Genomic DNA, 121896 nt, shown 5'->3' with positions numbered 1-121896 from the left:
CATCACATACTATTTTCATGACATAAAATGACGCAAATGTTTTAATTATCTACACAGTTCGCGCTGCCTGTAGGTCTGTTATACTTCCTCATACCAAGTGAGAGTACACTTCCACCGAGCAAACAGATTTCCCCTCCCATTAGAGGTCTAGCAGTAGAGAAATGGCTTAAAGCCTGTCAATTGAGGGCAAACCAGTCCAAAACCTGGTCTAAAACCTAGATTTAGTCATCGTACAAAATAGGGCTCTGCGTTTAACCTTAACTGAAACCCTAAGGCTTACTCATCGAACCCCAATAAAGTTTTGCTTCCGCCAAAACCTAATGGTGACTTCAGCAGTTTAGAGAATTTGAACGCATGATGTCTGTTCAACAGAACGTAAAATTCACTCAGTCAGGAAAGAACATGCCAGGGAATTAGAACTGCCACACCCTTACTTCAGAAATACTACTGTACACCCCTCCTTAAAAAAAAAAAAAAAAAAAACCTTTCAACAATCTCACCTGCAATTCCAACACAAAGTCAACATTTGCATTTACCCAAAATGACAGAAAAGTCAGTTGTGTAACGTTTTTATTGGTATTTCTGGAGAAGACCATGGGTTTTACAACAGATTTTATAATAAGTCATAGCTCTAAACAGAGGGAGCGAGCCAGAGTATCAATCTACAACAGACTGTTGCCATCAGCTTGCTTATAAATTCACCAGGCAATCTCCTAACCACCAGAGGGAGAGAGAGAAAAAAGAAAAAAAATCCAACAGTCCACCTTTCAGTAAATAAGGGTTCAAGGTTTTTTCATTTATCTCATCAGAAACAAAAAGGGAGAAGAGTTTTCAGGTTTACATTATCAAACAAGGAGAAGGTGACGTGATTAAGTAGTGAGAAGGGAAGAGATGATTTGAGATGTTCCCCCAGTGAGGAAAAACAAGAACTGACTAACGTCTCAAATTCTGTTTCCAAACAAAACCTTACAAAAAATGAACAGCGCAGGAAGACGAACAGGGAGAGATGAGAAGGTACGTCAGGTCAGGGTTAGGGCAAGGAACTACAGCCTCCACATCCGAAGGACCTTCGACTCCCATCATTTCATTTCTTTCAGAGTGGAGTTTCATTATATACACATATAAATATATAGATAACACAGCAGATGTGTGTCAATCTATATATTTCCATTACATAGACAGATGGAGGGGGGGACACAGACTTTCTTTGTCGCTTGTCCGGGAAAGCGAGCCTCGTTAGTCCTGCTCGCCGACATTTCTGCACCTCTTCTCTGTGGAGAGACGACTCAGAAACCTGTGGGCACACACAAGTCACTTCATGAGCACCATTATGATAAAGTGGGAGCCAGACATGCACTCCTTTTTAAAGAAACAAACACGAGAGCGACAGAAATGACAGAAAATACAGATATAGGTGTGTCCAAGCTACGGCCCACGGGCCAACAGCGACTTGCTGACCAGTAGGATGTGTCACGATACCGGAAATGTAGTAGTTGATGCCGATACCGTTCAAATTCCATGATTCCCGATACGATTTCGATACTACAGTAAAAAGAAAAACAAGTCCCATATACTTAAACATACACTTCTTTATTAGAACAACAATACTGTGTGCTTTAAGGATGCAACAATACTGTTTTATATTGAACTGTTCGATAAGCCCTCTTCGATTCAATACGCAAAAACATTCCATCCAAATAAAAAGCTCCCAAAATGTATTTTACGAATTAATTTTTGTCGTCTCTCTCGCTAAAATGCCTGGCGCAGCTTTGCCTTGAAAAACAAACTCTGCCGCTATAAGCCCCCCTCCTTCACTCCTCCTCCAAACTGCATGAAAGGTGGGAGCTGTGGCGCATGAAGATCATTGCTCATGAGGAAAGACAAACTTAACTTGCCGGCTTCAATATTGTACAGATCTGTTGTTTAGCGGCATTTTGGGTGAGCTGTTATGCTATCCCCACTCGTATATATTAGATAAAGACCGTCTTTACGGATATGTAGAACAAATTCCGCCAATATACTTTTGCCGACTTGGCTGCTACGAATAACCTCGCTTTAACAACAGACAGGTTAACACCGTAGGTCACAGAGCGCTCACTCACGGTTAGATGATGAACAATGATTGGCAAATTAAGACCGCTCCACTTCAAACCCGTCCTGTTTATGAAAGTCGATTGTCAAATGCTGGTGTTGTGCAGTAATGAGCAGATGTGACTTCTGTGGCGTTTGTTAACTTTTTTTAATGCCCGACAACACTCGTGCGCGCACACTAGATATCAAATAGGAACCCAGATGTGCTACGTTAGATCCCATGCCATTGGCTGCGTGAGCCCAGAATGATCATGAGACGCGTAGTCCATATCCTGCATCGATGAATTAAAAACTGCCATGACTGAATGGAAGCAGGCCAAATCAATCCATACCAGTGACTAAAATGATGCAATTATGGTTAATATAGTACGTAACACAGATGGACTCGGACCACAAATAGGACGTTTTTCTCATGTGGTAAACATACCTGCTACATACAAGAGAGTAACATCAATCAACAGTGTGCCCCGCCTCACTTTACAAACAGTAAAGATTGTTCTCAGCACTTTTATACAAAATTTCTTCGGATCAGTAAGAAGTAAGCACATAAATGTTATGCACTATAATGCATGTTAACATGATGGCATTATTATTTTTGCTTGTTGGCATTTAAAAAAAAAAAAAAAAAAAAAATTTTTTTTGTTTCAGAGCATTAAATGTATTGAATCGAAAATCACTTCCCTTGTATCGAAAATCGTACTGAACCGTGACTTACCTGTATTGTTGCATCTCTGGTGTGCTTATACAGACCAATCGGCATGTAGCTTTAAAATATTAAAATAAGAATAAACCAAATAAAAAAAGAACTGCATGTGCTGTAGGGTATCCTTTGTGTATTAAACAGTAAAACTACTGTGCATTACGGTCATGTAGCATTTAAGTATATATAAAAATTACCGTAATTTCCCAAATATAACGCGCACCCCCCGCAAAATCAACTTGTAAAATCATGGTGCGCACTATAAACGGGTACATGGATGGAGACATATATATATATATATATATATATTAACATATATATATGAACCTATTTTTTTTTTATTGACACGGCCACGTTGTGTTGAAGAAACGTATGCGGCGACCTGTTGCCGACCATCACGGTATGTGACGTCACCATTTTGTTTCGGTAATACTTCACTCTAATCGGCCGAATGATTTCGTCTGTGTTAAATTCTGCTTTTTTCACTCTTCGTAAAGCACAGAATTTAGTTTGTTGAACTCATTTGAGTCAACGTTTAATGCAGCTCCACAACTCGGACCATAACAAACGTAAGCACACACTTCCTGTGTCCGTCAACTATATCTGTCCCTCGGGAAACTCAAACCCAAATGACAATAGTTCCTATTGTTACTGTCGTGTCAACAGCGATGAGCTCTCACGGATTTCCGATTTACGTTCTCACTTTCATTTTACTGTATCAATCCATGGAAGAAAAATTTATTCATCATGATGAAACGAGCAAGTTATACAGCAGCCTTTAAAAGAAAAGTCACATCTGTTTTGTTTTCTCCTAGATTCTGGTAAGTTGGAGAACTTGTCAAATCATATTATTACCGTAAATATTGTCAGTTTATGGTAATGTTTTGAACTACCAATGTGCTATGCTTGTGCTGTGTTTCACCAGTCAGTAAAATGACATTTCTGTATCTGTACACTAGCTCTGTTTTCTTGTATTCTTCTATTTATTGGTGCTAAAATTAGGGTGTGCGTTATAAACGGGTACAATAATTTCCCCTAGATTTTACAAGTAAATTTGGGGTGCGCATTTTACACGGGCGCGCCTTATATTCGGGAAATTATGGTACTTTTTACTACTAACACACACACAGAATGCAATCAGTAATTTACAGACATTGTGTGGTAAAACCAATTCTTATGTTAGCCCATTTAAAACGTTTTATGACAGAATGACACAGAACGATGACGATTGTAATGTCCGTAAAAATGAGTGTCTCCTATAAGAGGAAGCGAGTTAGTTGTATTGTTGTGCATTTAGTTTGTTGCCACAATAAAAAAGCAAGTGAGGAACACTTTGTGTGTATGTGTGTATATATATATATTTTATATATTTACACACACACACACACACACACACACAAACAGGTAGTCCCCGGGTTACAAACGAGTTCCGTTCTTACGCTTGCACCGTAGAATGAATTTCCGCGCAAGTTGGAATTAACACTCTAAGTACCCCAAAGTAACTATTCAAAAAGTCCAAAAGTACTGTAATATGTTTAATTATGGAGGATACACTGCCCTCTAGTGGCAGCGCTGGGTCTCGCCTTGTATGACTGAGCAGCAGACTCACGTCTGACATGAAGGCCAGCTGCACTCCGGTTTGGCCCACATAAGGCTGTAAGTTGCTTCAGCTAATATGTTTGTGTATGCATTTGTAATTAATTCTACAGCTACAGTTTGTGGAGTTACATGGGAGAGATTTGCTATGAGAATTGTAAATAGGTAAGCATTTGTAGCATTTAAACTAGCAGACTTTGGTTAGGAAAATGTAATCTACTAAATTTACATATTTATCAGACTAGATAGACGTTTGAACTAGGGCTGTCAAAATTATCGCGTTAACGCACGGTAATCAATTTTTTAAATTAATCACGTTAAAATATTTGACGCAATTAACGCACATGTCCCACTCAGATAGTATTCTGCCTTTTGGTAAGTTTTACAGCAAGGTTTTTTGTGCTGTCTAACAGCGAACTCTTGTGGTCGCTTTGGGACATGGTTTATTGCTTTCTTGCCAGTTCAATATGGCTGCACGACGTCTCGGGCTGACGCCTACGTTGTAATGTTGTGCTTATATGATCCTTGGACAAGATTTGTCCGTAAGTATGGTTGTTGTAAAGAATGTACATATTATGTTAGTAAGCGAAATGTTATATTTTTTGTATGAGACGCTTTTTGTTTATGTTTAGTGAACCTGTATAGCGTGCTAAGCTAACGTTGTTGCTAATGCAATGCTTGTGTACTTTTTTTTTTGTAGTTTCACTACGGTCTAAAGAGGACAATGGTTTGAGGCCATTTTATTAATAAATCAGATGAAAAAGGAAGAAGACTGATTATTAAGGCATCGTTCACTAGCTGTCTAGCTTTGGAAAAAGTAGACGCTTCGGAGTGAGGACCGCATAGACAGATTTAAATGACAGTAAAGTGAAATGCCCACTACAGTCCTTATGTACCGTATGTTAAATATATATATATCCATCTTATGTCTTATCTTTCCATTCCAACAAATTATTTTACAGAATATATATATAATTTACAGAAAAATATGGCATATTTTATAGATGGTTTGAATTGCGATTAATTGCGATTAATTACGATTAATTAATTTTTAAGCGGTAATTAACACGATTAAAAATTTAAATCGAGTGACAGCCCTAGTTTGAACACCTATTTTGTGTAAAGTGTTTTATTGTTGAAATGCATGTCGTTTTGAACATAAGCTGTAACACATATACACTTTACAAACTGTCAAAAGTGAAGTGAAAAGCTTCAAAAAGCACAATTGTTTGATGTCTGTAAAGCTGAACAACTTCACGTTTAACGAGGACAGAACACATCAATAAAGTAAAATATAGGATACTGTGAGGTACAATAAGGCACTGTTTATGTGACTACAAAGCAAAACACCTACAGACAAAATGGTGGACGAGTCTCCGGCGTCGCAAGGTCATAATTGCGCGAGTCGAGTACGCCGTAACACGGGGACTACCTGTATGTTTGTTTCAGTAATGTAAATATAACATTCCTGCAATATCCTCATACTACTTCTATTATTTTTTGCCAGTTGGACTCAATTCACTACCATTGACAGTTGTATATATCTTAGCCATTTCAATTGAGAATGCTGGCAGTGAGTGATCATGTTTCACTTCCATTGACAGCGCTAGAGTTCCAATCCAATTTGACGATTGAACAATCGCTGCCAGCTCTCCCAGTCAAAATGGATTGCATGTCTCGCGCAGTCATTGAGTTAATACTTTGTGGCTAAAAATCAAGGAAAAACGTCACTTGTGAGACCAACTCCAATTGTCATTGAGGCCAGTCATTTTCCTGAACAAGTTTCCTGCACAAGAGCCAAATAACATGACACAGCAAGCAAGCAAGCTGTTCCCTATTGTTTCGCTTCAAATGAGTACAAACCACAGTCTAGCCTTGTAATCAAACATGACTGAAAACTAGATGATATGACAACTTCAGTGTTTTTGTTGCCTTCACATTTTCAAAGTCAATACAAAGACACAACAAATAACATTCAAGATTAATGTCATCTTTTATTAGGTAACCATAATTAGCTTCAATGCACACAAGAAATTAAGCCAATTAAGATCAAAGTACATTCAACTTAATTACATTTTTCAGCCTGTACAAGTATTTCTTAAATGCTTACAACTAAACTAAATTCAAGGTGATCCACTGGGCTTAACATTTCAGCTGTAGATGGAAATAAATACTGTGCGTAATGTAAAGTTGGACTTTGAATAAAGCGCAATATTTACATACCGCATTTATCATGTGCATCATAGGAGAAAGTCGTTTGATAAAGTGGAAAAAAACCCTCACTTTTCCAATGTGTATATTGAAGAAAACCATGAACGAAAGCTAATATTCCATGGAAGGAGAAATAACCAATGTCAGTCATTTTTAAATACCATTCGTACTCTTGCCAATCAAATGCAAGTATCTCACATTGTCCCGCCTATTCATCACACATCGTCTACCCACTGTGCTGCATGTGACTATTTGAGAAATATGCTTTAATGGACCCAGGAAGTGAAGTGGGCTTCACCTCGAGTCTCAGATGAAGAATGACTGACAGATTTAACAGGTACTAAACAACAAAGTGTGCCTATATTCTTAGCTACTTTTTACCGTTTCGAGTGTATCAGCGTGTGCTCTACGTTTCTGTCCTTAAAAATTTAACAGAACCTTTTTAATAATTAATAATTAATTTGCTAGCTTCAAGGGAACCAACGATAGACTTGCAGTTCTTAAAAGAAACATGAGTTAAATAATTTTATATTGGAACCCCTCTTGATGTTTTTGTTTTTAAACAATTTGTAAAATTATTTTAACTAGTAGGTCGCCATTGTTGTTGACGTCGCAGGGCAGTGACTTCACATGGTTACGCTGCCGGGCTTCCAGAGTATGACTTTAGTGACATAAACATGTCATCTGCTCAACCCTTTCAATTTGAGCCCGAGAGGAACATTAATGAGCATGACAGCACTGTCGATATTTCACAAAATGAGCAGCAAAAGCAAAATTAACAGGAAAGACGGGATGAGACGAGACGAGAGTAAGGGGGGGAAAAAACTTTGTTCTGCCAAAATGTGCATTACCGGCGAAACGTCCTACAAGAGGCGAATTTGACATCCAAAGTACTACCGTGCGCTTTCAGCTTGTTTTGTTTAGATGCATACGGACAGAACATACTAAAGATGCCTTAAGAAAATACTTAAACATAGTAATATCACATAAGGGTGGTTTAAATATCCTATGTAACTAATGCAGTCCACAGATCAACAATCTGCTTTAAAGCTACCACAACACAATGCTTAAAAGTATGAGAGGGAAACACATGCAAAAAGTATTTTGAGGCAATGAAAAGGAAATAAAAGACAACACAATAGTAAGTACTCGCCGCTTTTAACCGATGAGTGTGTAGAACACAGGTGTCAAACCGATTCCAGAAAGGGCCAAGTGGGTCCAGGTTTGCTTTCCAACCAATGAAGAGGACACCTTTTCACCAATTAGATCTTTTACATGTGTAATCAGTTAAACTTTGTCAGGTGCTGCTTGTTTCAGCAGGAATTTAATTGGTTAAACTCTCTGCGCGTTATCAGTTGGAACAAAATCCAGCACCCACTAGGCCCTTTCTGGAATCGGTTTGACACCTGTGGTGTAGAAGGAATTGCAGTAACCCGGTAGTATTCGTCGCGTGACAGTGACAATCTACATCATCACCTCAAGCATCCATCACGTGCTTAAAACGTGGCGCCCACTGTAGGTCAAAACATGTACTAAATATTATAGATTTTTAAATCAATGGCAATATTTTATATGTTTCTAGCAACATGTATTAGTAAAAGAGAACAATTGTGGCTACAAGTCTAAGTCCGAGGTTCCCTTTCAGTAGTCATGCTCGCCTTCTTGGCCGTTTATCCAGGTCACAAGATGTGACATTGCCATTTGTGGGTGATGTCTCCCCAATCTCAAGTACAGATAGTAGCGCCGAGAATAAGTTTTACAAAATTAATTTTAGACTTTGTAGGCAAAATTCCTCTTCCTCATTTCACTTTTTATAGCTTGTCTAATTCTCTGTCTTCATCAGCAAATAGCTTCCTCATAGAGCTTTGAAATTTTTGGAAGAATGAAACTGTTACAAAGGCTAGACGTCACCAAGACATTGTTTTTCTAATTCCTGCATTCATTGGATTTTGAAAGTCATAAGCAAACCTACAAAGAGGTATATATTATATGTAGCCGCTCTTCTAGTGAAATCCAAACTTTGTTGACCACTTTTGTCTTGACTCTTGTGTCTTAGGCTGTTCTGTTCTTCAAGAACTGCCAGATGCTCTTATCCTGCAAGACAATACAACAAAATAGTAGCCATCTCCATGTATATTCCAAATGAAAACTGAAAAATCTCCAGTGAAACAAAAGAGAAATTTACATAGTACGGTACCTTCATGGAAACATTTAGGGCAGGTCGAGGGCAAACTATTTCACAAAGGGTCACGGTGGGTGCAAGTTTTCATTCCAACCCCTCAAGAGAACACGTTTTCAACAGTCTGCCGTCTTACAAGTGTATTCAGTTGGAGTCACGTGCTCCATATTTCAGCAGAAACCTCATTGATTAAACAATGTGTGTGTTTGATCGCCTGGAACAAAAACCTGCAACCACGTCGGCCCTTGAGGACCAGTTGGGGCACCCCTGATTTCAAGGTTGCCACAGTTGAACCAAGCAGTACCACTTTAACTACACATCTATAGACTGGATTTTTTTTCTGCCTGCTTTGAGCCAGCATGTATAGTGTAGAAGCCAATTTCTTCCATGTTCCTTTTTTAAGCAACTATTCCCATATTTGTTGTTATATTGTGATATGTTGTCTTCACATTAAACTCAATAAAGGAGATTCTGCATTTCCTTAACTCAGATTATAAAAAGCTTCTTTCTATCAGAACCCTGTGGCTTTATGATGGATTTTTACAGGCAAACAAGCATCATGTTTACCGATTGTTACCACTTTGAGTGTGTTCAGTTTCTCTCAATTCGCGCGAGTGTTCATTCCAAGTTTTGAAAAGTACAGATAGCAACAGTGTTCTCTGACGACCTAATCAAGCACCATGGTGATTTTATTGCGGTAGAAGGCCCCATCTGCTGCTTTGTGCCATTACAGTTTTTACTTACTAGTGTACTTACTAGTGTTTTAGCCAAAAACAGTTTTTATGTTTAACAGTGCGGAAAGCTGAACACTATGCTAGTTTTGTTGGCTAGAGATAGACTTTCCAAGGATACGCTTGTGAGAAAGTGAGTTAAGGGTACTGTACATATTGACTTGTTAAGTGAAAACCCTTAGTGCCACTACAGAACAAACCGTGGATGGTCTGACAGGTTAAAAGTACAGCTATCTACAGTGTGCTACAACAAAGCTGCTTTGTTGACCTTGACAAAGCTCCTCGCCTAATTTATCAAGGACTGCGATGATTTTATTGCTGAAGACTATCTGCTGTAAAACAGTAAGCTAAGGTACTGTAGATTTTATTTTTTATATTTGTTATTGTAGCAACCTGATTTATTAAAAACTTTTGTCTTTTCAAACTGGCTGCGAAAGAAGCATAATGCCACCCCTGATATTAACGGGGTGTGTTAATATTGTTATTAAAGACAATTGTGATCAATCAAATCTGTCTATGTAACATCATTTTATGGAAACAGCTCATTTTAAAACATGGGCACCTGCAGCTTCTAGTCAGGTATGGCTTGGGTGTATTTTATTATTATTATTATTTTTTTTTTTTTAAATTTGGTTCTCTGTGCACTGTATGTAATGTGTATGGCCTGGTATAGCGGGATTTATCCTTCATAGTAACCTCTCTGACAAAAATAAACTAAAGTGCTGGGACTATGTGCCACATCTTAGATGTTTTGCTATTGGAAATTTTCCAGTTTCTATTGAATGAAATGCAAGAATAAGTTGGTTTGGAATCAAGCTACGATATTCTACTGACTGGCTTTGTAAACTTCACACAAAAGTCATAGGCAAGTTAAGAGAAAAATTACAATGAACTAGATGAGGTGTTAAAAGCAAGGAGAACTGGCCGCTCTTTAGTTAGCTTATAATTTTAGCTAGCTATACGGTTATTGATAAAGCAACACATATATTTTAAATTAGAATCACCTGATTTGCAGTTAACTCATTTACACATTACGTTTCAGTAATATCAAGCAAATAAGATGACCAGATTTCACTGACTGTAAACTTACCTGCCTACCGTGGCATTCTTCTGATGATGTCACGGAAGACAGTGGAGATTTTGAATTAGGCCATCCTAGTTGTAAAAATCCACGGGCGGTGTTGATTCCTGACAGGTGTTTGATGGGTGCGGTCCACTCCTTTTGCAGTCAAACACGGAGACACTTTTCCACTCAAATTGTTTGTGTGGTTGAGCTGCAATTAACGTATGTATATACCGGTATATATTATGACCACTGAGTTCTCAGAGTAAAACCAGAAGATTTTTAAATGTCTAATTTTCATTAAAATAGCTATATTGTTTACTTTCTCGGTGGGAGACAAAACGCTGACAATCTTTTCCATTTAGACGTTAAAATTGTGAGGATTTGGACAAAGTCACGTCAAAGTCATCGATTAATCATTGCACCTACTGTGGTATGGAAAACTTTGGGCACCCCTGATCATTTTAAAGATTTTCCATTGTAAACCACTGATTGTTTGGAAATATCATTTTAGTTAAGTGTCATAAAGCAGATGAACACAGTAATATTTGAAATGAAGTTCATAAGAAAGTGCGCGTCGTAATTATTTAAACAAAAATAGGCTGTTGCATAATTCTGGGCACTCCTTTAGAAAAACATCAATATTTAGTAGAGCCTCCTTTTGCAGAAATAACAGCCTCTAAACGCTTCCTATAGCTTCTAGTGAGGGCCCAGATTCGGGTTAAAGGTATTTTTGACCATTCTTCTTTACAAAACATCTCTAGCTCAGTCAGGTTTGATGGCTGCCAAGTATGGACAGCCCGCTTCATATCAGACCACAGATTTCCAACAATATTTAGGTCTGGGGACAGCGATGGCCATTCTAGAACGTTGTACTTGCTCCTATGCATCAATGCCTTAGTAGATGTAGAGCAGTGTTTCGGGTCATTGTCTTGCTGAAATATCCAGCCCCTGTGCAACTTACTTTGTCACTGACTCTGGAACAAGAATCTGTTGGTATCTACTATAATCCAAGCGACCTTCAATTTTACCAAGATTGCCAGTGCCTCCGCTGGACACAGAGCCTCATAACGTGATGCTACTGCCACCAAATTTTACGGCGGGTAGCAAGTGTTTGTCTTGAAATGCCGAGTTTGTTATATGGCATGCATACCGCCCCTTGTTATGCCTAAATAACTCATTTTTTTATTCATCAGTCCAGAGAAGATTATTCCAAATTGAGGATGGTTTATCCAAATGTGCTTTTGCATACCCCCAGCGACTGACTGTGGTATGTGCGCAGAAAAGGCTTCTGTGGTCTTCCATTTCCTTCCTATATTCCTCACAGTGGACACTGACAGCTGCAATTTCTGCGACAGCTTTTTGTATCCTTTCCCTAAACTATAATGTTGAATAATATTTTCTCTCAGATCATTTGACAGTTGTTTTGAGGCTCCCGTGTTTCCACTCTGCAGAGATGATGTGAAGAGGAGAACAATCTGCCACCTTAAATAGCCTCTCTCATGATTGGCTTCACCTGTGCGTATAGGTCAGCGTCAGTCAGCTTATCAAATATTGAGTTCCAAAAACAAAAAACATAAGGGTGCCCAAATTTTATGTACCGGCCTATTTTTGTTTAAATAATTAGTACGCAATTTGTTCACCTTCAAAACTTAATTTCACTTCTCAAATATTCCTGTGTTCATTTGCTATATTTAACTGACCCCCCCCCCCCCCAAACAAAAAAAGATTAACAAGGAAACTCTTAAAAACTTTTGCATACCACTGGATATACGTTTCATTACATTGTGTGGACCAGGGCTTTACATGACGTGCGTGAATGCGCATATACGCACATCTGTAGCATATACATGAATCTGTATACGGTTCAGAGTGTGTGCCTATCTACCTGTATATAGATAAAAGCATATTATATGTGTGTGCGTGTGTGTGCCAAATGTGATGATTGTTAATAGCTCAATTTGTGCTAATTAATGGTTATCGTCTCACCAAAAGTAATTTGTGTTTTATGTTGTTGTATAGATGGAAAGCACCGTTTAGATGTTTGGAATGTAACAAAGAGCAAAAAACAAAATAGTATCAGTCTTAGGTTCTACTCAAAATAAGTCCTCTCACAAAAATTGATTTTTTTGGGCCACAGTGACCAAAAGGAACTCTTTTTACATTTGCAATACCAAATCACAAGGCGCCAGTATTTTTCTGTAATAGCAAATCAGACACACCCGTCCATTACACACATTACTCGTTGCTAATGTGACAAATTAGAAAATGAATGTCAAAAAAAGAAGATAGATGAGACAAATGGTAATAGTCAAGAGTCAAGTCATCAGAATGAGTTAGGCAACAGTAACAGAGTGAGTGCCCATTGTCCAGCCCCAAGAAAGGAACATAATATCAATGTGACAGTTAGTAGTCAAATTCCCCAAGGACGTCTTGGCTATGGAAAGACAGACCAATTGTATCACTATCTCATTCCTTTGACTTCTGGCTCTTTTAAAAAGGTGCCTCCTCCTAGATGTCGATGGCATTATTATTCCAAAAGGAATATTTTAAGCTTTGCCATTTTTCCAATTTGGAGATTTGAGGGGCACTGGAGTATGAGTTGTAGAACAACAATAGTTGAGGCCTCGATACAATACTGAGACAAGGAGCAATTGGTGTCTATAAAAAAAACGTCGCTTGGCTGTTTGCTACTAACCTTTCATGTTAGGCTTGGGTTTGTCAGTTTGCTTGCCTGTGGGGGTTTGTGCCTGTTGGCCTTGGCCCCCGGCGGCGGCGCCCTGTTGCGCTGCTTTCTGTTTCAGCATGGTCCAGTCGAATGTGTAGTCATACTGGTGGTTCAAAGTCCTAAAACATACAGTGAAAGTTACTTTTCAATATCCCATTGCTTACAATTCTAACGACTTTTTTAGCAGGCTTGGCGAATGAAGGGAAAATAATATCGAAATAAAGGCAGTCAAGTAAAACGAACCAATGTATTTGTGATGGTTTGTGTATAGAACAAAAAACATCGGCGATTGACAATCATTTCAACTATTTCATCCCAATGTAAGACAAATACCTAAAGAGTATGCGGAAGAGTTGGCGCAGATACATGTAGTCTGGAGCCTCCTCAAAGCGTAGGCCACGGCAATAGTTCAGATACATGGAAAATTCTGCTGGAAAACCCTGCAAATACAAATTAATACTGTAAGTTGTCCAGATGGAAAAAAAAAAAAAAAAAAAAAAAAAGTCTTTATCACCATCTTTTCTGGACTCTTAAGTCGCTCTACATTTTAACCGGACTATTAGTTGCACAGTTGTCACAAGTATTACTTCAGCAACAAAAAAAGCAGTTCAAAAGAATTACGTTGTTTTGAAACCAACTTTACAGTCAACCGCATTGCACACAGTAATGCAGTGCCAGTGCTAACGTAACCTTCCTTTAGCTCAGCAAGCTACAAAATTACAGCACTTCAGCTCATTCATCAGTTTTCTTCAATTTTCGGAACATGCGCACAGCCTTATACTCGCCGTTTCAGATAGTACTCATCTCAACGACGTTCCTGCAAGCTTATTTGTCGTGTCTTTGTGTGCTACACATTAATTGCCGCCTTCAGTCACAAGTTGTCATCCAGCTTGCGTACTTATACACATTCACAGTCGCCTGTTGTCTGTATACCGTTTCTGCTTTAAATTATATTTAACATTGTGGTAACATAGGTGAACATAATTTTCTTAGAAGAAAGCGAGATAGTTTGAGGCAGAGTCTACAGTATTTGTAACCAGTGTTTTACTTTAAAAAAGTAACTAATTACAGTTACAAATTACTTCTCCCAAAAAGTAATTGCGTTAGTAACTCAGTTACCTGAATTTAAGAGTAATTAGTTACTTGGCAAAGTAACTAGTGATAATTTTCATAATTTATGTTTTTTTCTCAAAAAAAAAAAAAAAAAAAAAAAAGTCACACAATGTGAAGTTTAAAGGGTTTTTGGGACAATTGGCCTTAGCCCCATTCTTTACCCTCCACTTAACTAGAGACAAGGGTATTGCGATAACTAGATAGTAACCTTTGCTGTGTGTGTGGAGGTCATTTAAAGTTGCGAATCAACCGTTAAAGTTGTTAAAATTGCTCCCGCTATTGCATTAGTTCCCTTCTGTCTACTTTCAACATGTGTAAGTTTTAAAACGGTTTCATAATTTAAAGATAGATTTAAATCAAGATTTTGCCGATTTAGGACCATTTTAGATAAAAAACAAAAAAACAAAAAGTAGGTTCGCTAGGAAGGATCTCTACAACAGAGCCTTCCTTAGAGGTCTACTGCTTTAAGACTTTAAGATGGCCGCTGTTTACTAACGCATGTAGTCCTTAAAACATGTTGCCAATGCAGACGTGTATCATTTGCATTTAGTTCTATAATATGTGATATCTACCGTATCATGTGGGCGTAGTTTGTAGGCTACAGTCAGGTATTATTGGAGCCACCTAGCATCGCGTTTGCAACGGCGTCTTCCCCACTCCTGCTGTGCTCTCTCGTCTCCGTGAGTCCGTCTGACTTTTTTTATTCAACCAACTTAGTAACGCAAAGTAACGCACGCCTTTCCCGCCTCAGTAACGGTAACAGCGTTGCCCAGATGAGAAAAGTAATTAATTAGATTACTCACAACTGAAAAAAATAACGCCGTTAGTAACACCGTTATATTGTAACGCCGTTATTAACAACACTGTTTGTAACTAGCTGCAATCTTGAGACTAGAGGTGCAACAAATTAATCGACAACAAATCTATAAGCAAATTAATCGATAACTATTTTGATAACCAATAATTCGATTAGGACCTTCACCTTAAACTTGTTTAATTCTTGATATTATAACATATGTAACTTCTCATTTGTAAATATCAGATTTCATTATATTTTTGTTAAGTAAGAGAAGCACATGAAAAAAGTGCTTTTACAGTGGGGAGAACAAGTATTTGATACACTGCCGATTTTGCTGGTTTTCCCACTTGCCCGCCATGCAGAGGTCTGTAATTTGTATCATAAGTTCTCTTCAACTGTGAGGGACGGAATCTAATATAAAAGTCCAGAATATCACATTGTATAATTTTTAAATAATAAATTTGTATATAACTGCATGAAATAAGTATTTGATTCATTACCAACTAGTAAATATTTAGGCTCTTAGTTCTTTTTTAAGAACCTCTCCTGTTCTCCGCTCATTACCGGAAGTAACTGCACCTGTTTGAACTTGTTACCTGTATAAAAGACATCTGTTCACATGCTCAAACAAACAAACAAACTCCAACCTCTCCACAATGGCCAAGACCAAAGAGCTGTGTAAGGACATCAGGGATAAGATAATAGACCTGCACAAGGCTGGGATGCGCTACAGGAAAATAAGCAAGCATCTTGGTGAGAAGGTAACAACTGTTGGAGCGATTATTAGAAAATGGAAGAAGTTCAAGTTGACGGTCAATCTGCCTCGTTCTGGGGCTCCATGCAAGATCTCACCTCGTGGAGCATCACTTACCATGAGGAAGGTGCGGGATCAGCCCAGAACTACACGGCAGGACCTGGTGGAGAGCTGGAACCACAGTCTCGAAGAAAACCATCGGAAACACATTACACCGTCATGGATTAAAATCCTACAGCACACGCAAGGTTCTGCTGCTGAAGCCAGTGCATGTCCAGACACGTCTGAAGTTTGCCACTGACCATCTGGATGATCCAGAGGAGCAATGGGAGAAGGTCATGCGGTCGGATGAGACCAAAATTGAACTTTTTGGTCTAAACGCGGCTCGTCGTGTTTGGAGGAAAAAGAAGGATGAGTACAACCCCAAGAACACCATCCCAACCGGGAAACATGGATGAGGAAACATCATTTTTTGGGGCTGCTTCTCTGCCAAGGGTACAGGACGACTGCATCGTATTGAGGGGAGGATGGATGGGGCTATGTATGGCCAGATCTTGATTGACAACCTCCTTCCTTCAGTGAGAGCCCTGAAGATGGGTCGTGGCTGGGTCTTCCAGCATGACAACGACCCGAAGCACCCAGCCAAGGCAACTAAAGAGTGGCTCCGTAAGAAGCATCTTAAGGTCCTGGAGTGGCCTAGCCAGTCACCAGATCTGAACCCGATAGAAAATCTACGGAGGGAGCTGAAAGTCAGTGTTGCCCGGCAGCAGCCCTGAAACCTGAAGGCTCTGGAGAAGATCTGCATGGAGGAGTGGGCCAAAATCCCTGCTGCAGTGTGTGCAAACCTTGTCAAGGACTACAGGAAACGTTTGGTATCTGTAATAGCAATCAAAGGTTTCTGTACCAAATATTAAGTTCTATTTTTGTGATGTATCAAATACTTATTTCATGCAATTAAATGCAAATTTATTATTTAAAAATCATACAACGTGATCTTCTGTTTTTTTTTTTTTGTATTAGATTCTGTCCCTCACAGTTGAAAAGAACTTATGATACAAATTACAGACGTCTACATGCTTTGCAAGTGGGAAAACCAGCAAATTCGGCAGTGTATCAAATACTTGTTCTCCCCACTGTACCTTGGGAAACAATTCACATTTTTGCCAATTTGCAGACATCTTAATATCTAAACTAGCTTCTTAATGAGGGTACAACAACTAATCAATTAATAAATTAGTTGCCAACGAATTTGATAATCGATTTTTGACTGCAGCTATGAGCAGTCCTGTTTGGGTCCTTGTTTGTGTGTAATGTGAGGCTGTGTGCATGCATGCCAGTGATTAGTGCAAGAGAGTTCACTACTACATTGAGGTTGGGTTGCTGAATCAATAATATGAAATGTCGAGTTACAGATTTACTTTTGTTTGGTTGGCTCCAATGTGCCTCCATCAGAGGTGAAAAAATATAAGCCAATTGCATCGTTTGTATTCTTTGTTGATGAGACGTTACTACTTATCATGAAGGGCTAAGCTAGTTAGTGATTATGCTAATCAGTGTCCTAAGTGTCTGTTTGTATTGTGTTTGGAGACACATATTAGGGCTTGAGTTAGATAGTAAATTTCTTTTTATAAAGAAACCACACATTTAACCCCTTAATATAACAGCTTAGACTACAGTCTCAACACAAACTCCCATTCAAATTGTAAATTGTCTTACAAGAGAGTGTGCTTTGAAATTGGATTTTGTCTTCATTGATACTTACAACATGCCTCTAGTTGAACTGTGGAGGTAATTGAAAAAATATAACACATTTATCCAATTAATCGTTTAATTAATTGGCCTATTAATCAATTGTAAAAAATTGTTAGTTGCAGCTCTACTTGAGACGGTAGATGTTGAGTGATTTACACCCGCTAAAATGTTCTTAACCAGCTCAATTCTTGATGGATTTACAAAAGGTTTGGTTTTTAACACATCGTTTTAATGTGGCTGTATTCAGGCATTATGTTAAGGTTAAGAATCATTATAAAACAATTTTTTACATATGTGGTAAAATGAATGTAACATTTATGACAAACCAAGCTGCTTGAAAATAGAGTTAGAATTCGTCTGCAAATTGCATTGTTTTAAAAAGAATAGAGTACGTACATTTATACAACTCCATACATACACACTCAAATGTACATACAAATGTAAAAAGAAAGAACAATCAAGATATAAAAATACATTTGTTTAAAAGGAAAACAATATAATGGATGAGCTCTCCTCGGGGCTGTGTGCTGAGCCCCTTACTCTTTAACCTCTACCAATGACAAACTTGCTCAAAGTCCACACTCTTGACTTCATGAACATCGACTGGTCATGTCATTATATTCTCATCATTTGAGGCCGTCAGTCCTCACAGCGCGCATAATTCATCTAGAGTTAGATGATATCTATGGGAGTTACAGGAATAGCAGATATTGGCACTGAAGCCTGGACACTTATCTAGCAGCTGTCAATTTGCAAGAATAACAAAAAAACAAGCAGCTGAGTATAAGTGACAGGCCAAAACAAATTATGAGAAAGGTGCGACTTATAGTCCAGAAAATTTGATAGTTATAATAATGTTCAGCAGTAGTACTTTTAGAACACGCTTACCTTACAGAGGACTTCCACAGGGGTGGACATCTTCTTCTCTGAGATTTTCTCATACTTCTGCTTTTTTGTGGCAGCCTGATGAGCAATGTTTAGAGTGACTACAGGTATGTTACGCATACCAAAACTGAACAAAACTACATTGAAAACATTTAAATGCATTTTCAGTTCTCTTTTCCAACAAGGAGTTAACAGAAAATTTGAATTTGTATTTTGCTACTGTTCCTCTATATCATGCTGTTTCCATTTCGACAACATGAAAGACAACTGATCAACCCTGCCATTTAGGCTTTAAATATCGGAGGCAAGTGATCTTAGATGTCAAGAGCTTGATCGGTAGGTTGCAAAAGAGAATGAAAACCACAGGAGTCACAGAAACATCTAAGAATTTACATCCTTGGAAATATTTATAGATTAATTGGTCTAATAGCTGTTGTGAACTTTGCTATTCAGATCTTTGTTAGCGGAAAAACGACAGAAACATTTGTTATTGGCATAGCAAATGAGTTAGAAATCGCACAGGGAGGCTCCGAGATAAGTAAAAAATGTTTCAACTTTGTGAAAAATAAAGACAAATCCTCAGTATCTCATTGGTTGTCATTGATGGCTAGACGTTTTGACTGGGAGGGCTGACAGCGATTATTTGAAATGGATTGGATGTTTAACATCAATAAAATATTAAAAACTTATATTAAGTTCAATTATCACAAAATACATACGTTTTGTAAGATGTATGTTATATCCCATCCACTTCCTTACCATTTCCAATCCTCAACTTATGAGTATCAGTATAATACTGCTTTCACACTGGACCCTTTTGTTCCTCGTTGTGCGATGGGTTCTCATACAAAGTCAATGTAATGACAGAGGCAAAGGAGGAGGAGATAAAAGTCGCAGAACTACCAGAATCACATTGTAATTTTATGAGAGAAAAGTCGTAATATTACAAGATTAAAGTCGTTTTGTTGCTTATTTTACATGAATGTTACATGAAACGGAAGTTGTTTGGTTTCATGGGCTGAGACTTTCTAACGTTAAGTTTTTATCAACACAAACCTATTTTGGCATAACATTAGGAGATTGAAGTAATATTAGAAGAAAACAAATAGTAAAATTAAGCGATTAAAGTCACTATAGTACTTATATTTATGTAACGTGAAGCAAAAGTTGTTTGGGTTAAGCAAACTTCAACTTTTGGCTACGTAAAGGTCGGTGTGAACACCAAGGTTGTAGGGCGAGCGATGAGATGACGCGCCACAAAACAAGTCAGTCTGAACGCCATTTAAGGATGAAAATTCCAGACCAAAACTGTTATATTCACCCCTGACTATAGGGCTGTGTGTTGAGTCATGATATTTCACCCATGGATGTTGAAGTAAGTACTGGGTACATAGTCATACCTTCAGTCCTTGCCAGGGTAGACTGGTTCTGTTGAAGTACATCAGCACATATCCTAGCGACTCCATGTCATCCCGACGACTGGAAAACAACAATTTTATTTTAGTATAAAATTAAGCATGTTTTATAAAACTAAAAACACCAAGCGATATAGTTCTATAATCCAACATGGAGAGAAAAAAAAAAAAAAAATCCTCATCCATTAGCAAACTAATTTTAATTTAAGTGACTCCACGTCAGTGAATTAAGTTAGTGTTTGAACAGACCTCTGTTCAATGCCCAGGTGTGCATTGATGGAGGCATAACGTGCTGTGCCGGTCAGGTTCTTGTCTTCTCTGTAGGGGATGTGCTGTCGTGTTCGGTTGTCTCTGTACTTCTTTGCCAATCCAAAGTCGATAAGGAACAACTGTAAAGAGGGAGAGAAAACATGGCGGTTGGTATTTATACTGAAATCTTCTCAAGAACCATCAGGAATTGACAACGCATAGCATTAGGTCCACACTTTTAATATCAAGTTGCATTTTCCGCTGTTGATGTATTAAATTTCCTTGAAAGCACGTCTTTGTTGATGTATTAAATTTCCCAGAAAGCATGACTTGTAAAATCAAAGATGCAGTTGGATTAATCATGAACCACTCTCATACTAAATTACGCATAACTGCTAAGATGTGATGCATGTAGGAGTGGTTAGAATGCAATGGCAAAAGTATTAAGATAGAATGACATTCAAAACCAAATTGCCTGAAGTTTGTATAACACCAGGTGTTCGGTTTTTCTAATATACATGATGGCTCTTCACGAAATAAGGAGGCTACTTTCTTATGCTGCTAATATTTCCTAAAGTCCTCAACCATCGGGACATATATGTCCAATTCCTCTGTGGGTCAGGGCAAAGCTTCCTACTGCTTCATTAAGTCACTTTGGGTAAGCGCTGGCAATGTTCATTGGTTACTGAAAGAAAAATCAAACCTTACTCCAACACCTATGTTTCCAAATGAAATTTTGACAAATGCTATGTAAACACAAGGTATTTTAAAGGTGATGCAGTAATACAGATGCCAACAATCTTTAAAGCTGAGCTATATATATATATATATATATATATATATATATATATATATATATATAAAATGTATATTATAAATACATACATATATAATAAAAACAAAAGATAGCATTTTCCCCAAAAGGTAGAATGAGCTGCATCCTTCACAGTGTTTAAAAAAATAAAAAATAAATAAAACATATATAAATTGAGAAATTTTTAACAAGCGTCTTTAGCAAAGATATCATTTACTGAAATAAAAATGATAGCAGTGGACAACCGCCTCAAAATTGAGAGCCCCAAAATTTTGGAAGGCTTCAACAGTGAAAATTGCTGTCAAGAAAGTAATATGATCAACTATTTTACCTGGATTAGTTAAGAATTTTATGAATTATGTTGGTTTTGAGTAGACCTTATTGATAAAATGTTTATCTTGAATGTCCCAAACTAAGTATAGTCACTGTAATGGCAAACTCAATCCAGTAACCAACATAATAGTAAATACGAAAATGGCAAACTGAACCACAACAGCAATGAAAGTAAGTGATCTTGAAAAGTTCTCGCTAATTTTGATCAAACCGATGTGATCCATATGCTAAACTATTGAAAATGCTATATGAGTTTCACTTATGTATTTCCATCTTAATGGTGCTTCGACACTGTCGCTTCAGTCACCTGCTGATGACGCAACATGGGGTTACAGTATCTTACTCAAGGGTACATGGTACATAGTCACCCCAGCAGGGGATCAACCCCGCAACCTTTTTGTTGGGAGACAATTACTCTACCACTGAGGCATACCGCCCCACTATAAACAAATAGTAGACTTTACTAGATCCAGAATTATCATGTTCACCAGATCCAGAAAAACAATGAACAAAAGCACTGTATACTATTGTACCTGATGGACCAGCAAATTCTTCATGTTGCTGGTACAGTAATTTTTCTACCTTTTAATTGCAAAGTTTTATGAACTCACTGCATGAAGTTCAGAGATTAGCTGTGATGAATTTACTGTATTCTTTTCCTTGGCATTTGCAATATATTACCATCATTTTGCTGCACAACAGAATCTATAGGAAGGAACATTGAAAAGACAAACCCTAATTCTCTAACAACTGCACTACGTGACTGAATAAGAGTTTGGAAGCTCTGCTGAAGGGTGCAGTAATTCTGGAAGTGTGTTGCTAATCAGGCAAAAGCACGGATTAAAATCTTTATTGTGACAATGTATAGGTGTGGTAATGAACATTTCCATATTTCCCAAGAATTTAGTGTAAAAAGTACTTGTAAAATTGTGAGACATTCAATGAAAATCAAATTTTTGCTGCTTCAGTTACAACAAAACTTCATTAGAATGGCTATGATTCAACAACAATAATTTTCAATCACCACAAGACAATGCATTTTACATAAAACACTTTGAAGCTTGGTCCTCTTTTAATTGGCATTTTTCAAATTGTTTTTTCAAGGTTGTTTTATCACCACATATTTTCTTGGGGGGAAAACATGCTTGTATTTTACCTAACTCTTCAACCATCCCACTTTTGACATCAGTTTATAATAGTTGATTTGACTCAGCGACCATACAAACAGGAGCTGCCTTTAATTTACATTTACGAGATTCTTGCTTTTAAACACTGCAGGACTGGGGCGAGACAATCAATACCTAGATTATGCAGAAAGGTTTATCCTCCTCTTCTGGTGGAAAAGTGCACACTGTGCAGTCAAGTATAATTGGTGCAAGATGAACACTAATAGTGATTCACTGTGCCTGTATAGTTCAGTCTAATTGCGAAGCGACAACTGCTATTGTGAGGCAGCTGGTGTTGCAGTAAAGGTCACACCTGGTTTAATCCTGAGAAAGATGGGTCCTGAGAAGAGCTAACCGCCAAGCTTCTTTTCCTCTTCCCCACTGACGAGTCTAAACACTAGGGCAGACAGTAGAGGGGCATGGGTCAAAAATTACACAGCCTCTATCCACCTTCAGTCACAGTTAGCAAGAGTACAACAGGCACTTCTGGTTGTACCCACTTAATTTGATACCAATTGGTTCTGTACAACAGAGAAAGAGCCTATTGTACAATTAAGGTTGGACCCTACAAACACAAGGTCCTTTTTTGGGTATATTTGCTGTATGTGAACGATCAATCTGGTCATCAGTCGGGTTGGGCATCGGGCATCGATGGGGTCCGGTTCTAACACTCCGATGCTCCCAGAACCGTTCGAATTTTAAAATTTCGAGTCCATGTTTCGATGCCCTGACCGCTGAGCGGAAAAAAATGCTGCCGAAAACCACAAAGCAGCAGCCACATGAAGAAGCGTGTGTGCATTGCAGCTTGATTAAAACCATGGAGACGGGGTGGCGGCGCTCAAAAGTTTGGCTCAACTTTACAAAAAAACAAACAAACAAACAAAAAAAAAAGGTCAGCTCAGTGCAACATTTGCAACACAACTATATCATGCAAAGGTGGCTGCACAAAGAATATGATTAAACACCTCCGGCTTCATGGAATACAGGTGCCAAGTGCATAGCTGAGTCCCGCATATTTGACACGCAAAGCTGGTCCTCTAACCAGTCAGAAACAGGTAAGTAAAACAATAACTTGCCTCCGTCCCCGCTACCCCCGCGACACGACCCCGGATTACGCAGTAGATGATGGATGGATGGAAAAGTACGAGAATAAATCAGATTATTACGTCGGGCTACGGCAGATACCACATGTATATAGAACTAAATGCAAAATGAGACTAGACAGCGTTAGCACATGGCTAGAGAACTAGATGTGAAGTGACAGACTCTACAGCGTTAGTAAACAGCCGCCATCTTAAAGCGACAGACTTGTCAGTTTATTTAGCCTATATCAGCAGCTACGTACTTTACGTAGCGCATTGCTGCCTCAGTTAAAATCAACAGCATTAAAATATCATCAAATTATAATCAATAGAATTTATACTAATACTTCGTCGTAGCTCTCAGCTAAGCTAAACATCTTTGTGAAAGTGCACTCCTGTGAGAAGAAACTTCATCACATTCAAGTTCAGAGAGTGATATTTATATACAAGTTAAAAATAGCCCAGTGAGAAGTTCATATAATTAAAAAAAAAAAAAAAAAAAAAAAAAAAAAAAAAAAAAAAAAAATCGAGAAGACCCTAAACCATGCAATTTTTTTGACCCTGCCTCTTAAAAGAATCTGAACCGGAATCGAAACGTGGAATTGGAATCATTCAATTTCAAACGATGCCCAACCCTAGTCATCAGTCAAGAAGAATAACTTGTGTGATTTTCTTCTGTCAGGACAACCATGGAAAGATGAATGGTATAAAAAAAATAGGCCAAAACAGATGCAAACAGCATGGCATATAAACCTGGATTATGGGCCGCAGCAATTGCTCATAAAAACTACAGGGTACGCGAAAGGGCAAACCAAGACCTTACTACATTCATATGTGTTGAGCTTTCAGTCAAGTTGAGGTGCTATATATATTGTGAATAAAAATGAAATGTGTAAGCGCCAAATTTCAATATTTTATTCAAAATGGAACATAGATGACAGATCTAAAGTTCAAACTGAGAACGTGCATCTTTTTAAAGGAAAAATATGATTTTTAATTTCATGGTGTAAACAAATCTCAAAAAAGTTGGGACCGGTAGCAATAACAGGCTGGAATAGTTGACAACAGCTGAAAGACCAATTACCACTAATTATGTCCATTGGCAGTATGAATGAGGATTTAAAAAAAAAGCTCAGAAAGACAAGTCTCACTCAGAAGCCAAGATGGATAGAGAATCACCAATTCCCTCAATGTTACACAGAAAGAGAGTAATATAAGAAAGGTGTTTTCCAGCATACTTACAAAGAATTTGAACTTATTCTCATCTACAGTGCATAACAATCGAAAGCTTCAGCAAATTTAGAACAATCTTTGTGTGTAAATGGTTTTAAGAGGCAAAGTCCGAAAACCATACTGGATGCCGGTTATCTTCTAGTCCTTAAACGGTACTGCACCAGAAAAAGGAATGCTACGGTAAAGGAAATTACAGAATGGACTCGGCAATACTTCCAGCAACCATTGCGGTGCACAAAATCCACTGTACCATCAGTTGCTTCCAGCTGAAACTCTACAGTGCAAAGAAGAAGCTATTTCAAAACAAGAGCCAGAAGCGCAGTCATTTCCTCTGCAGCAGGGGTAATTTTAAAACACAGACACCTCGTCATCCTGACTAAAGAGGACAAGGACAACCTAAGTTGTTATCAGCGCTCAGTTCAGAAGCCTACATCTGTGCTGGTATAGGTTTGCATGAGTGTTTGTGTGTGTGGCAAGGGCAGCTAAAACACCTGGAAAGGCACTGTCAATTTAGAAAGGTATATTCAGGTTCTAGAACAACATATGGTCCCATTGAGGCGTCGTCTACTTCAGAGAACACTCTGCATTTTTCAACATAGTACCAGACCCCACACAGCATTAATAACGACAACACTCCTGCACCTGAAAATGATTTGAGTACTGAAATGGCCAGCCCAGAGTCCAGATCTTTCACCTATAGACCCTACTCACATGACGTCAAAGCCACGCCTCCGCGCCATGTTGTCCGTCTACTCGTCATGTTAACGCATTACCGCTTCGTAAATTCCTCCTATTATGGCGTGTTTTTCTGCTCGTTAACATTAATAATCAAAATGGTGAAGGCGTGTGTGGCGGTTGGTTGCAGTAACCGAGAAGACAGACGGAGAGACTTGAAGTTCTACCGTATTCCGAGAGACCCGGAGAGGAGAGCGAGATGGAATGCTGCAATTAGACAGGAAAACTGGGCTCCAAACGATTACCACAGATTATGTAGTAGTCATTTTATATCTGGTAAGATGCATTTAATATATATTTAGAGGGTTTTGGGCTGACAACCACAATTAAGATCATTGCGAGGCTAATCGCCGACAACATACAGTTTCAAATTCAAGATGCTTATTTCTTCCATCATCATTACATTTTGAATAATATTTAGCTGGTACCAAGTGAAAGAAGCTGGCCTCGTCTACGGATCATCAGTTAAACAGGTGTGTCCAAACCTTTTGCAAAGGGGGCCTGATTTGGTGTGGTAAAAATGCGGGGGGCTACCTTGGCTGATTCACATAGAACAATATATTTAAACAACTTTTAGCAAGCCCTTCTGTTTGTCACATTTACTTTATTTTTTTTTCATTAATTCATAATTTCAACAATCTCGCCTTTGTGGCGTTGTCTTTCAACACTCGGGCTCTTGCGAAATACTGCTGCTGTGAAATTAAACTAGCTTGTAGTTGCTATAATTTCTCGCTGCGTATCTTCCCTGAAATGTTGTACATGTCAGCGTGTCTTGTTCGGTAATATTATCGCGTCACATCGAACTCTTTAAAAACAGCGACTGTCTCTTTGCAAATGAGGCAGACACAGTTGTTGCGTGTTTTATTGAAGAAATAGTCCAATATCCACCTATCCTTGAAGCGTCGGCCATCGCAGTCAACTTTTTTTTTAATTGATTGTCGCCATTTTAGAAAATTGGAAGTAAAGGGTCACACGTGGTAATGTTGCTTAAAGTGCTGCTCTTAAAGTTTTTCAAACTTTCGTGAGAATAGGCTGATTTTGTGTGGACAAGATAGTTGTAGATATCAGGGTAGCAGATGTCAGGCAGAGAGGGCGAAGACAGTGGGTCGAAAAATATCGATTTAGGCATCAAATATGGATCTGGCGAATGGATAGACTGAAGCTTTTCCACATAACGCCTTTTATGCAACGCATCCAATGAGTTTACAGCGTCTGAAAGCACCGGGGCTTCCATGAATTGCTCTATAAACTGAACGACTAATTGAAACCATTGAGAATAGGGCTAAACAGAGACGGACAATATGGCGGCCGGATACAGCGACAGGTCATTCTGTGACGTTGGTGAGTAGGGTCTATTGAGGATATTTGTCTGATAACAAAGAGGAAGGTGCAACAAAGAAGGCCCAAGACAGTTGAATAGTTAGAGGTCTGTATTAGAAAAGAAGGGGGCACATACAGTGGAGAGAACAAGTATTTGTAACACTGCCGATTTTGCTGGTTTTCCCACTTGCAAAGCATGTAGAGGTCTGTAATTTGTATCATAAGTTCTCTTCAACTCTGAGGGACTTAACCTGATACAAAAAAACAAAAAATCACGTTGTATGATTTTTAAATAATAAATCTGCATTTAATTGCATGAAATAAGTATTTGATACATCACAAAAATTGAACTTAATATTTGGTACAGAAACCTTTGTTTGCTATTACAGATACCAAACGTTTCCTGTAGTCCTTGAAAAGGTTTGCACACACTGCAGCAGGGATTTTGGCCCACTCCTCCATGCAGATCTTCTCCAGAGCCTTCAGGTTTCGGAGCTGCTGCCGGGCAACACGGACTTTCAGCTCCCTCCATAGATTTTCTGTCGGGTTCAGATCTGGTGACTGGCTAGGCCACTCCAGGACCTTAAGATGCTTCTTACGGAGCCACTCTTTAGTTGTCCTGGCTGTGTGCTTTCGGTCGTTGTCATGCTGGAAGACCCAGCCACGACTCATCTTTAGGGCTCTCACTGAAGGAAGGAGGTTGTCAGTCAAGATCTGGCGATACATAGCCCCATCCATCCTCCTCTCAATACGGTGCAGTCATCCTGTACCCTTGGCAGAGAAGCAGCCCCAAAAAATGATGTTTCCTCCTCCATGTTTCACGGTTGGGATGGTGTTCTTGGGGTTCTACTCATCCTTCTTTTTCCTCCAAACACGACGAGCCGAGTTTAGACCAAAAAGTTCAATTTTGGTCTCATCCGACCACATGACCTTCTCCCATTGCTCCTCTGGATCATCCAGATGGTCAGTGGCAAACTTCAGATGTGTCTGGACATGCACTGGCTTCAGCAGCGGGACCTTGTGTGCGCTGTAGGATTTTAATCCATGACGGCATAATGTGTTTCCGATGGTTTTCTTCGAGACTGTGGTTCCAGCTCTCTTCAGGTCATTGACCAAGTCCTGCCGTGTAGTTCTGGGCTGATCCCTCACCTTCCTCATGATCAGTGATGCCCCACGAGGTGAGATCTTGCATGGAGCCCCAGAACGAGGCAGATTGACCGTCAACTTGAACTTCTTCCATTTTCTAATAATCGCTCCAACAGTTGTCACCAAGCTTCTTGCGTATTTTCCTGTAGCCCATCCCAGCCTTGTGCAGGTCTATTATTTTATCCCTGATGTCCTTACACAGCTCTTTGGTCTTGGCCATTGTGGAGAGGTTGGAGTGAGTTTGAGCATGTGAACAGGTGTCTTTTATACAGGTAACAAGTTCAAACAGGTGCAGTTACTTCCGGTAATGAGTGGAGAACAGGAGGGGTTATAAAAAAAGAACTAAGAGCCGAAATATTTACTAGTTGGTAATGTATCAAATACTTATTTCATGCAGTTAAATACAAATTTATTATTTAAAAATTATACAATGTGATTTTCTGGATTTTTGTATTAGATTCCGTCCCTCACAGTTGAAGAGAACTTATGATACAAATTACAGACCTCTACATGGCTTGCAAGTGGGAAAACCACAAAATCGGCAGTGTATCAAATAATTGTTCTCCTCACTGTACCTATTTCTAAACTTGTTCCCTTGAGGTTTGTAAACTGTACATGGCCTTGTCCCAACTTTTAGATTTGTTGACAACATGGAATTTAAAATCAACATATTTTTCACTTACAATGTACTCCGTTTCAACCTGTCATCAATGTTCTATTCTGAATAAAATATTGAATTTTGGCACTTACACATCATTGGATTCAGTATTTATTCACAATTTATACACTGTCACATCTTTTGGGGAATCCAGTTTTTAAATGCCCGATATATATTAGGCCCAAAAAATACAATGCCCTTCCATTTGATAATTTTCTTGCTGACAAAGCTTGACAAATATGACACCACTGGTAAGTCTCTTTTTTAACGCCATTTTGAGGAGCACACACTTCTGGGATGAGCAGCATAACACTATGTGTCTTACGCCCATGCAAAACTGTACTTCATGTCCTATTGGTCCTGCATACAATTGGACGCAAATGACTGGTAATGTGAAAACCAGTATATATTTCTCCTTTCCCTTCTCAATTGTTTGGAGGCATATTAATGCTGCAGTAAATACGGTAAAATGGAGATGACAAATATAGCACTTTTATCTAAACCATTACATTGCTCAAAGCGCTACAGGCTAACATTTATCCATTCACACACCAGTAGGCGGTGCGACGGCAATGCAAAGTGTGGCCATGCCCACTGAGAGCAATTTAGGGATTAGTATTTTGCCAAAGGACACTTTGACATCGGTTAGTCAGAGCTGGGAATGCTGCCTCTTGGGTCACTGAATGACCCGCACTATCAACAAGACACAGCTAGTACAATAACAATAAATCACAAAACTATGCTCAATTATAGGGATGTGTATTGTTAAGAACATAACTTCATGATACGAGCCAATTTCAATTCTTCATAACAATAATAGTCATAATGCAAATAATGAGCAGTAATGCTGCACGAATGAGCTAAGGCCAAAGTTAACAGAAAGTACGGCACAGGTAACATGTATTGAAACAAATGACATAAAATGGCAGCCAGTTAGGACAGTATAAGCGCAAAAAAAGCTTATTTAGATCATAATCACTGTACCTTCTCATTGTCAAGTGTCTCATATTAACAATTACAACACCGCCCACGTTTTCTCAACAACAATATTCCAAAAACCAAACACAGAACATCGCAGCACCTTGGAATCTATCTATTTAACTCTACCTGTTGATGCTATAATAATTAAACTTACAGCCTAACTGCTTACCCAGAAAAGTATTTTCACACCAGGCTTGAATTGAATCAGTCGTGTGAGATATTAAAAAAAAAAAAGAAAAAAAAAAAGTAAATGCATTGAGAATTTGTGCAAATCCAGGCAACGAACGATACGTTAAGACAACTCAAGACAAATGCCCACAAACCCACGCTAAGGTGGACGAACGGGGCGAGCTAATGAGTAATGATGACTCTTGTAATACAAAATGGGCTTTTATTTAGAGCAGTTGATTCCATTACGCAGCATTTGGCCATGTGCTAAGCAATGAAAGCATAAAACTATCATTTCTGAAACAGGCAGATTTTAAAGAATAAAAGTGTCAGGGAGGCTGCCCAGAGATCAACAAGAACATTGAAGGAGTTGCAGGAATCCTTGGAAAATACTTGTGTTTCAGTGAAGGGAGTTTCAAAAAATTGATTATTAAATGCATCGCGATTCAACATGTGACGATTTGATTACGATTCATAAAGGTTAAAAAAACGATGATTTTCCTTTATAACTTTTATGACAGCTGCTCTTAGCGGAACGAAATTCAAGACACGTCTGCTGCCTGGACACCGCACGCAGAACGTTATGATGGATGCTGCCAGTTACTGAGCGAGAGATTTACTTTTTTTCAAAAGGCTGTAAAATAAATTTGTGTATGAGACAGGCAGGCACCCGGTGGTTGCGCTTGTGTCCGCAAGTTGTTTTTTAGAGCGAGAGGGGAAGAGAGAGAGAGTTCGTTGCTGCTTGTCTTTCAGTTGTCCAGCAGTAGGTTAAAGTCATGTTAATTGGAAAAATTCCCTAGTGTTTTGCCAAGTGCCGTGTCTGTCTATCAGAGGTGAGTACACGAACCCTCTTGTACTGTGTAGCCTTTGTTGTTGTCGTTTTTGAGATGTTACTAGTTAGCACCGAGCGCTATGCTAATTAGTGCGTGTTTGGTGGTGTACAAAAGTTACTCCAGATGCATAACGTTTAAAACCAGGATTAAGTACAGCAGTAACACTACAAACATGTGAAATAGTACAGAAATGGTACTGAATCGTAATTGAATAGAATCCTGGGGTGCCCAAGATGGCACACCCCTAGTTTCAGTAAATGTGACAACTGTCTTCCTGACGTCTGGGTTCAAGGTAGGGTGAAAAGCCTGGATATTTGCCCCCCCCCAAAAAACACTAAATCAACTAAAGGCATATTGAAAAATATACTACCATTTTATGAAAACCAGGTTGAAAGTGTAGGCCATTATTCCAAAAGATATGCTTAAACAACACTGTGAATTAAAAATATCAATATACCAACAAGTGAAGCCTGGTGGTGGTGGTAGAAGGATGTTTTGGGCCTACTTTTCCTAAGCTGGAAATTAAACCTTGGTCCAAAAGGACAGAACTGTAGTTTCAAATACCAGCCAATGTTACCAGACTCAAAGATAAGTTAGTCTCCCAGCATGATGACCTAAAACACACCTTCCAATCATGGCTTCAAAAATGGCTTCAGCAGAAGAATACTAAGGATTTTGAATGGCCGACTGTCTTTCGATTTTTGCAGTGGTGTCACAAACGCCTCAAAATCTAAATGTGGCGGGCTTTGGATTTAGATTTTGGTGGAGGCAGTGTGATTGTGTGAAGCGGTATATTATTAACTGTTAAATAATTATGCTCAGGATCATTGAAGCCACAGGTGTCAAACAGATTCCAGAAAGGGCCAAGTGGGTGCAGGTTTGCTTTCCAACCAATGAAGAGGACACCTTTTCACCAATCAGATCTTTTACATGTGTAATCAGTTAAACTTTGTCAGGTCCTGTTTGTTTCAGCAGGAATTTCATTGGTAAACTCTCCACGGAATCAGTTGGAACAAAATCCAGCACCCTGGAATCGGTTTGACACCTGTGATTGAAGCTAACATAAATCGAGATTGCAATTAGAACAGTCCTGACCTTAAACCAACACAATATTTCAATTTGGGTTGTTCAAAACGCAACCAGACTACATGATTCTGGCATCTGGTTTAAGAGCGTAATACCATCCTACAGCACTGTTTGACCAGCAAAAGATGCTAAGCTGTTGTGGTTCTTGCACAAGCAATTAATGCTCCTGACGTTTGGTGTTAGGAATGGGGCATCCATTATCAGAGAAATATGGTTTACAATAGTACAAGTAATGCCACAAAGAAATATAACACACTGGGTTTCCACAGCTCAAGGAAAGTTAAAGACTTTAGACCTTTAAATGCCATTTGAAATTACTTTAAAATCAATGAGAAAATAAACGAAAAATGAATATAAAAAAAAAAACTACGGGACGTCAAGTATGGCAGTGTGGTCGTCATTGCTAAATGTCACGCACAACAACACAAGTCCAGAAGTGGAGCCCCATCAGCAATCCAGTGAACTGGGAAATTACATCACTTAATCGTAACTTGTTTTCTTCTTAAACGAAATAAGAATTTCTTGCAAAAGCTCTGCAAAGTCAGGATTCTGGCCGAATTTCATTGTTTTGGCAGCTCCATTGTCTAGTTACACTCTCATGATATCTCATGGGTTGGACCATATCGGTCCCAGAAATCTTAGATGAGTTTTAAAAGTAATTGTATTGAACACGATAAGGGGTGTTTGCATAAATAACTAATTGTACTTACGTGATAAGAGATAACATTTATGTAACATGTATGTATTTATGATAACATTTTGAGAGTTTTGTTAGTGGATTTAAGACATTTTAATGCCAATTGAGGCATTTTAAATTCTGAATTCAATGGCTTTTAAGACTAAGGATGCACAAGAACACAGATACTATGTTACGTTCTTAAAGAATGATGCATTGCTGTTTTTGTCCCTGATGACGATAAGGAAAATATTTAGTTGATGAACATATTTTTCATGATGATGAGCTAAAAACGTGTCTTTGGAGACAAACATACGAGACGAATGCCAGTTTTCGTCTGATGAGACGGCAATAAGACAAAAATGCGACAGTTGGTCATGTGTTCACAGTGCATGACATTTTCATATTGTACTTTGGGTATGTCAGCCTGCATCGTAGCAGCTTTTGGCTCGTGTTACATATGTAAGATGCCCCTCCCCCCCCAAAATCGTCACAGGTGTTAGGATTATGCTTCAAGCTTTGAAACAGTAAGATTTGTGTTCTTGGCAGGAGAGAATATGCAACGTTGCTTTAGCATTTATCTTGGCAGGAGAAAATATGCAATGTTGCTTCAGCCTTTAAAGGTCTGTACTGAGTGATCAACACACAAAAATTAAACTCGTAGCATTAGCATAGCAGTCGGGTTAGCTTTAGCATTTAGCGTGGCGAGTGTCGTCTTAAACTCTTGAACAAATTTTGAATACAGTTTGTGACGTCCAGGTAGGATTAATTAATTGAAAATGTACTGTATGAAATCTACCTGCTGAATGTGTATTATTATCACAAAGTTGGCTCTGTCCTTGTAGACGCAACAACATGTGCTCGCCTGTCAATGTTCAATCAAAATTGTTGGAAACTTATTTATGGACTAAAACTTTTGAATTTTACAGATGAAAACATTTTTTTGAGTAATGGTTGACTATAAATAGCCAGAGGCGAACACATTTTGAAATGAATAAAATATGACCAAGACTAATTAGTATTTGCGTCAGAAAGACCAGGACGACAATTAAAAGGGCTGTCAAAAACAACTTTTTGTTGAATAATATCAATATTACAAAAGAAATACCACAAACCAGGTTTCCTTGGATGGAACTGACCATGGGGCAGCATGTGAGTATGCATTGCCCTTTTTACAATTTTTGTGAGAACATCGCTGCATATTCAGTAGCACTAAGACATTCTGGGAAAGACCATTGACTGCACAGTTAACTAAGGACCATGTTCATACTTGCTAAAAAGATTTCATCAAATGCTGTTGCTGTGGCAACAAGTTGTTCGCACAAAAACGTGGCTGATTTAAAGGATGACATTTCACCTTTTGCAAAATGCATGAGGAACATGTAACACCTAAGGACCTACAAAAAGTCTCTTGGACCCGTTAAGACTTGTATTGGTAATAAAAATTATTTGTATCTTTTGAATTGAAGAGAATGCCATTACTGTCAGTGCACACTGGTACAATGAAATGAAATGTTTAGTCGTCTGCAAAGTGCATCGCTTTAAAGTGAATAGAGTACGTACACAGTAGTAGTATGATTAACCGGTTACTGACATGCAGTTGAACCTGAAGCAGCCTCAGACATTTATATTGAACCAGCAGCCTTTAAATCAGAGTGAAGAAGCGATATAACGATATTATTTACTCTAGTGTGTGTTTAGCAAGTCAATGTGTTCAACAGCAAATCCCCAAAAAGCTACTGAAATAAAAAATAAAGTTTCACATGATTAACCAATGGACTATTCAATAGAATATTCCATTCTAAATATATTCGATAGTGACAACCTTTGATGGGGCACGGATTTTGGGTTTTGTATCCCTGGTGAACGTACAGTAAACAAGGCTGTGTAGTCATGCCATGAAGAAAGCTTGTTAAAGTGCAAGAAAGGTAAGAGGAGTTACAGGGAAACAAACCATGAAGCTTTGCTAATAATATCATCAGCAAGCTCTTGTACTGCGGCCGAAGGTTGAATCTGGGCAGACTTTAACCTCCATCCATGCAGTCAACATTCACTTGCTGGAATATGTGGCTTGTTGAGCCTGCAAGCTAGTCATCGTCCAAAATTATGTCTTGATGAGCATTGCACATCGTACTCCATTTTAGGAATTGTATAAATGAGATTGACAAACAATAAAAATCAGGAGCAACATAAAAGTACTGTATAAATATTAAGGGTGTAACGGTACACGTATTTGTATTGAACCGTTTCGGTACGTGGTGCTCTGTTTGGAACAGAGGCGTACTGAACGAGTTTCTGACGTAATGTAACCCTTACTTTTCGAGGCTGTTAGTCGATCGGGTTACAGTTTCTTTGTGTAGATTATATTTACTCCATCTTCTCTACTATAATGAGGACCAACACGGTAGGACAGTATAACCCAGAAACGTCAACGGCGCGACAACGTGGCCGCCGCAAGCATGCAGTGAAACTCGGGCGTTAAAGTCAATCAGCCAATGCAAACCAGTCGCAGTGCGGCCGCGTGTTAGACGCGTCCCAGAAGCGGCTCAACGTGACGCACGCGAAAAGAACGGCAGAGTTTATTATTTGACGCGAGACGCGACCTTCCTGCGTCAATACTACTCCCGGTAGCTAGGATCGGGCAGACCGGAAGTCACTCCTGTAAAATTACGGTGGATCCGGTCGATTTTCAAACTAATATGCAATCGTAACTAGGAGTGGGAACCTCTTCGTACCTCACGATACGATACGGTTTGCGATACAAAGGTCAAGATAATAATAATCTCACGAGATGGCGATACAACAATACATTGGTCAGGAAATCATTCTAGGATATTCTACAAACAATAAACAGAAAAACAAGCTTCTGCTGTGAATTGGAATGAGTTTATCACTAGTAGACGTCCAATCTGTTTGAAGTGGGAGGGATGGCAGCGAATGAACGAACGCCGTCAGTAGCAGCCAATGCCAGGCAATGAGGTAATTTTGAGGTCATTACCTGTTGATTTTCAGTTACTTCCTGTTGATTTTGGGCTATTTTATGGGCCAATTCCTGTTCATTTTGTGTTACAGACCTGGGAATCATCCAAATGAATAGGCAGTGACTCAAACTCAACAGGAAACAACCTGGAAATGCCCTAAAATAAACAGCAAGTGACCTATAAATGCCCTGAAAATCTGACAGAATGACTGTGAATGCTGTGGTTTCGAATGAATGAAGGTTCCCAGTCTAAATGGATTGGGTGTCGAGCACCGTCAAGGCAGCCTTAGAGTTAACTGAGACACTATTATGGTGGAAAATTTTGGTGGCAACTTGCTGGTTCCCATCACGATATATCACCATTCCGACATTTTGTCACACCCCTAATCGTAACCCACTTTTTGAGTCCATCAGATCTCTTGAGTGGTAGATTGCGGCACAGTTGACTTGTCTTTGTTGATTTACTGCTGTCTTCTCTGCTATAATAATAACCAACACGGCCCCGTGTTCAATACAAAACACATAGGAACTAAAGTTATACAACATAAAATATACAATATAAATGAATACTACATCACATTTGTAAAATATAAACACATAATAAATAATAGCCCATTTAAATAAAATAAATTGAAATGAGCTAAAACACCTGTAATTAAATAATAACACATAGATCCTGCTTACACAATTAAATTTATTAATTTCTGTGTGGCGCTTTAACTTGAGAAAATCCACCAATAAAGCTTTTGAAAACCGTTCATAAGAAAAAAAAAATCATTGAGGCATTTCATTTGTATAATACATGTTAAAATCTTTGTCATTGGGATTGCTTTTCTCTTTTTCATCTTTCTTTCAGAAAGAAAGCTGACCAATACGCGGGGTCTGAAAGGCAAATTGTTGTTGGATTATCTTTAAATACCCTCTACTTTTTTAGCAGAATTCTAGCTTTGCATAGGCCAGTGCTTCTCAATTATTTTCTGTCACGCCCCCCCAAGGAAGACGTAAATGTTTCGCGCCCCCCCAAACTCTCTGCCGCCACTGTAAATAGTATCATTTGTCTATAAAATTACTATTATAAATACGCATCTGCCTAACATTGTGTCCTTTTTTTCTAATAAAGAAAAAAAGTAACATAGATCAACTTATAATAAAGTATAACTTTATTATAAACATTGTTTTGTTTGTAACAGAGAAGACTTGATGTGCATCAATTTGCCTGAATTAAAAAAAAAAATTCACATCCAAACTAAAAAAATACACTCAAGGTACATTTTTGACCATTTGATACAGAAAAATAAAATGTAATAAAATCAGTAAATAATACCAAATTAAAATTGATTAGAAACATTCACTCATGAGGACAATGTGTCAAAAAATTTGACCGAAAAAACAAATCTGAATAAAAGGGGGGAAAAAAGTGTCCTTGGACAGGACAGTTTTTATTTTTGCTGCTCACAGTATTTACCTCCTTTGCAATGATGTGGAGTTATTTTTCAATTAGCATGCTAACAATGCTCACTGGCTTACTGATAGAACACTGACAAAGCAGGACGATTGTTGGCAATATACGGCACGTTTTCACTGAAAAAATCAAGCGGCTTAACAATGATTGATTTGGCTTCTTGCTATCTGCTATAATTATTTTTAGACACAGTAAACAGTGGTCTTTCATCATCACCCACTGTATTAAAAGTCAAAGCTAAAAGGCAAACGGCTCGAAAAAAAGCGCATTCACGGCGGCCGAGGTAGAACCATAGGTGAGGGCAGTCGTCGTGACGATCCCAAGCCGAAAATGGCACTTCTCGGGCGGCGACGTGAGAACCGGACAAGACAGTGGGTCGCTGCGTGAGTGAGTCCGGTCGGAAAACGGCTTTCGTAAACGGCGGTGGCACACTGCTCTTCATATCTGTTGTCTGTGTGTGCTGAGTGCTCTTCCTTAGTTCAAAAATACTGCGCGCACTCTGAAAATGAGAGCGCCACTGCCACCTACTGAGTGGATGTGCAAGTACACTTTATTCCAGTACGGCAAAAAAAAAAACAAAAAAAAACACATAAAACATGTTCCCCAAGGTCACATGCGCCCCCCCTGGCATTGCTCTGCGCCCCCCCAGGGGGGCGCGCCCCACTATTAGAGAAGTACTGGCATAGGCTAATGTTCCTATTGTTGAAAGCACAAAGGTGTGTAATAAACAACTAGCACATTTATATTTTGCATTTTGTTTTCTTACTGTACCGAAAATGAACCGAAACGTGACCTCAAAACCGAGTTACGTACCGAACCAAGATTTTTGTGTACCGTTACACCCCTAATAAATATGCTTCCAGATGCACTGCTTTTATATCTTCAATGTACTCAAAGTGCATTGGTTCTGCCACCTCAATTATCAGCTGATGAAGCAGCATCATGGGGTGCAAGACAGCCTCACAGAAAGCCCTGATTTTAACAGTTCAAATGGAAAGCACAATGTTTACATGAAATATCACATCACCTGAATTTGCCTGCATCCCTGTTGTCCCTTTTAACTGCAGACAAAAATAACCGAATTTTTCCTGCTGAAGAAACTAGGACCTTGCATAGCATTTATTGGAACAGGAAACAAAATATTGGGACTTTTTCCATTACAGAGTCAACATGAGTCTGTAAATGAATAAAATATTATATAGATTACATAAAAGTCTGCACATGTGAAGAGATTTGTGAAATGTGTTGTCGTATGCATTAGAGCTGGGCGGTAAACCGAAAATTTACCGTCACCGAAATTCTTCACGTTGACCGACGTAATTTTGACCATGTCGGTAAATTCGGTAAATTAATAAAACAACAAAATAGTCTTTTCATCCCGCTTTGACTCTGTGTTGTTCGCCTATGTTCATTCCCCTTTAAGAAAGCAGTGAATGTACTCACGTAGGGAGTCACGTGATCATCAGGAAGCCAATCAAACAGAAGCCCGGCAAGCTAACGCTAGCAGCTAATGCTACAAGCAAAACGTGATGGAGTGTGGCTTAAGGGAGGTTCGCCAAACTTTCACCCGACATTTAATAGACTCTTGGTGGCATCCAGACGGGCTTTCACCCGCTGTACTCCCTTGTTCTCACGATTTCCGGAGATGGTGCTTTCATTGCTTTCTACTGGTAGCCAGGCCACAGGCTAACGCTAGCGCCTAACGCTAGCGGCCGCTAGCGGCTAACGCTACAAATGAACGTGATGGAGTCGGATAGCGGCTCTAACCTTGTCAAAATGGCTGAACTTAATCAGTGGATTGGGCACGGACTGCATCTAGCAATTACTATGTCGCGTTATTTTGTATCTGACTGTGTGTGATTTCTCTGATAGCTTTTGTGATGGTAAAGCATTCAGCATTAAGCACAATCCAACGGTGAAACTTATAATATGACCGAGAAATGGCCCCAGCTATTTTTCTGTATGTGCTCAATTCTGTGTCATTATTGCTATCATAAAATCTTAAGTGTTTCATTTGCAGAAGATCAATATAGCTTTAATGTGTGTCTGTCTGTCTGTTTGGGGGTTCATGTATGCCTGCATTTATTAAAAAATGCACTTGGGGGGGGGGCTGAAACCCTAAAGTAAACACTTGTATTGAATAATTATGTCACAGCAGCCATTAACAATAAATTGTCTTTTTGAAGTGTACTGTTCAAGCTGCAAGTCATTTGTGTTACAATGACATGTTTGCACAGGCATACTGATTTTGACAATGTAGATTGTTCAAGCCATACACGCTGTTATAAATGCTCATACTTGAATTCTTATTGTTTACAATACATTTTTATAAACCTAATGTCTAGACTGCATGTACAATTGTTAAATATATCAAATTGAATGCTGGTAACTAAATCAACAAGAAACTGTTAATCTGTATTTCATGCATTGATTCAGATTTTCAAATTATACAACAGTCCGCTTGGGCGACTTTATCGTCATCGAGGTAAATCTGCTCCATTTATCGTGATACGTATTTAAGGCCATATCGCCCACCCCTAGTATGCATTGAAAACTTTTATTTATTTAATACAAATTATTATGGGACCACCCTGAAAGGCCAATTAATACATAGTACTCAAGTCATGCAATTACGTTAAAATTGGGACTGCACATTCGACATGCAGTTTTACAACTTTGATCTTGTCAATGAAATGGACTCGCATGTCTTACCTTGTTACAATGCCGGCCAATGCCCATGAGAAAGTTGTCTGGTTTGATATCTCTGTGGATGAAGTTCTTTGTGTGTACATATTCAATTCTGCTGATCATCTAAAAAAATAAAATTAAAAAAAAAAAAGGGCATGGAATCGTTACTTTTCGTCTTTCAATAATTGCAGATTTTAACTTTACACAGTATGGTTACCAGCCTCCTATTCGTCTTCTCTATAATGTACTGGTCTCTGACTGGTATAGTTCTTCACGGGCAGTGCATTGTCAGTTAGTGAGTCTATTGTCGGCACTTTAAAAAACAAACTTTAATAAAGACTAAGTAAAACCAGATGTATTTATTAGCTTTTTGGAAGCTAGACAGAAGTTGCTGACAGTCTGAATGAGCTCTCAGCTTCCAGTTTGGAACATGCCACAAATACATGGCTGTGGACTGAACTTGTCTGGATGTGTGATGATAATGGAGGGAGCGCAGTGACCAGAGGAATCTGAGAATCACGACAGCTCAGGTAAACTTGTAAATGATCAAATCAATAGGAATGACAATGATGGTTCGGGTTTGGACATTAATTAATCAGTGGAGAAATACAAGTTATCAATATTTAATTATGGGATGTATATAGCTCAAGACATGCAGCTCAGCCTGTAAAAATCCACAAATGAGCCGCAATGTACTACAAACCGAAGGGTTCAACGCGGGTGGGAAAGTAATACCTTATAGTCTTAAAATTACGGTAACGGTATCACAGTATGTCCATGGAACGTGTGCCAAATTTGGGCAACAAAGTTAAAAATGGGACTCATTTTGTTGTGCGGGGTCAAATTGAATTATATAAGTATAGCTTGTGAGCCTTGAAAGAGGAGGCAAAATCCTCAAAAATGGCTGGAACTGTAGAACGATTTATGTTTTGTGAAAATTACTGGGCTTGAATGAGTTAAACTGTACTTGAACTAGGCATGTGCCGGTATGAGATTTTGACGGTACGATAACCGTGAGCAAAAATACCGCGGTTTCACGGTATTGCAATTATAGCTCCCAAATTTTGAGATGTATGGGTTTAATAAAAAAACTTTTTTCCATTGAACAGGTTTTTTTTTTCAGAACATATTTGCAAATTGGAACATGAATATAATGTGAAAATAAATTAATGTGAAAAGAAATAAATTAACAAAAAATAAATATTTTATATAAAATTAAAATAAATAGAACCTAGACTGTACCCACAGCCAGAGCTCAAGTTGCTCAATAATAGAGCAAGAACAAAATAATTGCTATAAAAAAGTAAGAACACTTCTAAATAAAATTAAAAATATATACTGTATGACTTTTTTTGAGGGGGAGAAGCTGAAGTTTCGCCATTTTCAGCCACTGTGTCAACTCTTCTACATGATGTCATGCCTTTGTGTTAAAAAGAACAAAGAATTCATAAGTTAATAAGTTAGTTAAAAATGTATAAGTTAGTTTTATAAGTTAGTTAAAATGTAAATATTGTTGAGGTTTCAAGGTTTCATCTAAAACAAAAAGTGAGGAGTGAGACCTCCTTTCGCAATTAGCGATCTTTGACGCGATCCTTTTTTTTCTCCCCCCTTCATTCAAGCTTGTTTCTCACTCAGCGGCTGTGAGACATAAAACGTCGACCAAGCTGCTCTCCCAGCTTAGCCTAGGCTAACATTCGTCTTTGTAAGTTTTAGTTTGTATATTGAATTTGAAAGGAAAATGTATGTTTTGTTCTTGGCGACCTTTTTCATGGTGCTACTGCTATCCTGTTGAACCTACTCACATGTGGAAAAATACAATTGTATAACGTTTTAAATGTATTCATTTGTATATTTCACCACGATTTGAGAGCTCAATAAATTGAAGAAAAGTACGCCTTGTGTTTCGAGGGTTGGTTTTGGGGTTTGCTGGCTGTTTAGCAGAATAGCGTTACTGGCACTCACGGCAACAAACGGGAAGGGTGAGCGCTGCCGCACCAAGCCACTTCGGCTGCATTTTGGCACATGAAAAATAGCGAATACCGTACTAAGGTATGACGGAAAATTTTAGTGGTTTTGAAACCGCGACGTTTTCACACCACGGTAAACCGTGAAACCGGTAACCGGCACATGTCTAACTTGAACACGAAAATTTAATTAAAAATGAGTGGGTCAAACCCTTGATTTGAATTTTGCCATTCAGCTTCTTGTAAGAGGTAAGTTGTAAAAATGAAGATAATTGACATGACATATTGAAATGGTCTGAGGTCAAATTAAGTTACCGTATTTTTCGGACTATAAGTCACACCTGAGTATAAGTCGCACCAGCCATAAAATGCCCAACGAAGAGGGAAAAAAACATAAGTCGCATTGGAGTATAAGTCGCATATTTAGAGGAAATTTACTAGATAAAATCCAACACATAGAACAGATGTCATCTTGAAAGGCAATTTAAAATAAAAATACAATAGAGAACAACATGCTGAATAAGTGTACAGTATGATAATGTTACATGATGCTACATGATGACATAACGTAACATAGCTATTAAGAGTTATTCAGATAACTATAGCATAAAGAACATGCTAACAAGTTTACCAAACCATCAGTGTCACTCCAAAACACCAAAATAACATGTGAAATGATATTATAATGTGTTAATAATTTCACACATAAGTCACACCCCCAGCCAAACTATGAAAAAAACTGCTACTTATAGTCCAAAAAATACGGTAATCTTTCAGGTGCACTTTAGGGTCATCCTGAAATTTAATCAAAAACTGAGTAAAACCAACAATTTGCGAGTTGCGTATGTATTATGAGAGCATTGGCTACCTGGTCTGCAAGCATAAGGACCGTCTTCATGGTGAAGCGTCGAGAGCAGAAGTTGAACAGGTCCTCAAGGCTGGGGCCAAGCAGGTCCATGACTAGGACATTGTAGTCTTTTTCTTGGCCATACCACCTAATGAGAAAAAAAAATTCCAGTTATTTTCTATTGTTTTTTTTTTTTAATCAAGCACAATGCGAATCTGTATTACTGAGACTTTTACTTAATAACATTTAAAATTTAAACACAAAGCCAGTGTTCATGCTGTCCACTCACATTCTTGCCAATTAGCCAATTGAAACTCTGCATCAATAAGAAAATTTGCCAACTAGCCATGCTGACAAAGGGCCAATTTGACTGATCAAAATCACCCTCCCACATCTAAAGCCCTGCCTAATGAAAGTTCGAGTGAGCGCACTCATTCTGTTCATTTTTGTCCAGAGTGCCAGGTTTCCATAGAGATTTCCAGGACGACAGTCTGTAATTGTATCATTATTCCACATTTCTTTCTCTCTGCCACGGATTGGTTTGGTTTCTCTACACGTCTTAAAATTCTTCAATTCCATACCAAATGAGAACTCAGGCGAAAGATATCATAAAAATTCCTCTCTGGTGTTGGGGGAGCCCATCACAGCACAGCCAAAGTGGCCAGGCCGCCGCCCAGCGGTGAGATTGAAGCAGAATGAAAGCAAGATCCGCTGAGCACAATTGTTATTTTAGGGTTGAAGCAAAGGGGGGGCGATCGGTGAAGACATACGACAACCCTGCTGCCGTGTGATGTGGGGTAGTTTTGTGTGATTTTTTTTGCTTCGAAAGACGAGAATAAGACTTGGAAACTCCGCTCGGTTTAGGTTAGCATGTCGGCTAGCTGTCACACCTCCTAGTTTGTTGACGCTCTCCCAAGCCGGGGCAGGGAAATTACAAAAGCCGGACTAACTCCGGTGGCATAAAATATCGTTCAGGAGGTGCAAGAAGTCGACAGTTTTGACCATTATGGAGTAATTTTGCCATGTCGTATTGAATAAATGCATTTTTAATATTTCATACTCCATTTACCACAAGACCGTTATTCGTCATGACCATACCATTTATTTAGCAATTGGGGAAAAGCTTAGATAAAACTAATATCCTGTAAAAATAATGGAGTAGAGAGATTGAAACAATGGCATTTTGCTGCTCTCTTTGTTGCATTTTCCTCATTCTGAATCATTCCTCCTCAATGGGCTCAATTCTAAATCAGATGAAATCGTGACCCTGCCGATGTCATTCTCCAGCTAGGGACGCTAGTGCGATATGACATGCAGGGGCTAAATGACAGATTAAAAGACTAATTTCTCATCATACGCACTTTGTCAAATTGTTATATAAAGTCGAATCATCTCCAAATATGATTCTCATTGACATAATAGTGCTGTTTAAACATTGTTATGCTGTCACAAGCACTTTAAATGTCATAACGGTGCAAATCCTTTTTCGACAATGCATTGTTTACAACCGAAGAACCAGTGTGTGGAAAAAAAAAATTAAAGAAAATGCCACCATTTAAGGCTGGTTACACGTTCAATGTTCCACGCTGAAACGAGTCGCACGTAGTTCATCCGGCACGTGCTTTTTATAATGTACACGTATACTCTGTGCAGCTCCGCGCAGCTGTCCGGCCCGTGGTGAAACCAATATTCTCCCAGACTACAGGGGGCAGCAAAAAGTGTGTCTACAGTATATGAGCAACTTCATACAATGACAGAAGTAGAGATTCCATTTTTCTGCAATATGGGGAAGGTCGTAGCTCTAATGAAGCAGGGACAACTTCTTTGTTTGACGGCATTCTCTGCCCAGTGGTCTTTATCGGCCGATTATAAGTTTGTACTTGTGAACCTCTGCAATTAGTAGTCCATCCACCATGTTTTTCCACAGGAGATGGTGACTCCTCTCCGCCCCCTGCACCAATATCAGCTCGCACAGTACGCAGTTTAAACATTTCGGCAGGTAGGCGGTGTGGAAATCTGTCGCGCACGTGTGCTGCGTGGAAAAGTGTGGTCGCTGAGATTACTTCCTTTTTCTGTGTGAAGCCATGTGGACCACGAGGATGAGTCAGGCATAATCCAGGCTTTCAGGCATGTTTGGAGTCATTGTGGGGTACGGATACTAAGTCATAGGAAATTGATGTAGGCAACACTAAACATTTAACAAAAGTGGGTCCATATGGAAGCTTTATCAAAATCTGCAACATTCATATTGATACATAAATACATTGATATCAATACAAATAGAGCTGTCCCGACTTGTCGACATAGTCGACGTCATCGATGACGTAAATCCGTCGACGAGCACAACATCCCGTCGACGATTAATGAAGGGTTAAAAAAATATATGCGGGGAAAGTTCAGAATGTCGGACGCTATGTATGCAAGCTGGGAAAGCGGCACAAAGCCAAAAAAGCGCACCAGTGTCCCCAAAACATTGACTCTTGTGTCCTGTCTCTTCAATGCCAAGCTTGGCTGCACGTCGGCCGTGAATAAACACCTGATGCGCCGTCACCCAGTTTCTAAGTCCATCTAACTAACTAACGACATGTTTTATTGAAGTTGCAAAGCCTGTCGCGATATGAATCGAGTCATTTATCGCACGGCAAATAAAAATGATGGCGGTAATTTTCACGGCTGCGTCTTATCGCTGCACGCGTGCGTGCATACATTGGTGCGTGCGTGCTGATGGCATATGGGACTCCCAATTCCTTTCTCTTATCAACACGCTGTAGAATTAAAGTTCAGACATACAAAATAAGAAAACACATCTATATTAAACACTGTACAGTTAGCACTGCTACACTGAGCTGAATGGGGGGGGGGGGGGGGGGGGCTTCGATATATAGCCTGCTATAAAATATTGGCAGTCGTCTCGTGAAAGCAAACTTGCGTTTAAAATGTGACACTTCATACATGAAAAATCGCTGGTTAACAGCAAAAGCGAAAAAAAAAAAAAAATCTATTACTGACACTACATGCAATGACAAAAAGTGGTTATTTTGCGGAGTGTAAAGCTGAAGTTAGCTGTTTAGCGAACGTACTTCCGGTGAACATTTCAAAATAAAAGCATGTCATGTTCGTCATATAAATAACGATTTCTGGAGTTAATCCCACATACTTCAGAATTCAGATTCTACACTAAGAATACCTTTAAAATGACACCCTTTATGAAAAATTGGCAATGAATAATTATTATAATACTGTTATATATAGTACTATACTATAATACTAATGCTCGGTGTTTTTTTTTTAAATAATTGTTTTGAATCATGTTAGAAAGGTGAAGTCAGTGTTCTGAATCCGTTTACATTCCATTCTTTTGCACTAGTTAATTCTATTAGCATTTGGACTCATTGTTTATTTATGATTTATTATTGTTATTTACGTGTTTATTTGTACTTTAATAAATAATTTAAGTGTTCCAAAATGTTTTTGTGAATGGATAAGCGTCAACAAAAATTTCATTGCTATATGATTTAAAAAAAAATTTTTTTTTTTAATTATTAGGTTAGTTGACTAATCCTAAAAATAGTCGGCTGACTAATCGGGAGAAAATTTGTCGTTTGGGACAGCCCTAAATACAAATAAAGTTTCATGATTATATTCTGATGTCAATTATTTGAAGTCGAGATTTCCAAGTTGTCAAGTAGGTGTCAATTAACTGGGTCGCTACAGCATGCTGTCTTTTTGTTCCCCACCCCCACCTACTTATTTGCCCTACCCTGGGCATAGTTCATAATACAGGATTAGATACTATTGTATTCTGGGTCAGCTGTATTTCGGAAATGTTATGTGCTTCAATGAAACACAATGGACACAGGGAGCCACAGCAGCGGGAAGTTTTGTTCTGGCTAATATAACAATACACTGAACCGTGAAAGGATATTTGTTATAACGCTCCTTCATCTGACTGTCATAGCACGCTTACGTCTGACACGTAAATTTGTTGTGGCTTTCAGGTGAAAGACTGGGAAAGATGTCCATCAACAATGGGGAAGGAAGATGTAAATAAAAAAGGGTGGGAGTACTTTGGTGAGAAATGCAAAATGACCACCCTAAACTGCACAGTGTGACATTTTTTTTAGCCTTATTTCCCCCCCCCCATTTTATGTGCATCTATCTATACGAGAGAAAATATAATTTGTCACATATCAAACATGTTTTATTAGACAGTAGTAGAACGTGACTCATTAAAGAGAAACAGACGTCGAGTGGCATCAAATATGGAGATAAGGAGATCCAAAAGTGCCAACATGGACAAATGTGCATTCCAGGAAGCCATGTTTAGCATGCTTTAAATCTGCAAATACTGTATGTCAAAGCGGTCTTGCTTTAGATGACCTTATGAAATAGAACACATATCAAAATGTTTACAATTTGGTATGAATAGTTAAAAATAATTAGCCCTAAAACTAAATATGTTTAATTGGAACACACACACATTACTAATTAGCACGGAGTGCTAAGCTAGTTAGCGATTATGCTAATCAGTGTCTTAAGTGTCCGTTTATATCGTCTTGTTGAAGCATATTAGCACTGGAGCTATTGTTAGATAATAAAGTTTTTTTAAAAAAAAAAAGAAACCACACACAGAAACCCATTCATATAACAGCTTGGTTTCCTTTCAACACAAACTCCCATTCAAATTGTAAATTGTCATCCAAGGGTGGGCTTTGAAATTGGATTGTATTTATTAACAACTGATAAAGAAAACTGATTTATTAGTCTGCCGCTTCCTCATTCGATTTTGTTGTTTAGTTTGTTTAAAGAAAATAAATGAATCATTGACCATCTATATCAGCACTTTGCCTACAGGAAAAACTGTCAATCAGCAGCACTTTTTTTATGAATGAACAGGACTTTTTTCTTATTTGTCTACCGAGAAATTCTTATGGTTTCTATTCAGAACCTTTATTTTAAAACGTTAACAAGCTTTATATACTTGAAACAGTATAGTTGTAGACTATATTTAAGTTAGGAAGCTGTAGTAAAATTATTTTTGAAGGAAATAGTCATCCATTTTGTTTTATTACAACATGCCTAAAACAACTTCAAGTTAAATTGTGAAGATAACTGCAAAAGAGTGACATTTATCTGATTAATCGTTTAATTAATCGTCCAATTCATCAATTATGAAAATAATCGTTAGTTGCAGCCCTATAAATAACATGTTGGTGTGGCCCTTGACATTCTTTTCAGTTTTTTGACATGGCTTCTTTGGAAAATTACAGTGACTGTACACCCATGATACAGATTGAATTAACTATACTTTTGTTACGCGTGTTTGTATGTATAAGTTACTTACAGGGATACTGGTGTTGCCTTCTTTACTATCAAACTTTACTTTTTAGCTGACATGAGTGATATCATACATTGTCATGGTGAAATCTATGATCGAAGGCTGGAAGAAGACTTTCAAATGTAACTGCTCCAAGCTTCAAAGAGGACTGTTGGAGATATTTTAATTAGTAGATGGTTGGTTTCACTGTTGATTTGTAATGTGTTTTGTTTAGAGCTTTTGTACAGCTGCCACCTTCATTGACATGAATCAGCGTATGAATAAATGACTATGTTCAGCTAGATTCTTTCACAAATAATTTTTTTTATCAGTTTCTCAGGTTTACCCTACTATACAACACTTTGGTTTGGAGAGTCTTTAAAATAGCTTTAAATAAGCATTTTTTTTTTTTTTAACGTTCCATTGACACGTCAATTCCAAAATAAATTCGAATGATGAAAAAACTGATGAATGATGGTAGACTAAGTTAGCACTGCTTGTAAGATTTGTAGTCGTGATCAGGAATTCATTGTCATTTAGTAAATGATCCTTCAAATTATTCAGTAAGATACAGCGAGTAACTTAAGAATCCAAATTAAATCAAAATGTGGGGGGCTGACCTTGTTGACGTTCTTTACGTAGAACAATATATTTAAGCAAATTTTAGCAAGCCATTCCATGTGTCACTTTGCTTTTTTATTTTTTAAATTAATAATCTCAACAATCTCGCAACTAGCCTTTGTGGCGTTCTCATCCGACTCTCGGCTCTTACGAAATACTGCTGCTGTAAAATTAAACTAGCTTCAAGCTGCTTCAATTTCTCTCTACTATCTTCTCTGTATTCTTGTCGTACATTTCAGCGTGTCTTGTTTGGTAATATTGCCTCACATTGAACTATTTAAAAACAGCGACTGTCTCTTTGCAAATGAGGCAGACACAGTTGTGTATTTTAGTGAAGGAATTAGTCCAATTTCCACCTATCCTTGAAGCGTTGGCCGTCGCAGTCAACTTTTTTTTGCTGATTGTCGCCATTTTAGAAAATTGGGAGTAATGGGTCACACGGGGTAATGTTGCTTAGAGTACTACGGCATTTTAGTGGGTAAATGAGGAGCAACATTTAGTGTGTAAGCTACTTCATATGCTGGTAGCAGTACTGCTGACCAATTTATTAAGTCTGTGTGCGGGCCAGACGTTATTGATTTTATGACAGAGGCCTAGGGCCGGATGAAATGTGACCACGTGCCGCATTTGGCCCCAAGGCCGGACTTCGGACATATCTGTTCTAGAATGTGGCTGGCGGTCTGAACTTTCAAGTCTCCCGAATCAGAATTCATGCAGCAATGATATCAGCAAAGCGAAAGTGGCAGGCAGGACGGGAGCGATGTAGCTGTACATTAGCTTCTAGCTTGAACTCTGCATTTATGCACGAAGCGGGTTTGAACACGGTCATAAAAAAATGAAAAGGATAAGCCTGACTATTTTTGATTTTAATTGTATGCGCCGAATGAGCAACATTTCAGTATTGCTTACATGGCCGAGACGGGGCAAATTGAGACACCCATGTCATGTCACGCACACAAGTCAAGGCTTATGTGCGTGCTTGTATGCGTTTTGTCAGTCCACATAAACTTTGAATAAAGGACTAAACGGGGATTAGTAATGTCTGTTATTTGTGTCATCTTTTTGGAAATCGGTATATGATCACCATGGAGTAACATACAACTAGCATGTGTAATTTGTTTTGATGCTTCTGCGCATGCGGTCACTTTGCTGAGCGCATCTCGTACTGCGAATTAGTGCGTGTGCGTGATACTTGAACAGGCTCCATAGACAAAGGCAGTCTGAACGGGCACGCCAAAAAACCAGACATGACAAAAAATCGGATTTGGCCATTAAGACCTGCAGTATGAACCTAGCCTTAGTGAAGCCAAAATTTTTGTTACTGCTACTTAATCTATTTTTCTCTGTTGTTGTTGAAGTGCAATTGTTTGTGTTAGCACAACTTTATATCTCTGTGCCTACATGCTTAAGTTATTGAAATGCAATTTTATCTTTCCTTGAAAAAGACATTTTATTCTGTATTTCAGTGCGGTATTGATATGGTTGTCTTTTACTTAAAAGAGGCATGGTCTATTGTTTTTAGTTGGGATTTCTTAAAAAGTTTTTTTAAATTCAAGAGTAAACATTTATTGTGTATAAATGGGTGTACTTAATATTACTTAGTATTGTTAATATTTACTGTATTTTTACTGTGTTATTGTTAATTGGTTAAATTTTGTTATTGCGCCACCCCCCCCTTTGGGGGGGCAATAACATTGCATATCGCAATAATTTATGAGTCAATTTATGAGAATTTATCACCCACTAAAATTTGTTATCGCGACAGGCCTAACGCACGCTCCATCTTAATAATTCTACATACTTATAAAAAAACAAAAAAAAACCTAACAGTATTGTAGATTTCGATTTTCAATGGTAGTTATGAACTATGAAGCCACTTTTACAATTGAGCAGCAACAGCTTGGCTAGTTTTCTTTTCCAATTGAAGGTTAATACTGGACACACCAATATAATTCTACACAAACGACAGAGACATTCACCAACAACAATGGAGAACAATGAGGGTCTCTTATATTCACATTCCAGCACACGGTTGTTGGCATCAATCAGGAGACCCAATTTTATTACAAAGATAAAATGGACAACAGCAACAGGAAGTCGAACATGGAGAACAATCCTGGCATGTCTAGACTCTAGAGCATGTCTTTATTTGACATTTCCAGTGTGTATTCTCAAAAGTTACAATGATACAATACAACAAAGGCACATCTTCAGTCAATCAACGACCAGCACTGCTTTGCCATATGCCACGGACTTGGCAGACTTTAAACTGCAATAAGGCAGCAGTTACTAGTCAGGGAAAGTGTTCGATAACGATAGCGATATAGATTACACACATTTAAAATTGTTCGGTTTATAACAGGCATGCAAACTGGTTAGGGAAAAGTGCGCGGAAAAGTGCATTTGATAGTGCAACCAGAGACATCTCGAATTAAACACAGTACATAATAATTTAACATATACAAGTTTAAATCTCTCATCCTGAAATCAGAACATATAAGACGCATTAAGTAGCAAATTATACAAAATCTAAACGATAAAATATACAGTATGTCCCATTTGCACTAAGCAGAGAACAGCTGTACAGCATAAAATATGAATTTACAGGTACAGTATAAATTCCACTCACTTAACTTATGTGTTAGATCGATAGAATAAAAAAAATTACAAGTCTTCAAAGGCATTAACTGTAGTGATCATAAATTTATTTACATTCAACCAAAGCAATTACCGTAATTTCCCGAATATAATGCACCCCCCCCCCCCAAATCAACATGTAAAATCATGGTGCGCATTATAAACTGGTACATGGATGAAGACATATATATATTACATATATATATATTACATATATATATTACATATATATAAACCAGGCATGAAAATGGGTCAGGGGTTAAAAAGGTGAGAAAGGTGTGGAAGAAATATGTTCCAGCGTTCTGCCAAAATGTCCGCCGTCGGCAAAACGTCCTACATGTGGCGAATTTGACCATTTTAATTTTTCACATAAGGCTTAATATTCGAGTTAACGGGGGTTTAATTAGTTGAAGGAGTTGATTTCAACCACCATTGACTCGCGCTAGCTTAGCCACTCCGGAGCCCTGAAACTAACAAATAACTGTCAAACTGCACAGAATTTGTTCAAATCATTTCCAACGACTAATTAAACCCCGGCTAACTCAAAGATTAAGCCTAATGTAAAAAATTCTGAACTTCCCCTTTAAAATAAAGACCATTGAATATGGCCCTTAAAATGTTGTCTATAAAAGTTTTAGAGCAATAAAACAAACAACACAAATGAATAAAATGAACAGGAATCATTCAAAGTATTTCATAATGGGTCCAAATTATTTTTCGAACAGATCATGTGACTATAGAACCTTTGCCGTTTGCATTGCTTAGCCAAAACTACAGCTGAGGAGGCAAGATGGATATTTAGAATTTCTTTAAACCTAAGCTTTCAAAACCCTCAACAACAACTGAGCTTGAACCGAGGATTGAGCACGAGCAGTATCAAAAAGTCCTGGCTGTCGTGTTACCTGTTGTGCTGTAATTCCAAGTGGTGCTTGAATTGGATGCTTATAGCGGTGGACAGTCTTTTTGAGCCAGCGCAAAGTTTGCAGCGCACGGAGATATTTTTGTTATCTTTACTGGACAAAAATGTGAAGTAATGGCTGTGTTTCCAGTGTGCAAATGCAGCCGTTTGTAGTATATCTCCTGCCTATTTCATTGCATCCTGGTGAGGTAGCAAGTAGAGCTGGGCGGTAAACCGAAAATTTACCGTCACCGAAATTCTTCACGATGACCGACGTAATTTTGACCATGTCGGTAAATTCGGTAAATTAATAAAACAAGAAAATAGTCTTTTCATCCCGCTTTGACTCTGTGTTGTTCGTCTATGCTCATTCCCCTTTAAGAAAGCAGTGAATGTACTTACGTAGGGAGTCACGTGATCATCAGGAAGCCAATCAAACAGAAGCCCGGTAAGCTAACGCTAGCAGCTAATGCTACAAGCAAAACGTGATGGAGTGTGGCTTAAGGGAGGTTCGCCAAACTTTCACCCGACATTTAATAGACTCTTGGTGGCATCCAGACGGGCTTTCACCAGCTGTCCTCCCTTGTTCTCACAATTTCCGGAGATGGTGCTTTCAGTGCTTTCTACCGGTAGCCAGGCCACAGGCTAACGCTAGCCGCTAACGCTAGCGGCCGCTAGCGGCTAACGCTACAAATGAACGTGATGGAGTCGGATAGCGGCTCTAACCTTGTCGAAACGGCTGAATTTAATGAGTGGATTGGGCATGGACTGCATCTAGCAATTACTATGTCGCGTTATTTTGTATCTGACTGTGTGTGATTTCTCTGATAGCTTTTGTGATGGTAAAGCATTCAGCATAAAGCACAAATGGCCCCAGCTATTTTTCTGTATGTGTTTAATTCTGTGTCATTATTGCTATCATAAAATCTTAAGTGTTTCATTTGCAGAAGATCAATATAGCTTTAATGTCTGTCTGTCTGTCTGTCTGTCTGTCTGTCTGTTTGGGGGTTCATGTATGTGTGCATTTATTAAAAAATGCACTGGGGGGGGGGGAGACCCTGAAACCATAAAGTAAACACTTGTATTGAATAATTATGTCACAGCAGCCATTAACAATAAATTGTCTTTTTGAAGTGTACTGTTCGAGCTGCAAGTCATTTGTGTTACAATGACATGTTTGCACAGGCATATCGATTTTGACAATGTACATTGTTCAAGCCATACACTCTGTTATAAATGCTCATACTTGAATTCTTATTGTTTACAATTCATTTGTATAAACCTAATGTCTAGACTGCATGTACATTTGTTAAATATATCAAATTGAATGCTGGTAACTAAATCAACAAGAAACTGTTAATCTGTATTTCATGCATTGATTCAGATTTTCAAATTATATAACAGTCCGCTTGGACGACTTTATCGTCATTTATCGTTATCGAGATAAATCTGCTCCATTTATCGTGATACATGTTTAAGGCCATATCGCCCACCCCTAGTAGCAAGGCTATGTTGTTTTGGCCGCAAACTCCCAGCGCTCACGCATCATGGTAATACACGTGACCCTTTTTGTTCCATCCCCGATTAAAAAATGTGACATGTGATGTCACTCCCATGACTACAGTATTCTTCATTCTACACACATTATGGGGCAATAACAAAATAGTAACGCACAGGCATCAAGGAAAGTAATTTTACTCAGATTACTGATTTAGAAAAATGAACGCGTTAGATTGTTCTTTACTGAAAGAAAGTAATCAGATTAGTTACGCATTACGATACCGCGTTATTGACAACACTGCTTTTATATTACCGTTAAATACACAAGCTTGACGCTACCTTAACGGGAGCTATTTTTTCACCGGACGCTCCGGCAGTGTTCAACGCAAGCTGCAACGAACGGCAGTAACTTTGTCATACCACAAAATATGAAAACGAAAACCATTACTCACTAAATTCAATATGCTGGCAAATGCATTCATCTAAAAACAATTGGGAGTGATACTTTACCTCCTCCAGCGAATGTGAATTTGTGCTTAGTACAAGATCATCTGTCGCAATTAGCGATCTTTGACGCTCTTTTTTTTTTTTTTTTTCCCCTCCCCGCATACAAACTTGTTTCTCTCTCAGCGGCTGTGATTAACCTCATTGAAGTTGCTGTCCTAGCTAAGCCTTGCCTATCATTCGTCTTTGTAAGTTTTTAGTAACTTTGTGTATTGAATTTGAAAGGAAAATGTGTTTTGTTTTTGACGAACTTTTTCATGAAGCTAAACTGTTGAAGCTACTCACATGTGGAAAAATACGAGTGTACAACGTTTTAAATGTATTCATTTGGTATATTTCAGTTACCACGATTTGAGAGATCAATAAATTGAAGAATTTACGCCTTGCGTTTGGAGTGCTTGTTTTTGGGTTTGCTGGAATAGCGTCACTGACACGCAGCATCAAACAGGGGAAGGGGTAAGCGCTGCCGCGCCAAGCTAATTCTGGCTGCATTTTCGACACATGAAAAATAACGAATACGTACTACTGTATGACGGAAAATTGTAGTGGTTTTGTAACCGCGACGTTTTCATAGCATGGTAATCCGTGAAGGTAACTGGCACATGCCTACAAACGACCCCCCCCCCCTTAAAAATTTTTCTCCTCGGATCTACACGATTCACGTAGGTCATCCTTTTTGACTTCAAAACGGCGAATTTCGCCAAAAGGTGAGAGATTTTCATGCCTGATAAACAGATTTTTTAAATTTTTATTGACACGGCCACATTGTGTTGAAGAAACGTATGCGGTGACCCGTTGCCGACCATTACGGCACGTGATGTCACCATTTTGTTTCGGTAATACTTCACTGTAATCGGCCGAATGATTTCGTCTGTGTTAAATTCTGCTTTTTTCCCACTCTTTATAAAGCACAGAATTTAGTTTCTTGAACTCATTTGAGTCAACGTTTATTGCAGCTCCGCAACTCGGACCATAACAAACGTAAGCACACAGACTTCCTGTGCCCGTCAACTATATCTGTCCCTCGGGAAACTCAACCCAAATAACAATAGTTCCTATTGTTGCTGTCGTGTCGACAGCGATGAGCTCTCACCGATTTCCGACTTACGTTTTCACTTTCATTTTACCGTATCAATCCATGGAAGAAACATTTATTCATCATGATGAAACGAGCAAGTTACACAGCAGCCTTTAAAAGTCACATCTGTTTGGTTTTCTCCTAGATTCTGGTAAGTTGGGGAAGTTGTCAAATCATATTCTTACCGTAAATATTGTCAGTTTATGGGAATGTTTTGAACTACCAATGTGCTATGCTTGTGCTGTGTTTCACCGGTCAGTAAAATGACATTTCTGTATCCGTACACGAGCTCTGTTTTCTTGTATTCTTCTATTTATTGGTGCTAAAATTAGGGTGCGCGTTATTAACGGGTACAATAATTTTCCCTAGATTTTACAAGTAAATTTGGGGTGCGCATTATACACGGGTGCGCCTTATATTCAGGAAATTACGATAGTCCCATGGTCCTTAACTTCCATTGATAGGGCATCATACTGGATAAACAGAAGTACACCTGTAGGCTGTTTTATGAACGGGGGTGTGTACGAACAGCGCGGGAATGGGGGTACTTTCAAATGCGACCTGTAGCGGAGCTCTCCGGTTTGATAAACTCTCGATGGGTAAACAAATAAAACGACCTCCACAACAAGGCAAAACTCTTCCCTTTCTGTAATTATCGGAGAGTATAGAGGGGCCTTATATAACTCGTTGTCAAAAATAACTGGTGACGATTCAGAACTTTACTAACAAAGCCATGAACCTGACTTGTATGGAAGGCACTAGTTCATCACTCTAGTTACCTCATCGCTCACGATTTTTTTTTTTTAATCGTTAACAAGCGCTTTACAAAGGGGCCTTAAATAACTCGTCACAACGCCAACTGATGACAATTCAGATCCCAACTGACGTTCGCTAACTTTACTAGCAAATCCCTGTGTGAAAGGCGCTAGTTAGCCCCTCCGCAGTTAGCGCTACCTCGAGTAACTGCGTTCTACGAGGCGGTGAAATATCGAGGACTATCTGAAGTCAGTTATCAAGAAATCAAGCGAAACTTGTGTTATAGACACCATTAAAAGCGCAGGAATTTATCGAACGACATGATTGAATGATTTATGAAGACTATTATAGGCCATCACTCAAACTTTTAGCTTTAGGAAGTTAACAATTTTTTACATTAATCCTTTACCTTGTCGCAGTTTCCAACGGGTCCGGTGTTCGGCCATTCCTTACTACGCGGCGAAACATCCTACACAGTGCTCAGCGCGCTTGCATCCACACGCATGCGCACATGGGTTAAAAGCGGCGAGTACTCACTATTTTTGTTTTTATTTAGAACCTTTTCACTGCCTCAAAGATACAATTTGCATGCATTACCCTCTCGTACATTAAACCATTGTGTTTTTTTGTGTTAGCTTTGAAGCAGTTGACCACATTAGTCACGTAGCGTATTTAAACTAAAGATGCACCGATACCGATACTAGTATCGGCAGGGGGCGCCGGTCCAGCCCGAAATGGTGGTATCGGCGAGTACCAACAAAGACGGCGCCGATACCATTTACCAGTCCATTATTATAACATTTGACCGCAGCCTTTTTTTCCTCCTGGCGCTCACTACACTCCGTCTCTGTGTTGTGTGATGACACGTGAACACCAAGTAGCTATCGCTATTGGCCTGCTCCAGACCAATGAGAGCGGGCCAATAGCCACTCCTAACCAATGACAAGGCCGCTTTTTCATATGGAGAAACCAGGAGAAACGGCGGCGGTCGGGAAGTATTTCAAAATAGAAATCCCGTCGATTAAAATCAATGGCTGTATGCAAGATTTGCGGCCTGAAAGTTTCCAGATGTGGAGTTAAATCGGCCAACTTCAATACCTCGAACCTGATAAAACATTTGAAGACAAAATGTGAACGAACACAACGAGTTTGAGCCTGCAAGAGCAGGACTGCTATCCAGAGGAAGGGCGCTGGATCGGAGCAACAATCTCTGGTCAGTTCACTACGTCTACTTTAGTTTTATTGTGTTTTACTGAAAGAAATGCCGCAGTAATTTGGGAACTGTTTCCAAAGTAGGGTTGCCACCTTTCAGAAATATAAATAAGGGACTCCCCTCCTCCCGAAAAAAGGAGGCTAATAGAGAGACGGGATGCTGTGGTCAATTATTATTACTTATAATTGTTAGCGTCCGCAAATGCGGAAACAAAGTTGGAACTCGAAGCAGACAACAAGCAGGGGATACGTACAAGGGTTTAATGATTGCAAACAACAACAAAAAAACAACAAAACAAACAAAAAAAAAAACGCGATCACGGGATAGAAGAAATAACAAAAGGACCCCGTGACCGCAGGTCGACGGAGCTCAATACTACAAACTCAAAAGTTAACTAAGACGATAGACAGCGAGCCAAAAAGCCAAAATAAAAACACTCAAATACCTGCACATGGTAGAGGTTACAAACCCAGACCAGCACACTAACAGAAAAAAACCCAATGCAGGGGCGTAACAAGCAAATGTAGCGAGACTCTAGTGTGATCAGCAAGGCAAATATCTTTGAGACCACTCGTGCTTAAATGCTGCGCTGATGAGCCTGCATTGGATTCAGGTGCGACGTCAGGAACGCCCCCACGACCAGCCCAGCAACAAAACACAGTCTAACCAGCAGCAGAATGTGACAATAATTTCATGAAAGTTGCACTGTTTGGCCTTTGAGAGGTTTAAAAAAGTTTATTCAGTTCATTCAGAGTTTATTATTATGAATTTATTTTACTTTCTTACTGTTGGGCTAGCATTATACATGTTTTATTAATTTCACAAATGTAGCACTATTTTGGCCTTTCAAGAGCCAAAGGGTTATTCAACTATTGTCTACTAGGGTTTAGTAGACTATTCACTTTGTACTAGTCTTTTTCCTATTTTGCAAAGGTAAGCAACAGCCTGACAAAGCCTTGATAGAATGATTTCACATCCAATTATGTAGCTCTTTGGGGGGGGGGGGGGAATATATATATAAAACGGGGTGGTATCGGTATGGTATCGGCCGATACTGCACAGCCAGGTATCGGTATCGGGGCCAAAAAATGGTATCGGAGCAACACTAATTTAAACCATCCTTATTTGATATAACTACAATTAAGTGTTTTCTGCAGGTTTTTTTTAGTACGTTATTTCTGTATGCATCTAAACAAAACAAGTTTAGAGCACACGGTAGTACTTTGGGTGTCAAATTCGACTACTGTAGCACGTTTTGCCGATGTATGAGATTTTGGCAGAACACCGGGCGAGAAGCTGGGATGGAGAGGGGTTCGGCCTCCTCATTGCTGATTGGTGATAACTGTGCTCCAGTCTCTCACTCTTGTCAGTTATTTGTTGTCACGAGAAGAAAGTGGCGGTGATAGGTCTAGGTCATAGTGTTAGAGTATAGTTTTGAGCATGGACTACGGTTTTGAAGTTAACGGTTTCGCTCGTTGACATGCCCCCCCCCCCATTTTTTTCTCCTCGGATCTACGCGATTCAGAAGAATGACCCCTTTTGATGTCAAAACTCCGAAATTTCGCCGAAAGGTGGCAAGTTTGCATGCCTGTTATAATTATTGAACAGAGGCAACTTGTAGACACTCCAACCTGCATCAACCCCACACCAAAAATTCTCACTTACTCTCATGAAAGCAGCATTTTCAATCCACACGCACACACTAGTCAATCATAGTGGTAGTCATGATAACTCTTGAATTACGCAGATCACATGTACTGTATGCAAGTCAAATGTATTTCACAACAAACACGTGATCAATATCACTATAAAATAAATTTAAAAGAAAAAAATCTGATCAAAAGTATCAAGCCCATGCAGGACTCGCCACTCATTAGCCCGCTTATGAACTGAAACACAGCGGTGTGTTTCGTGGGCGTCTCACGGTTGAGTGGCCACATTGGTGTATAAAAATGTCTTCAATGAAGATAAAACCATAAAGATAGTTCTCAGCAAAACACTTTTTGAAAGTAAAAGTAGACCGCTGACGTCGATATATTTGTATCTTTTGACAGGTGTTACAGATTACCGATAATTATGCGATTGAAGCAAACTCTTGAATGTGTCCAGGTCGACATGTGTTAATGCCAACACGCAAAAGCAATGAGACTCAACAAAAGCGGTCATTCAGGAAGAGAATCACGGCAGGACTGAACAGATGTCATTGTTGACAGAAATAGCCCTAAATGTTAGGCTGTGGAGATGTTGCTTTTGTAAAATCTGTCAGTGTACACTAGAGCTGAAACAAATACTCGAGTAACTTGAGTTTAAAAACTGATCCAAGTAATTTCATTCGCCTCGAGGAATCGTTTAATTTTGCCAGCTCTAAGCATCACGTTTTGCTCGGACTACTTTTAATGCGGGACAACGTGCTGACGTCACGTGCGTAGAGGAAGAAGCATAATACCTTACTGCAGCAGACAGCCACTACAAACTATGCTAAAGTTGCTAAAAACTACGCCCGCATGATGCTACGCTGGAAGCAGGTAGCGTCTGATGCGTCTTATAGATATCATATATATATATAGAACTAGATGCAAAATGAGAGACTCAGTGGCGTTAACAAACAGCCTCCATTTTAAAGCAGTAGACTTATCTGTGCTAATAAATAAGATTAACGTGACTGTCCCTTGCTCACGTAACGATAGCCCTGCGGAGGGCTAGGTTTCTATTAATTATGACTAATTTCGATGCGTGGCTAACGTGTTTTACATCCAGGCTTTATTTAATCTGTAAAAACATGGCGCTGTAGAGTGATGAGGGTGTAAAATAAAAACAAAATAAAGCTAACTGTCAATTTTAGCTCAGTCGTCATTGCTGGAAAAAACACCAATTAGCACTGGTACCTAATGTGCTCCAATACAGCAGGTATCATACATTTATCTTGAACACTGCAAAAACTCAAAATCCTACTAGGACTTACGGTTTAGACTAACTTAAAACTTAACTAGAACTTAAAATTGCTTGACGGAAATGGAAATTCAATTGAAACACGTGGGGAAAACACCGAACTTTTAAGTGATGTGTGTTATCAAGCGTAATGACATTTTTCTGGTAAGAAATAAGATTTTTTTAATGAGATCTATAGGTTTTTTGAGTGAAAGCAGTGAATTATTCTTTTTTCTAGTCACATCTGAGTTGCAATTGTTGTAAATTTTAGCGCAGTAGTCATTGCTGGATAAAACAAGTAGCATTGGTCTAATGTGCTCTAATATAGCAGGTATCATACATTTATTTTTAACACCACAAAAACTCAAAATCCTATCAGGACTTACAGTTTAGATTCAATTGAAACACGTGGGGAAAAACACCTCATTTTTAAGTGATGCGGGTTATCATGCGCGATGACATTTTTAGCTAAGATTTAGAAGATTTAGAATTTTTTGAGTGAAAGCAGTAAATTAGTCTTTATTTTTATGGTCACATCTGAGATGCAATTGTTGGCTGTTTTCAACAATGTACATCGAAAATAAAGACATTGATTGACTGAAAACAGTTCAATATTAGATGAAATGTGTTGTTTTCTCTTGTATATTTATAATTGCTCTTTACCTAAACAAATGTTTTATCCGATTACTCGATTAATCAATAGAATTTTCAGTTGAATAATCGATTACTAAAATATTTGACAGCTGCAGGCCTAGAGTACACTATAATATTGAGTGAACATTTATCCAAAGATAACGAACACCACCAAACTTGTTCTTCATACCACTAATAGCAGTGTCACCCTTGAGCGCACACTAAATACACTATAAAAGCACCCCACCCCACAGCAAGAGAGAGAGTGAGAGAGAGAGAGAGAAAAAAAGACATGCTACCAGGAAGCACCAAGGAAAATAAAGGATTCAAATGAAGCATATAAGCATATATTGCCAATTATTTGCTTGGTGGTACTGGGTAGTGGGAAAATATGCAAGATTTTGCATTATCAGATTAGACAAGATGGTAAATTTTATCTGACATGGTTTTCTAATGTTCCATATTGTGTATACATTTTAAGAAAGATTTGAAATACTTGTTTAAAACAGCTAAAATATTAGGAGCATTGATAAAATGTCTGCCTGCAGAGACTGGAAATACAGGCTTTTATTGATGTTGTTGATCTCCAACATTACATATAAGAAAAAAATCTTTCTGCTGGGTTATATATAATGAAAGGTGTTGTGTGTCCCTTTAAATTAAGATGACTTGATAGTCAAGTTTGATCGTCTTCTCGGCGCTCCGCCAGGGCCGGGAATTAAGATGACTTGGAAAGATAACTAATTAAACAACTGAAAAATGGAGGGGCAGGGCTTCAGACCAAATTGTTTTAAAAAGAACCCCCCCCCCCCACAAAAAAAAATTAATAATAATGAGCATAGTAGCTTCTACCGAAAAATGTTATTGGCACAAGAAGACCATTTAGAGGGTCAATCTGCAAACAGGAAAAAATAAAATTCACCTTTCATCTTACTGATTAATTTTATGACTGAAAACAATTTTCTGCCATTTTTACATGACTTTCTTCACATCACAATTGTATCTTATTATCAAAATTTGTTTCTTCTGCACCCAAAGTTTCCTAGGGAAAAAAAGTAAACACTTGATAGTTCTTTTCGACATTGTTATTTGTTTAAAAGAGTTTTGTCAAACCTGTAGTATTTCCAAGACCGAACTCTTTTCACACAGATGCTAAACACAGTAGGGCTAAGTGACATGATCGTAAAATAAAAGGGGCTCATGCTATTTGAATCGTTAAGGATGGGACATTAAAATGTCCTTTTGTCTTGTTTGACTGCCAATGGGCAATAAAAAGACAACTTTCGGGGTCACAGTATGGACCCTAAGGGCAGCATGGACTGAATAAAAAAGTCACTTTCTTGTTGTAAAAAAAAAAATGTATGGAATATTCGTTATCGACGGGACAGCTGGCGACATTACATTTCTGCTGCTTTGATAAAAGTTGTCTTCCACCCTGAAGAATTCCTAAGAGTTTCTCAATTTCTCTACAAAATCAAATGAAAATTAGTCTTTTGACATTTTTTTTTGTAAAGACAATAGGGTACGTTACATTTGTTACACACAGTACACTTCAAAACATTACAGACGGTAGTCTTTTGTCACCCTGTTTTATAGGCAATTTGACAGTGTTTGAAGGAGTTTGTGCAAATAATGTTTTGAAGGAGGACTAACAAATACATTTAGTATAGAGTTTGATTGGGAATCATTTATCAGAAATCAATGAGTGCTGAAAAACGAAGTTTTTAGCTTTTCCGATATAATGATCATTTCTCAATATTACTAGATCACTTCAAGAGCACCTTACCAGTGATAAACAATTGCCACTAATCAAACAGATAATGACTTTAGAGATAATTGAGATTTACAACGCCAAGTGACTTGCACACTTGCAATGATACCAACAACGAAAAGCTCTAGTAGAGCTAATTACTACAAGTAGCTATTACAACTCTACTGTTCTACTTGTACTCCAATAGATTCTACTCCAGCTGACGTCCCATCTGTAACAATATTTTCTCTGATTTTCTCATCAATGATCTCAACTGCACTTGAAAACAGTTTCGAAATTGGATCATACATTCTCAGGGACTAACATAGAAAAATATGCAGTTCTTACATGAGCATCACTCTATACCACATACCAAAACACACTGACAACAAATTTTATGATTCCACTTCAATAATTCAACGATTTAGAGCAAAACATACTAATGACCCTTAACGGTATTTTCTCCGATTTCTCAATCATGGATTGATTTGTATATGAAAACTGTCTCATCAAATTTAATCATATATTCTCTGGAGCTATACAGATCCGACAAAGATTTCACTTTTTTTAAAATAAGGATTCATTGCGAGAACTGGAGAATGAATTATAGAGTTGAAACGAATACTTGAGCAACTCGAGTCTAAAAAACTGATCCGAGTAATTGTATTCGCCCAGAGGAATCGTTCAATTTTGCCAGCTCAAAGCATCACGTTTTGCCGGGACTACTTTTAGTGCGGGACAACGCGCAGATGTCACGTGCGTAGAGGAAGAAGCAAAAATACCTGACTGCAGCCAACAGCCGCTACAAACTATGCCAACATTGCTATAAATTACGACCGCATGATGATACGGTGGTAGCAGGTAGCATCTGATGCGTCTCATACATATCACATGTATATAGAACTAGAGGCGAAATGACGGACACAGCAGCGTTAGTAAACAGACGCCATCTTAATGCAGTAGACATCTCAGCGCCAATAAATAAGATTAACATAACTGTCCCTTGCTCACGTAACCTTAGCCCTGCAGAGGGCTAGGTTTTTATTAATCATGACTACTGTCGATACGTGGCTAACGTGTCTTACATACAGGCTTTATTTAATCTGTAAAAACATGGTGCTGTAGAGTGATGAGGGTGTAAAATAGAAACATAATAAAGATAACTGTCAATTTTAGCGCAGTAGTCATTGTTGGATAAAACAAGCAGCATTGGTCTCTAATGTGCTCAAATATAGCAGGTATCATACATTTATTTTTAACAACACAAAAACTCAAAATCCTATCAGGACTTACAGTTTAGAGACTAACTTAAAACTTGACTAGAACTTAAAAATAGCTTGAAACAAATGGAAATTCAATTGTAACGTGGGAAAAACACCAAATTTTTAAGTGATGTGTGTTATCAAGCGTAATGACATTTTATGGTAAGAAATAAGATTTTTTAAAAAATGAGATCTAGAAGTTTTTTGAGTGAAAGCAGTGAATTCTTTTTTCTAGTCACATCTGAGATGCAATTGTTGGCCGTTTTCAACAATGTTCATCGAAAATAAAGACATTGACTGAAAATGGTTTAATATTAGATGAAATGTATTGTTTTCTCATGTATATTTATAATTGCTCTTTACCTAAAAATATGTTTTATCCGATTATTCGATAGAATTTTCAGTCGAATACTCGATTACTAAAATATTCGATAGCTGCAGCCCAAATGAATTATCAATATAGTAATTATAATTTAGACCTGGTATCCACTTATGCGACCGACAAATTTTGGGTCACGCAGGTTATATTATTAACATTTGGTATATAGTAGGTGTGCACAATATCCATTTTTTAAAACCTAAAGCGTTAACTTCCTGCTCCTCAAGGCTAATTCTGATACGATAACCGATATTTATATAATTTTTAAATGTATATTCACATGGGTTTTTGAACACGTGTAGGCCAAAAATATTAGTGGTGGATTCAGCATAGACTTGCCCTTGACCTAACCAGAATTTTCATGATGACACGAACATTATTATAATGAACAAAACGAAGACAAGAATAGTTTTGAGTTCAAATAAAGTGCTCATATTTAAAAAAAAAAATTTTTTTTTTTTTTTTTACTAAATATGAGTCAATATCATGTTCCCCTGAACAATGAGCACTGAACTAAAACATAAACCCAAAAGGTATTGTGCTTTGTCAGCAGATAAAACATTTGGTGCAAGAACAAAGTAGAGTTATGTGGTCTTGGTCCATTAAACAACTCAAACGCACACATTCCAATCCATCGACACCGTACCAAAAATATAAATTATCGGGCCTATTAATAATGTTATTGGATTTCTTGGGATGACGTCATAATTCCTATTATCGGACCGATAATTATCGGCACCTCTAGTATATAGTGCGACCTACGTGACACAAAATGTGATGTCTGCATTAAAGGATGATGAATGAGTCATAATTATTCAATTAAGAGAAAAACCACACAAACAACACAAACATTTGTCTTATTCAATATTAGTATTCGTAAAGAAAAGTAAAGAAACTCTGTTCCATAAATTCCCATGCATTCACTAGCGTGCTTACATTCCGCATTGGAAGTCAATTATTCAGAATAATCACTTTAAGAAAACTGCATCCACCTACATCTATCAAATGTATGGGCTTCAACTCAGCCAGGTAAGCGACATAAAATGGATGGCTCGTACATTTGGAGGCCAACTTTAAATGCCCCAGCAACGAACATCCACGAAGTGTGAAAGAGGCCTTTTATGTCACTTTTGACGACCCTTGCAATGGAATAAACAACCAAACTGTGATTCGCGATGCAATCCAGTCCATTCGCACGCAATTTAAACACTTAACGATCTGCCCTGGTTGTTGTTTTCCCTGCTGAGTTCCGCCGCCATTTTGTTGAGAGCGAGCACAACAAAAGAGGAGCGGCCATTTCCACACGTAACAGCCTTTCCTCGCACCGAACAGCTGTTCTTCACGATTAAACAAAATAAACCCGGAATACATTTTTACTGACAACCACTGTAGCAACTTCGAGACACAATAAAATTGTGATTGTGGTAAATAAAAGACGATATTTTCAAGCGATGATTACGAAATCATATGTAATGGGGGTACGCTACCATTTATGTTTGGCATACGGGCAGGTCTTGTAACAACAACCTTATTTCTTGTTTAGGTTTATACAAGAGCAAGTATTTATTCAGTAAGAAAAATCTCCTTACCGTATGTGTGGGATTCCGACACCACCTTGTAGTATCTTGTACAGCTTACTTTCGTATAACAACTGTGGGTGCCTGGCTTTTTGCGACTCCAATTTCACCGCTACCTCCTAAAGTTGAGACAGGTGACAGATAGTAAGTCTTCCAATCAAATTCAATTTGACGACAGCCATTTCTCCACTTGAACCCTATGCAAATATATGTTGGTTTCTGTAAACGAAGCTACATCTAATAATTTGACGTTCACAAACTTGAATGCTTCGTTTGAAGTTCGTACTTAAGAATTATTACCTCTCCATTCGTGACGTTGATGGCCAAGTAAATGTCTCCGAAAGACCCCGATCCAATTTTCCGCACAAGCTTGTATTTCCCACCGACAATAAATTCAGCTTTAGAGCCACTGCTGCTCGCCATAATGTCCACCAGAAGACGAGCGCCGCTCGATTTGCTTCAGGAAATTTGGGTTTATGTTCTAATCAAATGGTCCGCGAAACATAAATGTAATCCTTTTCCCGTTGGTGTTGGATCAAAATGGACGAATGGTAGCTTAAAAAAGGAAGAAGTAGGGAACGTAATGCGCAAATCAGGGAATGGGGAAGAAAATATATACTACCATCCACAAAAGATCTTCGTTACAACACGAATTCCTTTAAGAACACTGTGTGACGTGCTAGTAACAACGTAGAAGCCGATGGAACTCCGAAAGATCGCACGGCCTTGTACGAGCAGCCAGTCACAGCTACCTAGCGGCGGCTAAATGCTAGCGCTTTCGCGAGGACCGTCGCTGGAAAGAAAAAAAAAAGACAAGCTCGACACCGAGAATTGACAAGCCAATACAGTGACGCTCGCGGACGATAACCTTTCTCTATCTGGACATTTCAGTCCTCAAAAAATACCGGGCCTAGTTGAAAGGGTCGCAACCGCTTGAGCACAGTGCAACCCACTCAATCCGCCATCTTGTCTTCTCTGCCCTTTCTCTATGCTGGTGGCTGGCTGCTAGAGTTTGATAGCGCATGTCCTATTCACGGACCGTCGGAAAATACGGTTTTCCTCCCCACGGTGCCTTTCCGTGAGATTTATTCGTCAACTTTATTTCTGAGTATTTGTGATTAAGAATGTTTAATGGGATAACATTTAAATCACCTTAAGATTAAACTATGTGGTACTCACATACAATATATAAAATAGTATCTAAATAAAATACATGCAGATATTTTAAATAGCATTAAAAATAGGCGACAAATTTTGTTATTTCTAAATGTATCTAGCATTGTAATAATAAAATAAACATTCCTTTAATGTGATTTAAAAGGCTTATTTTCAAGAAACATTCCCATGATAAATGTCTGTCTGAAATTAACCGTTTATAAGCAAGTAGCTATTTTTAGTAATTAAAACAAACTTAACATATACTATACATTTTTAATAAATATATTTTCTCATTTACAATTAATTATTTAATTTTAATATTATTTGTAGATAAATATATATATTTTAAAATACATTTATAAATTTACATTATTATTTATTTATAAACATTCATTCATCTTCAATGCCACTTATCCTCACGAGTGGTTGCTGGAGCCAATCCCAGCTAGCAATGGGCAGTTCAAACTGTTAATAAAATACGAATCAAATCAAAATGAATGAAAACAGAAACACACTCTGGTCATAGGCCTTTACATTAATAACAATTTGAATAAAACAAAATAACTTTAAATGAATAAAAACAGAAATACATCCTGGTTATGCCCCCCAATAACACTCTAAAGTTGAATTAAAAACATACTATTTAAATAACTGAACTATAAAGCCTTAGAGTAAAAAATAAAACTGTAGTTTAGTTAACGCAAAACAAATGAACTGCTTGAACAGTATTAATCACTGCAATGGCCCCACCTAGCGGCTTTAATTGTTTACGACATAATATCAAACCAGGTCATGTTCGAGACTAGAGAGCCAAAATTTCCATTTAAGGACGTCAAAACTAGTCGAAAGAGTCTGTTGAGAAGGAAAATTAGAGGAGTTCACTCATGTAACATCTTCTTATGTTCAATTCTTCTGTAGCGACATGATCATTTCATTTTGTAATGTCGGCGCCTATTTGCCTTGATTATGCATTTTAAAGGTGTCATGAAATGTGAAAACAAGTGACTTGTAAATGATGACAGATACTATTCTTGAAACAAAGCCATCAATGAAAGTGGCAGGAATAGCTTAATAACAATGTGGAAATGCAAACCAAATTGACAGAAGACAAAAACTAATATAAATAGTGAAAATAAAGTACACCGAGAAGAACAATAAAACAAATGATCATCATTTTGAACATGCTTTTTACTTGTGCGTCACTCAAACCTCTTTTCTCCCACACTTATGTTGTCTTCAGTTTTCCTCATGGCAAGCGCCAGTATACAGTGCTGGCCAAAAATATTGGCACCTCTGCAATTCTGTCAGATAATGCTCAATTTCTCCCAGAAAATGATTGCAATTACATATGCTGTGGTAGTAATACCTTCATTTAGTTGAAAAAACACAAAAGAGACTGAAAAAAAAAAAAATCATTATCAATTTTCACAAAACTCCAAAAATGGGCCGGACAAAAGTATTGGCACCTTCAGCCTAATACTTAGTAGCACAACCTTTAGAAAAAATAACTGTGATCAACCGCTTGCGGTATCCATCACTGAGTTTCTTACAATGCTCTGCTGGAATTTTAGGCCATTCTTCTTTGGCCGACTGCTCAAGGTCCCAGAGATTTGAAGGGTGCCTTATCCAAACTGACATTTTCAGATCTCTCCACAGGTATTCTATGGGATTCAGGTCTGGACTCATTGCTGACCACTTTAGAAGTCTCCAGTGCGTTCTCTCAAACCATTTTCTAGTGCTTTTTGAAATGTGTTTTGGGTCATTGTCCTTCCGGAAGACCCATGACCTCTGAAGGAGACGCAGCTTTCTCACACTGGGCCCTACATGATGCTGCAAAATTTGTTGGTAGTCTTCAGACTTCATAATGCCATGCTCAAGGTCAAGCAGTCCAGTGCCAGAGGCAGCAAAGCAACCCCAAAACATCAGGGAACCTCCGCCATGTTTCACTGTGGGGACCGTGTTCTTTTCTTGTAAACTCTGTGTTAATGCATTTTCCCAAAATGCTCTACTTTTGTCTCATCTGACCAGAAGACATTTTTCCAAAACGTTTTTGGCATTCTCGGGTAAGTTTTGGCAAACTCCAGCCTGGCTTTTTTATGTCTATGGGTCAGAAGTGGGGTCTTCCTGGGAATCCTATCATAGAGTTCCTTTTCATTCAGACGCCGACGGATAGTACGGGTTGACACTGTTGTACCCTCGGACTGCAGGACAGCTTGAACTTGTCTGGGTGTCAGTCGAGGTTCTTTATTCACAATCTTTCGTTGAAATCTCTCGTCAATTTTTCTTTTCCGTCCACATCTAGGGAGGCCATGGGCTTTACACTTATTGATGACACTGCGCATGGTAGACACAGGAACATTCAGGTCTTTGGAGATGGACTTGCAGCCTTGAGATTGCCCATGCTTCCCCACAACTTTGCTTCTCAAGTCCTCAAACAGTTTTTTGGTCTTCTTTCTTTTCTTCATGCTCAATCTTCTTTCTTTTCTTCATGCTCAATGTGGTACACATAAGGACACAGGACAGATGTTGTGTCTACTTTAATCCATTTTAACTGGCTGCAAGTGTGATTTAGTTATTGCCACCATCTGTTATGTGCCACAGGTAGTAACAGGTGCTGTTAATTACACAAATTAGAGTAGCATCACATGATTTTTGAAAGGGTGCCAATACCTTTGTGCGGCGCATTTTTGGAGTTTTGTGTAAAACAATGATTTTTTACCCCCCCATTCTCTTTTGTGTTTTTTTTATTGCAAGCAAAAATAAATGAAGATAATACTATTAAAGCATTTGTAATTGTAATTATTCAGGAATCACACATGGTGTCCGTAGCACTTATCTCCTCGACCAATTAGATGAGTGGGAGTGTCATTGTTCTGTCAGCTCATTGGTCAGAAAGCAGGGGAGAACGAGGAACGCGTTCCCTACACATTCTTGAAAAGCACCATACCAGCATTCGTCTGTTGTACAAATAAAACACAATTTTCAATTTTCATGATAATACAGGACAAAGCACGTTCCTTGTAAGCTTAATATGAGACGGACATTTTTGTTTCTGCATGCGGGACGTAGGGCTGTTATATTTTGCCTAACAAGAAAATCATTATTTGCTTGATGTACAAGTATTTTCCAACAGGAATCAACAATCTGATTCTGATTAGCAGGTTATAAAGAATGTGTAACAAACACTCATATTTTTGCCTAATGTAATACAAAAATAATGATGCAAAAAGAATTTTCCAACAATCCGGTCTCCGATTCTGATTACCATGCAGTGTTGTTTTGTCAACGATGATGATAACAAAAATATTTCATCAACGAACACTTTTATGACGATGACAAGACAAGAATAAGCTAAAAATTGAAATAACATAACAGGCCTAATTCTGATTACCATGCAGTGTTGTTTTTGTCAATGATGACGATAACAAAAATATTTCATCAACGAACACTTTTATGACGATGACAAGATGAGAATAAGCTAAATATTTAAATAACATAACAGGCCTAATGCCAGTTTTCGTCGGACAAGAACGGGAAAGAAATGCGTTTCCGTCATATGTTCACAATGTGTGACATTTTATGTTTAGTTAGCCTGCACCGTAGCATAGTCGGCTTGTGTCACTCATGTGATGTGTAGCGCCTCACACACGGCAAGATTTGTTTTCTTATTTTGGCCAGAGAGAATATGCAATGTTGCTTTAGCTTTTAAAAGTCTGTGCTGAGTGATCATCACACACTAAATGTAAGTCGTAGCATTAGCATAGCATCAATCATTAGCATTAGGCCAACGGCGGCATCCTCTTAAACTCTCGGACAACTTTTTGTTACATACACGTTGTGGTTTCCAGTTGGGTATAATTAATTGAAAATAATGTGCTGTTTTCCTGCTGAGTGTGTATTATCCACAAGTTGGCGTTGACCTTGTAAAAGCTACAATATGTGCTTGTCTGTCAATGTTCATTCAAAAGAGTTGCAAACCCTTATTTATTTATTTTTGGAATAATGTTTTTTTTTTTTCAAATTTTACAGACGAAAACATTTTTAGTAAACGTCGACTAAGACTTTTATTTTACATTTTATTATTTAGAACAAACTCAGATAAAAAGCTTGAAAAAATAATGAATTAGTTAAAAAGTGCAACTCTTTAGCATTCAGAAACACTAAAGAAATGAATAAAAACATTGTGGTGGTCAGTAAATGTTAGTTTTATAGAGCAAGTGCAGGGAAACAAATCACTCCATTCTGAGGAAAAAATATATGGAATCATGAGAAACAAACAAAGAAATAACAATCAAAACACATCTCTAGGATTTAGTGGCACCACCTCTGGCTTTTATGACAGCTTACAGTCTCTGAAGCATGGAGTTGATGAGTGACAAACAATGTGTCTTCATCAATTTGGTGCCAACTCTTTTAGATTGCAGTTGCCAGATCATCCTTGTAGGTCGGAGCCTTGCCGTGGACCATTTTTTTTCAATTTCCTCCACAGGTTTGCAATAGGATTGAGATCTGTGCTATTTGCAGGTCATGACATTGGCTGGATGAATCTTTCTCCAAGGAATGTTTTAAAGTTTTAGCTCTTTGGCATGATGCATTGTCATCTTGGAAAATGATTTCATTATTCCCAAACATATTTTCAATTGAAGGGATAAGAAAGCTGTCTAATATTTCAATATAAACTTGTGCATTTATTGAAAATTTAACCACAGCCATCCCCCTAATGCCTTTGCCTGATATGCAGCCCCATATCATCAAGGACTGAGGGAATTTCCATGTTTTCTTCAGGCAGTCATCTTTGAAACCAAACAAATGTTCCAGCATCATCACCTTGTCCAATGCAGATTCTTGACTCATCACTGAAATTAACCTTCATCCAGTCATTCAGACACTATGATTGCCTCTCCTCAGCCCATTGCAGTCTTGTTCTTTTCTGTTTAAGTGTTTCCTTTTAGCTTTCATGTATGAAAATCCCATTTCCTTTTGGCGAGTTTGCATACTTTTCCCACATACCTTCCTTGCATTTCTTCTTCATTTGTCTTGTTGTACATCTTCTGTTTTCAAGACATATGGCCGTTAGTTGTTTGTCATGACGTTTGGATGTCTTCCTCGATCTACCAGTATGCTTAACTTTAACAACTTTGCCATGCAGTTTGTACTTGGTCCAGATTTTTGATAGAGCTGACTGGGAACAGCCCACATCTCTGGCAACCATACGTGTCGTGTTACCTTCTATAAGAAGTTTGATAATCCTCTCCTTGGTCTCAAGAGACATCTCTCTTGTTGGAGCCATGATTCTCGTGAATCCACTTGGTACAGCAGCCCTCCAAGGTGTGATAACTGCACTGTGTTTAACTGCTGACTAACGAGCAGATCTAATCTGAGGCAGGGGCCCAATTTAGGAAAGGAAAATAACTGGGTTTGTCTGTATTTTCTACTCAAAATGGAGTGATTCCATATTTTTTCTCCAGAATGGAGTGATTCTACATTTATTTCCCTACACTTGCTCTATAAAAGTAACATTTACTGACCACCACAATGTATTTTATTCATTTCTTTTAGTGTTTCTGAATGCCACGGAGTTGCAGTTTTGAACTAATTCATTATTTTTACAAGCTTTTTATCTGACTTTGTTCTACATAATAAAATGTCTGAGTGAGTGCTCGTCCGTGCTGCTAAGGGTTGTATAATAGGTGACTGTGGCTCGTGTGATAGAACATTCATGCAGTAGGGAAGGTCGACAGCTGCTTATACAAAGTTGCTCCCAGTTTGGGATTTAAATAAGGAACTGTTTTCAATTGACTTGCATTATGAATTATTAATACCCAGGGGGGAAAGTGGCTAGAATTTCTTGCCAGAACTCCCCGACGTGAAGGCCACCACGGATTGTATTTTTTCAATGATTTGCAAAATAAAAGTTAACAAAAACAGCAATAACCCCAACCTCAATCTCCTAATTTTTATTTTCCCTCATTTCCTCACATACTGAATGCCAAATCTCAATTTTAACTACTTAAGAACATAGGATGTATATTAAAATTGAAGTTAATGTAAACATTTACTTTTGCTTTCTTTCTTTCTTTTTTTTTTTATAATAATAAAGATATAAGTAACATACATTCAGAACTTTTTTTTTTTATAATAATAAAGATATAAGTAACATACATTCAGAAAAATAAGTACAAATGACTTATTTTATGCAGAGTGAAATAGAATATATTTTGAAGATTGCGCAAACATTGAAGTTTTTAAATCATAAGGAAATGAATAAGTAGCCTAACATAAATGAGCAAATATAAGTCCAAAGTGCACATTGACAGCTAAGATGTTCTGAACCTCCCCATCAGAATAAATAAAACTAAATATGATATGATAAATATGATAAATAAGCCTCCTCAACTCTATCCCTGCTTTCAAAGATTTGATCCATTTTCTGTTGCATGGCCCTTTTTTGTCGCATCAATTCAACTTTTTTTTTTTTGCTGTTCCAGGAAACGTGCACATTTGAACCAATCAGAGCTAACTATCTCTGCTGATGTCAGCCAATTGAACGGATAAATGAGTCCAGGCGTTTTGCTTTGCTGCGTGCATTTGCACATTGACGTGACTCATCATCGTCAGACTCAGATAACTGCAGCAGCTGGGGAAACCTCCATACCGTCCGTGGAATAAAATAAATAATAAATATGGGTGAAAACGGACTACGCTACACAAGCACTTTATGATGCTTGGTGTTAACACTTATGTATGTAAATCTGATGTTGGTAGATTGTTTTCTTCTTGGAGATGAAATGCATGTGTGGCAGGTTAGCATTTTTTTTTGTTTACATAGTGTTTTGACAGTTGCCGTCATATTTTTGGAATCAAAGCACCGTGTACCGGAGCAGGATTCCGGCCCTGAATCTTATACCGGAACTGCGTTCCTGCCTTGAATCTTATACCGGATCTGCGTTCCTGACCGTTCTGGCCCACTTTCACCCCTGTTAATACCATAAAATCTTGTTGTTTTCATTAAAACAGCTTAAAAAAACATTAAAACATTGAAAAGTTAATTGATTCTGTTTCTATCAGTCTCTCGTGCAATGCGTGGATGCCTTGGGATCATTTTGACCTGTGAGATTTTCAGGTTACAAAAAGAAACCAACAAACCATTTTGCACCTGAAGAGTAAAAATTTTAATCCCATATTCTTTGGATGGTTTACAAAAACTATTGGACAAAGTTCCAATTTTGTTTAATACTCGTTTTCTTAGTTGTTTTTCTGATTCAGGGGCACAAGAGTGCCCTTATGAATCCAACCAATCAGAGACAACGCTGTGCTATTTAAGTTATAACGATGGGAAATCACCCACCTGTTTCACATCTGACAAGAGAGAAAGGCATACACTTCCTCAAAGAAATGAAGCTGGCTGTGGTGCTCTGTTTTGTCCTGGTGCTTTCTGGTGAGTAAATGGCTGTGAACATGCTGACTTCTGACTTTAAAAAAAAAAAAAAAATTATGGTGCCTTTCCATTACTGTTTTGACCTAATATTTTCTACCTGTCTGTCTGTATAGTCCAAACCCTGCAAATTAGGGCCAATACGGCAAAGCCTAATACACATGGCCAAAATGAACTCGTGGAGGTGAGTGTCCCTTCCCCCCAACAAATAGTTCTAAGTACCACATTTTACGTAATTGTACATAATAACAGTGGGACTAAAAGTTACATAAAGTATCCTCCTGAGACCCTGTGAACTCATTTGAGGACATTGAAAAATCCGTATGGGTGGCAAAGTCCAGTACTCTAGAGCAGGGGTGCCCAAGTCTGGTCCTCGAGAGCCCCTATCTGACTTGTTTTCCATGTATCCCTCCTTTAACACACCTGAATCAAATGATCAGCTCATCAGCAAGCGCTGCAGGAGCCTGAGAATGATCCGGATTATTAGATTCAGGTGTGTGTGAGGAGGGCAACATGGAAAACAAGCTGGATAGAGGACCGGACTTGGGCACCCCTGCTCTAGAGCCTCAATGCAGCCTGTTTTCCATGCCTACCTCATCTAACACACCTGAATCAAATGGACAGCTTGTCAGCAAGAGCTGAAGAAGTTTGACAATGATCCTGATTATTTGATTCATGCATGTTGAAGAGAGACATGAAAATCTGACTGGATTGAGGCTCTGGAGGACCAGACTTGTTCACCCCTGGAAAAATTCATTGCCCCAAAAAAAAAAAAAAAAAAACTTTGGTCTCAGGAGGTTGGTTTGATAAGGCAAAATGGCAAGTACTGAAATGTTTACTTTTGTCCCCAGCCTGCCTGTGCGAGGTATGCAACAGGAATTTGCCCCAAGAATTATGATCCAGTATGTGGCAGTGATGGACGTTCATACCCTCATTTGTGTATTCTCTGCTGGGAAAATAGGCATGCAACCCTCAATTTCACTTTCTGCTCATACATGCACACTCGGATACATGAACTGATTTTTATTGTTTTGGTCCCTAACAGATTGAAAGAGAAGAAAGTGAAGATGGCAAGCCGGGGTTGGTGCAATGCCTAACTGAAAGTTGTATACCCATTGCTGACAAGTTTCCTGAAGTCTGTCCATGTAAACATATTTGTGTGTTATGCACATATCAATAAAGTGGCTGACAGTCTCATGCCAGAGTAGACTATAATAAATGCAATGGTCCAACTGAGAATTTTGATGTATTTTCTGGATAGGTTTTGCAGAAACACTTTAGTGATGGGTCTTTAAGACCTCACGAATCATGTCAGTTGATCTGATTTTCTGCATCAGTTGTTAGTAATGTGTAAGTACTGAAGGATTATTAGCTCAGAATACATGTCAATGGTAAAATTCAGAATTTACAATGTTTGGGATCACTGTAAAAAGGTTGCAAATTTGATCCGTATTCATGGCTTTTTCCCAGGAGTAGAGCGAACTATTTAGCTAGCTGTTACTGCTGATCAAAAGAAATATGTATAATTGGTTTGTGTAAGGCAATCTATAAAGGCCATTTTACAAACATTTGAAAAATAGACCAAATGTCCACTTCCATTCTTGGAAAACTAATACAAAAAGTCTATTTCATATTTACCGGTTTTATTTAAAATTCAATCTGGTCTTTGGGGACCCAAGACCGTAGAAAATTGCCAATATAGGTGGTACTCCAGATTTAGTTGGTATTTTAAAACATTTTCCTGCATTCTCCATTACCCACCGATTTGGTTTCAGGACAAGTAGATTTGTCCTGAAATGGCCAGTTTTACTGCTTTGCGGATTATTTGAAATTTCATGCGTGGGATGCAAAATGTCCTTCAATGCTGGAATGACCCTGGAAAAACTGCATTAAATTATTACCGCCTTATTGTAAAATTTGATCTTTACTTCCACTTATAAAGGAAAATAGTATAAAGAGATTTTAAGCAAATTAAATCCAATAATTTTCACATTTTATTGAACCCCCCAAAAATTCCACAGTCCTCAAATGTAAAAATCTGCATTCAAATGTTTGAAAAGCTGGGCCATTATCTTTGTATTTTTATGCCCATTTGAATGTTAGTGCGAGTATGAATTGTACGTATACAGTGTTGTCACGGATTACAGTAATTTACTGATTACACCTAAAAAAAGTAGTTACTGATTATTAAAGTTACTTTAAAATTAAGTTACTTTTTACCATTTTTTTTTCTCCTTTTGCTGCCTCAATAACAGAAAAATGTCATCACGTGTAATTTTTTCACATAAGGCTTAATCTTCAAGTTAGCGGCGGTTTAATTAGTCGAGGGAGTTGATTTCAACCACCATTGACTCGCCCAAGCTGAGCCATTCCTGAGCCGTAAAACTAACAAATAACACAAACTGCACGAAATTTGTTTAAATCAACTCTAATTAAATCCCTGCTAGCTCCAACATTAAGCCTAATGAAAAAAATTCTGAACTTCCCCTTTGAAATAAAAACAGCCGTTTTAATGTCTATAAAAGTTGTAAAGCAATAAGACAACAAAAATTAAGGAAATTAACAAAAATCCTACAATGTACAGTTTTCATAATGGGTCGAAATCATTTTTCGAACGGATCATGTGACTAGCACCTCGGAGACTATCCTTTGCTTTGCTAAGCCAAAACTACACCAGAGGAGGCAAGATGGATATTTAGAATTTCTTTAAACCTAAGCTTTCAAACGCTGCCAACAACTTGAACAGTTGATTGAACTCGAACTGTGTCAAGATATGAATACTGTATATATATACAGTATTGGCCAAAAGTTTGGAGACACCTCAAAGGTGGATACTTTGAAAAATGTGGAATACAAAACCTGTTTTCAGTTATTTCACTTTTTTTTGCCATTCCACATGTTAGTTCATAGGTTTGATGTCTTCAGTGAGAATTTACAATAGTAGTGAAAATATATAAAACGCAAAAATTATGAAGTGTTTCCAAACTTTTGACTTTTATTTCATAGTGTTCAACATGCTTTTCCCCCAGTCCCACAAATGTAAAACTCCGCCTATGATTAAAAACTCTAAAATATACATAAAATATAAAGGCTAGTTACAAACTGTAGAAGTGTTGGCTGTCTCGTTAGCTGTCGGCTTTGTTTTGAGTTTTTTCGCGTTGTGCTGTAATTCCAAGTGGTTCCTTGTTGAATTGGATGTTGAGTTTTTAGCGGTCGACAGTCTTTCTGAGCCAGCGCAGAGTTTGCAACACACGGCGATATTTTTGTCATCTTTACTGGACGGATATGTGAAGTAATGGCTGTATCTCCAGTTAGCAAATGCAGCCGTTTGTTGTATCTCTCCAGCTCCTTTACAGTTAGCGTCCTGATAGGTAGCCAGGCTATATTGTTGACCACCGTGGCAGACGGCGCGCACACAGCATGGTAATACACATGACCCTTTTTTTTCCGATGAGAAAACGTGAGATGTGATGTCACTCCCAAACTCAAGAGCGGTATTTTCTATTCAAATGCTCTTCGTACATGACTACAGTATTCTTCATTCTACATACAGTATGAGGCAACAACAAAATAGTAAGGCAAAGACACTGAGGAGACTAATTTTAATCAGATTGCTGGCTTGGAAAAATGAACGTGTTAGATTGCTCGTTTCTGAAAGAAAGTAATCAGATTACAGTAACGCGTTACTGACAACACTGTACGTATAGTATATATTGAGAGCAACGTACCCTCTAAGCTGCGCATGTGCGCAATCGCGCACTGCTTGCACACGCTCAGCGCACAAGAAAATCTATGAAGCGCAGAAAAATAATATTCAACATAAACATATCGTAGCGCCAATAGGACTACAGTCTGTTAGCGCCGCAATATATCAGCACGACACTTCAATTGGTGTTTTCGATATGGCAACGCTGCGCTCCTATTGGTGCGTTCGCAGCGCTCCCATTGGTGGAGAAAAGTGAGTTTGACTCCTCTGCTGATTCACTGAAGCAACAGTCTTCCGCCAATCTTTGCAAGCGCTACAGTATTAATATCTGCCAATCTTTGCAAGCGCTACAGTATTAATATCTAATTTTAGAACTAATCTAGTGAATTAGTTAATTAGACCAACAAAATTGTTTTCTGTACCGTTTTGCAACGTAACTCAATGAGAGTCAGGTGTCTAGAAAAATGCTTTCAAATAATGTTTTGAACAATATTCTTGAATTAAGAATGTTTCTGACCTTTCAAAGCATTTTAAAGAATAACTAGGCCTGCAAGCAGGACTGAACGGGCCCTCGCAATCTAGCGCAACTCGGACGTCACGCAACTCGGACTGTGTGCAGGTCAGGGTGGTGGCAGATCCTCCTCTCTAATCATCTCATTAGAACCTAACATGCACGAAAGTCGCCTATTTACATTACCACACCCAAGAGATAAAAAACCCTATTGGAGAGAGTACTACAAAAAAGGAGCAACTACTGAGCTGTGCAGCCAAGCCCTTATTCAAAACCAAATTAATCTTCTAACTGGGCCAATTCGACCAAGTGTGCCAAATATTGTGGCTCTATAAGCTGCCTGAGTCTCTGAAAAAAAATATTTCCTTTAAATGGCGAACAAAGGGTCGTCACGGCAACAGATAGAGACACGTGGACATGTGCCGTAAATAAGTATTTTAATAGGTCTTGAAACTACAATGACCAACCTGAAAAGAACTGGACATGTATTGGAAAAACGAGTGACTTTCTATTGCCACTAGTTGGCGCTGTAGCGTTGATGCAAATGACCCCTACAAGGCCCTTCAGGGTATGACTCTCAACAAGCACGGGAAGTTTGGCGCAGATATGTTGTATATCTGCCGAGTTATGACTGTTCAAAGTTTTTGGAGAGAAAAATTGATGACAGTCATTTTCACTTTGCTGTTTGGACCCCTCCGCTTCAACGAAACTTCAATATTCTTCATCAGGCACCTGAAGACAGGTCTTAAGGCTTCCCTTATGCAGGTTTGAGGTAGATTGATTTTTTCCCTTTAGAGGAGGAGTGTGTCCAGTAAAAAAGGGCATTTCCTGTTCCCACTAGGAGGCGCCAGGCACAAACGGTAAATTTTCAATCCAGTCCTGCTCAGGCTGGTATACCTCACACACATGCCAGATTTAAAATAGATTGAAGGTTGTATGAGGGAGTTATCAGTCATTTTCCGAATTCGGTGTTTTGGCGAAAAAATGGCCGACTTTGGCACCCCGCCCATGTCAGGCCCGTGAATGAAAACACACCATTTTGATAACTTAAGATTTCATGTGCCTCATGAACAGTCTCGCCAATTTTGAGAATGATCAAACTAATTCCCTAGGTGCCAAGGTGTAAAATGTGCACACTGTAAATCGATACAAATTTCATATTCAATCCAAAATACCTGATTTCCTGTTGGGTTTGGAATACGCATGCAAGAGACTTTTTGGAGCAGTTTTGTACAAGGTATCGACTCTCCGAATTTCATCCTTCTACGTTGAAAAAACCTAAATAGAGAGGCCTTTTTGAAAATTTCAAGGGGGCGCCACTGAGCCATTTTGTTACATGTTTTCGTAACGTTGCAAGATTATTGAACTTTATGCAAAGCCGCATGTATGTCCAAATTTTTGTGAGTTTTCGTGCATGTTCAAGCCTCCAAATGTAAACTCCTACTGTGAACCGATAAAAATTTCACATTCCATCTAAAATACCCGATTTCCTGTTGGATTTGGAATACGGGTGCAAGAGACTTTTTGGAGCAGTTTTGCACAAGGTATCGACTCCCCAAATTTCATCACTCTATGTTAAAAAAACCTAATAGGAAACGCCTTTTTGAAAAATTCAAGGGGGCGCCACTGAGGCATTTTGTTACATTTTTTCGTAACATTGCAAGATTATCGAACGTTATCCAAAGCTGCATGTATGTGCAAATTTTTACGAGTTTTTGTGCATATTCAAGCCTCCAAATGTAAACTCCTACTGTGAACCCATGAAAATTTCACATTCGATCCAAAATACCCGATTTCCTGTTGGATTTGGAATACGGGTGCAAGAGACTTTTTGGAGCAGTTTTGCAGAAGGTATCTACTCCCCAAATTTCCTTGCTCTATGTTGAAAAAACCCAATAGGAAAGGCCTTTTTTAAAACTTCTTTCTGTCGCCACTAGTTGGCACTGTAGAGTTGATGCAAATGACCCCTACAAGAACCTTCAGGGTATGACTCTCAACAAACACGGGAAGTTTGGCGCAGATATGTTGTATATCTGCCGAGTTATGACTGTTCAAAGTTTTTTGCGTGACAAATTGTTGACGTTCATTTTCACTTTCCTGTTTGGACCCCTCCGCCTCAACGAAACATCAATATTTTTCATCAGGCACCTGAACACAGGTCTTAAGGCTCCCCTGATGCAGGTTTGAGGTCAACAGATTTTTTTCCCTTGGAGGAGGAACCTGTCTCGTAAAAAAAGGCATTTCCTGTTCTCACTAGGGGGCGCTAGACCTAATGGGTAATATTTCAATGCACTCGTGTTAAGGGTGGGATACCACACATACATGCCAAATATGAAAAAGATTGAACGTTGTGTCAAGGAACTATTAGTCATTTACTGAATTTGTCATTTTGCCGAAAAAATGGTCGACTTTGGCACCACGCCCAGGTCAGACCCGTGAATGAAAACGCACCATTTTCAAAACTTAAGATTTCATATGTCTCCTGAACAGTCTCACCAATTTTGAAGATGATCCAACTAACTCCCTCGGCGAAAAGGTCTCAAATGTGCACCCTGTGAATCGATAAAAATTTCATATTTGATCCAAAATAACCGATTTCCTGTTGGGTTTGGAATATGCGTGTAAATGCTTTTTTGGAGCGGTTTTGGACAAGGTATAGACCCCCCAAATTTCATTGCTCTACGCTGACATACCCTAATGTTATAGGCCAATTTTAAAATTTCAAGGGGGCGCCACTGAGCCATTTTGTTATATTTTTTTGCAACGTTGCAAAATTATCAAAATTTACAATTTTCCGGACGTATGTGCAAATTTTGGTGACTTTTCGTGCATGTTCAGGCCTCCAAATTGGCCGTTTTCATTTGCCCTGAAAAAAAAAAAAAAAAATAAAAAAAAAAAAAAAAAATAATCCTTTGCAAAACAATAGGGCCTTCGCACGTCTAGTGCTCGGGCCCTAATAACTAGGCCTGCAAGCAGGACTGAACGGGCCCTCGCAATCTAGCGCAACTCGGACGTCACGCAACTCGGACTGTGTGCAGGTCAGGGTGGTGGCAGATCCTCCTCTCTAATCATCTCATTAGAACCTAACATGCTCGAAAGTCGCCTAATTACATTCCCACACCCAAGAGATAAAAACCCCTATTGGAGAGAGTACTACAAAAAAGGAGCCACTACTGAGCTGTGCAGCCAAGCCCTTATTCAAAACCAAAATTAATCTTCTAACTTGGCCAATTCGACCAAGTGTGCCAAATATTGTTGCTCGAAAGTCGCCTAATTACATTCCCACACCCAAGAGATAAAAACCCCTATTGGAGAGAGTACTACAAAAAAGGAGCCACTACTGAGCTGTGCAGCCAAGCCCTTATTCAAAACCAAAATTAATCTTCTAACTTGGCCAATTCGACCAAGTGTGCCAAATATTGTGGCTCTATAAGCTGCCTGAGTCTCTGAAAAAAAATATTTCCTTTAAATGGCGAGGGTCGTCACGGCAACAGACAGAGACACGTGGACATGGGCCGTAAAAAAGTATTTTAATAGGTCTTGAAACTACAATGACCAACATGAAAAGAACTGGACATGTTTTGGAAAAACGAGTGACTTCCTATCGCCACTAGTTGGCGCTGTAGGGTTGATGCAAATGACCCCTACAAGTTCCTTCAGGGTATGACTCTCAACAAGCACGGGAAGTTTGGCGCAGATATCTTGTATATCTGCCGAGTTATGACTGTTCAAAGTTTTTGGAGAGAAAAATTGTTGACAGTCATTTTCACTTTCCTGTTTGGACCCCTCCGCTTCAACGAAACTTCAATATTTTTCATCAGGCACCTGAAGACAGGTCTTAAGGTTTCCCTTATGCAGGTTTGAAGTAGATTGATTTTTTCCCTTTAGAGGAGGAGTGTGTCCCGTAAAAAAGGGCATTTCCTGTTCCCACTAGGAGGCGCCAGGCACAAATGGTAAATTTTCAATCCAGTCCTGCTCAGGCTGGTATACCTCACACACATGCCAGAATTAAAATAGATTGAACGTTGTATGAGGGAGTTATCAGTCATTTTCCGAATTCGGTGTTTTGGCGAAAAAATGGAAGAATTTGGCGCCCCGCCCAGGTCAGGCCCGTGAATGAAAACACACCATTTTTATAACTTAAGATTTCATATGCCTCATGAACAGTCTCACCAATTTTGAGAATGATCAAACTAATTCCCTAGGTGCCAAGGTGTAAAATGTGCACACTGTAAATCGATAAAAAGTTCACATTCAATCCAAAATACCCGATTTCCTGTAGGATTTGGAATGTGTGTGCAAGAGACTTTTTGGAGCAGTTTTGCACAAAGTTTTGACTCTCCAAATTTCATCACTCTATGTTAGAAAAACCTAAATGGAGAGGCCTTTTTGAAAATTTCAAGGGGGCGCCACTGAGCCATTTTGTTAAATTGTTTCGTAACGTTGCAAGATTATCGAACGTTATCCAAAGCCGCATGTATGTGCAAATTTTGGTGAGTTTTTATGCATATTCAAGCCTCCAAATGTAAACTCTTACTGTGAACCCATGAAAATTTCACATTCGACCCAAAATACCCGATTTCCTGTTGGATTTGGAATATGGGTGCAAGAGACTTTTTGGAGCAGTTTTGCATAAGGTATCTACTCCCCAAATTTCCTTGCTCTATGTTGAAAAAACCCAATAGGAAAGGCCTTTTTTAAAACTTCTTTCTGTCGCCACTAGTTGGCACTGTAGAGTTGATGCAAATGACCCCTACAAGAACCTTCAGGGTATGACTCTCAACAAACACGGAAAGTTTGGCGCAGATATGTTGCATATCTGCCGAGTTATGACTGTTCAAAATTTTTGGCGAGACAAATTGTTGACGGTCATTTTCACTTCCAGTTTGGACCTCTCCGCTTCAACGAAACCTCAATATTTTTCATCAGGGACCTGAACACATGTCTTGAGGCTCCCCTGAAACAGGTTTGAGGTCAATAGATTTTTTTCCCTTGGAGGAGGAGCCTGTCTCGTAAAGAAGGCCATTTCCTGTTCCCACTAGGGGGCGCCAGGCCTAATGGGTAATATTTCAATGCAGTCGTGTTCAGGCTGGGATATCTCATATACATGCTAGAAATGAAAAAGATTGAACGTTGTATCACGGAGTTTTTAATCATTTTCTGAATTTGGTATTTTGCCCAAAAATGGCCGACTTTGGGACCACGCCCAGGTCAGACCCTTGAGTGAAAACTCACCATTTTGAAAACTTAAGATCTCATATGTCTCCTGAATAGTCTGACCAATTTTGAAGACGATCCAACTATTTTCTTTAGCGACAAGGTCTCAAATGTAAATCGATAAAATTTCACATTTGATCCAAAATTTCCGGCTTCCTGTTGGGTTTGGAATATGGGTGCAAGAGACTTTTTGGAGCAGTTTTGCACAATGTATCGACTTGCCAAATTTCATCGTTCTACGTTGAAAAAACCAAATAGGAAAGGCCTTTTTGAAAATTTCAAGGGGGCGCCACTGAGCCATTTTGTTAAATTTTTTTGTAGATTATCAAAATTTACGCAAAGTTGCATGTATGTGCAAATTTTGGTGAGTTTTCGTGCATGTTCAGGCCTCCAAATGTAAACTCAAACTGTGAACCGATAAAAATTTCACATTTGATCCAAAATATCCGATTTCCTGTTGGATTTGGAATATGGGTGCAAGAGGCTTTTTTGAACAGTTAGGCATAAGGTATCTACTCCCCAAATTTCATTGCTCTACGTTGAAAACCTGAGAGGAGAGGCCTTTTTGAAAATTTTAAGGGTCAAGGGGGCGCCACTGAGCCATTTTTTGACATTTTTTCAAAACGACACAAGATTATCGAAATTTACGCAAAGCCGCACGTTTGTGCAAATTTTGGTGACTTTTCGTGCATGTTCAGGCCTCCAAATTGGCCATTTTCATTTGCCCTGAAAAAAGAATAATAATAATAATAATAATAATAATAATAACTAGCCCTGCAAGCAGGACTGAACGGGCCCTCGCGTATGGCGCAACTCGGACGTCAAAGAAAGTCGGAGGGCTGGCAGGTCGGGGCGTTGGCAGTGGACAACAGACAGATATCCAGGCAGATTTATTGCATGTCTGAATGTTCAGAATTAGTGGGGAGAGAAAATGGCGACGGTCATTATGACTTTCCTATCGGACCCCTCTGCTTTAACAAAACAAAATTGTTTATCAGGCACCTGAACACATGTCTTAAGGCTCCGCTGATTCAGGTTTGAGGTCAATTGATTTTTGTCCCTGAGAAGCAGGAGCCTTTTTATTTAATGAAAAGGGTGTTTCCTGTTCCCACTAGGGGGGGCCAGGCGTAATGGGTAATATTTCAATAAAGTCATGTGCAGGCTGAAATACTTCACATTCATGCCAAATGTGAAAAAGATTGCACCTTCAATCAGGAAGTTATGACCGTATTTTTGGGACTACAAGTCGCACCTGAGTATAAGTCGCACGAGCCATAAAATGCCCAACAACAGCGGTCTCAAACCGACTCCACAAAGGGCCGCAGTGGGTCCTGGTTTTTGTTCCAACAGATCCAGCACAAACAGTTCAACCAATGAGGTTTCTACTAACATAAGCAGCACCTGATTGCAATCAACTGATTACACTTGTAAGAAACCAGATTGGTGAAAAGATATTTGTCTCGTTTGGTTGGAATGAAATCCAGTACCCCCTGCGGCCCTTTGAGGACCGGTTTGAGACCACTGCCCAACAAAGAGAAAAAAAACATATATAGGTCGCACCGGAGTATAAGTCGCATTTTTGGGGGAAATTTACTTGATAAAATCCAACACATAGAACACATATGTCATCTTGAAAGGCAATTTAATATAAAAATACAACAGAGAACAACATGCTGAATAAATGTACAGTGTACAGTGCATAAACAACGAAATGCGAATATACTGTCCTCACCAGGACGCTACTGCTCGGTCCTGGCTATATACAGCGAACTCCAAAAAGACAATGCTGGACGTCCGCAAAATTTGTTTAACCGATTTGGTCCTCGATAGCAAACAGGTTCACATCAACGTAAATAAATGATAATTAGGTACTATTACAGCAATAACGTAACAGATTCGCATGCGTTCGCTAGCATTAGCACACCATTCAAACAACCACACAACTGGCTGTAGGTGTCCGCTCGCGGGTGGAAAAGACACAACAACAACAGAAAAGATGATACACGCAGGCGTTGCCTCTGTAGAGATATTTTATAAGCATAAACAATGAACGCAGGTTCGCAGCCGTCTTTCCCTCTCGCTAACTCGCCCACTCACTCACTCACTCACTCACTCACTCACTCACTCACTCACTCACTCACTCACTCACTCACTCACTCACTCACTCACTCACTCACTCACTCACTCACTCACTCAGAGCTACGTAGCTGTCTGTCTTCTTCTGGTGTGCGAGCGCTCTTCTTCACGTAAACAAGTGAGAGTGCGCTCCCAGGTGGGCGTAAAAGCGCCACAAACTAAATGCATCCATTTCAATATAAAAAAGTAAATTATACAATTGAACATACATTGCCAAAGGCAGAACGCGAACGTGGCCATAGCTATTAAGAGCTATTCAGATAACTATAGCATGCTAACAAGTTTACAAAACCATTAGTCCAAAACACCAAAATAACATGGGAAATTTTATCATAATGTGTTAATAATTTCACAAATAAGTCGCTGCTGAGTATAAGTCGCACCCCAAACCAAAATATGAAAAAAACGCAACTTATAGTCTGAAAAATACAGTAGTCATTTACTGAATTGTATTGTCAAAAATAAGACACATTTGCTCCCCTGGCCAGGAAAGGGCCGTGAATGAAATGTCACCATTTTGATAACCTAACATCTCATATGTGTCATGAATAGTCTGACCAATTTTGAGGAGCATTCAACTTACTGCCTCGGCGTAATGGTGTCAAACGTGCATGCTGGTTTTAGACAAAAATGCCATGTTGTGCAAGATTCAATCCCTAATACCCGATTTCCTGTTGGGTTTGGAATATGGGTACAAGAGACTTTTTGGAGCAGTTTTGCACAACGTATCCACTCCCCAAATTTCATCACTCTACGTCGAAAAAAACTAATAGGACAGGCCTTTTTTAAAAATTGAAGGGGGCGCCACTGAGCCATTTTATTACATCTTTTGGCAATGTTGCTAAATTCATGAAATTTACATGAAGCCGCATGTATGTGCAAATTTAGGTGAGTTTTCGAGCATGTTCAGACCTCGAAATTGGCCATTTTGTGACAAAATGCCGAGGGTCTTTTCACTTTCCTGTTTGGGTACTGCTACATCAACGAAAACTCAATATTTTTCATCAGATACCTAAAGACATGTCTTAAGGCTCCCCTGATGCAGGTTTGAGGTCAATTGATGTTTTTCACCAGGAGGAGGAGCCTTTCTCGTAAAAAAGGGTGTTTCCTCTTCCCACAAGGGGGCGCCAGGCCTAATGGAAAATATTTCAATGCAGTCGTGTTCAGGTTAAGACACCTTACACGCATGCCAAATATGAAAAAGATTGGACCTTGTATCAGGAAGTTATTAATCATTTACTGAAATTGGCGCGTTGCCAAAAAAACACCCGACTTTGGTACCCCGCCCAGGTTAGGCCCGTGGACGAAAACTCACCATTTTCACAACTTAATATCTCATATGTCTCATGAAGACGTACACCAATTTTGAGGAAGATCCAACGTACTGGCTCGGCGCAATGGTCTGAAACGTGCATGCTGGTTTTCGCCCAAAATGCTATGTTTTTCAACATTCAATCCAAAATATCCGATTTCCTGTTGGGTTTGGAATATGGGTGCTGCAGACTTTTTGAAGCGTCTCTGGACAACGTATCCACTCCCCAAATTTCATAGCTCTACGTTGAAAAACATCAAAGCAAAGGGCATTTTTAAAATTTCAAGGGGGCGCCACTGAGCCATTTTTTGATTTTTTTTAAAAACGTTGCTAAATTTTCGAAATTTTCGCGAAGCCGGATGTATGTGCAAATTTTGGTGAGTTTTTGAGCATGTTCAGGCCTTCAAATTGGCCATTTTCATTTGCCATGAAAAAATAATAATAACTAGCCCTGCAAGCAGGACTGAACGGGCCCTCGCGTATGGCGCAACTCGGACGTCAAACAAGGTCGGGGCGGTAGCAGTCGACAACAGACAGATATCCAGGCAGATATACTGCATGTCTGAATGTTCAGAATTAGTGGGGAGAGAAAATGGCGACGGTCATTATGACTTTCCTATTGGACCCCTCTGCTTTAACAAAACAAAATTGTTTATTAGGCACCTGAACACGGTCATTATGACTTTCCTATTGGACCCCTCTGCTTTAACGAAACACAATTGTTGATCAGGCACCTGAACACATGTCTTAAGGCTCCCCTGATTCAGGTTTGAGGTCAATTGATTTTTGTCCCTGAGAAGCAGGAGCCTTTCTCTTTAATTAAAAGGGTGTTTTCTGTTCCCACTAGGGGGCGCCAGGCGTAATGGGTAATATTTCAATAAAGTCATGTGCAGGCTGAAATACTTCACATTCATGCCAAATATGAAAAAGATTGCACCTTCAATCAGGAAGTTTTACCGTATTTTTGGGACTACAAGTGGCACCTGAGTATAAGTCGCACAAGCCATAAAATGCCCAACAAAGAGAAAAAAAACATATATAAGTCTTACCGGAGTATAAGTCGCATTTTTGGGGGAAATTTACCAGATAAAATCCAACACATAGAACAGCTATGTCATCTTGAAAGGCAATTTAATATAAAAATACAATAGAGAACAACATGCTGAATAAATGTACAGTGTACAGTGCATAAACAACGAAATGCGAATATACTGTCCTCACCAGGACGCTACCGCTCGGTCCTGGCTATAAACAGCGAACTCCAAAAAGACAATGCTGGACGTCCGCATAATTTGTTGAATCGATTTGGTCCTCGATAGCAAACAGGTTGACATTAACGTAAATAAATGATAATTAGGTACTATTACAGCAATAACGTAACAGATTAGCATGCGTTCGCTAGCATTAGCACACCATTCAAACAACCACACAACTGGCTGTAAGTGTCCGCTCGCGGGTGGAAAACACACAACAACAACAGAAAAGATGATACACGCAGGCGTTGCCTCTGTAGAGATATTTTGAAAGCATAAACAATGAACGTAGGTTCGCAGCCGTCTTTCCCTCTCGCTAACTCGCCCACTCACTCACTCACTCACTCACTCACTCACTCACTCACTCACTCACTCACTCACTCACTCACTCACTCACTCACTCACTCACTCACTCACTCACTCACTCACTCACTCACTCACTCACTCACTCACTCACTCACTCACTCAGTCAGAGCTACGGAACTGTCTGTCTTCTTCTGGTGTGCAAGCGCTCTTCTTCACGTAAACAAGTGCGAGTGCGCTCCCAGGTGGGCGTGAAAGCTCCACAAACTAAATGCATCCATTTCAATATAAAAAAGTCAATTATACTATTGAACATACATTGCCAAAGGCAGAACGCGAACGTGGCCATAGCTATTAAGAGTTATTCAGATAACTATAGCATGCTAACAAGTTTACAAAACCATTAGTCCAAAACACCAAAATAACATGGGAAATTTTATCATAATGTGTTAATAATTTCACACATAAGTCGCTGCTGAGTATAAGTCGCACCCCAAAGCAAAATATGAAAAAAACCGCGACTTATAGTCATTTACTGAATTGTATTGTCAAAAATAAGACACATTTGCTCCCCTGGCCAGGAAAGGGCCGTGAATGAAATGTCACCATTTTGATAACCTAACATCTCATATGTGTCAATAATAGTCTGACCAATTTTGAGGAGCATTCAACTTACTGCCTCGGCGTAATGGTGTCAAACGTGCATGCTGGTTTTAGACAAAAATGCCATGTTGTGCAAGATTCAATCCCTAATACCCGATTTCCTGTTGGGTTTGGAATATGGGTGCAAGAGACTTTTTGGAGCAGTTTTGCACAACGTATCCACTCCCCAAATTTCATCACTCTACGTCGAAAAAAACTAATAGGACAGGCCTTTTTTAAAAATTGAAGGGGGCGCCACTGAGCCATTTTATTACATCTTTTGGCAATGTTGCTAAATTCATGAAATTTACATGAAGCCGCATATATGTGCAAATTTAGGTGAGTTTTCGAGCATGTTCAGACCTGGAAATTGGCCATTTTGTGACAAAATGCCGAGGGTCTTTTCACTTTCCTGTTTGGGTACTGCTACATCAACGAAAACTCAATATTTTTCATCATATACCTAAAGACATGTCTTAAGGCTCCCCTGATGCAGGTTTGAGGTCAATTGATGTTTTTCACCAGGAGGAGGAGCCTTTCTCGTAAAAATGGGTGTTTCCTCTTCCCACAAGGGGGCGCCAGGCCTAATGGAAAATATTTCAATGCAGTCGTGTTCAGGTTAAGACACCTTACACGCATGCCAAATATGAAAAAGATTGGACCTTGTATCAGGAAGTTATTAATCATTTACTGAAATTGGCGCGTTGCCAAAAAAACACCCGACTTTGGTACCCCGCCCAGGTTAGGCCCGTGGACGAAAACTCACCATTTTCACAACTTAATATCTCATATGTCTCATGAAGACGTACACCAATTTTGAGGAAGATCCAACGTACTGGCTCGGCGCAATGGTCTGAAACGTGCATGCTGGTTTTCGCCCAAAATGCTATGTTTTTCAACATTCAATCCAAAATATCCGATTTCCTGTTGGGTTTGGAATATGGGTGCTGCAGACTTTTTGAAGCGTCTCTGGACAACGTATCCACTCCCCAAATTTCATCGCTCTACGTTGAAAAACATCAAAGCAAAGGGCATTTTTAAAATTTCAAGGGGGCGCCACTGAGCCATTTTTTGATTTTTTAAAAAAACGTTGCTAAATTTTCGAAATTTTCGCGAAGCCGGATGTATATGCAAAATTTGGTGAGTTTTTGAGCATGTTCAGGCCTTCAAATTGGCCATTTTCATTTGCCATGAAAAAATAATAATAATAACTAGGCCTGCAAGCAGGACTGAACGGGCCCTCGCGATCTAGCGCAACTCGGACGTCACGCAACTCGGACTGTGTGCAGGTCAGGACGGTGGCAGATCCTCCTCTCTAATCAGCTCATTAGAACCTAACATGCTCGAAAGTCACCTATTTACATTCCCACACCCAAGAGATAAAAACCCCTATTGGAGAGAGTACTACAAAAAAGGAGCCACTACTGAGCTGTGCAGCCAAGCCCTTATTCAAAACTAAAATTAATCTTCTAACTGGGCCAATTCGACCAAGTGTGCCAACTATTGTGGCTCTATAAGTTGCCTGAGTCTCTGAAAAAAAATATTTCCTTTAAATGGCGAACAAAGGGTCGTCACGGCAACAGACAGAGACACTTGGACATGGGCCGTAAAAAAGTATTTTAATAGGTCTTGAAACTACAATGACCAACCTGAAAAGAACTGGACATGTATTGGAAAAACGAGTGACTTTCTATTGCCACTAGTTGGCGCTGTAGGGTTGATGCAAATGACCCCTACAAGGCCCTTCAGGGTATGACTCTCAACAAGCACGGGAAGTTTGGCGCAGATATGTTGTATATCTGCCGAGTTATGACTGTTCAAAGTTTTTGGAGAGAAAAATTGTTGACAGTCATTTTCACTTTCCTGTTTGGACCCCTCCGCTTCAACGAAACTTCAATATTTTTCATCAGGCACCTGAAGACAGGTCTTAAGGCTTCCCTTTTGCAGGTTTGAGGTAGATTGATTTTTTTCCCTTTAGAGGAGGAGTGTGTCCCGTAAAAAAGGGCATTTCCTGTTCCCACTAGGAGGCGCCAGGCACAAATGGTAAATTTTCAATCCAGTCCTGCTCAGGCTAGTATACCTCACACACATGCCAGATTTAAAATAGATTGAACGTTGTATGAGGGAGTTATCAGTCATTTTCCGAATTCGGTGTTTTGGCGAAAAAATGGCCGACTTTGGCACCCCGCCCAGGTCAGGCCCGTGAATGAAAACACACCATTTTGATAAATTAAGATTTCATATGCCTCATGAACAGGCTCGCCAATTTTGAGAATGATCAAACTAATTCCCTAGGTGCCAAGGTGTAAAATGTGCACACTGTAAATCGATAAAAATTTCACATTCAATCAAAAATACCCGATTTCCTGTTGGGTTTGGAATAAGCATGCAAGAGACTTTTTGGAGCAGTTTTGTACAAGGTATTGACTCTCCGAATTTCATCCCTCTACGTTGAAAAAACCTAAATGGAGAGGCCTTTTTGAAAATTTCAAGGGGGCGCCAGTGAGCCATTTTGTTACATTTTTTTGTAACATTGCAAGATTATCGAACGTTATCCAAAGCCGCATGTATGTGCAAATTTTGGTGAGTTTTTATGCATATTCAAGCCTCCAAATGTAAACTCTTACTGTGAACCCATGAAAATTTCACATTCGATCCAAAATACCCGATTTCCTGTTGGATTTGGAATATGGGTGCAAGAGACTTTTTGGAGCAGTTTTGCATAAGGTATCTACTCCCCAAATTTCCTTGCTCTATGTTGAAAAAACCCAATAGGAAAGGCCTTTTTTAAAACTTCTTTCTGTCGCCACTAGTTGGCACTGTAGAGTTGATGCAAATGACCCCTACAAGAACCTTCAGGGTATGACTCTCAACAAACACGGAAAGTTTGGCGCAGATATGTTGCATATCTGCCGAGTTATGACTGTTCAAAGTTTTTGGCGAGACAAATTGTTGACGGTCATTTTCACTTCCAGTTTGGACCTCTCCGCTTCAACGAAACCTCAATATTTTTCATCAGGGACCTGAACACATGTCTTGAGGCTCCCCTGAAACAGGTTTGAGGTCAATAGATTTTTTTCCCTTGGAGGAGGAGCCTGTCTCGTAAAGAAGGCCATTTCCTGTTTCCACTAGGGGGCGCCAGGCCTAATGGGTAATATTTCAATGCAGTCGTGTTCAGGCTGGGATATCTCATATACATGCTAGAAATGAAAAAGATTGAACGTTGTATCACCGAGTTTTTAATCATATTCTGAATTTGGTATTTTGCCCAAAAATGGCCGACTTTGGGACCACGCCCAGGTCAGACCCTTGAGTGAAAACTCACCATTTTGAAAACTTAAGATCTCATATGTCTCCTGAATAGTCTGACCAATTTTGAAGACGATCCAACTATTTTCTTCAGCGACAAGGTCTCAAATGTAAATCGATAAAATTTCACATTTGATCCAAAATTTCCGGCTTCCTGTTGGGTTTGGAATATTGGTGCAAGAGACTTTTTGGAGCAGTTTTACACAATGTATCGACTCACCAAATTTCATCATTCTACGTTGAAAAAACCTAATAGGACAGGCCTTTTTGAAAATTTCAAGGGGGCGCCACTGAGCGATTTTGTTAAATTTTTTTGTAGATTATCAAAATTTACGCAAAGTTGCATGTATGTGCAAATTTTGGTGAGTTTTCGTGCATGTTCAGGCCTCCAAACGTAAACTCCAACTGTGAACCGAAAAAATTTCACATTTGATCCAAAATATCCGATTTCCTGTCAGATTTGGAATATGGGTGCAAGAGGCTTTTTTGAACAGTTAGGCATAAGGTATCTACTCCCCAAATTTCATCGCTCTACGTTGAAAACCTGAGAGGAAAGGCCTTTTTGAAAATTTTAAGGGTCAAGGGGGCGCCACTGAGCCATTTTTTGAAATTTTTTCAAAACGACGCTAGATTATCAAATTTTACGCGAATCTGCACGTATGTGCAAATTTTGGTGACTTTTCGTGCATGTTCAGGCCTCCAAATTGGCCATTTTCATTTGCCATGAAGAAAGAAGAATAATAATAATAATAATAATAATAATCCTTTGCATTACAATAGGGCCTTCGCACGCCTAGTGCTCGGGCCCTAATAATAATAATAATAATAATAATAATCCTTCGAAGAACAATAGGGCCTCGCACGCTGAGAGTGCTCGGGCCCTAACTAGCCCTGCAAGCAGGACTGACGGGCCCTCGCGTATGGCGCAACTCGGACGTCAAACAAAGTCGGAGGGCAGGCAGGTCGGGGCGGTGGCAGTCGACAACAGACAGATATCCAGGCAGATATATTGCATGTCTGAATGTTCAGAATTAGTGGGGAGAGAAAATGGCGACGGTCATGATGACTTTCTTATCGGACCACTCTGCTTTAACAAAACAAAAGTGTTTATTAGGCACCTGAACACGGTCATTATGACTTTCCTATTGGACCCCTCTGCTTTAAGGAAACAAAAGTCTTACCGGAGTATAAGTCGCATTTGTGGGTGAAATTTACTTGATAAAATCCAACACATAGAACAGATATGTCATCTTGAAAGGCAATTTAATATAAAGATACAATAGAGAACAACATGCTGAATAAATGTACAGTGTACAGTGCATAAACAACGAAATGCGAATATACTGTCCTCACCAGGACGCTACCGCTCGGTCCTGGCTATAGACAGCGAACTCCAAAAAGACAATTCTGGATGTCCGCATAATTTGTTGAATCAATTTGGTCCTCGATAGCAAACAGGTTCACATCACCGTAAATAAATGATAATTACGTACTATTACAGCAATAATGTAACAGATTAGCATGCGTTCGCTAGCATTAGCACACCATTCAAACAACCACACAACTGGCTGTAAGTGTCCGCTCGCGGGTGGAAAACACACAACAACAGAAAAAATGATACACGCAGGCGTTGCCTCTGTAGAGATATTTTAAAGGCATAAACAATGAACGTAGGTTCGCAGCCGTCTTTCTCTCTTGCTAACTCGCCCACTCACTCACTCACTCACTCACTCACTCACTCACTCACTCACTCACTCACTCACTCACTCACTCACTCACTCACTCACTCACTCACTCACTCACTCACTCACTCACTCACTCACTCACTCACTCACTCACTCACTCACTCACTCACTCACTCACTCAGAGCTATGTGGCTGTCTGTCTTCTTCTGGTGTGCGAGCGCTTATTCACGTAAACAAGTGCGAGTGCGCTCCCAGGTGGGCGTGAAAGCGCCACAAACTAAATGCATCCATTTCAATATAAAAAAGTCAATTATACAATTGAACATACATTGCCAAAGGCAGAACGCGAACGTGGCCATAGCTATTAACAGTTATTCAGATAACTATAGCATGCTAACAAGTTTACAAAACCATCAGTCCAAAACACCAAAATAACACGGGAAATTATATCATAATGTGTTCATAATTTCACTCACCAGGGGGCACCAGGCCTAATGGTTTTGTAAACCTGTTAGCATGCTATAGTAATCTGAATAACTGTTAATAGCTATGGCCACGTTCGCGTTCTGCCTTTGGCAATGTATGTTCAATTGTATAATTGACTTTTTTATATTGAAATGGATGCATTTAGTTTGTGGCGCTTTCACGCCCAACTGGGAGCGCACTCGTTATTATTATTTTTTCATGGCAAATGAAAATGGCCATAGCTATTAAGAGTTATTCAGATAACTATAGCATGCTAACAAGTTTACAAAACCATTAGTCCAAAACACCTAAATAACATGGGAAATGTTATCATAATGTGTTAATAATTTCACACATAAGTCACGGCTGAGTATAAGTCGCACCCCAAACCAAAATATGAAGAAAAAAAAACACGACTTATAGTCGGAAAAATACAGTAGTCTTTTACTGAATTGTATTGTCAAAAATAAGACACATTTGCTCCCCTGCCCAGGAAAGGGCCGTGAATGAAATGTCACCATTTTGATAACCTAACATCTCATATGTGTCATGAACATTCATTCATTCATTCATTTTCCATGCCGCTTTTCCTCACGAGGGTCGCGGAGGTGCTGGAGCCTATCCCAGCTAACTCGGGGCAGTAGGCAGGGGACACCCTGAACTGGTTGCCAGCCAATTGCAGGGCACAAGGAGACATACAACCATTCACGCGCACACTCATAGCTACGGACAATTTAGAGTGCTCAATCAGCCTACCATGCATGTTTTTGGGATGTCTGACCAATTTTGAGAAGCATTCAACTTACTGCTTCGGCGTAATGGTCTCAAACGTGCATGCAGGTTTTTGACAAAAATGCAAGATTCAATCCATAATACCCGATTTCCTGTTGGGTTTGGAATATGGGTGCAAGAGACTTTTTGGAGCAGATTTGCACAACGTATCCACTCCCCAAATTTCATCACTCTACGTCGAAAAAAACTAATAGGACAGGCCTTTTTTAAAAATTGAAGGGGGCGCCACTGAGCCATTTTATTACATCTTTTGGCAATGTTGCTAAATTCATGAAATCTACATGAAGCCACATGTATGTGCACATTTTGGTGAGTTTTCGAGCATGTTCAGACCTTGAAATTTGCCATTTTGAGAGAAAATGCCGAGGGTCTTTTCACTTTCCTGTTTGGATACTGCAACATCAACGAAAACTCAATATTTTTCATCAGATACCTAAAGACATGTCTTAAGGCTCCCCTGATGCAGGTTTGAGATCAATTGATGTTTTTCACCAGGAGGAGGAGCCTTTTTCGTAAAAAAGGGTGTTTCCTCTTCCCACAAGGGGGCGCCAGGCCTAATGGAAAATATTTCAATGCAGTCGTGTTCAGGTTAAGACACCTTACATGCATGCCAAATATGAAAAAGATTGGACCTTGTATCAGGAAGTTATTAATCATTTACTGAAATTGGCGCGTTGCCAAAAAAACACCCGACTTTGGTACCCCGCCCAGGTCAGGCCCGTGGACGAAAACTCACCATTTTCACAACTTAGTATCTCATATGTCTCATGAACACTTACACCAATTTTGAGGAAGATCCAACGTACTGGCTCGGCGCAACGGTCTGAAACGTGCATGCTGGTTTTCGCCCAAAATGCTATGTTTTTCAACATTCAATCCAGAATATCCCATTTCCTGTTGGGTTTGGAATATGGGTGCTTTAGACTTTTTGAAGCGGTTCTAGACAACGTATCCACTCCCCAAATTTCATCGCCCTACGTTGAAATACATCAAAGCAAAGGGCATTTTGAAAATTGCAAGGGGGCGCCACTGAGCCATTTTTTTATTTTTTTTGTAAACGTTGCCAAATTGTTGAAATTTTCGCGAAGCCGGATGTATGTGCAAATTTTGGTGAGTTTTTGAGCATGTTCAGGCCTTCAAATTGGCCATTTTCATTTGCCATGAAAAAAAAAAAATAATAATAATAATCCTTCGAAGAACAATAGGGCCTCGCACGCTGAGAGTGCTCGGGCCCTAATAATAATAATAATAATAATAATAATAACAAGCAGGACTGAACGGGCCCTCGCGTATGGCGCAACTCGGACGTCAAACAAAGTCGAAGGGCAGGCAGGTCGGGGCGGTGGCAGTCGACAACAGACAGATATCCAGGCAGATATATTGCATGTCTGAATGTTCAGAATTAGTGGGGAGAGAAAATGGCGACGGTCATTATGACTTTCCTATGGGACCCCTCTGCTTTAACAAAACAAAATTGTTTATTAGGCACTTGAACACGGTCATTATGACTTTCCTTTTGGACCCCTCTGCTTTAACGAAACAAAATTGTTGATCAGGCACCTGAACACATGTCTTAAGGCTCCGCTGATTCAGGTTTGAGGTCAATTGATTTTTGACCCTGAGAAGCAGGAGCCTTTCTATTTAATTAAAAGTGTGTTTCCTGTTCCCACTAGGGGGCGCCAGGCGTAATGAGTAATATTTCAATAAAGTCATGTGCAGGCTGAAATACTTCACATTCATGCCAAATATGAAAAAGATTGCACCTTCAATCAGGAAGTTATTACCGTATTTTTCGGACTACAAGTCGCACCTGAGTATAAGTCGCACAAGCCAGAAAATGCCCAACAAAGAGAAAAAAAACATATATAAGTCTTACCGGAGTATAAGTCGCAATTTTGGGGGAAATTTACTTGATAAAATCCAACACATAGAACAGATATGTCATCTTGAAAGGCAGTTTAATATAAAAATACAATAGAGAACAACATGCTGAATAAATCTACAGTGTACAGTGCATAAACAACGAAATGCGAATATACTGTCCTCACCAGGACGCTACCGCTCGGTCCTGGCTATATACAGCGAACTCCAAAAAGACAATGCTGGACGTCCGCATAATTTGTTGAATCAATTTGGTCCTCGATAGCAAACAGGTTCACATCAACGTAAATAAATGATAATTAGGTACTATTGCAGCAATAACATAACAGATTAGCATGCGTTCGCTAGCATTAGCACACCATTCAAACAACCACACAACTGGCTGTAAGTGTCCGCTCGCGGGTGGAAAACACACAACAACAACAGAATAGATGATACACGCAGGCGTTGCCTCTGTAGAGATATTTTAAAAGCATAAACAATGAACGTAGCTTCGCAGCCGTCTTTCCCTCTCGCTAACTCGCCCACTCACTCACTCACTCACTCACTCACTCACTCACTCACTCACTCACTCACTCACTCACTCACTCACTCACTCACTCACTCACTCACTCACTCACTCACTCACTCACTCACTCACTCACTCACTCACTCACTCACTCACTCACTCACTCACTCACTCACTCAAAGCTACGTAGCTGTCTGTCTTCTTCTGGTGTGCGAGCGCTCTTCTTCACGTAAACAAGTGCGAGTGCGCTCCCAGGTGGGCGTGAAAGCGCCACAAACTAAATGCATCCATTTCAATTTAAAAAAGTCAATTATACAATTGAACATACATTGCCAAAGGCAGAACGCGAACGTGGCCATAGCTATTAAGAGTTATTCAGATAACTATAGCATGCTAACAAGTTGACAAAACCATTAGTCCAAAACACCAAAATAACATGGGAAATTTTATCATAATGTGTTAATAATTTCACACATAAGTCGCTGCTGAGTATAAGTCGCACCCCAAAGCAAAATATGAAAAAAAACGCGACTTATAGTCATTTACTGAATTGTATTGTCAAAAATAAGACACATTTGCTCCCCTGGCCAGGAAAGGGCCGTGAATGAAATGTCACCATTTTGATAACCTAACATCTCATATGTGTCAATAATAGTCTGACCAATTTTGAGGAGCATTCAACTTACTGCCTCGGCGTAATGGTGTCAAACGTGCATGCTGGTTTTAGACAAAAATGCCGTGTTGTGCAAGATTCAATCCCTAATACCCGATTTCCTGTTGGGTTTGGAATATGGGTGCAAGAGACTTTTTGGAGCAGTTTTGCACAACGTATCCACTCCCCAAATTTCATCACTCTACGTCGAAAAAAACTAATAGGACAGGCCTTTTTTAAAAATTGAAGGGGGCGCCACTGAGCCATTTTATTACATCTTTTGGCAATGTTGCTAAATTCATGAAATTTACATGAAGCCGCATGTATGTGCAAATTTAGGTGAGTTTTCGAGCATGTTCAGACCTGGAAATTGGCCATTTTGTGACAAAATGCCGAGGGTCTTTTCACTTTCCTGTTTGGGTACTGCTACATCAACGAAAACTCAATATTTTTCATCATATACCTAAAGACATGTCTTAAGGCTCCCCTGATGCAGGTTTGAGGTCAATTGATGTTTTTCACCAGGAGGAGGAGCCTTTCTCGTAAAAATGGGTGTTTCCTCTTCCCACAAGGGGGCGCCAGGCCTAATGGAAAATATTTCAGTGCAGTCGTGTTCAGGTTAAGACACCTTACACGCATGCCAAATATGAAAAAGATTGGACCTTGTATCAGGAAGTTATTAATCATTTACTGAAATTGGTACCCCGCCCAGGTTAGGCCCGTGGACGAAAACTCACCATTTTCACAACTTAATATCTCATATGTCTCATGAAGACGTACACCAATTTTGAGGAAGATCCAACGTACTGGCTCGGCGCAATGGTTTGAAACGTGCATGCTGGTTTTCGCCCAAAATGCTATGTTTTTCAACATTCAATCCAAAATATCCGATTTCCTGTTGGGTTTGGAATATGGGTGCTGCAGACTTTTTGAAGCGTCTCTGGACAACGTATCCACTCCCCAAATTTCATCGCTCTACGTTGAAAAACATCAAAGCAAAGGGCATTTTTAAAATTTAAAGGGGGCGCCACTGAGCCATTTTTTGATTTTTTTAAAAAACGTTGCTAAATTTTCGAAATTTTCGCGAAGCCGGATGTATATGCAAAATTTGGTGAGTTTTTGAGCATGTTCAGGCCTTCAAATTGGCCATTTTCATTTGCCATGAAAAAAAAAAAATAATAATAATAATAATAATCCTTCGAAGAACAATAGGGCCTCGCACGCTGAGAGTGCTCGGGCCCTAATAATAATCCTTCGAAGAACAATAGGGCCTCGCACGCTGAGAGTGCTCGGGCCCTAATAATAATAATAATAATCCTTCGAAGAACAATAGGGCCTCGCACGCTGAGAGTGCTCGGGCCCTAAATATAGGTCGCACCGGAGTATAAGTCGCATTTTTGGGGGAAATTTACAAACAATTAGCAAACAGGTTCACATCAACGTAAATAAATGATAATTAGGTACTATTACAGCAATAACGTAACAGATTAGCATGCGTTCGCTCGCATTAGCACACCATTCAAACAACCACACAACTGGCTGTAAGTGTCCGCTCGCGGGTGGAAAACACACAACAACAACAGAAAAGATGATACACGCAGGCGTTGCCTCTGTAGAGATATTTTAAAAGCATAAACAATGAACGTAGCTTCGCAGCCGTCTTTCCCTCTCGCTAACTCGCCCACTCACTCACTCTCTCACTCACTCACTCACTCACTCACTCACTCACTCACTCACTCACTCACTCACTCACTCACTCACTCACTCACTCACTCACTCACTCACTCACTCACTCACTCACTCACTCACTCACTCACTCACTCAGAGCTACGTAGCTGTCTGTCTTCTTCTGGTGTGCAAGCGCTCTTCTTCACGTGAACAAGTGCGAGTGTGCTCCCAGGTGGGCGTGAAAGCTCCACAAACTAAATGCATCCATTTCAATATAAAAAAGTCAATTATACAATTGAACATACATTGCCAAAGGCAGAACGCGAACGTGGCCATAGCTATTAAGAGTTATTCAGATAACTATAGCATGCTAACAAGTTTACAAAACCATTAGTCCAAAACACCAAAATAACATGGGAAATTTTATCATAATGTGTTAATAATTTCACACATAAGTCGCTGCTGAGTATAAGTCGCACCCCAAACCAAAATATGAAAACAACCGCGACTTATAGTCCGAAAAATACAGTAGTCATTTACTGAATTGTATTGTCAAAAATAAGACACATTTGCTCCCCTGCCCAGGAAAGGGTCGTGAATGAAATGCCACCATTTTGATAACCTAACATCTCATATGTGTCATGAACAATCTGACCAATTTTGAGGAGCATTCAACTTACTGCTTCGGCGTAATGGTCTCAAACGTGCACGCAGGTTTTTGACAAAAAATGCCATGTTCTGCAAGATTCAATCCATAATACCTGATTTCCTGTTGGGTTTGGAATATGGGTGCAAGAGACTTTTTGGAGCAGTTTTGCACAACGTATCCACTCCCCAAATTTCATCACTCTACGTCGAAAAAAACTAATAGGACAGGCCTTTTTTAAAAATTGAAGGGGGCGCCACTGAGCCATTTTATTACATCTTTTGGCAATGTTGCTAAATTCATGAAATTTACATGAAGCCGCATGTATGTGCAAATTTAGGTGAGTTTTCGAGCATGTTCAGACCTGGAAATTGGCCATTTTGTGACAAAATGCCGAGGGTCTTTTCACTTTCCTGTTTGGGTACTGCTACATCAACGAAAACTCAATATTTTTCATCATATACCTAAAGACATGTCTTAAGGCTCCCCTGATGCAGGTTTGAGGTCAATTGATGTTTTTCACCAGGAGGAGGAGCCTTTCTCGTAAAAATGGGTGTTTCCTCTTCCCACAAGGGGGCGCCAGGCCTAATGGAAAATATTTCAATGCAGTCGTGTTCAGGTTAAGACACCTTACACGCATGCCAAATATGAAAAAGATTGGACCTTGTATCAGGAAGTTATTAATCATTTACTGAAATTGGCGCGTTGCCAAAAAAACACCCGACTTTGGTACCCCGCCCAGGTTAGGCCCGTGGACGAAAACTCACCATTTTCACAACTTAATATCTCATATGTCTCATGAAGACGTACACCAATTTTGAGGAAGATCCAACGTACTGGCTCGGCGCAATGGTCTGAAACGTGCATGCTGGTTTTCGCCCAAAATGCTATGTTTTTCAACATTCAATCCAAAATATCCGATTTCCTGTTGGGTTTGGAATATGGGTGCTGCAGACTTTTTGAAGCGTCTCTGGACAATGTATCCACTCCCCAAATTTCATCGCTCTACGTTGAAAAACATCAAAGCAAAGAGCATTTTTAAAATTGCAAGGGGGCGCCACTGAGCCATTTGTTGATTTTTTCTTTAAACGTTGCTAAATTTTCGAAATTTTCGCGAAGCCGGATGTATGTGCAAATTTTGGTGAGTTTTTGAGCATGTTCAGGCCTTCAAATTGCCCATTTTCATTTGCCATGAAAAAATAATAATAATAACTAGGCCTGCAAGCAGGACTGAACGGGCCCTCGCAATCTAGCGCAACTCGGACGTCACGCAACTCGGACTGTGTGCAGGTCAGGCTGGTGGCAGATCCTCCTCTCTAATTATCTCATTAGAACCTAACATGCTCGAAAGTCGCCTATTTACATTCCCACACCCAAGAGATAAAAACCCCTATTGGAGAGAGTACTACAAAAAAGGAGCCACTACTGAGCTGTGCAGCCAAGCCCTTATTCAAAACCCAAAATTAATCTTCTAACTCGGCCAATTCGACCAAGTGTGCCAAATACTGTGGCTCTATAAGCTGCCTGAGTCTCTGAAAAAAAATATTTCCTTTAAATGGCGAACAAAGGGTCGTCACGGCAACAGACAGAGACACGTGGACATGGGCCGTAAATAAGTATTTTAATAGGTCTTGAAACTACAATGACCAACCTGAAAAGAACTGAACATGTATTGGAAAAACGAGTGACTTTCTATTGCCACTAGTTGGCGCTGTAGGTTTGATGCAAATGACCCCTACAAGGCCCTTCAGGGTATGACTCTCAACAAGCACGGGAAGTTTGCCGCAGATATGTTGTATATCTGCCGAGTTATGACTGTTCAAAATTTTTGGAGAGAAAAATTATTGACAGTCATTTTCACTTTCCTGTTTGGACCCCTCCGCTTCAACGAAACTTCAATATTTTTCATCAGGCACCTGAAGACAGGTCTTAAGGCTTCCCTTATGCAGGTTTGAGGTCGATTAATTTTTTCCCTTGGAGGAGGAGTGTGTCACCGTAAAAAAGGGCATTTCCTGTTCCCACTAGGAGGCGCCAGGCACAAATGGTAAATTTTCAATCCAGTCGTGCTCAGGCTGGTATACCTCACACACATGGCAGATTTAAAATAGATTGAACGTTGTATGAGGGAGTTATCAGTCATTTTCCGAATTCGGTGTTTTGGCGAAAAAATGGCCGACTTTGGCACCCCGCCCAGGTCAGGCCCGTGAATGAAAACACACCATTTTGATAACTTAAGATTTCATATGCCTCATGAACAGTCTCGCCAATTTTGAGAATGATCAAACTAATTCCCTAGGTGCCAAGGTGTAAAATGTGCACACTGTAAATCGATAAAAAATTCACATTCAATCCAAAATACCCGATTTCCTGTTGGGTTTGGAATACGCATGCAAGAGACTTTTTGGAGCAGTTTTGTACAAGGTATTGACTCTCCGAATTTCATCCATCTACGTTGAAAAAACCTAAATGGAGAGATCTTTTTGAAAATTTCAAGGGGGCGCCACTGAGCCATTTTGTTACATTTTTTCGTAACGTTGCAAGATTATTGAACGTTATGCAAAGCCGCATGTATGTCGAAATTTTTGTGAGTTTTCGTGCATGTTCAAGCCTCCAAATGTAAACTCCTACTGTTAACCGATAAAAATTTCACATTTGATCCAAAATACCCGATTTCCTGTTGGATTTGGAAAATGGGTGCAAGAGACTTTTTGGAGCAGTTTTGCACAAGGTATCAACTCCCCAAATTTCCTCACTCTATGTTGGAAAAACCCAATAGGAAAGGCCTTTTTTAAAACTTCTTTCTGTCGCCACTAGTTGGCACTGTAGAGTTGATGCAAATGACCCCTACAAGAACCTTCAGGGTATGACTCTCAACAAACACGGGAAGTTTGGCGCAGATATGTTGTATATCTGCCGAGTTATGATTGTTCAAAGTTTTTGGCGAGACAAATTGTTGACGGTCATTTTCACTTCCAGTTTGTACCTCTCCGCTTCTACAAAACCTCAATATTTTTCATTAGGCACCTGAACACATGTCTTGAGGCTCCCCTGAAACAGGTTTGAGGTCAATAGATTTTTTTCCCTTGGAGGAGGAGCCTGTCTCGTAAAGAAGGCCATTTCCTGTTCCCACTAGGGGGCGCCAAGCCTAATGGGTAAAATTTAAATGCAGTCGTGTTCAGGCTGGGATATCTCATATACTTGCTAGAAATGAAAAAGATTGAACGTTGTATCACGGAGTTTTTAATCATTTTCTGAATTTGGTGTTTTGCCCAAAAATGGCCAACTTTGGGACTACGCCCAGGCCAGACCCTTGGATGAAAACTCACCATTTTGAAAACTTAAGATCTCATATGTCTCCTGTATAGTCTGACCAATTTTGAAGACGATCCAACTATTTTCTTCAGCGACAAGGTCTCAAATGTAAATCGATAAAATTTCGCATTTGATCCAAAATTTCCGACTTCCTGTTGGATTTGGAATATAGGTGCAAGAGACTTTTTGGAGCAGTTTTACGCAATGTATCGACTCACCAAATTTCATCATTCTACGTTGAAAAAACCTAATAGGAAAGGCCTTTTTGAAAATTTCAAGGGGGCGCCACTGAGCGATTTTGTTAAATTTTTTTGTAGATTATCAAAATTTACGCAAAGTTGCATGTATGTGCAAATTTTGGTGAGTTTTCGTGCATGTTCAGGCCTCCAAACGTAAACTCCAACTGTGAACCGAAAAAATTTCACATTTGATCCAAAATATCCGATTTCCTGTCGGATTTGGAATATGGGTGCAAGAGGCTTTTTTGAACAGTTAGGCATAAGGTATCTACTCCCCAAATTTCATCGCTCTACGTTGAAAACCTGAGAGGAGAGGCCTTTTTGAAAATTTTAAGGGTCAAGGGGGCGCCACTGAGCCATTTTTTGAAATTTTTTCAAAACGACGCAAGATTATCAAATTTTACGCGAATCTGCACGTATGTGCAAATTTTGGTGACTTTTCGTGCATGTTCAGGCCTCCAAATTGGCCATTTTCATTTGCCATGAAGAAAGAAGAATAATAATAATAATAATAATAATAATAATCCTTTGCATTACAATAGGGCCTTCGCACGCCTAGTGCTCGGGCCCTAATAATAATAATACTAGCCCTGCAAGCAGGACTGAACGGGCCCTCGCGTATGGCGCAACTCGGACGTCAAATAAAGTCGGAGGGCAGGCAGGTCGGGGCGGTGGCAGTCGACAACAGAAAGATATCCAGGCAGATATATTGCATGTCTGAATGTTCAGAATTAGTGGGGAGAGAAAATGGCGACGGTCATTATGACTTTCCTATCGGACTCCTCTGCTTTAACAAAACAAAATTGTTTATTAGGCACCTGAACACGGTCATTATGACTTTCCTATTGGACCCCTCTGCTTTAACGAAACAAAATTGTTGATCAGGCACCTGAACACATGTCTTAAGGCTCCGCTGATTCAGGTTTGAGGTCAATTGATTTTTGTCCCTGAGAAGCAGGAGCCTTTCTATTTAATTAAAAGGGTGTTTCCTGTTCCCACTAGGGGGCGCCAGGCGTAATGGGTAATATTTCAATAAAGTCATGTGCAGGCTGAAATACTTCACATTCATGCCAAATATGAAAAAGATCGCACCTTCAATCAGGAAGTTATTACCGTATTTTTGGGACTACAAGTCGCACCTGAGTATAAGTCGCACAAGCCATAAAATGCCCAACAAAGAGAAAAAAAACATATATAGGTCGCACCGGAGTATAAGTCGCATTTTTGGGGGAAATTTACTTGATAAAGTCCAACACATAGAACAGATATGTCATTTTGAAAGGCAATTTAATATAAAAATACAATAGAGAACAACATGCTGAATAAATGTACAGTGTACAGTGCATAAACAACGAAATGCGAATATACTGTCCTCACCAGGACGCTACCGCTCTATATTGCATGTCTGAATGTTCAGAATTAGTGGGGAGAGAAAATGGCGACGGTCATTATGACTTTCCTATGGGACCCCTCTGCTTTAACCAAACAAAATTGTTTATTAGGCACCTGAACACGGTCATTATGACTTTCCTTTTGGACCCCTCTGCTTTAACGAAACAAAATTGTTGATCAGGCACCTGAACACATGTCTTAAGGCTCCCCTGATTCAGGTTTGAGGTCAATTGATTTTTGTCCCTGAGAAGCAGGAGCCTTTCTCTTTAATTAAAAGTGTGTTTCCTTTTCCCACTAGGGGGCGCCAGGCGTAATGAGTAATATTTCAATAAAGTCATGTGCAGGCTGAAATACTTCACATTCATGCCAAATATGAAAAAGATTGCACCTTCAATCAGGAAGTTATTACCGTATTTTTCGGACTACAAGTGGCACCTGAGTATAAGTCGCACAAGCCAGAAAATGCCCAACAAAGAGAAAAAAAAACTTATATAAGTCTTACCGGAGTATAAGTCGCAATTTTGGGGGAAATTTACTTGATAAAATCTAACACATAGAACAGATATGTCATCTTGAAAGGCAGTTTAATATAAAAATACAATAGAGAACAACATGCTGAATAAATGTACAGTGTACAGTGCATAAACAACGAAATGCGAATATACTGTCCTCACCAGGACGCTACCGCTCGGTCCTGGCTATATACAGCGAACTCCAAAAAGACAATGCTGGACGTCCGCATAATTTGTTGAATCGATTTGGTCCTCGATAGCAAACAGGTTCACATCAACGTAAATAAATGATAATTAGGTACTTTTGCAGCAATAACGTAACAGATTAGCATGCGTTCGCTAGCATTAGCACACCATTCAAACAACCACACAACTGGCTGTAAGTGTCCGCTCGCGGGTGGAAAACACACAACAACAACAGAAAAGATGATACACGCAGGCGTTGCCTCTGTAGAGATATTTTAAAAGCATAAACAATGAACGTAGGTTCGCAGCCGTCTTTCCCTCTCGCTAACTCACTCACTCACTCACTCACTCACTCACTCACTCACTCACTCACTCACTCACTCACTCACTCACTCACTCACTCACTCACTCACTCACTCACTCACTCACTCACTCACTCAGAGCTACGTAGCTGTCTGTCTTCTTCTGGTGTGCGAGTGCGCTCCCAGGTGGGCATGAAAGCGCCACAAACTAAATGCATCCATTTCAATATAAAAAAGTCAATTATACAATTGAACATACATTGCCAAAGGCAGAATGCGAACGTGGCCATAGCTATTAAGAGTTATTCAGATAACTATAGCATGCTAACAAGTTTACAAAACCATTAGTCCAAAACACCAAAATAACATGGGAAATTTTATCATAATGTGTTAATAATTTCACACATAAGTCGCTGCTGAGTATAAGTCGCACCCCAAAGCAAAATATGAAAAAAACCGCGACTTATAGTCATTTACTGAATTGTATTGTCAAAAATAAGACACATTTGCTCCCCTGGCCAGGAAAGGGCCGTGAATGAAATGTCACCATTTTGATAACCTAACATCTCATATGTGTCATGAATCGTCTGACCAATTTTGAGGAGCATTCAACTTACTGCCTCGGCGTAATGGTGTCAAACGTGCATGCTGGTTTTAGACAAAAATGCCATGTTGTGCAAGATTCAATCCCTAATACCCGATTTCCTGTTGGGTTTGGAATATGGGTGCAAGAGACTTTTTGGAGCAGTTTTGCACAACGTATCCACTCCCCAAATTTCATCACTCTACGTCGAAAAAAACTAATAGGACAGGCCTTTTTTAAAAATTGAAGGGGGCGCCACTGAGCCATTTTATTACATCTTTTGGCAATGTTGCTAAATTCATGAAATTTACATGAAGCCGCATGTATGTGCAAATTTAGGTGAGTTTTCGAGCATGTTCAGACCTCGAAATTGGCCATTTTGTGACAAAATGCCGAGGGTCTTTTCACTTTCCTGTTTGGGTACTGCTACATCAACGAAAACTCAATATTTTTCATCAGATACCTAAAGACATGTCTTAAGGCTCCCCTGATGCAGGTTTGAGGTCAATTGATGTTTTTCACCAGGAGGAGGAGCCTTTCTCGTAAAAATGGGTGTTTCCTCTTCCCACAAGGGGGCGCCAGGCCTAATGGAAAATATTTCAATGCAGTCGTGTTCAGGTTAAGACACCTTACACGCATGCCAAATATGAAAAAGATTGGACCTTGTATCAGGAAGTTATTAATCATTTACTGAAATTGGCGCGTTGCCAAAAAAACACCCGACTTTGGTACCCCGCCCAGGTTAGGCCCGTGGACGAAAACTCACCATTTTCACAACTTAATATCTCATATGTCTCATGAAGACGTACACCAATTTTGAGGAAGATCCAACGTACTGGCTCGGCGCAATGGTCTGAAACGTGCATGCTGGTTTTCGCCCAAAATGCTATGTTTTTCAACATTCAATCCAAAATATCAGATTTCCTGTTGGGTTTGGAATATGGGTGCTGCAGACTTTTTGAAGCGTCTCTGGACAACGTATCCACTCCCCAAATTTCATCGCTCTACGTTGAAAAACATCAAAGCAAAGGGCATTTTTAAAATTTCAAGGGGGCGCCACTGAGCCATTTTTGATTTTTTTTAAAAACGTTGCTAAATTTTCGAAATTTTCGCGAAGCCGGATGTATGTGCAAATTTTGGTGAGTTTTTGAGCATGTTCAGGCCTTCAAATTGGCCATTTTCATTTGCCATGAAAAAATAATAATAATAATAATAATAATAATAATAATAATCCTTCGAAGAACAATAGGGCCTCGCACGCTGAGAGTGCTCGGGCCCTAATAATCCTTCGAAGAACAATAGGGCCTCGCACGCTGAGAGTGCTCGGGCCCTAAATAATCCTTCGAAGAACAATAGGGCCTCGCACGCTGAGAGTGCTCGGGCCCTAACTAGCCCTGCAAGCAGGACTGACGGGCCCTCGCGTATGGCGCAACTCGGACGTCAAACAAAGTCGGAGGGCAGGCAGGTCGGGGCGGTGGCAGTCGACAACAGACAGATATCCAGGCAGATATATTGCATGTCTGAATGTTCAGAATGAGTGGGGAGAGAAAATGGCGACGGTCATGATGACTTTCTTATCGGACCCCTCTGCTTTAACAAAACAAAAGTGTTTATTAGGCACCTGAACACGGTCATTATGACTTTCCTATTGGACCCCTCTGCTTTAAGGAAACAAAAGTCTTACCGGAGTATAAGTCGCATTTGTGGGTGAAATTTACTTGATAAAATCCAACACATAGAACAGATATGTCATCTTGAAAGGCAATTTAATATAAAGATACAATAGAGAACAACATGCTGAATAAATGTACAGTGTACAGTGCATAAACAACGAAATGCGAATATACTGTCCTCACCAGGACGCTACCGCTCGGTCCTGGCTATAGACAGCGAACTCCAAAAAGACAATTCTGGATGTCCGCATAATTTGTTGAATCAATTTGGTCCTCGATAGCAAACAGGTTCACATCACCGTAAATAAATGATAATTACGTACTATTACAGCAATAATGTAACAGATTAGCATGCGTTCGCTAGCATTAGCACACCATTCAAACAACCACACAACTGGCTGTAAGTGTCCGCTCGCGGGTGGAAAACACACAACAACAGAAAAGATGATACACGCAGGCGTTGCCTCTGTAGAGATATTTTAAAGGCATAAACAATGAACGTAGGTTCGCAGCCGTCTTTCTCTCTTGCTAACTCGCCCACTCACTCGCTCGCTCACTCACTCACTCACTCACTCACTCACTCACTCACTCACTCACTCACTCACTCACTCACTCACTCACTCACTCACTCACTCAGAGCTATGTGGCTGTCTGTCTTCTTCTGGTGTGCGAGCGCTTATTCACGTAAACAAGTGCGAGTGCGCTCCCAGGTGGGCGTGAAAGCGCCACAAACTAAATGCATCCATTTCAATATAAAAAAGTCAATTATACAATTGAACATACATTGCCAAAGGCAGAACGCGAACGTGGCCATAGCTATTAACAGTTATTCAGATAACTATAGCATGCTAACAAGTTTACAAAACCATCAGTCCAAAACACCAAAATAACACGGGAAATTATATCATAATGTGTTAATAATTTCACTCACCAGGGGGCACCAGGCCTAATGGTTTTTTAAACCTGTTAGCATGCTATAGTAATCTGAATAACTGTTAATAGCTATGGCCACGTTCGCGTTCTGCCTTTGGCAATGTATGTTCAATTGTATAATTGACTTTTTTATATTGAAATGGATGCATTTAGTTTGTGGCGCTTTCACGCCCAACTGGGAGCGCACTCGTTATTATTATTTTTTCATGGCAAATGAAAATGGCCATAGCTATTAAGAGTTATTCAGATAACTATAGCATGCTAACAAGTTTACAAAACCATTAGTCCAAAACACCTAAATAACATGGGAAATGTTATCATAATGTGTTAATAATTTCACACATAAGTCACTGCTGAGTATAAGTCGCACCCCAAACCAAAATATGAAGAAAAAAAAACACGACTTATAGTCGGAAAAATACAGTAGTCTTTTACTGAATTGTATTGTCAAAAATAAGACACATTTGCTCCCCTGCCCAGGAAAGGGCCGTGAATGAAATGTCACCATTTTGATAACCTAACATCTCATATGTGTCATGAACATTCATTCATTCATTCATTTTCCATGCCGCTTTTCCTCACGAGGGTCGCGGAGGTGCTGGAGCCTATCCCAGCTAACTCGGGGCAGTAGGCAGGGGACACCCTGAACTGGTTGCCAGCCAATTGCAGGGCACAAGGAGACATACAACCATTCACGCGCACACTCATACCTACGGACAATTTAGAGTGCTCAATCAGCCTACCATGCATGTTTTTGGGATGTCTGACCAATTTTGAGAAGCATTCAACTTACTGCTTCGGCGTAATGGTCTCAAACGTGCATGCAGGTTTTTGACAAAAATGCAAGATTCAATCCATAATACCCGATTTCCTGTTGGGTTTGGAATATGGGTGCAAGAGACTTTTTGGAGCAGTTTTGCACAACGTATCCACTCCCCAAATTTCATCACTCTACGTCGAAAAAAACTAATAGGACAGGCCTTTTTTAAAAATTGAAGGGGGCGCCACTGAGCCATTTTATTACATCTTTTGGCAATGTTGCTAAATTCATGAAATCTACATGAAGCCACATGTATGTGCACATTTTGGTGAGTTTTCGAGCATGTTCAGACCTTGAAATTTGCCATTTTGAGAGAAAATGCCGAGGGTCTTTTCACTTTCCTGTTTGGATACTGCAACATCAACGAAAAGTCAATATTTTTCATCAGATACCTAAAGACATGTCTTAAGGCTCCCCTGATGCAGGTTTGAGATCAATTGATGTTTTTCACCAGGAGGAGGAGCCTTTTTCGTAAAAAAGGGTGTTTCCTCTTCCCACAAGGGGGCGCCAGGCCTAATGGAAAATATTTCAATGCAGTCGTGTTCAGGTTAAGACACCTTACATGCATGCCAAATATGAAAAAGATTGGACCTTGTATCAGGAAGTTATTAATCATATACTGAAATTGGCGCGTTGCCAAAAAAACACCCGACTTTGGTACCCCGCCCAGGTCAGGCCCGTGGACGAAAACTCACCATTTTCACAACTTAGTATCTCATATGTCTCATGAACACTTACACCAATTTTGAGGAAGATCCAACGTACTGGCTCGGCGCAAGGGTCTGAAACGTGCATGCTGGTTTTCGCCCAAAATGCTATGTTTTTCAACATTCAATCCAGAATATCCCATTTCCTGTTGGGTTTGGAATATGGGTGCTTTAGACTTTTTGAAGCGGTTCTGGACAACGTATCCACTCCCCAAATTTCATCGCCCTACGTTGAAATACATCAAAGCAAAGGGCATTTTGAAAATTGCAAGGGGGCGCCACTGAGCCATTTTTTTATTTTTTTTGTAAACGTTGCCAAATTATCGAAATTTTCGCGAAGCCGGATGTATGTGCAAATTTTGGTGAGTTTTTGAGCATGTTCAGGCCTTCAAATTGGCCATTTTCATTTGCCATGAAAAAATAATAATAACTAGCCCTGCAAGCAGGACTGACGGGCCCTCGCGTATGGCGCAACTCGGACGTCAAACAAAGTCGGAGGGCAGGCAGGTCGGGGCGGTGGCAGTCGACAACAGACAGATATCCAGGCAGATATATTGCATGTCTGAATGTTCAGAATTAGTGGGGAGAGAAAATGGCGACGGTCATTATGACTTTCTTATCGGACCCCTCTGCTTTAACAAAACAAAAGTGTTTATTAGGCACCTGAACACGGTCATTATGACTTTCCTATTGGACCCCTCTGCTTTAAGGAAACAAAAGTCTTACCGGAGTATAAGTCGCATTTGTGGGTGAAATTTGCTTGATAAAATCCAACACATAGAACAGATATGTCATCTTGAAAGGCAATTTAATATAAAAATACAATAGAGAACAACATGCTGAATAAATGTACAGTGTACAGTGCATAAACAACGAAATGCGAATATACTGTCCTCACCAGGACGCTACCGCTTGGTCCTGGCTATAGACAGCGAACTCCAAAAAGACAATTCTGGATGTCCGCATAATTTGTTGAATCAATTTGGTCCTCGATAGCAAACAGGTTCACATCACCGTAAATAAATGATAATTACGTACTATTACAGCAATAATGTAACAGATTAGCATGCGTTCGCTAGCATTAGCACACCATTCAAACAACCACACAACTGGCTGTAAGTGTCCGCTCGCGGGTGGAAAACACACAACAACAGAAAAGATGATACACGCAGGCGTTGCCTCTGTAGAGATATTTTAAAGGCATAAACAATGAACGTAGGTTCGCAGCCGTCTTTCTCTCTCGCTAACTAGTCCACTCACTCACTCACTCACTCACTCACTCACTCACTCACTCACTCACTCACTCACTCACTCACTCACTCACTCACTCACTCACTCACTCACTCACTCACTCACTCACTCACTCACTCACTCACTCACTCACTCACTCACTCAGAGCTACGTAGCTGTCTGTCTTCTTCTGGTGTGCGAGCGCTTATTCACGTAAACAAGTGCGAGTGCGCTCCCAGGTGGGCGTGAAAGCGCCACAAACTAAATGCATCCATTTCAATATAAAAAAGTCAATTATACAATTGAACATACATTGCCAAAGGCAGAACGCGAACGTGGCCATAGCTATTAACAGTTATTCAGATAACTATAGCATGCTAACAAGTTTACAAAACCATCAGTCCAAAACACCATAATAACACGGGAAATTATATCATAATGTGTTAATAATTTCACTCACCAGGGGGCACCAGGCCTAATGGTTTTGTAAACCTGTTAGCATGCTATAGTAATCTGAATAACTGTTAATAGCTATGGTCACGTTCGCGTTCTGCCTTTGGCAATGTATGTTCAATTGTATAATTGACTTTTTTATATTGAAATGCATGCATTTAGTTTGTGGCGCTTTCACGCCCAACTGGGAGCGCACTCGTTATTATTATTTTTTCATGGCAAATGAAAATGGCCATAGCTATTAAGAGTTATTCAGATAACTATAGCATGCTAACAAGTTTACAAAACCATTAGTCCAAAACACCTAAATAACATGGGAAATGTTATCATAATGTGTTAATAATTTCACACATAAGTCACTGCTGAGTATAAGTCGCACCCCAAACCAAAATATGAAGAAAAAAAAACACGACTTATAGTCGGAAAAATACAGTAGTCTTTTACTGAATTGTATTGTCAAAAATAAGACACATTTGCTGCCCTGCCCAGGAAAGGGCCGTGAATGAAATGTCACCATTTTGATAACCTAACATCTCATATGTGTCATGAACATTCATTCATTCGTTCATTTTCCATGCCGCTTTTCCTCACGAGGGTCGCGGAGGTGCTGAAGCCTATCCCAGCTAACTCGGGGCAGTAGGCAGGGGACATCCTGAACTGGTTGCCAGCCAATTGCAGGGCACAAGGAGACATACAACCATTCACGCGCACACTCATACCTACGGACAATTTAGAGTGCTCAATCAGCCTACCATGCATGTTTTTGGGATGTCTGACCAATTTTGAGAAGCATTCAACTTACTGCTTCGGCGTAATGGTCTCAAACGTGCATGCAGGTTTTTGACAAAAATGCAAGATTCAATCCATAATACCCGATTTCCTGTTGGGTTTGGAATAAGGGTGCAAGAGACTTTTTGGAGCAGTTTTGCACAACGTATCCACTCCCCAAATTTCATCACTCTACGTCGAAAAAAACTAATAGGACAGGCCTTTTTTAAAAATTGAAGGGGGCGCCACTGAGCCATTTTATTACATCTTTTGGCAATGTTGCTAAATTCATGAAATCTACATGAAGCCACATGTATGTGCACATTTTGGTGAGTTTTCGAGCATGTTCAGACCTTGAAATTTGCCATTTTGAGAGAAAATGCCGAGGGTCTTTTCACTTTCCTGTTTGGATACTGCAACATCAACGAAAACTCAATATTTTTCATCAGATACCTAAAGACATGTCTTAAGGCTCCCCTGATGCAGGTTTGAGATCAATTGATGTTTTTCACCAGGAGGAGGAGCCTTTTTCGTAAAAAAGGGTGTTTCCTCTTCCCACAAGGGGGCGCCAGGCCTAATGGAAAATATTTCAATGCAGTCGTGTTCAGGTTAAGACAACTTACATGCATGCCAAATATGAAAAAGATTGGACCTTGTATCAGGAAGTTATTAATCATTTACTGAAATTGGCGCGTTGCCAAAAAAACACCCGACTTTGGTACCCCGCCCAGGTCAGGCCCATGGACGAAAACTCACCATTTTCACAACTTAGTATCTCATATGTCTCATGAACACTTACACCAATTTTGAGGAAGATCCAACGTACTGGCTCGGCGCAACGGTCTGAAACGTGCATGCTGGTTTTCGCCCAAAATGCTATATTTTTCAACATTCAATCCAGAATATCCCATTTCCTGTTGGGTTTGGAATATGGGTGCTTTAGACTTTTTGAAGCGGTTCTGGACAACATATCCACTCCCCAAATTTCATCGCCCTACGTTGAAATACATCAAAGCAAAGGGCATTTTGAAAATTGCAAGGGGGCGCCACTGAGCCATTTTTTAATTTTTTTTGTAAACGTTGCCAAATTGTCGAAATTTTCGCGAAGCCGGATGTATGTGCAAATTTTGGTGAGTTTTTGAGCATGTTCAGGCCTTCAAATTGGCCATTTTCATTTGCCATGAAAAAAAAATAATAATAACTAGGCCTGCAAGCAGGACTGAACGGGCCCTCGCAATCTAGCGCAACTCGGACGTCACGCAACTCGGACTGTGTGCAGGTCAGGGTGGTGGCAGATCCTCCTCTCTAATCATCTCATTAGAACCTAACAAGCTCGAAAGTCGCCTCTTTACATTCCCACACCCAAGAGATAAAAACCCCTATTGGAGAGAGTACTACAAAAAAGGAGCCACTACTGAGCTGTGCAGCCAAGCCCTTATTCAAAACCAAATTAATCTTCTAACTGGGCCAATTCGACCAAGTGTGCCAACTATTGTGGCTCTATAAGCTCCCTGAGTCTCTGAAAAAAATATATTTCCTTTAAATGGCGAACAAAGGGTCGTCACGGCAACAGACAGAGACACGTGGACATGGGCCGTAAAAAAGTATTTTAATAGGTCTTGAAACTACAATGACCAACATGAAAAGAACTGGACATGTTTTGGAAAAACGAGTGACTTTCTATCGCCACTAGTTGGCGCTGTAGGGTTGATGCAAATGACCCCTACAAGGCCCTTCAGGGTATGACTCTCAACAAGCACGGGAAGTTTGGCGCAGATATCTTGTATATCTGCCGTGTTATGACTGTTCAAAGTTTTTGGAGAGAAAAATTGTTGACAGTCATTTTCACTTTCCTGTTTGGACCCCTCCGCTTCAACGAAACTTCAATATTTTTCATCAGGCACCTGAAGACAGGTCTTAAGGTTTCCCTTATGCAGGTTTGAGGTAGATTGATTTTTTCCCTTTAGAGGAGGAGTGTGTCCCGTAAAAAAGGGCATTTCCTGTTCCCACTAGGAGGCGCCAGGCACAAATGGTAAATTTTCAATCCAGTCCTGCTCAGGCTGTTATACCTCACACACATGCCAGATTTAAAATAGATTGAAGGTTGTATGAGGGAGTTATCAGTCATTTTCCGAATTCGGTGTTTTGGCGAAAAAATGGAAGAATTTGGCGCCCCGCCCAGGTCAGGCCCGTGAATGAAAACACACCATTTTTATAACTTAAGATTTCATATGCCTCATGAACAGTCTCACCAATTTTGAGAATGATCAAACTAATTCCCTAGGTGCCAAGGTGTAAAATGTGCACACTGTAAATCGATAAAAAGTTCACATTCAATCCAAAATACCCGATTTCCTGTAGGATTTGGAATGTGTGTGCAAGAGACTTTTTGGAGCAGTTTTGCACAAAGTTTTGACTCTCCAAATTTCATCACTCTATGTTAGAAAAACCTAAATGGAGAGGCCTTTTTGAAAATTTCAAGGGGGCGCCACTGAGCCATTTTGTTAAATTGTTTCGTAACGTTGCAAGATTATCGAACGTTATCCAAAGCCGCATGTATGTGCAAATTTTGGTGAGTTTTTATGCATATTCAAGCCTCCAAATGTAAACTCTTACTGTGAACCCATGAAAATTTCACATTCGATCCAAAATACCCGATTTCCTGTTGGATTTGGAATATGGGTGCAAGAGACTTTTTGGAGCAGTTTTGCATAATGTATCTACTCCCCAAATTTCCTTGCTCTATGTTGAAAAAACCCAATAGGAAAGGCCTTTTTTAAAACTTCTTTCTGTCGCCACTAGTTGGCACTGTAGAGTTGATGCAAATGACCCCTACAAGAACCTTCAGGGTATGACTCTCAACAAACACGGAAAGTTTGGCGCAGATATGTTGCATATCTGCCGAGTTATGACTGTTCAAAATTTTTGGCGAGACAAATTGTTGACGGTCATTTTCACTTCCAGTTTGGACCTCTCCGCTTCAACGAAACCTCAATATTTTTCATCAGGGACCTGAACACATGTCTTGAGGCTCCCCTGAAACAGGTTTGAGGTCAATAGATTTTTTTCCCTTGGAGGAGGAGCCTGTCTCGTAAAGAAGGCCATTTCCTGTTCCCACTAGGGGGCGCCAGGCCTAATGGGTAATATTTCAATGCAGTCGTGTTCAGGCTGGGATATCTCATATACATGCTAGAAATGAAAAAGATTGAACGTTGTATCACGGAGTTTTTAATCATTTTCTGAATTTGGTATTTTGCCCAAAAATGGCCGACTTTGGGACCACGCCCAGGTCAGACCCTTGAGTGAAAACTCACCATTTTCAAAACTTAAGATCTCATATGTCTCCTGAATAGTCTGACCAATTTTGAAGACGATCCAACTATTTTCTTCAGCGACAAGGTCTCAAATGTAAATCGATAAAATTTCACATTTGATCCAAAATTTCCGGCTTCCTGTTGGGTTTGGAATATGGGTGCAAGAGACTTTTTGGAGCAGTTTTGCACAATGTATCGACTCGCCAAATTTCATCGTTCTACGTTGAAAAAACCTAATAGGAAAGGCCTTTTTGAAAATTTCAAGGGGGCGCCACTGAGCCATTTTGTTAATTTTTTTTGTAGATTATCAAAATTTACGTAAAGTTGCATGTATGTGCAAATTTTGGTGAGTTTTCGTGCATGTTCAGGCCTCCAAATGTAAACTCCAACTGTGAACCGATAAAAATTTCACATTTGATCCAAAATATCCGATTTCCTGTTGGATTTGGAATATGGGTGCAAGAGGCTTTTTTGAACAGTTAGGCATAAGGTATCTACTCCCCAAATTTCATTGCTCTACGTTGAAAACCTGAGAGGAGAGGCCTTTTTGAAAATTTTAAGGGTAAAGGGGGCGCCACTGAGCCATTTTTTGACATTTTTTCAAAACGACACAAGATTATCGAATTTTACGCAAAGCCGCACGTATGTGCAAATTTTGGTGACTTTTCGTGCATGTTCAGGCCTCCAAATTGGCCATTTTCATTTGCCCTGAAAAAAGAATAATAATAACTAGGCCTGCAAGCAGGACTGAACGGGCCCTCGCAATCTAGCGCAACTCGGACGTCACGCAACTCGGACTATGTGCAGGTCAGGGTGGTGGCAGATCCTCCTCTCTAATCATCTCATTAGAACCTAACACGCTCGAAAGTCGCCTCTTACATTACCATACCCAAGAGATAAAAACCCCTATTGGAGAGAGTACTACAAAAAAGGAGCCACTACTGAGCTGTGCAGCCAAGCCCTTATTCAAAACCAAAATTAATCTTCTAACTGGGCCAATTCGACCAAGTGTGCCAACTATTGTGGCTCTATAAGCTCCCTGAGTCTCTGAAAAAAAATATTTCCTTTAAATGGCGAACAAAGGGTCGTCACGGCAACAGACAGAGACACGTGGACATGGGCCGTAAAAAAGTATTATAATAGGTCTTGAAACTACAATGACCAACATGAAAAGAACTGGACATGTTTTGGAAAAACGAGTGACTTTCTATCGCCACTAGTTGGCGCTGTAGGGTTGATGCAAATGACCCCTACAAGGCCCTTCAGGGTATGACTCTCAACAAGCACGGGAAGTTTGGCGCAGATATGTTGTATATCTGCCGAGTTATGACTGTTCAAAGTTTTTGGAGAGAAAAATTGTTGACAGTCATTTTCACTTTCCTGTTTGGACCCCTCCGCTTCAACGAAACTTCAATATTTTTCATCAGGCACCTGAACACAGGTCTTAAGGCTTCCCTTATGCAGGTTTGAGGTAGATTGATTTTTTCCCTTTAGAGGAGGTGTGTGTCCCGTAAAAAAGGGCATTTCCTGTTCCCACTAGGAGGCGCCAAGCACAAATGGTAAATTTTCAATCCAGTCCTGCTCAGGCTGGTATACCTCACACACATGCCAGATTTAAAAGAGATTGAACGTTGTATGAGGGAGTTATCAGTCATTTTCCGAATTCGGTGTTTTGCCGAAAAAATGGCCAACTTTGGCACCCCGCCCAGGTCAGGCCCATGAATGAAAACACACCATTTTGATAACTTAAGATTTCATATGCCTCATGAACAGTCTCGCCAATTTTGAGAATGATCAAACTAATTCCCTAGGTGCCAAGGTCTCAAATGTGCACACTGTAAATCGATAAAAATTTCACATTCAATCCAAAATACCCGATTTCCTGTTGGGTTTGGAATACGCATGCAAGAGACTTTTTGGAGCAGTTTTGTACAAGGTATCGACTCTCCGAATTTCATCCCTCTACGTTGAAACAACCTCAATGGAGAGGCCTTTTTGAAAATTTCAAGGGGGCGCCACTGAGCCATTTTGTTACATGTTTTCATAACATTGCAAGATTATTAAAAATTACGCAAAGCTGCATGAATGTCCAAATATTTGTGAGTTTCCGTGCATGTTCAAGCCTCCAAATGTAAACTCCTACTGTGAACCGATAAAAATTTCACATTCGATCCAAAATACCCGATTTCCTGTTGGATTTGGAATACGGGTGCAAGAGACTTTTTGGAGCTGTTTTGCATAAGGTATCTACTCCCCAAATTTCCTCGCTCTATGTTGAAAAAACCCAATTGGAAAGGCCTTTTTTAAAACTTCTTTCTGTCGCCACTAGTTGGCACTGTAGAGTTGATGAAAATGACCCCCACAAGAACCTTCAGGGTATGACTCTCAACAAACACAAGAAGTTTGGCGCAGATATGTTGTATATCTGCCGAGTTACGACTGTTCAAAGTTTTTGGCGAGACAAATTGTTGACTGTCATTTTCACTTCCAGTTTGGACCCCTCCGCTTCAACGAAACCTCAATATTTTTCATCAGGCACCTGAACACATGTCTTAAGGCTCCCCTGAAACAGGTTTGAGGTCAATAGATTTTTTTCCCTTGGAGGAGGAGCCTGCCTCGTAAAGAAGGCCATTTCCTGTTCCCACTAGGTGGCGCCAGGCCTAATGGGTAATATTTCAATGCAGTCGTGTTCAGGCTGGGATATCTCATATAAATGCTAGAAATGAAAAAGATTGAACGTTGTGTCACGGAGTTTTTAATCATTTTCTGAATTTGGTGTTTTTCACAAAAATGGCCAACTTTGGGACCACGCCCAGGTCAAACCCTTGAATGAAAACACACCATTTTGAAAACTTAAGATCTCATATGTCTCCTGAATAGTCTGACCAATTTTGAAGACGATCCAACTATTTTCTTCAGCGACAAGGTCTCAAATGTAAATCGATAAAATTTCACATTTGATCCAAAATTTCCGGCTTCCTGTTGGGTTTGGAATATGGGTGCAAGAGACTTTTTGGAGCAGTTTTGCACAATGTATCGACTCGCCAAATTTCATCGTTCTACGTTGAAAAAACCTAATAGGAAAGGCCTTTTTGAAAATTTCAAGGGGGCGCCACTGAGCGATTATGTTAAATTTTTTTGTAGATTATCAAAATTTACGCAAAGTTGCATGTATGTGCAAATTTTGGTGAGTTTTTGTGCATGTTCAGGCCTCCAAATGTAAACCCCAACTGTGAACCGATAAAAATTTCACATTTGATCCAAAATATCCGATTTCCTGTTGGATTTGGAATATGGGTGCAAGAGGCTTTTTTGAACAGTTAGGCATAAGGTATCTACTCCCCAAATTTCATTGCTCTACGTTGAAAACCTGAGAGGAGAGGCCTTTTTGAAAATTTTTAGGGTCAGGGGGGCGCCACTGAGCCATTTTTTGACATTTTTTCAAAACGACACAAGATTATCGAAATTTACGCAAAGCCGCACGTATGTGCAAATTTTGGTGACTTTTCGTACATGTTCAGGCCTCCAAATTGGCCATTTTCATTTGCCCTGAAAAAAGAATAATAATAATAATAATAACTAGGCCTGCAAGCAGGACTGAACGGGCCCTCGCAATCTAGCGCAACTCGGACGTCACGCAACTCGGACTGTGTGCAGGTCAGGGTGGTGGCAGATCCTCCTCTCTAATCATCTCATTAGAACCTAACATGCTCGAAAGTCGCCTCTTACATTACCACACCCAAGAGATAAAAACCCCTATTGGAGAGATTACTACAAAAAAGGAGCCACTACTGAGCTGTGCAGCCAAGCCCTTATTCAAAACCAAAATTAATCTTCTAACTGGGCCAATTTGACCAAGTGTGCCAAATATTGTGGCTCTATAAGCTGCCTGACTCTCTGGAAAAAAATATTTCCTTTAAATGGCGAACAAAGGGTCGTCACGGCAACAGACAGACACGTGGACATGGGCCGTAAATAAGTATTTTAATAGGTCTTGAAACTACAATGACCAAACTGAAAAGAACTGGATATGTATTGGAAAAACGAGTGACTTTCTATTGCCACTAGTTGGCGCTGTAGGGTTGATGCAAATGACCCCTACAAGGCACTTCAGGGTATGACTCTCAACAAGCACGGGAAGTTTGTCGCAGATATGTTGTATATCTGCCGAGTTATGACTGTTCAAAGTTTTTAGCGAGACAAATTGTTGACGGTCATTTTCACTTTCCTGTTTGGACCCCTCCGCTTCAACGAAACCTCAATATTTTTCATCAGGCACCTGAACACAGGTCTTAAGGCTTCCCTTATACAGGTTTGAGGTAGATTGTTTTTTTCCCTTTAGAGGAGGTGTGTGTCCCGTAAAAAAAGGGCTTTTCCTGTTCCCACTAGGAGGCGCCAGGCACAAATGGTAAATTCTCAATCCAGTCCTGCTCAGGCAGGTATACCTCACACACATGCCAGATTTAAAATAGATTGAACGTTGTATGAGGGAGTTATCAGTCATTTTCTGAATTTGGTGTTTTGGCGAAAAAATGGCCGACTTTGGCACCCCGCCCAGCTCAGGCCCGTGAATGAAAACACACCATTTTGATAACTTAAGATTTCATATGCCTCATGAACAGTCTCGCCAATTTTGAGAATGATCAAACTAATTCCCTAGGTGCCAAGGTGTAAAATGTGCACACTGTAAATCGATAAAAAT

The 121896-nt window shown here is 39.5% G+C and overlaps 1 protein-coding gene across 5 annotated transcripts; it reads right to left on the bottom strand.

Annotated features, from left to right (window-relative positions):
• Positions 1–553: 553 nt before the first annotated feature.
• csnk1a1 (casein kinase 1, alpha 1) lies at positions 554–66488 on the bottom strand. 5 transcript variants are annotated; one of them, XM_057849942.1, is made up of 11 exons: positions 65792–66487; positions 65504–65610; positions 42460–42586; positions 39652–39750; positions 22893–22976; positions 20267–20406; positions 20003–20081; positions 18606–18680; positions 13633–13739; positions 13306–13418; positions 554–1294 (listed from the first exon to the last, which is right to left on the bottom strand). In XM_057849942.1, exons 1-11 carry the CDS (start codon positions 65912–65914, stop codon positions 1287–1289), a joined length of 1062 nt encoding a protein of 353 aa, XP_057705925.1. In that variant the 5' UTR covers positions 65915–66487; the 3' UTR covers positions 554–1286. The 5 variants fall into 5 exon arrangements, with proteins under 5 accessions (XP_057705925.1, XP_057705922.1, XP_057705926.1 ...); XM_057849939.1 differs by having other exon boundaries at positions 13270–13418; positions 65792–66486; XM_057849940.1 differs by lacking the exon at positions 554–1294 and adding an exon at positions 8007–8692 and having other exon boundaries at positions 13270–13418; positions 65792–66488.
• Between the last annotated feature and the right edge of the window lie 55408 nt (positions 66489–121896).

The sequence above is a fragment of the Corythoichthys intestinalis genome, chromosome 11 (genome assembly GCF_030265065.1).
Source record: "Corythoichthys intestinalis isolate RoL2023-P3 chromosome 11, ASM3026506v1, whole genome shotgun sequence".
NCBI classification, from domain to species: domain Eukaryota; kingdom Metazoa; phylum Chordata; class Actinopteri; order Syngnathiformes; family Syngnathidae; genus Corythoichthys; species Corythoichthys intestinalis.
Note: the sequence above shows the minus strand (reverse complement) of the source record. Positions and strands in the feature narration are given on the sequence as shown.

What these genes read in the sequence shown, in the direction of transcription:
- csnk1a1 (XM_057849939.1), bottom strand. Translation starts at nt 65,914, where the DNA reads ATGGCGAGCAGCAGTGGCTCTAAAGCTGAATTTATTGTCGGTGGGAAA. An exon ending in GTCGGAATCCCACACATACG is followed by an intron (nt 42,587 to 65,503) that starts GTAAGGAGATTT and finishes TTTTCTCATTAG; the next exon opens with GTGGTATGGCCAAGAAAAAG. An exon ending in CTGTGGAAGTCCTCTGTAAG is followed by an intron (nt 13,740 to 18,605) that starts GTAAGCGTGTTC and finishes TTGTATTTGCAG; the next exon opens with GGTTTTCCAGCAGAATTTTC.